General features: G+C 33.1%; 3 protein-coding genes across 4 annotated transcripts; all 3 read left to right on the top strand.

Moving 5' to 3' along the window:
• The first annotated feature begins 22,411 nt into the window (after positions 1 to 22,411).
• Positions 22,412 to 67,316, top strand: LOC111003967 (ammonium transporter Rh type B-B). 2 transcript variants are annotated; one of them, XM_022274771.2, is made up of 10 exons: positions 22,412 to 22,556; positions 28,903 to 29,029; positions 40,785 to 40,976; positions 45,146 to 45,288; positions 47,149 to 47,311; positions 50,289 to 50,401; positions 52,275 to 52,469; positions 52,976 to 53,137; positions 55,347 to 55,443; positions 66,880 to 67,316. In XM_022274771.2, the coding sequence occupies exons 2-10, from the start codon at positions 28,912 to 28,914 to the stop codon at positions 66,960 to 66,962; spliced, it is 1,266 nt and encodes a 421-aa protein (XP_022130463.1). In that variant the 5' UTR covers positions 22,412 to 22,556; positions 28,903 to 28,911; the 3' UTR covers positions 66,963 to 67,316. The 2 variants fall into 2 exon arrangements, with proteins under 2 accessions (XP_022130463.1, XP_022130471.1); XM_022274779.2 differs by lacking the exon at positions 22,412 to 22,556 and adding an exon at positions 28,468 to 28,486.
• Positions 67,317 to 111,289: 43,973 nt separating this feature from the next.
• Positions 111,290 to 120,587, top strand: LOC110996928. The gene is made up of 2 exons (XM_022264832.2): positions 111,290 to 111,417; positions 118,617 to 120,587. The coding sequence occupies exon 2, from the start codon at positions 118,620 to 118,622 to the stop codon at positions 119,949 to 119,951; it is 1,332 nt and encodes a 443-aa protein (XP_022120524.2). The 5' UTR covers positions 111,290 to 111,417; positions 118,617 to 118,619; the 3' UTR covers positions 119,952 to 120,587.
• Positions 120,588 to 128,569: 7,982 nt separating this feature from the next.
• Positions 128,570 to 132,980, top strand: LOC110996926. The gene is made up of 4 exons (XM_022264829.2): positions 128,570 to 128,674; positions 129,953 to 130,099; positions 131,495 to 131,660; positions 132,875 to 132,980. The coding sequence occupies exons 1-4, from the start codon at positions 128,570 to 128,572 to the stop codon at positions 132,934 to 132,936; spliced, it is 480 nt and encodes a 159-aa protein (XP_022120521.2). The 3' UTR covers positions 132,937 to 132,980.
• The last annotated feature ends 8,745 nt before the right edge of the window (positions 132,981 to 141,725 follow it).

Below are 141,725 nucleotides of genomic sequence, written 5' to 3'. Positions count from 1 at the left end.
TGAATAAAAATAATTTTAGTTTGATTTATGAATAAAATACGAAATAACGTTTAAATATTGTATTCGACCAGTTGTTACTTACAGCTTTTATATATATATTAATTTGTTATATTGTTATAAACCCAAAAATTCAAAAAAATGCAAAAGTTCAGTCTTTGTAATGCTGAGAGCATATTATCCTCGCTATAATACGATACTTACGCGTTATATTTTGTTACCCTTGGGCACTGGTACTGTCTACCAGGTCCAAAAGTATCAAATTTGTTTTTAATGTTCAGAAAATATTATATAATAAATATTAAAAATAATTTATTATAATAAACTTGTAATATTGTATAATAAACTAAACAAAATAACTGTCATTTTGCTTTTATATAATTTTGTAAGCATTTTATATTTTCCACCTTACTTCGATTATCGTTTCAAGCGTAAAATTTCAACAACAGCAAATTTTGTGCCAGATTCAACTCTTCAGTTGGCAAGGAGTGCGCCTTACTTGAATTTTAGACATTTTATTATATTATATTTAAACTGAAATGTTTTTATATTGTTAATTATTATAATACATAGTATTATTACAATAGTAACTATACATGAAATTATATAACTAAATTTTAATAATCAAAAACAATTGTTACGACCTTTGAGGTCTGAAACTCTATCTCCTCAATCGCCTCGATTTATATATCTGTTTTGTAATAATTTCCTTTTTATAATAGGCAGTTATGACGTCACCAAAATAACCGCCCTAAAAATTGCCCTACTAATGTAAACAAAATACAATATTATTTATTTATAACTCTGTGGCCATAGATCATATGATACATGCAATTTCATTAAGTAAATTCTTAAGGAATCTTGAAGGCGCTATTAAAATATGAAACACTCGATAAGTCATACTGAGCAAAAATGGTTATCATTTTCTAATCTATGACCACATAAATAATTATGTGGCTCTAAAACTTAACACGGTTTATATGAGTCAGATTCATATTTAAAATTTAAATTTATTTATTTATATTTTAAAAGTTCTAAGTTTTATAAGAATCACACAAAATAATACACAAGTAACCCCTAGCGACAGTATATATTTTGTTCAAAGCAATTTTAACAGCACAGCTATAAATCTCAGTATAAACTGCGCATACTTCATATCCAGGCACGACTAAATTCGATACTCGAAGCGGAAAACTTAATAAAATTCAGTCATATTCACATCGAAAAATAAAATTTCTTCGTCAAAAGGCTCACGCGCCCGTCATAATACAATCAGCAACAAACGCCTGCTGAATCTTATTCAATTTAGAATTACCGGATAGGATTTGTATCTGAGATTGAGCTACGTAATCGCGTTGCGAGTGATCCGATTTGCCCAATTTCCCCTCATACATGGGTATTGTCAACTATTCGCGACACGGGAATCAAGGTGTAAGTGATGCAAACGTTTAATCTCCCCAATTGTAGTTATACATTTTACTTAATTATATAACATACAACCCTTACAATATTGATATCAGATCTGCGTCTTCTTCTAACTCACTCTTCACTTCTGAAGGTCCTGTCGTCATGAAACTTCCTCCACTCTACCCTGTCCGCGTTAAGCCTCTGTGTCTGGATGGTGGAAAGACCTGGTTCAATCGCTCAGACTTTTTTTTGTTTTGAGTTGGAATTAAATATAGAAACAAAAATCGTTTTAAGCACAGGCAGTGCTCAAACATAAATTTATATTTGTTAAAGTACGCAGGCTAAGATTAAAAATTTATCGATCCTTTTTTAATTTTCTTGAAACTTTCATAGGAAATACTATTAGATAACTACTGTAAGCCAGTCAAAAGAAAAGCGATTACTATTAATAAAAGTAAATTTCAGTTCCTCTTCGTTACACTTTTTAAGTTTTGCATCAGAGACTCATACCTACTCGATATAATTGTTCAGAGCTGACGTCATAATTGAAAAATCAAAGCAATAGTATACGTGCAACCATTATCAGCAATACGTACAATAATCCTATCCATTACGCACCATAGTTGTGGTATTCTTCATTTCCAAAGGCACCGTACAGTAACGCGATACTGCTGTGCCTGCTGTACTGCTAGTAATTTGTCCCACTTTGTCTGGTTTATAGTTTCCCTTAGCGCAGGTGTGATGTGGAGGTTCGAGAGAATCGTGGGTCGCACCGTGAATGCGTGACGGGTGATATGAACAAAGTGAGTAACGATACGGAGATCTTACAAAACAGATGTAAGGTGAGTACAAATTAGTGGTATAAGTGGGATGTAAACATGTGGTGCATATTATCGTGTGGGGTCTTAGACAAAAAACAGTTTTTTTTAAGGACATAGTATAGTTGAGTTAAGAGAGAAAATAGAGAGGTTGCCCACCAAAAACTTGGGTATTTATATTTTATAATAGCAGGGAAAAATTGGAAAACTGTCGCAAGGTGGTCGAATGCTAGTGTAAAACTTAAATGACACGGGCGTAGTATAGTTAGTGTAGTATTTTTATTTGTATTTCATTTTTCTTATGGTCAAATTACCTGCTTAAATAAATTAAACAGTCCTTTATTTATTTATGTATTTATTTATTTAAACTTCGTTGCATTACAATATAAAAAAAATTGAACATAATTAAATGAAAAGGAGGGCAACTGGCGTCTGGCAGCCTTATCGCTTTTGAGCGATTTCTTCCAGGCAACCAGTACTTCACATAATAAAATAAGACATTTATTAAGTAGTCTAGCAGTAATCTAATAACTAATAATACTGACAGTAAACTAAAGCTATCAAAAAACGAATGTCCAATTACAAAATGTTACTTAATGAAACCGTCAGACGCTACCAAGCGACATATCAACGACCTTGATTCATGGCAGTTAATCCACTTGAAGAAGCAATTGTGATGAGGGAGGAAAAAAGAATTTTTAACGTTATCGCCCCCTAGGGAGCAACTGAATTAACGCGAGTAACGTGACCGTGAAACGAAACGCTGCCTAATGCGTTTACTTTTATATTTGCAGACCACCGATTGAAGTGTTGATGGTAACAAAGGTACTCTTTTTTATAAATTAGTCTAAACTGTTACTTAAGGGTACCTCCTTAACATTTATGGTCGTGACTAACATAATGTAATAAAAATAACCCCTATTTTTTTTTATCACGCTCTAAATATTTTTTTTATAGTAAGTAAAAATAGATGTTATGCGTATCGGACACAAAATATTTCACGAAAATTGGTCGAACCATTTCGGAGCAGTTTCATTACAAACACCGTGACACGAGAATTTTATATATTAGACGATATAAGAAAATTAAAATATATTATATGAGCAACTGGTTACAAAATTCTAAGTTAGTTTTGTAACTTAACCTAACCTAACTTATTTACTAATGTATACTAAACTCATTCTAGGCGTACACGTCGAAACTCGTAAACAAACCTGTACCAATGTTTATTACTCATTTAATATTAATTACACGTTCGTACAAGACAGCACTAAAACCCCTAATAAATACGAAAATACTAGCCCAAAAAAATACATTTGTAAAATATAAATGTGAAGATGAAACATCAAACGACACTCAGCCCACACCATCTGCTTATTTGTTAAAATATTCAGCCAATCTTTCGCGTGCATTTTGTATAATGAAATTTTAATCATCACTCCGGTAAGATGCCGTCTATTTTCCTTTAAATAATTTTTGCGTCAACACACCTTCTATTTTCAAAGTGCGTTAAGTTGTTAAGGAAAGTGGTTTTCCTAATTAATGCTATAATGAATATAAACAGAAATATAAACTGTCTTCAGTCTAGGCTACACAGTATCATCTACAAACAATTTAAAAATTGGCACATTATATGTATAGTAGGGAATGGTGAACACGGCGTTGGAAAACATGTTCCATTTTTAAAAAAAGAAACACTAAAATCTATGGATTGTTTATTTAATACATAATTTTAATTTCATACATTATGATGAGGGCTAAACTATTTTTATTGGAATTGTCAAATTTTTTAATTGACTCATTGCTTTGTTTCACATAATATCTTGTGTTAGACGATTTTAATTTTATTATTTATTTCATTATAAGTAATCTAACAGCTACTTAATACATATTATTATACAAAATACAAATACAATATACAAAGCCAAAACAGATTACACAGATTAAATAAAATAAAATAAAATTTTGAATAATTTTAATCTAACATCTCATATTGTTCCTAAACTAATAGAATTTCTCCATATCATTACGACAAATTGGTGCATTTCTTTTTGTTAATGATATATCGAAAGAAGGTATGTACTTTGGTAGTAATAATTTTGGTATTAAATTTTGTATCGACCACCACCGAACCGTTCTTTGTGACATACATTATTGGGTCTTGGTCATTTCCTCATAACGTCCCGGCTACCTGAGCTAGCTCCTTCCTGAAGCATAGAATTCTCCTGGACTCTTCGCAGGCTTCACATAGCGACCTCACTGTTAGAGGAATTCAGCATGCTGGGAAGCAGTAGCCACGCATTCCAGGACTACGTTGGTGAATGATTCCTCTGCACAAAGGACTGTCAGACGCGCCTAGGACAAATAGATATTTCATGGCCCGTGATTATTGTCCTTATTATTAAAAACCAGGACACAAAAATTCCTTGTGGAAAAAAGTAAATGGAGGCCTTATCACTAACAAGCGATTACATTCAGGAAACCCTAGTTACGAAGAATAACTAGAATTCTACTAAAACATAATACTAAACTAAAATCTAAAATAAAAAGCTAATCTTAAGGTACATTTTAATAATAAATAAGTAATTAAAGTAACAATATCTTAACTTTCCATCGTTCCTAACGATCGCACCATTAATCATGCAGTGGATTAGTACGTCTACTTTAAAGGTCGTATGCTTAATTTACGAAACAAAATATTACAGTTTGTAACTAGAAAGCTGAGATTTTACAAGACTCTTGCAAACTTATTGCTGCCATTGCGAGACTTTTACAACATCGATCTGTATGCGATGTAAAACACAAACAAAGTAAGGAAGCTAATTATTTCACGGGAAAGCAACGCGCAGTTATCTATAATATAATTTGATATGTTATATGACGTTACAAAAAATATTTTGGATCAACAATATATTAAACATTCATTCGACTAGGTTTTTTATGGTTGTTCAGATATGTAACCATCTTACATATAGCCAAAACCTTGATTTGAAGATTTTCTTTTTTTTTAAAAGAGTACCGAGAGTTTTTTACGCCGGCTTTTTCTCTCGGCCAACACCCTCTGTCTTCTTTGCCGATGAGTAGGGATGCCAACAGGCTCGAATTTAATTACGTGGAATAAGTGATACCATTATGATCCTATGTTCCAATATAAACGTATTTTATTTTATTCAGGTTTTAAAAGTTAAAAAAATGAACTTATAACTAAGATAACATAAGGAGTGGGGTTGCAACGCTGAATTAACAAAAAACTACCTTGATTTATTGAAGATTTCCTTAATCTAAGTTTAATTTAAAGAACGGGGGCAAACGGGCAGGAGGCCCACCTGATGTTAAGTGATACCGCCGCCCATGGACACTCAATGGCAGAGGGCTCGCGAGTGCGTAGCCGACTTTTTAAGGAAACAAGAATGTTAAATTACAATTTATGAGTGTGGTAAAAACTAAATGGGTTCAAATGTGCGATGTTTGTTAACGCTATCAATTATTAATTATATATAATGTGTTAGGGAATGCTTCGATTATCAGGATTTTGTTTTTATTACGTTTAAGATTTATTATTTAATTGGATTTGTTTGTTAGTTTAAAATAATAACCTAACGAATAAAAGTACGACTATTGTTCGTATTGGTCGTTCTTATCAGAGCAGGGCACGTGCCACTAGTTGGGTCGAGGCGCCATCTTGACTTATGACGACGCGTTCTGTGACAACACGACTCTGCATTGAGGATTCGAGGGAATGTGATGAGACGTTGGAACGAGTTGGGTCTTTGTGATTTGAATTTGAGTAGATTGTGATAAAAAGTGAGATCGCCTTGAACCCGCTGCTCATGATAATTTAGGCTAAAGTGCCGTTTTTTTAGGAATTTTTTTTGAAGGAATCAACTTAATTTTATTAAATATTGTACCATCTATATTCGTGTCTTTTGTGATCGCCTTTTACCCACATGTCGCCCACTAAAGCCATTAATGATGTTGATATCGAAGACGGCAATACTTCTCCGAAATATATGTATACTTAGCTAATGTTAGGTTACATAACTAGAGTAAAATATATTATCGTTCGATTATTGAAATGTGATGTGGGTAGATTCGTTTGTTTTGCAGTGCAATAGCTACCGAGGGGTTGTGTGCGTCGAAGTTAACATTATACATTCCTGAGAAGTCTTTGAATAATCCAATCCACCTTTGGGAGTCTATCAGACCGGCCTTTGCTGACGATTGCTGTAAAGCACTTTTAAAATCCGATACAGAGATTTTTTTTAAATAAACTGGTACTAGCGATATATGCTTTAAAATTTATATCTTAATTCCTCTATTGTTTGTCTGGGACCTCATATATATACATATATATTTCACTAAAGAACTCCAATGGAGAGAGGTTTACAGGATTTCAGTCTGCAGCATAAAAACAGTATTAGAGAAAAATATACTTAATAATGTGCTAATAAGCGTGTAAGTAGTTTTGATTTACGTATTACGTAAAGTGGTATAACTAACAAATAAACAATCGAGTCAACAGCTGGTCCACGAGGCCTTAGAGGCTATCTTACCTTTCACGTTCCATCTCATAAATATTCAATAACTAAGTGAAAACAATATTAATTTTGTAAACTTGTTTATCTTCTAAAGTATCGTTCTGAATAGAAGTTTTATCCATTTGAATTATTAGTAATCAAATTGAACTTACTTCGTTAAACTTCAATTTTGTATACAAATTTATCCAATTAAAATTTGAATTACTTTGTTTACTGTTTATTTAATAAAAGGCTTAACAGAGCTTTTTGTTTATTTGTATCTTACAATTTTGATTGAAGAGTATTTTAAAACGCATAAAACCCATTATGAAACTGATTAAATTATTGAACTATTACAGAATTTATGTATTTATTATTACATGGGAAATCAATTCAAATGTAGCTTTGAAATGAAAATTTTTGAAATTAAATTGCTTTAAATTGAAACCCTTAAATCTGAACGCTTACATAAGCCATTTATATATGGCGCAAGAAACTTTTTAGGTCTGGCCCTCAGATTGTGTCTGTGTTAAGATTATTTGTTAATCTAATAGGCGAATATGTGTCAGCCTCGTGTGCCTGACGCCCGTCGTCGAATTTTTGGGTCCACGGCGAGCAGGTTTCCTCACGATGTTTAACCGTTTGAGCGAATGTTAAATATACTCGCAGAAAGTACATTGTTGCACAGCTGGGGATCGAACCTACGACCTCAGGCATGAGAGTCGCACGCAAAAGTCACTAGGCCAACACTGCGCATAATTCAAACTTAAAAATATTTTTATTCATATAAAATAGGTAAACATGTACACTTATGAACGTCAAAAAAACAAATTAAATTAATTGTAAATTTTCATTTACAACCAGTTCTCAAGTCAAGGGCGTAGAGCGGGTAAGAAGAACTGGCAAGAAAGTTTCCGCCACTCTTTTCAATCGCCAAGTTTTTAATACAAATTGTTTGAATTGGAGCAAATCAATCCCAAGGATTAGGATTATTTAATTATTCGTCACATTTATAAAAGGCTTTATTAATTAATTTACTTTTAACAAGGGCTTTGAATTTATTAAGTCATAATTATTTAGTGATAATGCTTCTCACATAAGCAAATTAATATAGATTAAATTCACCATATATCCTATAGATGAGATCTTTACGTAAATTATTATTTTATAATTATTTTTAATAGAGTCGCGTCCCGCGAAAAAGATTTCATTTTAAAGTTATACCCATACACTATTTCTTTATAAAATTTCTGGTCTTCATTATTTAGAGACTATGTAGAAGGTAATTAAATTTTAAATCAATACTTCCCCTTGAAAAATATTAATTTTTTCGTTAATCCTTTAGTAGTTCATTTACAACTTATATAATTAAATTTAAACTCGTTGATTGTAATAACCACTATTCACTCTCATCTTTATTCATGAAATTTACATAAAATACATTTTAATGTCCACTTCAGCCCGGTAATGAAGGCGAGAAACGTCGCCTTCGGTCATTCTCATTTGACTCGTACTGCTAATATGATGCCGTCGATTCCTGAGAAAATTAAACTCACTGGAACTAAAAGATGATAATAAATAAAAATCACTGTATTTGACGGAAAAACAAAACGCAACGAATCGATGAGATACAATATTTATTTTGGTTAACCTAATACATAATATACTTCTATTTGCATTAGCTTTTAAACTAGGTCTAGACAGTAACAATTTTTTTTTTCATGTTTAATTTTTAAACTAAATGAAGGTAGAATCTATTAAAGTTTGTTGCAAATAGAAGATTTTTCGTATTTTAATATTAGGACTAAATTACACATACATACTAAATTACAAATTACAGTAGAATTCTAAACCTAATAAATATCAATTACGTAAGTATCAAGTATACAAAAATAATACGAAATTATAGAATTTAAGTGGTGTGATTTACAAGATGATTTACTTAAATTAGTAATAATGTAGAAATATAGTTTATGTTACCAATGGTGTACATTTTGCTAACTTATCTTTCCTGACTTTGTAGGTGAGGCGATTACTTAAGTCGGAGCTACGCCCGGAGAGACGTAGGACCTGCCTTCTGCTTTTTATAAGTATATCATAGCAATAGCACAGTTTAATTACTTAGCATAATTATTATTGTATGTGAGTGAAAAATATAGAATGACAATAACATTCTGTATTATTTAAATGTTAACCAAGGTACCATACAATTTGTTGCAGCATTTATCAAGTCGAGTTTTAAAAATCGATGTTAAATTGTGATACTCATACGTGTTTGTATATATGACATTAGTTTAACGAAATAAGATTAGAATTGAAATTACATAAGTAATGGTTGATGGACTTCTTCTTCAGACTAATACCAGCAGCTGAGTTTCATTATCGGACGTCAAGGCAGAACACAAAATAACATCCGTATCACCGCGGTGTCCGTCGTTCCGCAACTGAGCGTTTTTTAACGCAGTTTTTGTCTCGCATTAACACTGTGGAATCAGCTGCCCACTGCAGTATTTCCGAACCAATTCCACTTAAGGTCCTTCGTAACAATTAAAAGTTTGGCCACGGAACATCAGACAACCGTTTACCTCCGATTACATAAAAAAAATATTTTATATTTTTTTGTATTGTTATTAAAAAATGCGTTTTTAACTGGGAAGGACTTTATATAATGCAATGTTCCAATTCAAGTAGATGGACTATCCATCTTCTTCCAACTAAGGGTCTATGCGTAACATAGTAACATATTACTCGTACATCGTATGACCGAAAAATATATTCCATTGATTCATTTAAGTACTAACATAATATTAGCTGCGATATTTTATATTTTTAAAGTTTATTTACTATGAATACACTGCCTTAATAATGTGGTTTTATCCTTTTCTGTATAGAGATAAACAGAAATTCTGAAGCCTCAACACTGAATGCGACAGGATGCAGAATTTCATAAAAACGGGACGCTACAAATAGCTTGAAGGAGCTTAGTGAGCTTTCAAAAGAATTCCCAACGTTGGTTAATTTTTTTACTGTGCCATTGGAATGTTTTTTAATCCATGCTTTATTTGTTGATGAGGTGTAGAGAGCTGGAATGAATTTAGAGTGAGGTAAATTGAGATAAGAAGACTGAAGCCGGATGGGTCACGATGGACGCCCTCTGATTTCAGGACACAAAGTCAAAGGTCAAATAAGTCATGCTATAAGTATTAAATTATAATAATTCAGCGCTGTTAGTCTTCGTTTTAGATTTCTTGGTTTCAACAGATTCAATCAACATACATTATAACTTTATGGGTTTATAAGATATTAATCAATCAAAAATTTCTTTATTCATATAGGTAAACAAGTACACTTATGAACGTCAAAAAAAAAGTAGAACGGAAGAGAAGAACGGGCAATAAACTCTTCGCCCCTCCTTTTTACTTTTTCTTTCTTTTTCACAAAGTACAATCAATGTGTTTCCGCGACGAAGGATGATATATTAAACAATTTTTTTTTAATTCAGTCCTGATCACTGTTTTGTTTTGTAAATATATAAAATAAAAAGAAAAATAATAAACAGTAAAGCATTCGTTAACTATTGAGGTATCATTATACTATATTATGTTACCTATTAACATAATGAAATAATGCAAATGTACCAGCTAATATCCGAGATAGTTTCTTATAAGATTACGTTGTTGCCATTATAGTTAACTCTACATTATATTGAACACAAGACAATACACTTAGTTGCTCGGTTGTTCTAGCAAAACATTTTCACCACAAAATTGCTATTATGTGTGTGTTTAAAAAAATGTTTGAATTAAATTAATTATTATTATTTGACGTAGCCTTTGTATGATATATGTTTATGTATGATTTATGTCAAAAAAATCAAATAAACCGTTTCAATGGGACTAAGTATGTACTGTTAGTTTAATATATACTAGGACAATAGGCCAGCACAGATCTATGAATAAAAATTATTTAAGAATAAATTAAACTGAATTTCATTTAATTTGCTTCAGGATACATAAGACACATTTTTTCTTATAAAAGTAATTGAAGGGCTATTAAATTTTCTTTCCATCCTCGTATTTAGACAAAAACGGCAAATATTAAAACGGAAAATATAAAAATAATCCGAGTTCAAGACGGAGATATGAAATATTAAAATCGTTTAAGCAGCGAGATCTTTCACAAATTTCTTAAGAGACAAATAGTTTTAAGAACAGAAAACTTCTCAAAATCTCTCCACAATCCTTATATTTAACCCTGCGTGATGACTTTACAATTCCTAATATGTAGTTTCTGAGAAATTAATTTGAATTTTCTTTTTGGTATATTACATGTACACGATGTCGTGGTAGGTTATATTATGTGTCCTTATGTATGTGTGTATATAGTGGGGACTCAGTTTCTGCACTTAGACTGTCATAAGGTCTGTTGTCCGTAAAGCCAGCCTAGCTCCACAAGTCTACTGGGCACTTCACTTCACGTTCATCAGGACCAAAACCACGCCATAACAAATTAATATATATAACAAAAACAACTACGGCGGTCATGCTATCAGCTACCATTGCATTCACAGAGCAGCATTCATATCACAGAGCTCATGAATTAAAAACGTCAATGTCAAATCAGTTTAAAACCGATGATATCTATGGTTATTCGATTTTCCAATCTATACATCGACGACGAATTTATAGTTAAAAGTTATAATTACTGCAAAAACTAATTTATTATATTGGAGCACTGGTGTTACGGCTAGCTGTGATTGTCATTATGTCATAATGCTTATATTATAAGCATACACCAAAATGTATCTGAGAGTCTCTTAGCTCTTTTATATATTTTAATACCTACACACTAGATAGTATTTAATCAATTTTCCTGTCATCCATTTCTCACATTTGAAGTAATCGACATTCTGTGTTTCTCTCACATAAATATTGTATGAAGCAAGATGTGGCTATCAAGAGAATATTCTATTTTATTTTAAGACACGAACAGGGCGTTTCAATGGACGATAGTGCTCTTCACGTTATGGGAATAAAGGATCTGCTAAGTTTAAGAGCATGGCTAATGGATGAAACTTACCAGGGATAAATATTCAAATTTGAACCTTAACACAACTCTGTAAGTCTCAATTTTAAAATTGTGAACATTTTGGGCAGTTGTTGTATATAATCGCGGCTACTTAGGAAGTTAATTTATTATTTGTTTCGTCTCTTTACTGATGTTTTCTCGAGCTCACTTGCAAGCACATTAAGGAAATAAGATGAAAATCTTCTAAAAGCGGTAATAATTGAACGTGAACATCATTTTCTTTGTGTTTATATTTTTTGCTTGTCGTATTTAAAAATTAAATAAAAATTCGATTATGGTGCCTTCGCGAATGTCTTTGATATTATGAATCCAATCTTAATTACAGTAAAGGAGCGTAATTTGAGGATTATAGTTGATTGGACTTTTTGTATTAATACAAAATTGGTTTTAGAAACTTTCAACGTTGTGTTAGATAATGTTCTGAAATCAAATTGATAAACTTTTCATCTAAATGTTATTGAAGACGGTTAAAAACATCGACTTTTTCAAAAAATTAATAATTACTATAGTGCAAACTATTTGTGTTATTATTTATACACTTACAGATAAGTGGAGCAAAAAACTTCTAAACTGGTGCCCAATGTACAGCAAACGGAAAAGAGGAAGAGGGAGACAACTTAGAAGGTGGATATACCAAATTAAAGAAACAGCGGGTGGAACATGGTAGTAGAGCATCTCAAGGACCCCCATGGGAGATTTAGGCATGGCATAAAAATACTATAGTTTCCAATTCTCGTTAGATTTTAGGTAAAATAAGTGGTAATTTCTGCCTAAACTTTCCCCTATCTCCCGTCATAGTGGAGATCATAAAGATATTTCGACATAATATAATTAGAAAAACTCTCAAATCAAATCAAAATCAAAATTCATTTATTCAGTCCAGATGCGACCTAAGGCATGCTTATGAATGTCAAAAACGTTTACAAAATTCGCGAAAGAGCAAAACTACGCCATCCGTTCGCAAGACTACCAGGAGGTCTTGTTCTGAGAAGAACGGGCAAGAAACTCAGCAAGTTTTATCCTCCCTTTACATACAATAATTCAAAAGAAAATGTCATAAACCACAACGTCATTTAAGTTACATAAGTAAAAATAAAATACAATCTGTTCTGTGATTTACCATATTCACCATTACATTACATTCCATTACATTACATTACATTCACAACACTTCCAAGAGAACAAAGCAAATTATAACAATTTAATTAGACCTATTGCCAAGCGTTTTTATCTTCTAGGTAGTCATTAACTGTGTAGTAACCTTTACACATTAAGGTTTTTTTAATATGTGTTTTGAATCTGTTGAGAGGCAGTTCCAATATTTCACTAGGAATCATGTTATAGCATCTCAGTAATAATAATAATAAATCTTTATTGATTCCATAACAAAAAAAGAAAATTATTATTTATTTAAATTAAGTGTATGAACCCCTTTCGGATGAAAGCCTTGCCATGCGCATGCCTTGGGGGAGGCTTTCCCCCAAGGCAATCTGGAGGAGGATTTTTCTATTCTTGGCTACATCCATCCAACTTCCCCGCCACTAATTCATCTGACCATCTGGCCTTTGGTCGACCTCTTGTTCTGGTGCCTCTTGGCCCTGACCATTTTGCGGACCTTAGGGTCCATCTGTCATCCTTGTAACGAGCTAAGTGGCCTGCCCACTTCCATTTAAGTGGAATGCAGTGCAGCTTCCTGCAGTGAAAAAGTTAAAGCATCACATTCTTTAGTCTTTTTTCGTATGTACCCTATTTTTCAATTTTAAGCCTAGACAACTTCTTTCCATTCTTCTCTGGGTAGTTTGAAATTTTATTACTGGTTTTGAGATCGAAGGTCCAAGTTTGGCATCCATAAGTGAGACATGGTAGTAACTTACTACAAACTCTCAATAACAACTATAATTATTGTCAAAGTACTGTCCCACATACGAATGCGGCGAGGTTGATTAATTAACGTAGTTTTAATAAGTTTAAATGCGGTTTCATTAAAGTTGTCGTCGTTTCTCAACATTTCTAGTTATAGATATATTTTTCAATTTGTGTTAATAATTAATATTTTTTTTTATTATTAAAAATATATAATTTTTAAATAGCAGGGAGTTAATCTTTCCCAACTGCCCAATTCTTCCTATTTCTCTCTATCCCCTAATAGTAGGGTATATTATAAATCTAACAAATAATCTCTGCCATTGAGCGAGTCCATGCGCGGCGTATTACTTAATATCATACTTAATATAATTTGCCTTATTCTACATTATTATTATATTTGTAAATATTTACAACTATTAACTACTTTAATTTGTGATGAGGACACAATGGGTGAAGGTCCTTAAAACGTAAACGTAAACCTTGGCGATAGTTCTATCATAGGATAGAAACTATTTGTTGCACTGTACATTGTATACATTTCAATAGGCGCGTCCACACAGAGCGAGCCGCGCGTAGCAGCTCGGTTAGTGTGGACGTGCCTTGGCCGAGACAAGCGCGCGTGCTGCCGCGAGCGAGCGACCGAATGTCCTAGCCGTTGAGTGTCGGCTTTTTGATTTGCTCAAAGGCACCCCAGTCGTTTGCCGTGCGCACTCTTTAGCTCGGGCTTACCGTGAGTGGCCGCCTTGAGATAAGTATCCTCGCAAATGCCTCGCGAGGCTGCTCGCTCTGTGTGGACGCGCCTAATAAATACAATGTGTTTAGCACCTCAAGTAAACTCAACCGATAATTATAAATACACGATTTATTGACAATTTGACTTCAGAAGGTCCCATGAATACGAGTAAACTACGTACGAGCAAGTTATTATTGAAGGCTACGAAATATGTAGAGTTTCACAAGTGCATTAAAATATCTATTGTGCTAAATAAACTGCCCCATGTCCAATCCCCGCTCATAAACACCCTACATGTCCTAACATACACATTACACACTGATTATGTAACACGTAACAAAATACGACAAGTGTGCGCTTCGTACGTTGCTTACGTTGTAAGCGATTAGCAGCGATAGTTGCCCATTTTCATGCCTACTGTGGGTACCCTACTAACGCTTAAGTGATAGCTTTAGGATTCGAAATAATATATGTTTATATACTCAGTTAACCAATATGTGGTCAATGCAGTCTATGGACGACATACGTCATGCGTCAACTGTCAGCTATCATTTGCCAATATTCCGTAAAGGCGAATTTCACGCGGAGTGGGGCTAACCACAAAGCCAATAGTTCAAGAGGTTTTCTTATATTATATTAAGGACTATATAATTGTATAATACTTAGGTAGGTGGGCTCAGTTTCCGCAACTAGACTCGAAATTGGTCCGTTTTGCGTTTATTTATTTATTTATTTATTTATTGGGAAACCAAACAGAGACATCCTTAATAAAAACAAAGTCAAAAATAAAACACAATACAAACACACTGGATTCATCCACAACAGGTTACACTTATACAACCATATGATGACAAAAAATAATACATGACAACAACACACATAACACACATAATTAATAAATTAATTATGTGTGTTATTAACACATAATTAATTTATTAATTATGTGTGTTAATTGTATAATACTTATTATCTCACTAATATTATGTTTAGCGATATGTAGTTAAAACCTTTAAGAAAAGTTATTTATAATATAATGTCAAATGTCATGCTAATTAGCATGTGTACTACTCTGGCACTCGCAGGGATCCCTAATAATGTTACATGTACTTAACTCTCCGCTTCACAGTGCACTTGTTTTATTCTAGTTGAAGTTTGTTGCATCAACAAAAATAATCGGGTGAGAAAATTTACGCAAGTTATAAAATGATAAAAAAAGATGATATTTGTAAAAACTAACAATACAATAATAGACCTGTATAGTAATTTTATTCTGTAAGTATATTGTCTTCACATATAATTATTTAACTAATGTTTACAAATATTGTAAATTCTATTTATAAGTGTAGAGTTTCTTGCTCATTCTTCTCCACACGAAACTACCTTTTGGAAGGATCAACTAGAACCATCTTTATATTTTTTTAACTTTCAAAAATGCCATTTCAGGTGGTCTAATTAGAATAAATGATTTGATGTGAAAACGGATTATAAATCTTTTCATTCGTATCGGGAGCAGTATAGCGAAAACAGTATTACTTTTATAACAACTCCAAAACGCATTAAAAACTGTTAAATACGTTTATTTCTATTTTGTGTTGACTACTTTTATTAAAATGTTTCATGTATGTATATATTAAAAGGTAGAAATATCTTTTGGGCTAGATTTTTCGATGTCATATTTTCGGGATTTGTAAAGTCAGTAAAAATGTTATGAATATTTTTATTAACGCATAAAACAAGTCGTACTGCTAGGAGTGTTTTTCACAACGAAAGTGTTTTCCTTTGGTGTGAAAATGTGGGGCTTTTTTTGTTAGAAAAGTCGTGTTTATTTTGGTATAGACCACGGCAACAAAAGGGGTGTCTCAGGAATCTCGGAAATGCCCCGGAATTTCACTCCTTGTCACTGCGATTATTTCCGGTCGGGATTTTCCGGTTTAATTAGTTATTTTTTGTACTAAATTAAATTAGATTAATAGATTGTGACAAATGCGAGGCTAATTTAAATGAATTTGATACTCAGATCAACCTTAGCCAATGTTATAATGATTGTCTAAACAGGAAAAAAACAAAAAAAAAACAAAGAAAACTTTTCCATTTCTTGGAGAAAAGAAAAGGCATGTTTATTGTTTCCTTGTAATGATAAAACAGTTGTTATAATTATTCCTTATGTATAAATTAATACTAAACTTTATATTATTATAATCTGGAGCTAAGTCTCTACATGGAATTTCTACTTAGCAAATTCTATAATCTTTAGCTCGCGGAAGATCTAAGAATCTGAGCCAGATTGCTTAAGCCATCTTCCGCTCCTGGAGCCTACTAGGGAAATCTAGTCTTTATCCTTACAGGCACAGTGCTATGCCTATTTTGCCTGTTCATACTAAGTTTTATATCACTGGAAAGAAATAATCAATTTGTACAATTAAATCAATTAAAAGTATATTTTTGTTTATTACCAAGCTATCTTAAGGTATGGTCAGACAGCGGGCTGTACCTTAAGATGTCATAGACGGCTGGGTGTGACATGCCCTGTATTAATTAGTACATAAACAACTGGTCACATCGCGCCAGTGTCGCGTCGTCATTCCGCTCCGTCCGCTGTCTGACCAAACCATCATGGTTATCATGTTCGTATTGAGCGTTATTTAACTGCCTTAAATAATGCTCAATATGAACATGATAACCACACTACCACTGTGTGGAAGCAGTGCAATGAAGTATTTCCGAACCGATTCAACTTCGTTCAAGGAAAGACTGTAACAATTCTCAAAAGGCCGGCAACACACTTGCGATCCCTCTCGGATTTAAAGTAACCGCCGCGGTATCAATTAACCCCAAGTGAGCCTTCTGCCCGTTTGCCCTCTGTTGTATAAAAAAAGTAATTGATATATTATACCATCGTTATACAATTTTTATTAAAATCTAGATTACAAAGGAACATAAAACGTTGTTATAATTTATTAAAGGAATCACATATTTAGATTCCTAATTGTAATGGTATTTCAATCCAAGGATTTGTCAAGTAGGTGATAAGCGGTATCTCACGAGAGAAGGCGCGTCAGTTATGTAATCTCCTAATGTGATTAGCACCTAATCCACACTCATTAATTTGATGAAAACCTCACGTTATCAGCAAAAACGTCTTCAAAGAGATGACATGAAGATTCTATGCTTTTACGAAAATCAATTTTTTAACTTCCGTAACTCGGTCACTTTGTTACTACAAACGGGCAGTAGGCTCAGCTTATGTAAAGTGAGTTATAGTATCCTTAGTTAATTTGGTTTGAAAAGTCTAGTGGGCAGCTGCTTCCATAGTGGTGGTGCGTGGTAAAAACCGTGGTGCCTTAAAAAACGTTGAGTTGTGGAACCGAAGATGAAATTCAGTTGCTGGTATTAACCAGAACAACTCCTTAGAACACTATCTCTAGTAAATGCGGTAGAAGATGCAGAATGGGGTCATACTTCATCTCTAAAACATACGAACTAAATAATATAATATGCCTGCCTAATTCTTTGTAAATTAGAAACCAATACTCATGTTGCTTAGAAGATTTATTTTATACTGTCTGTTATTTAGTGCCACAGAATATTTATAAAAATTAAAAAAAAAGAAAATTTTACCTACTTTAAAAAACTTGACCCAATTCGTTAAATATTAAGGTGCAAGGTCGTTCAATGTAATCGGCAATAATGGGCAGGCTCCCCTGCGAATCTATTTATAATGCCCATGCATTATAGGGGCACTTAATATGTTACAGCTAAACGACGAATTTAGTACAAAAGTAAAAAAGTATGATCTGTAATGTAACACTGAGACTCAAAAACTTTACACTTCTACCGCTGTTTTGTATCATTTCCCGCCATTTTTTACTTTCACCTGCAGGAGGCTCTACTCTGTAGATCCAGCGGTTCCTCCACTATCCGATATATAATAAATAAATAAAATAAAAATAAAAAAGCCTTTTTATTCTTACAGCAGAACAAGAAGTTGGATTAATTAAGTTTACTTACATACTGGTGTTAGTTTTGTTAGTAATTAAATTTGTCTCCTAAAAGTTGTGTTAGTTTTTCCTACTTTTAAACTATAATTCTTCTGTAAAAACTCCTCTATAGGTGAAGGCCTCCTCCAAAGATAGCCAGTCCTCTGTCGATTGGCCTACTTGGATCCAGATTTTTTCCGATATATAGTTTACTGAAAATAGAAAATAGAATAACGAATAAAAAACTAGTTTTATAATATACGCTAATCTTGAACGTTTTTATTAGATAATTAAATACATGTATTAACGAACATATTATCTTCACCAAATCTGTTAATAGCTTAAGCCTTTATGATTGTTAGGATTTATTCAGTAAATAACGGAGACAAAATACATATTTACATTAGTGAACAGAAATGTTTTAAAGTGAAACGCAATTTTCTTTTCATTAAAAAACGTTTATGTTTATAATAAATGTTACAACAGGAATACCATCTAAAAACGTCAGTATTGTTCAGCCGAATTCAAATGAAATCTCAGTACTCTACGTACTTTTTACAAATTCTTAAAAGGCCGGCAACGCACTCGCGAGGCCTCCAGCATCGAGAGTGTCTATGGGCGGCGGTATCACTTAACATCAGGTGCAACGTTTGCCCCCTATTCTATAAAAAAAACATCTCTTTATAATAAATTTTTGTTGAATACATTTAGATCTCTTAATAATACTTATAATACATAAACAATCAATACTTATAATAATATATATCTGTAGTTTATATGTTTACAACGAATAAAATCAAAACTATTAGACCGTGCTATAAATTTAGCGTATACCATATTATAATAAACTATAATAAATATTACATACAGATAACCATACTTTAATTAGTGTTATTAAAAGAAAAATATCATTTATTCATGTAACATGATGTATAGTTTTAAACGTCAGTAATAAAAATGCTTTTAAATTTACATTTACTGTTCTCAAATCACTGGCGTAGAAAGGACGAGAAGAATTGCAATAAACTGTCCATAAGTCATTACAAAATAAATGTAAGCACCTGCAACTATGCATTTAATTATTGTAATTAATGAAAGAAATATAATATCAAAATATATACTCGTTTCACAACTGAGCGTTTTTGCCGTGTAACTCCGCTAGGTGGAACCAAATGCTCAATGCTGTATTTCCAAACCAATTCGACTAAGGCCTTCACAAAAATAGCTTACCAGTCCCTTATAGGTCAGCAACACATCTGATAGCCCCAGCGTCGCAGTGAAGGTGGTTATTACTTTAAATTGCATACCTGACATTGCCTTCTGAACACTAAAACAATTAAAAATGTTACATATTTATTTAACAATTTAATTTTGCTTTGAATACAATAGAAAAACTTTTGCCATCTAGCCGGCATGATAATTCACAAAAATATTTTTTTTTTATTAATAGGTCTTGGTACTGTAGCTTGTAGAACGAGTATATAGTAGTAATATCCTAGTAATAACCTAGAAGTATCCGTAGACACACAACTGGTTCTATAAAGAGGTGGTGCGAGAAAGTGCCTTAAATAGTACTAAGGAATACCAAGCGTCGAAAGGTTTCTAATAATGCATTCTGCTTTGGTGTCCGATGATAGAACAATTCTTTAAAGCCGTCCCTGTGATAAATGGGTAGGAAGATTATGAGAGAACAACATTTGTATATATTTTTTGCCAATTGATTTATACAAACTAGAAAAAGTATGCGTCGAATTATTTTGTATAATAAGTATAGTGTAAAAACACTATTTATTACCAACTAATTAGTCTATCATTATCTGAGATTGACAAAAATTGCTACTTTATTAAACCCAAGTTGATGTTTGGCAACTCCTGGTAATTAATAATTTAAACACTTTCCTTAAACGATTCGTGTTGAAATCAAAACAATTTTCCAATAATCATTGTTGTCAAAACACATTGTTTGACATCCTGTAACATTCATCAAGGCAATTTAGTTTACAAAAGAACCCATTATTAAATAATAATTAATTTTTATTTCGTTGTTAATTTCTGCTCTAATTTTGTTATTAGGGGAATGAGAACATAGTTTTTAAGTGGCACTTCTTTAGGCAGGTGAGGGTAATTTTTTTACGGAACGTCACGAAGATGTGCAGCGTTTTTGTCGAGGAAAAGGGAGAGAGCATTTGAGACCGTTCGAGAGAGAGTGAGACAGGGAGATCGAAAAAATACACGCTATTGGTTAATGTATTCGTTTATAAGTTACATATTAGAACTTTAGATGGAAATTCTTTCGCATAACGTCTTGTGCAGTAAAAACAGATTTTCGTAGACAGACAGACAAACAGAAAATTGTAGTTCTCTAGCACAATCTCTACTTTTTCCTTGCTCTTCCGATGTAACGAGTAATTGCTTAATTAACTAGTCGTCTCCAAAACTTCTGTATCCGTTTTATATTCGGTCTAAAAAAGTACAACCATATCTCTGCGTTCTGTAATTGGCTAGGCTGGTTCTCATAACTCTTCCTTTCTTGGCGAATTCTTTAAGTCTCTGCAGTGAGGCTATGGAATACACTTCTCGTAACTGATCGCTTAGCTTATCTATAAATTTCTGTCCACATCGTATACGTAACTTTCGTACTAACTGATGTGAAAGTGATGTAAAATTATCTTGATTCATGTACACATGTTCTTTCTCATGTGTCCTTTTTTAGTTGAGGTTTTGTTCCTGATTTAGTTTTGTCTAAATAACCTTACGCATTATATACATTACCAGTTCTTGCTTATATTATCTATTTTTTTTCTCACAGAGGTTGCCTATATAGAGATCCCTCGAAAGCGAAAAGGCCGTCAGTTAATTAAATATATATATATATATATATTTGCAACGAAGTTTTAATAAATAAATAAACTAAAACGTAACGTGAGTATATATTTCAAACTTAAGTTACTTATATTCCAGCGCATATTACTATAACTTACTATAGGAGAAAATGATAAATAGTGATTATTTTGTAGAAAACATGATGTTAATACGTTTAAAACGCTTACGTCTGCTTCACATATTTATTTGAAAAATCCTTTAGCGCTTACAATTACAATTAATTGCCAATACGCCGGTTTAATCAAAATCAATTAAAATTAGAATAAATAATTATCACGGAAACGATACAGAAATTTGAGGTTTTCGCTATTGGTTTTTGTTTTTTGCATAGCAAGATACTATCCAGTTAAACCATTTATTTACAAAAGAGTCTCAAGTATCTAAGCAAAATGCAAAATCTTAAAAGGCCGGCAACGCACTCGCGAGCCCTCTGGCATTGAGAGTATTCTCTATTATTATAGAAGAAAGTTTGCATTTTGAATTATATTTTTAACAATTTATCAATCTCATTACCGACTTGAAATCAAGATGTTTTCAATACAGTATTTTTTAAATTTACTAATGTCTACGTAAATGATGTTACGAATTTAAAAATTAAAGATATATATTCATTGTAAAGTAAAATCAGTATATTTAATAGATTATGAATGTAATAATCTAAACTATTTAAAAAACTAAGTAAAATAATACTTTTATGAAAGCAATGATATATCAATTATTCGACTTAGACTTTCCACTAAGAATATTATCGAGTGAAACCGCGGGGAATTGCTAGTATTTAATTATACAATACTAATCACTTTTAAGCGATAGTGAATGTTTTTAATTAAAACACTTCCGACACCACGATCGTCACCTTGATTAACAATACATAATATATAATTTTTTTTTAACCCTATTTGTATTTGCAAATTTATTGCGATAATTGCGGTTCAATCTGTATTGAATCGTTTAATTCAGTGAATACAAGACAATGCAGTTAGTAAATATTATTGTTACATTTCAAAGTATGGACTAAGACGCACATTTGGTCTGTAGGAAGTTTTATTGAATTGTAGCGTTTTTACTGAACATATCGCATTTAGCTTATCTAGCCGCGACATACCATTTGACGGATGTGTGTGAAGTGTCATTTGGAATAACAGTTCAGTCGTAACGAGAGTGCAATAGTGGTTATACTGTAACATTTGCTCGTATTATTTCGGAATTGGGAACTGCCGAATTTTTATATTAAATGTGTGTTTTTTAAAATAGATTTTAGTTACAGAAGGTAATTATTTGTTTATATTTTGAGTTTAATTACGGACAATATACCGAATATGTACCGAAAAAGTGATAGTTAATCTCGATTTTTAAATTTTTAACTTACAATATGCTATGTTACAATAAATCGTCTTACTAAGAAATATTAATTGAATATAAAAAGTGTGTGTGTACTTATGTACACGCGTTAGAAGTTATACTTATTTTGTGTATGGAAAAAAACTATAATGCAGTAGTGATTAACGATAAATATAATAAATAAATTATTTGTAAATACTATCACCTTCGTATAATAAATTGATTTAAAAACACCAAAATAATATTTATTTATTCACATTGTTTAATTGTACTGTTACGAAGCACGTGTTCTAAAAATAAAAATACTAGAATACCTCCATCGCGCCAAAATAAGTATAACTTCAAAAATGTAAATTTTTATTTTCTTCCGATTTGTTGAAGTGCAAAAATGGACACTATAATTATTGCATAACTTCTAAATTTTTCGAGTATCAAAGCTTGATTTTTCACAATGTTTTCTTTTTCTTAAGACTAAAAATAATTAGTACATATTCGCAAACCAACACAACTAGAATAAAACTGGGGTAAAACAGGATTCACAATAAAAAAAATATATCGTACACGATTGCTCGTTAAAAATTAATTTCGCCAATGTTAAATGTTATTGTGTGCTTCCTACTTAACTTTCCACCAATTAACGGCGTTTTCAGAAAAGTAATTTTAACTCTATTAAATGTTTTAATCGACTATAAAAGAACAATTACGATGTTAAAAATACATTTTCATTGCTTCAAGGGTAACGGAGTTTCCATCCGATTAATATTTTAATTGAAAGGGTAGTTTTAAATAGTATTAATCGTTTATGACTTTGTTTTATGACACCATTGGTGCAACAAGCCTTCGACAGACACACGCTGTGAATTGGGTTTAAGGCGCATGCATGTCTCACGATGTTTTCCTTCACCATAAAAGCGAGTGTCAAAAAGTAAAAAAAAAAACGTCAAAAAAAGAAATATACATTAAGCTTCAAATTTTACATTGATTGCCAGTTCTCAAATCAAGGGCGTAGAATGGAAGAGAAGATCTGACAATAAACTCTCCGCTACTATTTTTAATCGCCGTTTTTTGTTTTATAAGTGTAAAATGCAACCTATCTAAAGTAGGTGTTCCATCAATATGTAATGCACTTATTTTAGGTATATAATATAATGACCTAATAAATAAAAATAATTCAATATTAAAGACGTGTTACGGGCGACAATTTGCTCTTTAATATTAACGTTCTATTTAAAGAAGCTCGCGTCGATCATTATTTAAATACTGCTTCTGTAAACGGATATGTTGTAGTTTCAAATTCCACCTCAAAATCGACCGTGTCTAGTTTTTAATTAAAGCATTTTAACGATGTCCAAACAGGACGCTTGGTACAGAATATCACAATTTTCAGCCTAAACACGTGTGATCCGAATTTTTCAATTCTTCCTTTCAAAGCGTGAGTTTCGAACTCCAAACTCGCATGAATGATTGATGAACATGCCATACTTTAACTCTTATTTCTATACATTTAAGGACTGATAGTTTATACCAGAATTTCAGACAGTTTCATACGTAAACGATGTTCGTTTGATATCTTTGATTATTTTCACTTTAGTATTGTGCAGTGTTACTAGCCTAGTAGATCAACGTGAGACTGTCAACTACATTCGAATCTAGCAATGTATTCATCCATTTATATATGCTACTAATGCGTATATGCAGTAGAAAATAATCTGAATGTCTAGGAGCCAATCTTTGTTTGAGAAAACACTGAGATCGTGAGGAATACAAACAACTGAGATCATCAGTTAAACGCCACTGAGTTTTACATAATAAAAAAATAATAAAATCGTTATATATATGTATATTAAAAACCCTTGTAGACTATATCTACCCTTTAATGCTTTTATAATCATTTTTAGATATAGGATATTGTGATACTTTAACATAAATTTAATCGGTTTTAATTTTATTTTTGTATGTCAGATCAATTCTTTGTAATATAAATATCCCCAATTGTAATCGTAAACAAAAGTGGTCTTATAGTAGCAAACTTAATATTCCTTTTTAAATCAAAACTATATTTTAGTTATCTATTTCATGTTGTATATTAAAATACTACAGGAGCATCCAAAAATACTAAATATACAAAATTAACAAGGGCGATGTTATTTATTTATTAGTATTTCACCTCTAAATACTGATAAAACACATTTGAATATTTAATTACAGCCCTTTTTCATATACGGCCTACGATTAGAGTGACAGTCATATGCCAACATTGAAAGCTCTTCTACTTTATTTCAAGGAAATAAAAAGGTACCCTTTCGCGTTAAGTATGTCATTTTATCGTTTTTACGACACGCCATGAATATTGTAATAAATATTCAGCTTTGATGTACTTTGATCAAGTAGTACTTTATAGATGTTACATGAACTATATGAAAAAACCTCTTGCCAAAGCTGTCTAAAAGAATCTTGGAAATTCACTGAGAAAGATGAGCTATTGGGGCTCTACACCGACGACCTAACAGTTTGATACTTCGATACCGGAGTTACATTCTGGCAACTTGCTGCACATAAGTCGAGCGGGCCTGATGGTATCCCCCAATTAAACATACTTAAGTAATATTGTGCATGTACATACAGTGCGCTGACTTACCTTACTTGAATTGATGTGCTATAACCCCTACATGGGGCACACGGCGTCCACAGTAAGTCTCCATCGCGTTTGGTCTTGAGTCCTCGCTCCAACTATTTCTGACTGTTCCAACTGTTCGGCGCCACATTTGCCCGGGACGTCCACGCTTCCGCTTTCCTTGAGGGTTCCAATCTAGCGCCTGCTTGGAAATATAAGTGGAATCTCTTCAGAGCGTATGGCCTATCCATTTCCACTTGCGTAACTTGATCTGCTGGCTGATCGGGAATTGGCGGCAGCGCTCTTAAGTTACTCATTAGAAATTTTTTCAGGTCAGTAGATGCCCAGAATATGCCGAAGACATCGGTTAACGAAGGCTTGGAGTCGGTGCGAGAAGTCTTCGGTCTTTCCACGTTTCAAGCCCATAGAGCAGCACGGATTTGACGTTAGATCCAAATATTTTAACCGTTATTCAACGCATCAACATCCGCGACTGTCATAAGTTTTGCAAAGGTAGTTCGGGCCTAGGCAATGTACGAATTGATGTCCTGTTCTGTACCATTTTCTGGCGCTACCGTTTTAGGGAGTTGGTCTCAGATTTGTTGCAATTTTACACTATAGTGGAACACCTAACGTGTATGCAATTTAAGATATTTATCCCAAAAAATTAGTGGCGTAGCGTATCAACCCCGTATCTTTATCATCATAATTGTATGTTATCTATTTATCAACTAGGTTACGTTTAGCTAGTTGCATAATTCATATTTTTTCCTTCTTTAGATTGTTAAAATCTTGAACTTAAAATTGAATAGTGAACCAAATCAATTGGAGAAACAATCTAATACGTCATCAATCAGGGCAGTGACGTCACGTTAAATTGCTGAAGTATCAAAGTGCAGAATCAGGCGATGTCTTGACTAGATTGCATTTCCAACAGCTGGTTGTTCGGATTTAATACGAGACAATTTCTCTATACACTGAAATCGTAATATGGATTCCAATGACTTAATAACTAATCTATATTTGGAGTTGAATTAAGAATTTGTATGTTGTTATTTTATAAAAACAGTTCAAACGCACGCAAAGTAAAAAAAAGGGTAAATGAACGGAATAGGATAGAAGAGTGAGTGGTGTTGACCGAGTGGCTTCGGTGTGCGCCTCGCATCTCTGAAGTCGTAGGTTCGATCCCGGGCTGTGCACCAATGGACTTTCTTTCTATGTGCACATTTAACATTCGCTCAAACGGTGAAGGAAAACATTGTGATTATAATAATGGTAAAAATGATGGAAGATAGACAAACACGCAAACAACAAACATACAGAAAATTGCACGAAGCCAGAATTATACATATACTGTTTCGTTGGTTATACAAAACCACCATTAATAAGGATTTAATCCTTTTTCAAGCAGTCGGTTCCAATTCCGTTTAAAGTTGACGTTTGAACTCAAACCCAAAGATGAGCATAATAATAGCCTTAAATGATGTAGCTTGAAGAGTGATATAAATATTAATTTGAAAATGATTTAATAAAATTAAACAGCCAGTTACGTCATATACAAATGAATAGAATAAGAGAACGATAAAATCTAGGTTATATTCCTATCAACCTCTCCTAAGGGATTTGAAATTCAATTACTTGCCTCTCGTTGCAAAAAATGAAGCGCTCGATTAGGTATTAATCGTTGTAAAATTGTTTGAAAAATTATTAAAATGGCATATTTTTTGTATTGTTAGTTGTTTTATTTTTAACTTAGTTTTTTATGTAAGAATCATCAATATATAAATATCCATACATGCACATTGAACATCATTCTTATACTATGATAGATTATGAAAGATAACTTACAGATTATGAATATTCACCAATTAATTACGTTATTACAGAGGCTGTATTTAATATAACATAAATAAGGTGTGAATGCAGCACGAGGTACCAGTTTTCTTTGGTTAGCTGATACAGATGACGGTTCTAAAAACAAGTCGCAAAAGGTCGACTTGTTTCTCTTTACTGTAAAAGCAAATTGAAAGAACCCGTTCTATGAAACGTATGACTGCGCTGTACTCAAATATAGTTACTTTAATTTTATGTGAACAAGGCATATTTATTAGAATTTCTCTCTCAGTTTGTTTGGCAATCATACTGCGCTGAAATAGACTCAATACAACGCCATGTTTGTATACAATTACACACGTATTCATACGAACATTTCCGCGATATATACGTTGCCTTATATAATAACGATTGAAAATTACGCAGTTTAAACTGTTTTTAAAGTGTAAGCGATCAAAAATCGTTGAAATGTTTCTGAATATCAATCGTGACTAATTTTCTACACGCGAGGGTTAATATATAATTAATTCTCTTGATGTATTTTCTACATTAGAGTTTGTAACATCTTTCAATCTTCAATAGGCACTTTGAAGTATTATGTTTTCAATTTCATTTTTAATACAGTATTAACATATTGCATCCGCGTATCTAACTTTTCGATACAAAAATAATATTACAAAAACAAACATCGCTATCAAATAATTTCCAGTATACGGAAAATTAGATCATAAGTTATAATATATGAAACTAACATTAATTTTTAGAAAATCAAAAAAAGAGCACTCATATTTATACTAATATATCTATACATACTTCAAGAGTAACAAAATACAGATTTATTAACGTCATTCGAATGGGGGATAGGTTCCTGCTCTATCAGGCATACTAGTCTATAAAAATAGTATTTAATACTAAAGTGATTTCTTAAAAAAACATTTTTTTTAATTTTTAAACCATAGAAAGAAATCAAACACAGGCAAAACTTACACTCACATAACTAAATACAGGAACGGAGGTGATATTTTCAAACATTTATTTGTTATGGGTATACAGATAGTGTTTGTCAAATAAAATTGATAAAAACGCACCATCTCGCCATCTTTTGTTTTATGTTAACTTCCGTGAATAGTATTTAATGTGCGTTATTTATGGACAAGATTATAGCACTTCTTTATAATATATAATCTATTTGAATCTTCTTTGATTAAAATTAAAATTATCTGTAATGTGTTATCTGAATGTCATATTTAGCGGTTGTCATTGTGAAGGCAATTCAAAATGTATTTTAAATTTTTGTAATATTTTACAATGTTTGTATAGTTATTTGGAAACCGCTATTAGGAGCAAATGTAAATCCAACAAGTCACATATGCTCCCGGTGTCTTGAATAATTGATCAACAAAGTGATTTAGGTATTTGAAAATCCTTAGTAGGTATATCGAGATTTTCGATTAGATATTTTGTAATAAATCTTAAGATTTTTTAATTAATCATGTTATTTGGTAAAAAATGCGTTTTATACCAGAAATCGTGCGTTTGATTCCCAGCGATGGACAAACAAAAGGATGATTTTTCTATATTTCATATCCAAAAACAGCTAGTATGGTAAAGTTATTGTGAAGAAACCTATATTAGAGACTAAAGATTTAACCTTCGTCACACAAAGAAAGACGACCCTAGTTAGTCGATAATATAATTAAGAGGAAATATTTGTATTTTGAATTACTATAATGAGTAAATCATGCGCCAGCCGTGTAAAGCTGGCTATGAATAAAAACATATTTCCGACAAACATAAAAACTAATTATGTACTAAAACCTCTTTCCAGATCCTCATAATGGCTTTCACATTTGCCAATATGAAGTACACGCCGCTTCTGGTGTTCCAAATACTTCTAATGGTACTTTACTATATATTTGTGAAATATGGAGGCGAAGAAGACCACAATATACGAGGTAAGTGTCTTAACATAAGACTGATTTATGTAGTTTGAACGTGTACCTAACACATCATTACTCTACGAGACTGAATTTCTACAACCTTTATATATCGCAAATATCAAAATGATATAATGATGTGATGATAGATATATAAAAAAACAAATTCTATGCAGATTACTTAAAATTAAGTAATTTAACTTAGCGTAAAGTAATTTCTAATACTTAACCACCAATACTAGATATAAACTCAACTGAGCGTTTTTCAAGACAATTTTGCTACGCACCACCGCTTTGTGGAACTAGTTGCCCACTGAAGTATTTCCGAACCTATTCGACTTCGGGTCCTTCAAGAAAAGAGCGTACCAATTCTTAAAAAACTGGCAACACACTCGCGAGCCCTCTAGCATTGAGAGTGTCCATGGGCGGCGGTATTACTTAACATCAGATGAGCCTCCTGCCCGTTTGCCTCCTGTTCTATAAAAAAATATGTATGAATATTGTAAGGCATACAGAAGTTGTATTAAGAAATCTTCACATACCGCCATGTTCAAACAGTGACTGACGGAGGACACATAAGTTTCATCTTTGAAAAATAATGTTTATATTGAAATATATATTAGTCCTGATAAACAAATCACCTAAAAAAATATACGTTACACGGGTTGGACTTATAATAAAAAAAAAATCGATTATTTTTAATTTGTCGATTTTTTATGCAAAATGTCACATGCAATGTCTACTTTTCTATTGGTTATTAGAGACCAATAGAAAAGTAGACATTGAACAGTCTGTATACGAATTTCAATACATTACATAAAATTAAAAAAAAAAACTTAAACGCAACTCCTGCATAGACAATCACTTGGAGGTCTTGCAGTCAAGGTCCCCTATATAATCGGTATCACCAAGTTTGTGTGATTTCAAAGTCGTTATCCGTTACAGTCGTTACAGTAATGTCACGTCTTACGATTACTCGGTAAATAGGAATAGATGATAAACACATTCATAAACGCACTCCCACCGCAATTAACTAAAGAATGTATTCTCACATTTATTTAGTCGACAAGTGACGTGAGACTCAAGACAAAACATAAAATGTTTTAAACGTTGTTAGCCTCTGGAGCACTTCTAGTATTCTGAAATTATAAATCAATAAATAAAATATATAAATTTAATTTAAATTCAGCTTATTTTCTAGAGCATGTGTTAACGTCATTGAAATAGGATTCTGATTTGTGACCTACATTCACAACGAAAGAGCTTGTCATCGCTAAAAGTGCCTCCTTGCCTTCAGCGTTTCAATTAAACTCTAGAATTATTTTCTATGAAGGAATATTGAACACAGACAGTAGATGACAGAATATTAATAAACATTGAGCTTGCTGGTTAAAGATTGAAAAACTGAGTTTCCTTCCGGTTTCTCATAAGTAATTAATTTGGATTTTTTTTTCTTGGTTTCGTTTAGTTAACGATGAGTACTGTTTTATATAGAACAGGGAGCAAACGGGCAGGAGGCTCAACTGCTATTAAGTTACCGCCCATGGACACTCTCCATGCCAGAGTATTATACTTAATATCTTTATAACTTATACTTAGTATTTTTTTTATTCAGGCAGAGTTGATCAATTGGTTTAATACCCGAGGTCGTGCCCTGCTGTGCACCAATAGACTTTCCGTCTATGTGTGCGTTTAACAATCGCCGTTGCGTCACTGGTATCACTGTAAATTTTTAGGCTTCTAAAGTAACTTTGTAACAATTAAATGTCACATTAAATCTTATTTAGTATCGGTTTATATTTGATTTTATTTTTAATGTTGAAAAATAAATCAACTTTGACGTAACTCACACACTATTGGCTTATATTGAGTTAGTTTTTATCTTTATAAAGGATAATTTAAAATCTATAGTGGTAATGTTTGTAAATATATCAGAACGGTGTATCTGTTGCATTGTTTTCCTAACACCGTATAGTAGCTTTTTTTAATTCTTGGTCTTAACACAATTATCAAATCAATGTATACAACATATCGTAAGACCCATTTCATTTTTACTTGTAATATTGACTTTCAAAAATACCTTTTAATACCTGGCCTAATTGAAATAAATAATCATTTAACTTTGATTTTATTAATTATGACAATTAATTTAACAAACTACTATTTAAAGCTACTCGTATATTATTAAGTGAAATTTATTCATTTAATATAAAAGAAATTATCGAAAATTTATTTCAAGTTAATAACAAATCATCTCCGATGTTTTTTTCTCACAAAAAAAAAGTTTCCAGAATTGTGTAGTATTCAAAAATTTTTGCGATATTACAATTGTCAATATATTATTAGCTGAGCGGCTCCATCGTATTTCTAAGTTCAATAAACCCTAGCCTAAGCCTAGTGCAAAATTAAAGTCAACGACCCTATATGATAGCGAACGAAACATTATCATCAAATAAAGCACCTATCATCTTTCACGTCTTTAATAATTCACACGAACAATGTCTTACAAAACAATAAGTCTAGACTCAGTACGTCAAATATCGTATTTCATAACAGGATTATTGAATAATTTAGTGTTAATATAAATTGCGATGTAATTGATTCGTCCTTATTTTCACGATATAAGATTACGTTACTTGATATATTAATTAAAATGATCTAAGAACAGTGTTAAATTAGTAGCTTCATCATGCGAATTTTATTCCTGTTATAGTAGGTTCGATTCGCGACTGTGCACCAATAGACTTTTTGTATATGTGCGTACTTAACATTCGCTGGAACTTTGAAGGAATCATGAGGAAATTGGCTTGCGCTCAAACAGTCGATGGCATGTGTCAGGCACAGAATGCTGAATACCAACCTGTAGATAGCAATGCAATATAATCTCTAATAATATACCAGTAGAGCTAATACTTTTTGAAGGTCTGCGTATCAGATTTCTGTAGCTTTTTCATGATTATTATTCAATCTTATAAAAAAGTAGATGATCAGCCTCCTGCGCTTGACACAAGCCGTCTATTTGGCAATGCAAGCCAACTCCTCACGATGTTTTTCTTCACCATTCGAATTTTTAATCTCCACATAGAAAGAAAGTCTATTGCTGCACAGCCGGGGATCGAACCTACGACCTCAGGTATGACACGCTGAATTAGGCCAACACTGCTCTAATATATATAATATACAATGAATCAAAATTAAATTATTTATTTCACGTATTTCGGAATGCATGCTAACAAGGGTGCATTTTTATAAGCAGATTAGAGATCACTAAAGTTGCATTAGGTTCCCAGGTTTTTAATGCAAATTGTTTGAACTGGAGAAAATCAATCCCAAGGATTAGTATCATTTAAGTATTCGTCACATTTATAAAAGGCTTTATTACTTAATTTACTTTTAACATGGGCTTTGAATTTATTTACTGATAGTTCTCTAATTTGAAAAATGATTTTTAAGTTTGTTGTAAAACCGAATACCATTTCCATATACGGAGTATTCCACGTCATTAAATTTGAACCTGTATGCATCCGTTCTCATCTGCAAAGAAGACAGAGAATGTAGGCCGATAGAAAAAGCCGGAGTAAAAAACTCTAGGTACTCTTAAAAGGGCAAAATGTCAATCAACACTTATTTTAGTATATACTAAACAGTAGGCTAAGCATTAAGGAGAAACGAGGGGGCAGCTGTATTTCTATGAAATGACAACGGATATTGATTAAATGAGTATAGACGGGTCTTTATATCAATACAGTCCGCTTATTATTGTCCAGTAATAAGAAAAGGTTTTATGAGGCCATTGCTATCTGTACGTAACATAATACAAATTACTTCAAGATTCCCATTGTTAGCGATATGTGCGGAGGCTGGCTTAGTGAGAACAATCGGGCCTTATTATAGGTATCAGACGATCCTGTTTGAATAGGGCTGCCAGACGTGTCCATCATTGTTACATTCCAATAGCGCAATTGCATGTTCGATTCCATGAGGTCTCGGAAATTCTGATAGGGTGGAAAACGTTTTTTTTTCTAATAAACGCTATATAGAAAAATGCTAGTGATCCGAGTGGATACAAATTTACAACTTCTCTCCTGTTTGGACTGATCTATCTCCTAATACTTTGTATACATTTCATATCATATATGTAAAAAAAAATATATTTTTTAAAGAATATTATAGACACAACTACAATACACACTTAAAATGTACATTATTCCTTTCTTTCCATACTTATTTCTTTTTTAATTATTATTTTGTGTATTTCGTTTGAAATAAATTATATGTTATGTTATTGCAAGTTACCTATTAAAATAACTAACAGAATTAAATCACGACTAAATGCATTTAAAAACCAGTAAACAGTAAAGTCGTAAGAGTTGAATAAAAATATTCAAGTAGTAGCCCTACGATCAAGGTAATTTCATCTGACGATATTATGGAATGATCGAATATGAGGGGGTCGAGTCATGTGAATCGAATTAATCGTCGATGATTTTGTATTAAGGGTTCGGTAGGGCACAATACTCCGATACATTTAACAGGAGGGTGCATCATAATGGGTTTCAGGCATTTGTACCTATTCATGAAAACCCAAATTAAGTTGGCATTGATTTTCATTATAATTGGATTAATCCTTTCTTAATACTTTTTCTGTACTAATATTCTCTTTTATTTGTGAGTGTTTTAATCCAAAGAGTTTTTATATTAAAAAAAGAAAAAAACGTTTTTCTAGATGTTTAAGATACCATTGAAAAAATCTTTTAAATTTAGTCGCAAAGCTATGAGTCTGATGTATTTAAAATCAGAAGATGTGTAAGCAGTAACTGTTTTACCATTTATCATCAATGCATCGCTACCAGCTACCATCACTTAGGTATGTCTCTCGTAAACTACAATGAAAGACGCGTTTTAATCTCATAGCAGTGTTTTTTATTTCTCAAATCTTAAATCCACCACTCTGAGGTTCCTTTGTTTATTTAAAAATATTGCTTTGTTTTTATTGAAATATTGTTTCATGTATATTCATGAATTGTGAAATGAGTTTAATTTATGAAATAAATAAAGCGAAGTAATATTATTTTCGGTTATTGCAATCATTTATGTACTTTAATAAATGTGATATAAATTGGGGCGAAAAATACTCTATGAAAAATTAAAATATAATTAAATAATTTGGTTTCGAAGCCATTCGAGTGTAGCTTTGGTTAGAATTCATTTCAGAAAGCACTTTAGAAATGATTTAGCATCAGGAAGCCTTCGTATTAGCGATAGACGCAATATATTGCGAATAGGGAGCAAACGGGCAGGGGGCTTAAATTGACACTCACATTTCCAGGAGGCTCGCAAATGCGTTGGCAGCCTTTAGTACCCTCTTTACTTGAAGCACCATAAGTCAAATTGGTTTGTAATACTTCATAGTGTATAGGGTTCTCATAGGGAAAAAATCATATTCAGTCGTTTCATATATTATTATAAAAAATGCATTATAATTACTTTTCGATGTCACATCAATATAACATGTTCAAGAAGAGAACCTTAGGAGAGGGATATCTTATATGACCTACGTACCACTTCTTTACTGAAATTATAAGTCATCTTAAACCGACTGTGATAATCGAATTTAAATAGTGCGTATATAAAGCTTTAAGCTGATTTTAAGATTAGTATTCTGTTTTAAGCAATGTTGGCTTAGTGGCTTCAGAGTGTGACTCTCATACCTGAGGTCGTAGGTATAAGAGTCGCACTAATCCCCGGCTGTGCACTAATGGATTTTCTATCTATGTGCGCATTTAACATTTGTTCGAACGGTGAAGGAAAACATCGTGAGGAAACCGACATGTCCTGTACCCAAAAAGTCGACGACGTGTGTCAGGCACTGGAGGCTGATCACCTACTTGCCTATTAGATTTAAAAATGATCATGAAACAGATTCAGAAATCTGAGGCTAAGACCGAAAGATGTTGTAGCTCCTCTGATTTATTTATTTATTTTATTCTGTTTTAAAATTAGCATACGCTTGCTTTGACAATTAGGCCAATTAAAGAATTTAAATCTGAAAACCTTAATCATACATTATTACTGTGACTTAGTTTGATTCTAAATAAATTGTTTAAAAGGCAAAGCAAACAATATTAATAAATTTAAATCAAACTATGTTTCTGGGTTAAGTTTCGTATACAATTGCAAAAGTACCAAAGTATTGATACATAACCCACGATGCTAAATGTGGATTTACTGGAGCGTTATAGAGACCTATTGAGTTGCAAAGCTTAGATAATAATAAGAAAAAAATATTAATAATGTATATCTTTTCATCGGTGGGGGAGGGGCTATAGATTTTAGTAAATTCCGAAATCTCCTTTTGGCTTCTACTATTAAAATGAGAATTATTAAAGAAGAAAACTCGAGACTGGCAGCTACAATAAAATACATAGAGCAGTTAGTCTGTCACTCGAACGAACTGGCTCGCCAACTCACCATAATAGAGTATGTGAGATGGCTAAAACGTCACCATATTTTAGAGATAGAAGACAGACAATACCTCTGCAGACGCAGACGCAGCAGACGATGAGTAGATGCTTCCAATGGGAAGTCACTGCACATGACAGCATCATGGATAGGATTCGCTCATAGCCTAAGGGTTAATTGCAGATACCCGCAAAATAAAAAAAGTTATGCAATTTTTTAAATTTATATTGTGCCCTAAATTTCATTTTATGAAGTTATAAGGCCCTTATAAAGCATTGAAAGCCTTCGAATAAAATCGTGATCGAGCGTTTATTAATCTTCATTCAAAATCGCATCATCGCTATTGCTCTGATTCTCGTATTCTACAGGAATACTAATCTTTTTTACGGAATGAAATCTTGTTTTTATTTATCATTTGAGAGATTTAGAGAACCCGATAAAGTCACGTAAATTTATTATGATTTTCGCGTGAATTACGCATCTACAATACTTTAGCGCGTGAGATCTAATAATAGTTATAAATGGATTATATTCTTTCCCTATTTTGTAATAAAAATGTTGATGTTTTCTTCTCTTGGTATATGATATTGTATAGACATGTTCTAAGTAAAATTATTGTATTAAGCAGTTTGCTTTTGCATTGCTATTATGTTACAGTAAGAAAATAATTAAATAAATTAGTTACCCAACTTATAAATTTTTAAAATATCCAATGATTTACAATACATAAATATAACTCAGTAAGTTATCGCAATTCAATTTTTTTTAGAAAAATATCAATCTATACTATTTATCCAATTGTTAACATATGCAGTAGTATTTATTAACACTTGCATCTCCATATGATGTACTTTATTACAGTATTATTAGTTTATTTTATATAGTAGTAACTGCTGTGCTTAAAGAAACATTGAAATTTCAGCAATAAATAAATACACTAGACATTACCTTTAAAAGTAACCAACTTATTTAATAAATTTTCTTATTTTCGTGAATGGCCGGAAGCAGGTGCTACGCCGTAGCATTTTGACCTATGCATATTTCTACGGCGTAGTGCTACAATTTATCCTGGAACTTTAGGAGTATGCCTGGATACAACTGACTATAGATAACGATTTGAAAGACAACATACTTGCGTTCCGTTTGTCATGAGTAATTACTTATTCCATTTATTTGTTAGTAGTCGGACAGTTTGTTCACTTTGGACAAACCTTCTTCCTTACCTTATTTAATCTTAAACGTTAAAACTATCAAAGAAGGTAAAAAATTCTAAGTCTATAAAAAAATATATTTTGATTTCAAAAGGTTCTTAAAATATACAGTTCCAAATAAAATTACGTCACTTTACAAAACATATGGAAATGAAGCGCCATACTTTATTTACTAGTTTAAAAAAAATTAAAATTACAAAGTATTTGTTAGAAATGGTTACTGAATTAAATGTTTTAGCAATTAAAAGGTTTATTGCCACGTAGGGAATAATCATCAAAGTTATTTTATTAAAAGACAACAATTTACCAAAACAATTACTTGTGATATAATTTTTTTTTATTTCTTATTTCCCAGGAGATAAACGTGCATCAGTCACAAGATGTAATTTAAAACAGTATTATATAACGATATATGAGAATATAATTAATCGTCAACTTTTTTTTCCGTTTCATTAGCTAGGTATTTCAATCTGGTTTCTTTTTTAATATAGTTAGGACCTGAATGACGGAGCTTAGCTCGGTTTTTTTTATTTATAAATCGTGTTTTTTGGAAATATTATTTAAGTACGAATCACATACTTATAAAATGATGAAATATGAATGTTATTATCGAATAAAGAGAATTATATTCATATTTAAGTTTTTATTTGACTGACATCTTTAAACGAGCAATCATATGTTGAAGTTGATAAAACACGAATAAAATGACATTTTCTATAAGTGATTCCTATCTAGATCGATTTATCGCCCCCGAAACCCCTCGTATACTTAATTTCATGAAAATCGTTGAAGCCGATTCCAAGATTCCAAGATTCCAATTATATATATATATATATATATACAAGAATTGCTCATTTAAAGATATAAGATATATTCATATTTAAGTTTTTATTTGACTGACATCTTTAAACGAGCAATCATATGTTTTAGTTGATAAAACACGAATAAAATGACATTTTCTATAAATGATTCCTATCTAGATCGATTTATCGCCCCCGAAACCCCCCGTATACTTAATTTCATGAAAATCGTTGGAGCCGATTCCAAGATTCCAATTGTATATATATATATTATACAAGAATGGCTCATTTAAAGATATAAGATATAGAAGTAATAGATCCACCATTGTTTATATATATAACAAAATATCAATAAATGCTCTTTATAACTTTGTGCATACTCGTTGCAAATGCAAAACTACTTTACTATTAATAGCGGTAAAAACATATATTAAAGTTTGAACGTTATTAGCTAATTGTATTCAAACTTCCACGTCCTCCAGTTAATTTACCATGTTTCTGATTTGCCTATTAATCGTATGAACAGTTCAACTTTGGAACTAAATCCAGTAATGTAGTCAGATTGTGTTACAAGTTAATGTTTGCTGTAGTAATTGTTTGGTACTTGACTCACTTATGTTTATATTAAGCCATTACTTTAAGCCAATAAGGGGTTTAAAATTCATAACAATAGTCATAAGAGTTACAAAAGATCGTAACATAAGTGGTCGCAGCAAACTGGGAACTCATCATCGCTTATTGGTGATGATAGAGCAGTTGCTGAGCGCATGTTTTTTCTAAGAATCACAGTTTAGGATATTGTTATAAGAAAAAATGCCTTATAGAAAAAATAGGTCTAATATATTATAGAAAATATAAAATGTGAATACGACGGGAAAAATCAAGAAAATAAAAGTTATATTTACACTTGGGCCATTCGAAGCATTCTTTTGAGACAGACGTGCGAAAATCTGATTTGCTGATGATTTTGGCTGAAATGAATTTTTTATTTCGAGCCGCAACAGACAGGTTTTATTTGTTTTTGGAACAGATTTTAGAAGGTTTTTTACTTAATATGCGTATTATTAAATAATGAATACGAAACTCAAATACGAATGAATTTTCTATTGTCATCGTGTGATTCCAGAGAAAGGTTTAAATCTTTTATTCAATATATTATTGTAAATTTACTGAAATATTAGGACAATTGCTTGTCCCAAAAAATCCGACCTTATTTAGAATTATATATAGAACACTGTATATTATAGATGAAACGAGGTTATTAGTTTGTATAAATACACAGTTATATATAATAAACAATATTGCAGAACAGATTCCTTTCAGGTAAAGTTTAAAGAGGTTTTGTAACTTTGAGATATTCCTTGATCAATTACGTATCGCATATCCACTTGAAACAATTATAGTTACTTATTAGTACATAATTTGTTTTACTTTAGGTGATATTTAAGGTATCTTTACAAGCTTGTTAAACCAAATATTTGGCAATTTAAAAGATCGTGAGAGATATTTGCCCTACATTTAACAAAGGCACTAAGTATAAATAAGAATATATTAGCTTTAGAAGTGCATTTTTTTATAATCTATAAGATTAATATATGATATATATAATAAGCAACTCGCGGCCTTATCGCTCTTAAGCGCCAGGCCTATAAGGCCGCCAGTTGCTTTTCATTAAATTATGTTTAACTTTTTTTTTCCTTTTATGTAATGCAACGAAAAATTCAAAAAAATATATATATTATTTTTACAGAGTTAATATTAGCTTCATATTTATGAAGTGTTAAATAATTAAACCTTTAAAGCCAGGAAAGAACAAGACTGGGCAGGCAAAATAACAATAATATGTTATGTTATATTTTTATGGTAAAGGATTTATACCTCAAAGCGATGGGCAATGATTTTAAAAACGTGTAGATGATGCTTTCACGTGAATAATTTTTTTTATCATACCCCGGAGGCGCATTAACCATCAGTGTACGATTTCGAGAGCAATTTTTCATTTAATATTTTTCGTATCCGATCAAAGGTTTACTTTGTGTATGTGTGTGTAAATAAATACAACGTTAAATGTGTTTGTATTCATGTATTTTTTTTGGATGTAAACGCGAATTTAAACTAATTACTCGCAGTTTCGTGCTTTTCAATGATATGCAAGTTGAAAGATACTATTGGTATTATAATTTAAATTATTGCCATATTAACCCAGTTTTATTACTGAACTATATCTTAAATAGAATCTGAAAAGACTTATTTAAACATTTTGGATCTGTTTTATTTGTCCGTAAAACGAAGTAATATAATAATATAATTAAACTTAAACTTTTCAATTTGTTTGTATAATATGTACAGAAAATTCCAGAATTATGCCTCTTAACCTATTTTTTATCATTATATCTTTTAAGTTCGCTCCTGCAACTTTTATTCCCATAGTTCTATATCAGTGTCAAACAATTTATACATTGGACATGTAACACCATTGCTAACGTTTTAGGTTTAAAAATAAATTTAAATTTGTTAACATATTATAGGTACTAACAAAACAATTTGTTACGTATTATCATTAAATACCTAAATGACGTTAGCCTTAATAATGTTTCACTTTTAAAAACAGTGGAAATTTTATACTTAAGTACAAAATGTGACCATACTAAAGCTTATCAAGAAATTTAAAATGTAATTTGGAATTTGTCCAGAGTGTTATGTGCGAATACACGAATGCATAGTAGATTGGCGTATTTTTTTATCTAATAGGAAGCAAATTGGTAGAAGGCTCCTCTGATGTTAGATGGTACCGCCGCCCATGGACACTCACATTGCCACAAGGGTCAACAGTGCGTCAACAGTCTTTTAAGAATTGGTACGCCATTTTCTTGAAGAACCCTAAGTCATGGCAAATACATCTGTTTAATACATATAGCACATAATAGCACTGGCTTCTAACGGCTGGATAAATATATATGTTACGTATATTGTGGTCATGATAAATAGTGGGTTGAATGCCTTACTGTGCCTTAGTGTCCATGGGCGGCGGTATCACTTAACATCAGGTGACCCTCGTTTGTTCTATAAAAAAAACCTTGCCTACGATAAATACTAAACATATAGCTACAGATGTATCACTTACAAAAAAGTTAATTTACAAAGGAAAAATCAATAGAACATTTCTATACCTTTAACTAATTAATGCCTGATTTGGCTGTTATGTGATGGTGTGAGTGAGGGTATGTACTTGAGGATGTGTATCTGGTATGATGCAGGAGATTAAACGCTATATATATTATAAATTGAATATTTTTCCAGGTTTTGAAGACACTCATGTGATGATATTCATCGGTTTCGGTTTCCTTATGACATTTTTGAAGAAATACTCCTACAGTGCCCTTGGATTTAATTGGTTCCTTGCAGCGCTCGTCATACAATGGGCTTTACTCTGCCAATCATTTTATCATATGAAGGACAACACAATATACTTAACAAAAAAATTGCTATTGGGTAAGTTTTAAAAGTTTTAAAAAAATTAAAAGATATCTAAGTCTATGACTTATCTGGTTACTTCTATTATTTCCTTATTGCAATTGATTGATGATTAATTAATATAATAAGTATGTATTTACAAAACATTAAAAAAGATTATCTAGAAACAATATTAAATTTAAATTAAAAAATTATTACATAAAGCAAACAATTATAAATTACGCATAACAAAAATCAGACTTCGTCATTTAATTCATATTTGAATATTAGTCATCCTGTAGTCGATTAAGAATTCTCGTCAAGAACGGGTTTCTTGCATCGGCTATGTATGACGCGGAGGTGTTTCGATTGTTTTAGTGCGTTGTTTGTGCAATTTTTGAGGGTAAAGGTGTTTTGTTGTATATTATGTCACTTTATTATAAGTTAATTATAATTAACTAAATATTTTCGACGTCCTGGTGGACAGAAAAACTGTGTCCAGTTTATGTTTCCACCATACAAACTTCTACTATTTAAGATTATTTATACAATAAATAAATAAATAAAAATAAAAGTAAATTCTAGCATTTATTTATATGAGTGATGGAGCGTCCAAAAGAAATTAATACTGTTCATTAGTCAAACAACGTGTTGTACCATAGATGCGACCTACCTGCGTTTAAGTAAAAAATATTGTACATATTACTGTTAGCAACTAATATTTTTTAACGTATATAAGTTACATGACTATAATTTAAATTTTATACGTATATATAAGTTATATAACTTATTTTTAAATAGTTTCTTATCACGATGGACATTACTGTCCTACAACTAATACCTAATACCTAAAACTTTTCACAAAGGGAATGAAATTTCTAGCGAAAAAAAAAGAACCTTCTTTGAACCCAATTGATAGTTAGGCAACATGAATATATTTCAAATAATTTTTCTTAGAACTAAACCTTACTAGGCCAGACTAGATGCCATATAAGTTATCTAAAATATATCATGCTGTCCCTTATATTCATTTTCATTATTATTCGAAATAAGAATATTGTTAAGATATTCTCATATTTTATGCTAGCCCCTAAATATGAGAATACTTTCAGGATTCTACAGTATCAAGTACTCAACTTTCGATAAAAGTGATTTAGTGTCTTAAGACTTTCAAGTAAGCAGGATGATAATCATTTACGAACGTTAATTGTAATTTAAACACGATTTATTTTTAATTGTAAAAAAATGAACCCTTAAAATATTAGCCTACTCTAAAAATAATTCTTGCTGACACCCATATATAATAATCTAATAGTGAAAGTCAAAATCAAAAATAATTTATTCATATAGGTAACATAATGTACACTTATGAACGTCAAAAAAAGTGAAATACATAATAAATGAATCTAATTTTACATTTACTGCCAGTTCTCAAATCAAGGGCATATATTAGATGTGCCAGTTTCGGTTATAAGCGTGTTCTGAAACTCATACTCATATTTACTTTATAGCGTCTGCCCATCTCTTAATCTGTATTCCTCACTTCCTTTTTCCATCTCGTGGTTGCCATTCTTCATGAATTTTTGTCCATTTCAAACTGCTATCTTGCGCCATTTAACTGCCTTATTTTAAACCTGTCCTCTACTTTGGTCGTTAATCTTATCTCTTCTGCACTTTTGCATTGACTCAGTGTTACACTCACCATGCTTTTTTCTATTCTCTTTTGACATGGCAAGTCTGGTTGCCTTATGACACATGGTAAGATACAAAAGTTCCTTTTCCTAAACTATTCATTCATTAAGAAGTCTTACATATCACTATCACTACATAGTATAAAACAAAGTCGCTTTCTCTGTCCCTATGTCCCTTTGTATGCTTAAATCTTTGAAACTACGCAACGAATTTTGTTGCGGTGCTTTTAAATAGATAGAATGATTCAAGAGGTGATTCATTCATAGAATGATTCATACAAATAAACCTATTATTTGTATAACATCCATTAAATAGTGGAGAAGTACTGTTATTTTTGAGGTGTCTAATGTGATATCGTAAATAATTACATTTTTTCCGCTTACATTGCAAACGCAGGCTGAATCCTACGAGTTTTATCAAAATAAAGTACTAAGTATTGTACACATTGAAAAGGTCTACAGAAAAGTCCGTGATGGTATATGTCCTTATGGTATATGTCGCGTTTGTTATCGGAGCTTTCCAGCGACGGAAAAAACAATACATAATAAAAACCTGCTTTTCATCAGCATTGCACCCGTGCGAAGCTGGGGCGGGTCACTAGTTCCAAAAAATCAGAAAACAAAACAATTCCTTGTAAACTTAAATACTGTGAATATTGGTATTTAAACCACAATTTGAATTCATCCCTTTATCATTCAATAATCGGGTAGTGGTAAAACAAGCAAATTTTGAATAATACCAAACGAGCTTACCGCATACGGTTCCCCATGTGTTAGAGTTCCAAGCTAATTGCTTTATTTCTGTTTCGCTTTGGAATATCTCTGAAAAATGTTATTTTATATGCTTGGCTTGGTTTTAAGAGTACGAAGGATTATTTAAAAAGGGACAGATTAGGCATGTTGTTGTCAAAATCAAAGAAAGTAAAAAAATATTTATTCATTTAGGTAAAAAGAAATCAATATGACCTATTATGGTTAATATTATAAGAGTAAAACTAGGGGATGGGATATGTGAGTAGTGTAGCAAGTGGAAGTCAGTTGTCTCTGCCTACCTCTTTAGTCATATGCTGTCTGTGTTAATATTAAATTATACTAAGACCAATTATCCTTTGATTTTAAGTATAGTGGCAATAGGCAGATTTAGCTCCTACCGTACAGATGAATTTCAGTACAATATAGATAATTAGACTACGGCGTCCCATCCCTCAAATTAAATTCGACGCCAAATTCAACGTTATTTATGAAACAAAAATTACCTATTTAATTTCGTACTGTGCATTTGATGAAAAATAAAATAAATCAATAATTAATGGCAGTACAGTCTTTTTAGTTCTGGGCCTCAGGTTTCTCTATCCGTTTCATGATCATTTGTTAATATAATAGGCAAGCAGGTGATCAGCCTCCTGTGCCTGACGCACACTGTCGACTTTTGAGGTCTAAGGCAAGCCGGTTTCCTCACGATCTTTTCCTTCACCGTTCCAGTGAATGTTAAATGTGCACATAAAAAGAAAGTCTATTGGTGCACAAATGGGGATCGAACCTATGACCATAGGGATAAGAGCCGTACCCTGACGCCACTAGGCCAACACTGGCCTGTGTATTAGATATTTTGGATAAAATTAACTTAGTCAAATTATTTGAACTGAAAGACAAAAGTATAAAATTTAATGCTGAGTAATATTAAACTTAGATATTTGGTACAAATTTGACTTTAGCAAACCCGTAAATTGCATTTTCCAAGTTACATGTCAAGTTAAATTAACTAACATTTGTCATAAATATTTGTTGATTACGTACGGTACGTAATAGTGACATTACTGAGAATCTGTTTTTTGATGTTTTTCTCCTGAAATATCTGCTTATTTATTCCTTTGTAAAAATGTATGCACCCATAATTTTATTTGACCTATATTTGTAATTCAATTACACATATACTTTGATTCTTTGTAAGCAAAACAAACTGAACCGATTTCAAAATAAGTCTCTCTCAGATTTATTTTTACTTCTGTAAAACTTTTTTCCTGTCGGAAATAATATCTTTATTTAAGCTTGACAACTGAAAACTGACAATAACAACAGTATCACAGAGTAAAATGTTTTTACTATTTTTAAAGACAGGATTCTGTGAAGCCAACTTGAATGTGGGTAACTAGGATAATTTGACGGCTCATCATCTTGATTTATTATGCTTCAACCATCTGAAGTATTTCCGAACCCTAAGGGTCTTTCCAGAAAAGACCTTTAAAAGGCCGGCAACGCACTCGCGAGCCCTCTGGCATTGAGAGTGTCCATGGGTGGCGGTATCACTTATCATCAGGTGAGCCTCCTGCCCGTTTGCCCCCTGTTCTATAAAAAAAAAGGGCGTACCAATTCAACAGAAGCCGGCAACGCACTCGCGAGCCCTCTTGTATTTAGAGCATCCATGGACGGTGTCACTTAACATCTGATGATCCTCCCTATATAAAAAATCATCGGTTTGTTTAAAGTTAAATACTAATGGCTTACCTTTATTTTCAGAGGCAGATATAATGTCAGCTACAGTTTTGATCACATTTGGTGCCGTTCTTGGTGTCGCCAGCGGACTTCAGCTGCTTTTCATAGCTATTATTGAAACAGCCGTCGGTTGCTTCAACTTTTGGCTGGTTGCGGACGTCTTTAAAGTAAATAGATTAGAGAGCAATTATTTGCACTAAGTAATTAGTAAATACAGAAATTATTAACATATCACAATCCCGGAATAGATTCTCTCCTCTCTATTCTGTTCTCCCCAGCAATGTACAGTTTTACTGTGTTAGTTACTAAGAAATTGGTTTTTTTTTGTAGGATTTTAATATAAAACAAACGTTTTATCAACCAAAATAATTTTCCTTTTACGACAATGGAACGCTTTTTAAATTGTATTTTACACAAGATAGAGTATGAGTCAATTGTGATCAAGCGTTAAAAATTGATCACAATCGTTTATTATATTTAATATTCTGCGTTATTAATAAAATATATTTATGACGTGAAACACAGGTCTAATAAAATAGTTTATACTGAAAGCGTCACATCTAAATATTTCTCTTATTATTATTCGTTATATATAGTTCACTATGATGAGGCAATATTCTAAACGTTTTAAAATTTAAACTGAAAATGCGAGTAGCTTAATAATCGGTACAAAAACATGCCTCAAAATTCTTGCAAAAACTGGAAACGACACGGCTTAACGAACGCAAACGTTGTACATGTATATTGTATACACAAGAGCATAATATTTTTCTTTCATTGGTATACCACCGAACAAAGGAAAGCGTATGGTAAAAATGATATTTGATTTTAAAAATATATCCTCAAAAATTCCCTATGAAGCTGTATTGTTTGTTAAAATATTTTTATATGGAACTCTTTGTTTAATTGGCATAACTATAGTAACAGATCGTGTATATAGATATAGAATATACTCTTCCTACTCAAAGACTGTCCTAATGTCTGATTAGTTAATAGCAGACTTGATTAATTATAAGGCAGAGAATTACGTCTTTAGTTTCAACCTATTGAGAACATATTTAATGATGATTAATTGCATAAATTATTCTTCGGCTCTGCGGCAACTACTTACAGTATCTAGTCATTTATCTGGTAACTTAATACCAGACTTCTTAAAGTATCTGGTATTAAGTGATACTGCCCATGGGCACTCTCACTTATCGGTCCATCTAGTTGGTGAACGTCCAAGCGATCACGTGTTAACAATCACAATTCCTCTTTTCTTCCGGAGGTTGCCTATCGAATAATTCGGCATTCTAGTTATCCTTTTTATTTCGGAAAATTCCTTCCTGGTTAAACTATGTTGTCTCGTATATACCACACATTGTATGTTAATTTTGTGTGACAGGTAATATATTGTGTTTGTATTGCCTATTATCGGCTAGTTAGTAATAAGCTGTGCCTGACACACGCCGTCAATTTTGGGTCTAAGTCATTCCATTTTATGCAAGGGTTTGAATTTTTACAAAATAATTTATTCATATAGGTAACGCAATTAATGTGAAAAAAGAAATAAATATTAAATCTTCTAATTTTACATATAATATAGTTCTCAAATCAAGGGAGTAGAATGGAAGAGAAGAATTGGCAAAAAACTCCGCCACTCTTTTTTAATCGCCAATTTTTTTGTTTTACACAATGTTTGTAAGAAGCTGTAACCATTACCCCATTTTCCATATTACATCTTAAGTAATAATAAATTAGGAACAAAGATTTGTCCTCTTTCAGCAGGATGCATGGTGCTATAGGAGCGCGCACTTACATTCTCGTGGGAATAATACGCAAATTTAATTGCGGTTCTAGATATAAATCGGGACTAACATTACATTGAAACACAATCACAGTATTTAAAACCAAGGGTTTAACCACCAACTATTTAATGATTATGTATTATTGTACCAACTTTATAATATTTTTTAAACCCCTTCCATATGTTACAATTTTTTGGTTTGATGGATCACATACATTCACAACAATTTTCCCTAAAGGCAGCTGACGTCGGTGGATCAATTGCAATTCATGCGTTTGGGGCTTATTTTGGCCTCGGTGTGAGCTTGGCTTTGAAAGGGAAGAAAACAAAATCTGAAGCTGCGGAAAATGTGGTCGACCTGAATGGTGCGAGCTATAATTCGGATGTAACGGCTATGATTGGTATGTATTTTAGTCTTATTGACGTTTCTAAAAATGACTTATTGGGAATAAATTGTTTAAATAATTAACGTACGGAAAGGATATATAAAATATATATTTAATAAATATATACATATATATATATATATATATATATATATATATATATATATATATATATATATATATATATATATATATATAATATAGGATATTATATATATATATATATATATAATATAGGATATTATAAAATTTATATTTTGTAGGATACATGAGTTGAAAGTGTTTTAAAACAAAAACATATGTGCAATTCACACGTGGTAGAAGTGAAACCTTCAAAAATAAAGTTTTTATAATTAATCATACATAAATTAAACATTTTTTACTATCTAAATGTATTAAACTTTTCTTTAAAAACAGTATATTTTAATAATACATTCTAATTTATAAGTTTAATATAAATCTTTAATTTGGCAAAAACTAAAATGAAAAAGCGGCAGTAAATAGAGGCTGTATAATGCCTCCTCTCTCATTTACTCCCACGTTAAATCATATGAATTTATGTTTCTATCTCTTTTTACTGTCGCTTTTCCGTTGCAACTGGTTTGAAATCACAACGATTCTTAAGAAGTTTCACTTCAAAAAGAAATTATGAAACACCTTATACAACACACAAGATGGATGTAAGAAAAAATCTTGTAAAGTAGAATCTTGGCCAAGCACGTTACTTTACGTTGAGCTTTTATTTGTAGACGGCTATTGTTTTTCGTAATTGCTTGCTTCGTCGTGTATAATACATTATTAAGGATTGTAAAGCATGTTTAACTTATGATAAAATGTAGGTATATAACGTGCATGACATAATTTCATTTTAAAAACAAACGTTAACAAACTTGTGGAACCAACTTCCCATTGAAGTATTTCGAACCAATTCGACTTAGTGTCCTTCAAGAAAAGAGCGTATAAATTCTTAAAAGGCCGGCAACGTACTCGCGAGCATTGTGAGTGTCCATGTGCGGCAGTATCACTTAACATCAGTCTCCTGCCTGTTTGCCCCCTGTTCTATAAAAAAAACAAGAACATCTTTTATTTATAAATCCCGTACGTCATAATGACAACGGGCATGCATATTATATACAATTAAAAACGACATATTAAGATATTATAAGCTAAGTTTTGTTTATAAATTATTAGAATAGTTCGTCGAGGAGTTTTTGTGTGTACACATTCCCAATATGAAATTGATTTCAAATAAGCAAAATATGAGCGAACCTTCAAATATTTTTCTTCTAAGGGTCGCATTTATATTGGGACGAATATAATACAGTATAGAATATCGTTGCTTTGTTTTTTTCTTCATCTATGTTTGCTAAACAGTGGGGCTATAGTTTTTGATCTTTTTCGTAATTTATTTTCCTCTGTGGTCGACCTTTTTTTATGCAACGCATTCGACTTTTTGATTCTAAGGCATGCTGGTTTCTTCCTATTTATTTAATTATAGGTTCATAATGTCACTGAATTGTCTTGTGTCTAATATTTTTTTAGTCGTTATATTTACATTTTCAGTATTTGCGGTGTTAGAAAAATCAAGTATAAAACCATTACTTTGTCTTTTTTTAACAAATTGAATTTAATAAAAATTTCTCTGAAATCGTATTATTGGGTTAAATTTCGTACTAAAAGTACTTTTGTTTTTTGTAGTTTTTACCCTATCTACGTATGCTATCAATTGTAAAGTTTGTCAGGTTTTACGGAGTTATCGCTTTCGAGTCGGACGTTCAGCTAGATGGTGTTACCGTTAAGTGCGTATTAGTTAGTGAACTAAAATGTGGGTAGGCATTATGTACCCTCAAATATTAATGAAGTTGAACTTATTGGTAAAATAATGTTGTGAAATTTGATGTTGTATCGTATATTTGTTTACAATAGAAGAGTGCAACTTTAAATTCAATGACGGAACACAGAAGAAGTCTCATCCTCCCGGAGACATGTAGGCTGACAGGCTTAGATACAGCAACATGTGTGTGTTAGAGGAGTTTATTGGGTGTTACGGTGTTAGCGACAGCATGTCCTTTATATTATATTAAAAGGAGTTCTCCGCTGCGTCTGCGTCAATCTGTCTGATCGCGACAAGTGTAATTTACGGATTTTGTAGTGGTCACCAATATTAGATTAATTCAGTTTGCCCGTCAGAAGCAGGGCGGATCGTTAGTAATTTATAAACTTTGCGATACGCTTCCTTATTTATATATAATACCGTAAGAAGTCACACCCAACAACTTGTATGGATAATACATGAGCAAGAGTATAAAATATCTTCTTTATCTCTGTTCGTGGGTCTTTCCACACATTACACAAGTTATGACTAATAGAAAGGAAATTTTATCCGTCGCAACTTTGTATGAAATACGAAGATTGCGTGGCTAGGGTGATAATAACTGTAATGTTGCTGTATTTATGGCATCATTTAAAAAGACCAGTTTGCGGTCTATTTCTTAAGATTAAAGAATAAAGTTTTGTATCGTATGTCTCATAAATTGAAGATGTGCTAGTCTGTACCCAGCTGCACCCAGTTGTATACATGTTTCCCTTCCAAACGTAAAATTTAACACGAACAGTGAACCAGTTTGTATATAGAAATAAAAAGTTGTAGCACTCGGAGACTGCCGCGGAACTTATGTAATTATATTAATATATTTATTTTTGAAATATGCAGTTTTTTTTCTTTGATATTAATTCAAGCTACCACTTTGCCACTACCAAACTCAGACTAACAACTATCTTGTTCAGTGCTATATTCAGTTGTATTGTTCTCAGTCTATATGGTTATATAGACTGAGAACAATACAACTGAATATAGTATTGTTTGACACTAAATATTTTTGGTCACTCAATCTACTTTAGGCTGTCTTGGAATTATCTTGATGATACTTTTTTTACTGTTAATATTGGTTTGACATGTGTTGATAATATTGATTCCTTTTATCTTTTAAAGGATCAATATTCCTCTGGATCTACTGGCCATCTTTCAACTCGGCACTCACCAATTCTAACAGCGAGTACCAACGGGCCGTCGTCAATACGTATTTGTCTCTTGCAGCTGCTACAGTAAGTCATATCTGCTTTAATTCCTCTACACTTTCTTTAAGTAAATTATCTAAGCTAATTCTATTACTGTAATTTATTATTTTTATTAGAAAATAGCTCTAGCTATACACAACGCAAGGTCGCTTATAAGTTCCCAACTTTTAAATGTTTCGTACGCATTTAAAATCCTTAAATCAATCGGTTAACTGTAGGGTACTTTCATAAAGTAGTCATTCGCGAATTTTATTTACTTTAATCTCATTTAGATGTATACATATCTCGCAGACGTCTCACAGTTATTTAGACTTATGCTGAAAGTTTTAATAATTTCACCACAGATTCAGTTTGCAGCACGAAAAGATAAGTCAGGGCTAAGTTTCCCTAAGTTTTTAAAACTCGACACGACTTCCGTATGGAAAAAGTATTGGATTTTGATATACGGTATTCATGCCTCTGAATTATCGCGGCGTGAAAATACGCAAGCCTCAAAGTAAGGAGGATAAATGTAACATTTAATAAATACAAAATGGAAGAGCATAAAAACGGTTTATATGTTCACGGCCTAGCGAATTTTCTCATTGTGTGTTATCGTAAATAAAAAGTTATAGTTATGTCAACCAAAATTAGTAGTTTTATACCCAATCAACAATGTTAAAATATTATGATTAACTATAAAAATGGTTTGGATAATATATCAAAAGAAACCTGTGGCACTACAACTTTGGTTTCGTGTTTTTGAAATGAAATGAAAAATTTGTGGACTGCCAGGGTTCGAATCTGCGACCTAGTGAATGAAATTCGCGCACTCAAACTACACTGCACTATATATAGTGATATCAGTTCTTTATTCGTTGATAACGACAATGCACGGCCAATTACAAAGCGATCTCTTACAGACGATAATTACGTATTGGAAAATTATGTATTGTGTTATTATTATGCTATTAATGGTGTTTCATTCAATGCTTACTCATAAATAATTCTCCTGAAATACGTTTAACTTATTACATTATCCTAGACTTAATATTTAACAATGCAAAAACATCAACATTATTTTCTAAAAAAACTTATTAATTAAACTACATTTCATTATCCTTTTAAGTAAGAAAGAAGCGAATAACATTTTCATTCGTTCTTTGTAGAATGTTTTTTTTGTTTTTATTTAGCTGTTATCCCGAGTGATTCATTAATTAGATCCATTAATTAGGTTTAGTATAACAATTTTATCTAAAAGTATATTAAATATTTACTAGACTGTATGAATATCTTAATTATAATTTATAAATACAATTTTAATATATTTCTTGTTAAAAATTCATGTTAGTTGGTTCATTAGCATTAGTTTAATGCTGTGGTCATAGGAAACCAGCTGTTCCTCGAATTTGAGACTCTCCTTGCTCATTATGCGCGTTAGGTATCCGAGTGTTGTTTCGTCAACTTTTTATGTCAAATTTTGGTTCATTTTAAGCTCCTCCGTCCATGGACGGACATGCAAAGACGGCTAGTCGAAATGTTTAATTATTCGCATTTATATATATATTGTAGATAATGTTCAGGATATTAACTGTTTAATATTGCTAGTGCATTTCGAACGATTTTTTAAAACGTATTAAAATTGATGCGATAATGTTATTTCGGTGTGATCGTGAAGAACTAAGAGCTTGAAAATTCCATGGCTTGTTATATTGTATATGGTTAAATATTTCGTTCACTCACTTTTCTGACGGAACTTTAGCGACTTGATTGGATATCGATCTTTAATTAACTGTCTAGAGATTCAATTGACTCTCTGATTTAACTACTTTACTGCAACAGTAATATAACAATGTTTTATAATTCCAAATGTCACCATATGTTTATCACAAGTTAAGTTAATTGGTTGATATCGTTCTAGGTAACAACTTTCGTCATGTCTTCAGCATTGAGCAAGCATCATGGTAAACTGGACATGGTGCACATACAGAACTCAACACTGGCCGGAGGAGTAGCTGTAGGATCAGTGTGCAATATGTTTATTGGGGCAGGCAGTGCTATTGCTATCGGAATCGGTGCTGGTTTGCTCAGCGTGCTTGGGTACCAATACTTAACAGTAAGTATAAATATATATTTGATTACTGAAATCTCGGGTCCAACGACTTCTTTTGTTTTTCTTCACAAAACATCACTTCTGTGAATAAAACATTAGTTTAATATCAAGAACCTTGAAGAATAGGATTTTGCTCACTTCAAACATTTTATTCATTTAAATTATATTTATTTCTATAAAGCAGTTGTGGTTTGTAAGTGTTACATTAAAATGGCATAATATAAATAATATTATATTAACTCTATCTATGTATATTGGTACTATATTATTGCAAATACATTACTAATATTATGCAATATTTTATTGATACGTTAGATTTTTACAAAACTTATTGGAGGCGATTACTTTGTGTACTTGTGTAAATGGTCATCAATATTTCTAAGCTATTCTTGCCCCCATTTATATAAGAACTTGACATGCCAACGTAATTCATTTATCGTCTTTTCATTCGCACCCCTAGGTGACACCATTATTACAATATAATACAATATAATACTTATATTTTCCAGCCACTACTCACTCGGCTTGGAATTGGTGACACATGTGGAGTGCACAACCTTCACGGAATGCCTGGCGTCTTCTCTGGTATACTGACTGCAATCTTTGCCGGTCTGGCGACTAAAGAGGAGTACGGCACTGATCTAACCGGCGTTTTTGAGGCTATGAAAGAGGTACAGTGAATACTTAAATAAACTAGCTGATATAATTGCCTTATAAAATGGCAAACTAGGAGGTTAATGGAAGATTGGTAAGCATATTCGCAGCGTTATGGATGTTACACACTGTGACACGGGGACTTTAAGTATAAAGAATACAGAAGAAATACAAAGTTCAATGTGATTCAATATATTCGTACTTTTTAGTCTTGTTTGGGTCTTAGTAAGAAAGAGAAACAAGTTTTAATACCAATAAATAATAATAATAATACCTGCCCGTTTGCCCCCTGTACTATAAAAAAAAACAAAAAATAAAAGTAATAGTAAGCGTAAATAAATTCGTATCTATATAAATAAAAATGAATCACAGAATGTGTTGCTAAGCGTAAAGTTCGAAGAAAGCTGGAACAAGTCGAGTTTTTAAATTTATTTTTACAGAAAAGGTTGTAATAGAGGAAAATATAAAAAATCTAAATATTTAGTTTTATCTAGTCCTTAGGTTTTTGTTCCGGATAAATATTTCATACGTTGGTGAGTTAGCTACTAAACAGGTAGTGTAAGTAAAAAAACATATTGAATGAAAACAAAACCTAGTGGTTACCAAGAAGAAATCGCTCGAAAGTTGTCGCCAGTTGCCCGCCTTTTCATTTAATTATGTTTAATTTTTTTTATATTGTAATGTATTGAAGTGTTAATAAATAAATAAAACCAAAATCTAATTACATGTTTTAGCTATGTTAATAATTAGAAGTGCAAACCAAATATTAAGCACTATCTTACAATTATATCCAATAAATAGTAAAAAGTCAGTTTTGTTAGTGATAAATGAGCCCTTTAGTTTTTCATACACTCATTATAATATACATTCCTTGTTACCGATACTGTCCAATACTTAATATATTCTTTGCTAGCGAACCCGACAGATTTCGTTCAGTCAAAAAGATTTGTGATGTGGCCGTTTTTTGTTCCTACTTATTATATAATCGGCGCATTCTCCTAACATAATCGTCACCCTGGTGATAGGGCGGTGTGTGAGGTTCAGCTCGGGTGACCAAAGAATCTTCGCTTCCACAAACTTTGGCCACCCTTCAATGACCCACTTAAAACCCCAACTGGGATGTCTGCCAGATAGCTTCAAACTAAGAGGCCAACTTAGGGTTCAAACCTGATTGGAGAATAAAGGGACAGTGGGAAATTAAAGATAACAAATATTAATTTTTTTTTGCCTCAATGACATTACATAGAGACAGACGAGTCTCTTTGACGTTAGGATCACACCTACATTGCTTTGAGGATAGTAAGTGCTTGTAATTTAATATGAACTTTATTGAATAGCAATGAAGTTCAAATTGACTCTAAATTTTATTAAGAAAACGTTTGTATGGGAAAAAGAAAAGGGTTTCAGGAAATTATTAGGGGCGTTCTCGCCATAACCATCCTTGGACAGCAAAGAACGTTAAAAAAAAGAATTGGTTAAATTGCAGGCGTTGTTGAGTTTTGCGATTACTAACACCATTTGCATTCAATTACAACAATTCATTTTTATATTATAAATAGTAAGACAAATTTATTTTTTATTAGTCCAGTCGCAGCCACAATACTCCAACTATATTATATTGGTTATAGGCTCATGTTTTAAACGATTAAAGACACTTGACACTAATCTTCAAACGAGCAATTCTTGTATATGTATAATTGGAATTTCGGAATCGGCTCCAACGATTTTCATGAAATTTAATGTATACGGGGGGTTCGGGGGCGGTAAATCGATCTAGCTAGGAATCATTTCTAGATAATGTCATTTTATTCGTGTTTTATGAACATAAACATAAATTTCCTTGTTTTTGGAAGAAAAATAACAAATAGGTCATAGGGGGGCAGTCATGATTTTTTTCTTTAAATAACCAGTTCATATTTTTTTTATTCTGTCTGTAAGATCGAATAATATTATTCATATTTCATCATTTCGTACTTATTTAAAATATAATTTCCAAAAAACACGATTTATAAAATTAAAACAAATAACCAGGTCATCCAGGTACTCATTTATTAATGTAAAAAAGTTCTCAAATCATGGGCGTAGAACGAAAGAGAAGAACTGGCAATAAACCTTCCGCCACTGTTTTTATTCGCCAAGTTTATTCTTTTACACAACGTTTGTAAGGAGCTTAAACATCCTTCGAACAACCGCCTAACTTAACTCACACGTTACTTAAAATTTCAGGACGGCATCGCAAGGAGTGCAGGCGACCAAGCTCTCAACCAATTTCTGTCTTTGATAGTGACTCTTGCAGTCTCTTTTATCGCTGGAACTATCACCGGTAAGTTAATGGAGAAAAGGATAAAAATAATAATGATATGACAATACAAAAGAATTCCAACCAATTCGACTTAGGGCCCTTCAAGAAAAGAGCGTACCAATTCTTTAAAGGCCGGCAACGCACTCGCGGGCCCTCTGGCATTGAGAGTGTCCATGGGCGGCGGTATCACTTAACATCTGATGAGCCTCCTGCCCGTTTGCCCCCTGTTCTATAAAAAAAAATTCAGAACCTTGTAAATAATCCTTTATCGCTGTACTATTAATACCAGTGATCAGCTTGTCTTTCGATAAAGGCCTCCATCTAATATTGCTATCTTGATCTGTGCGTCGCTATACTATACCACTATGTTACTTCCTTCATTTTACTTATTATACACATATCCTCCATTGCCGTGTTCGCCTTTTACGTGTTGTGGTTGCATAGTTAAAAAAGTTTTACTTTTTATTCACTTAACCTGAAACTTAATAAATACAAATCCACGCTTAAAGTTTTTAAAACGATACCGCCGCCCATATTGCCAAAAGGCCTACAAGTTACCCTAAAAGCACTCATTCGTCTCTTTCCGCAAAATCTTGTCTATGCTGTTATTCAATAAAATTAGGTTTAAAAATGTATTCTTGCAGTATGTAACTTATATAAGATTTTTTGTGTTAAAAACATAAAAAGCCAAATGTATATATATTATATTAAATGTATTTTTATATTAAACACCTAAAATAAAATTAACAGAGGTGACCTCTAAAAGAGAAAATATTTATTTTAAATGGAACTTTTGAGTAACATTAATGAAGTCCATAATCGTGACTCGACTCCATATAATTTTAACCAAAGTTTCCCGCTCGGTCAGCCTTCGCTGGCCGTCGGTTGTTCTGCGGCCGACTTCATTACAGCTGCGTGTTCAACGTTGTATTGTGATTTGAGAAGGCAATTTTATTGTGGTTCTAGTTAATTAGCCTATCCAATATATAATATTACTACTATATAATGACTGTCCATACTCAGTGGTAGATATATACTTTGATTTATACTATACACATTACATATATTTGTATTTGGTTTAGTACAATAGATAATTTATAAAACAAATGGGATTGCTATACAAATTACATACACAGGATTATTATTTTGTGCAGTTAGCTTTACGTTACAAGTTTATTAAATTTCAAACAGCTTTAGCTTATAATTTCATGACAAAAACCAGCTAATATCCTATTATCCGCTTATACTAATATATGCGATAAATCAAAATCAGTTTCATGTTACAACGTGCCTGCAGCTATATTGTAAACTAGTTCGTTACCAATGCTTTGTTCGTGTGGAAATATTTTACTAACCCTTTGCGTCATAAAATTAATTATGTTACCTAATAAATTTTATCATTATCCTTTTTAACTGTCCGATTAGTGACCTGGGATTTGGGTTACTTTATTTAGTCGCTATAGTACTATAACAATTGATTTACTTAGTACTAGGTGTTCGGAGTATTAGGCTGTGGTTAAGATGAAAGCAAGAAGGAATATTACTTTTAAATAATCTTCAAATTCAAGTTGTATAAGTTTAAAATTCAAGTTTGCATTAGTATAGTGGAGTGAAAGCCTTCTCCTCATTCTTCCTCCCTCTTGTATTTTTGCTTCTTTTTTTTCAATCTCTCCTCGATGTCTTTTATGTCTTTCCAGGTTTTCGTAGCGGTGCTATTCGTTTGGTCACCGAGCCATGACATATACGTATTCTCATATTACCTATAGAGTAACCATTTTTGCGATTCTTTAGTTGAATTTAGATTAACTTACGCCGTGTGCGTACACCATCAACTAATAGGATTTTATGTAAAGAGAAAAATAAATCACTGGCGCTTCAACTCTTAGTTTTGGCCTTCGATATCGTATTCTGCTAAGCTATTTCATATTTTTTGTCGCGGGCTTTCAGCGAGGCGACCGAATCAAGAAATTCCGTAACGAAAATAAAACCTAACAATACGCAATGAATGCGGCCAATACGTGTTAGAGCGGGACAGAACGCATACTACGTCTCAAATCGGTCTGGCGTAGCATAGGTGCGTTTGAGTGGGACAGAACACACACTGCGTATTCACATCTCTCCGTCGAGATCAGTGACGTAAGCGGCAGGCCATGCGTTAGAGTGAGACAGATTATATAGGCGTGTTAGATTGAGTCTGGTAGAGTGGTAGATTGAATTAATATAAAAAGATACTGCATATATTAAAAATAAATATAATTGCATAAGTTGATTAAAAATGCCATGCAATAGCTTTGCCGCGACAGTCCCCTAATGACATGTGCTTTTTTTTTAAGACATTTATATAAATATTTATATTAATATTTATATAAAAGGAAAGTAGTGTCTTCTCTGCCTACTGTTTTTCTTCACTGTACAAGCGAGTGTCATTCGCGCGCATGGAAGTAAAGTACATTATTATTATTACACATGAGACAATAACGCTCAAAGGCCATCACATCTCCCTATTTTATCGTGTCATATACAAAAATACCGTTAGTAAAAACAAAGAAAAATATATTGAACTCACGTTAAAAGCCGTCTTGTAGCATAAATCACCCAATAGGTAACTAGTTTTGTATCGACAAATCACTCGCTCAAAAAAATCGCTTATTCGGTTTCTGATACTGAAACTCGGACCGATATTTCATTCTAATCGAACTGAAACGAGATAAAAGCGCGAAACTTGTCGGCTTCAGTGGGAAATATATAAATGCTTGCAAAATTTACATGTAACTTGAGCCAGTTACTTGCGTCGGCTCAAAGACAATCAAAACTGTAGCTGTGAAATTTTATTTGAATTGTTCCAAATGGAATGTGTTGATACATATTTGTTTTATTTCAATTAACTTTGAAATTGCTATCGGTTGTTATTCAGTTATATACGTTAACTATTTATTCATGGTGCAAAAGACGAGTAGACAGTACACATATGAGACTCACCTATGTAATATTGTCAAAATAAAAAGTGAGATATATAAAGTCCCTGGACACTATGGCAGTTGGGTAGGGTAAAAATTTATAAAAAAAAAATATTGACAAAATTAAATATTAATGAATCTTTTATTTCAGTTTCAATATCCTCGATAATAGTTCTTTCTTTTAGTAACAAAAATCGGTAGATTAAAAAAACGGTGCCGTTTTTTGCTGCTGTGTGTAAAAAAATCTAGTCAATTTCGACAGATATCTTAAAAAAACCGGATGTAAACACACATTTTAAACACATTCAAGTTTTGAATACAACTCGGCCTAGTAGCTATTCAAATGTAAATCAACGAATGCCTTATCTGACACCATTTTGTTATTGACCTTTGAGGATCAATTTACTTCGTTAGGGCTGATACGCACTGGGGGAGCCGAAACAAAAGCCTCTGAGTAGACCATCTATCTTCACCCTCTTTTATTATTTAAACCGCTTTTAGCCGCTCACTTGTGTGAAGTTGCGGGAATTACACCCAGATATGATTATTCGGAAATATTCAGGAAAAATTATATGGTCAAATTTGTCTTGGTCAGGAAATGAAGATTTATTATTTATTTATTACTTGTTTATTTTTATATTACACAAATATAATGTGAAATATGAGTACGGTGCATATACTATTACTATTACAAAATTATTTGTATTATTATAGTACAAAACTTTTTCTTATATTGCGGTTTGTCGATTTTTTAAGTATCAAATTACCAACGATTAACATGTAAACATTAAATTAATGTATTGTTAATTATTCTCATTTGGTTATAATTGCTAAGTATTTTAAGAGCAGTTTTGGCCGAACTTTTAATTTATTAAAATTAGTTAAAAATATTAAATATATTTTCAGACATTCATGAGAATAACACCGCAAATGGAAGAATTTTCTCACTTTATTTCGGTGAAATATCATGGCGTTTTATTTAACAATATATTTCTCTATTGTTGAACAAGTGCGGTATTTTTGCGCTTTTTCGCTCAACATTTTTAAACGAATTTTCATTGAGTCTTGTAAAATTCTTTAATTAATTACTTAATACAATTACATAATAACAATTATTATAAATAAAAAAATGCGTTTATTATGGAACTAAGATACAGTTATCACTTATTCCAAGTTATTAAATTTGAACCTTTAGGCATCCCTACTCATCGGCAAAGAAGACAGAGGGTGTAGGCCGAGAGAAAAAGCCGGCGTAAAAAACTCTCGGTACTCTTTTAAAAAAGCAAATCATCAAACAACACATATTTTAAAATATGACTAAATACATTAAAATAAAATTTTATTATAAATTAGTTTTATGGCTAGTTTTTTTTTTAATTTCGTAATGATAAACAAATTACCGTATAATATGTTTTAATTAGTATTCGGATTTATAATTGAAACACAAAGTAACTATCTGTCTTACTTATTCCAGAATTGAATTTGTAATTATTTCCCTTTAAGCTTTAATTCCGGGCAACTTGAGCTCAATGAAGCAATTGCTTTTGTTCGCGGATTTGATAGTTTTAATAGGGATTTTCAGTTCATTGAACTTATTAATCTTCTATTAAAATAACGATAAAATTTTACAACATTTTTTTATTTTTAAATATTACACTTAGTACCGGTATGTTCTTAAGGTAAAATTGGTTGTTGATAAGTCGTTTTTCTATGGATCGTGTTTGTCGGCTGTTCATTTCATTTAAAAATTTGTCATGTCGTTCTTTATTCATATCTCTATCTATACTCTTAAGAGGAACTTTATACAAACATTTACAACCTTCTGAAATCTTAATTTAGCTTTATTTTAAATAACGTCAATCATAATTTTTATAGCCGCAATGAATAAAAATTTGAATAAAACGGTATTTTTTATGAAACAAAAGGTAAATGGTTAGGAGACTTATATTATATTAAGTTAAATTGCTGCCCGTGAACACTTACATTGCCAGAAGGCAATATAGCTCGTACGTAAGGTCTTTTCTTGATGTGCTAGATCTCACTCCGAGCGGGAAAAAGATATTCGGTCTCAGAGAGTGTTGCAAGCTCTCCGGACTGAGGGTCGAAACTCCCCTCAAACATTCATTTACACGACAGTGTCATCGCTGTCAACTCTACGGGCACGCAGCCCGTAACTGTTTCGCCAGGGCGCGTTGCGTTAAGTGCTTAGGCGACCATGGCACCGCGGACTGCAAGCGCACACTTCCGTGCGCCGAGCCGCCGGCGTGCGTGCTTTGCGGGCAACAGGGGCACCCAGCGAATTATCGCGGTTGTCCTCGAGCCCCCAAGGCACATAAGCCGGCGTCTAGGCGCGCGGCGGGGCGTGACGCGGCCCGCCGTGGCACGGGAGCAAAGCTCACTTACGTGCCGGCCCCGCAGCCCGAACATAGTCCCTGGGTCAAGCCCCCGGCAACGGAGGGCCCTCCCCAGCTCACGTCAGAGGCCTTCCCGCCTCTACCAACCAAAGCGGCACCTGCGGCGCCTTCCCAGGCGCCAGCGCCAACACCCGCCATAACGGAGAGGACCACCCCTAAGGCGAGCCCTCCTCCTCAAGCCCTCCGCCCTCCCGCGGAGGCATCTGCGGAGTCCGCGAAAGTTCACAGCGCATTTAATCTTGCGCTTAGCGTTGTAGGCGCGTTAGACTTGGATGCCCTGGTTGCATTCCACGAAGCCTATACGTCAGCTAAAGATGTGAACGCTAAGGTTGACGTCGTTTCTCAGCATGCCCTGCTACTACAATCCGTGCGGCAATTTGTACAATCTAACACACCGAAATAGCTACGACCACGTCTAGGGTCAAGGCTCGATCGCTGTCCGTAGTGACATTTAACGCAAACGGTTTCAAGCCGCAGGCAGATTTGGTCCGAGATTTCCTCGTTCGCCACCAAATAGATATTTTCCTCGTACAGGAAACGTTTCTTAAACCCAGCGTCCGCGCACCTAGATTCGCGAATTACGTCGCGGTTAGAAACGACCGACCTACGGCGAAAGGCGGAACGCTCATCTACTATAGACGTGCGCTTCACTGCTCGCCGCTAGACCCGCCGTCGCTAACAAACATAGAGTGCTCTGTGTTACGCGTGGCTATGACCGGTCATCAGCCGATTATTATCGCGTCGGTGTATCTCCCTCCATCTAAGGACATCCTAGAGAGCGATCTCAGGACTTTGTTTGCGCTGGGCCCCTCGGTCTTATTGGTCGGGGATCTCAATAGCAAGCACGGGGACTGGAATAGCTCAAAAGAAAACCCTAACGGGCGAGCCCTCAGTAGGCTTATTGACGTGCTCAATTTCAATGTCATAGCCCCCATTCAACCGACTCGTCGCGGCATAACTTGTAACGGCCTTCTCTCAACGGACGTCTTAGACGTAGCGGTTCTACGAAACGTAGCACTACAGCCGCGTAGCGTAGAAGTGCTACACGAATTAGACTCAGACCATTTCCCGGTTCAATTTGAATTCGGCCCACCTAATACCCAAGAGAAGAGGTACAAGTCCATTGTCGACTGGCAGAAGCTAGACGAGGCCCTCAAGCCCGTCGAAACTTCTGACCTCTCTAACATCCCCGACGATTTAGTCTCGTCCGCTCACGCGTTAGACGCGATCTCCTCGGTCACAAATTACATTCAGACCAAGGTCGCCGAATCGTCCCGGAAGGTCCCAGATGAGTTCAACGCTGGGAGCTTCCCCAGGACGCGAGGCGTCTGTTGACCGAGAAGAACGCGGCGACTCGCGCCTTCGCCAGAGCGCCGACCGACGATAACCGCAGAGCACTCCGCGCCTCGCAGCGCCGAGTCAAAGAGCGCATGCGTGAAATAAGGAACGAACGCTGGGACCGTCTCACCAGTGAATTGTCACCTTCGCATACGGCCTATTGGTCTCTCGCGCGTTCCCTTAAAACCGACACGGTGGCTTCTATGCCCCCTCTCAAGCGTCCAAATCTGCCTGACGCATTCGATGACGACGAAAAAGCCGAGTGGTTAGCCGTCAACCTAGTGGAGCAGTGCACGCCGTATCTCGACCATAGCGACCCGGCGCACGTCGAACACGTGAACCGCGAAGTCGAACGCATAGTCGCACTGCCCCTCTCTCCCGAGCCGCTCCCGCCTACGTCGATCGCCGAGGTCAAAACTCTAATCAAGAGTTCACTGCCTCGTAAATCTCCAGGTCTCGACGCCATCTCGAATAAGGTCCTCCGGTGCCTCCCGCCCCATCTGATATGCTTGCTAGTGGCCATATTCAATTGCTTACTCGAAAACTGCACCTTCCCGGCGCAGTGGAAAGAGGCCATTGTCATAGGTATTCACAAGCCGGGCAAGCCTCGTAACAATCCCACCAGTTACCGCCCTATCAGCCTTCTCAACACGCTGAGCAAGCTGTACGAGAAGGTAGTGAAAAAGCGCCTCCTAGACTATGTCCTAGAGAAGGGGCTCATTCCCGATGAGCAGTTTGGCTTTAGGCCGGCCCACTCGTGCGTCCATCAAGTCCATCGGATCACGGAGCACATCCTTTCAGGGATGAACAGCTCACTGAAACCGAGAGCCACGGGTGCGCTCTTCTTCGACATAGCGAAGGCGTTCGACAAGGTGTGGCACAACGGCTTGATTTACAAGCTCTACCACCTTCAAGTGCCACTGAGACTCGTGCGTATCGTACACGACTTCTTGTCCGACCGTTCAATTCGCTACCGCGTGGAAGGAACGTTATCGTCTCCTCGTCCAATCAGGGCCGGAGTACCGCAAGGCTCGGTCCTTTCGCCCCTTCTCTTCATGCTGTATACCGGCGACATCCCTAGGGCTCCGAATGTGGAGCTAGCCCTCTATGCCGACGACACCGCTCTCTATACCACTCATAAAGACAGAGGTGTCATCGTGGATAGACTCCAGACCGCAACCACGTCGCTAGGCGAATGGTTCCGGAAATGGGGCTTCCAATTAAATCCCGAGAAAAGCGTTGCAGTTCTCTTTGCCAGGGGCAACCCCGGTGCTAACGCTAATACTCGGGAAAAATTTCTCCTCAAAAAAGAGGTCACCCTTTACGGACAAGCCATTCCATGGCAAAAGTCCGTCAAATATCTAGGAGTCACGCTCGACAGCGGCATGTATTTTCGTAAGCATGTAGCCGCCGTTCGCAAGAAGGCCGCTTTTGTCCTCTCTCGCCTCCATTACCTCCTAAATAAAAGGAGTCACATGTCCCTTAGACACAAGGTAACCTTGTACAAGGCCTGCGTCCGACCGTGCATGACTTACGCTAGCGTAGTCTTCGCGCACTGTGCCCCCTCGTACATCCACCGGTTACAGGTGCTACAGTCGCGTTTCATGAGAATCGCGACCGGCGCACCCTTCTACGTGAGAAACGTCGATCTCCACTATGACCTGGAGCTCCCTACCATAGCCCAATGGATGAAGTTGGCGTCCAAACGCCACTTCGACAAGGCTAAACACCATCCCAACCCACTGGTGCGTAAAAGCATCAATTACTACCCCTTCCCGACTAAAAAGGCTCGTAGGAGGCCCCGACACGTACTAACGGATCCGGATGATCCAATCACAGTAGCTAACGATAAATTAAAAGCCGCCCGCGCGGCCAATAATAATAGCAGTAGCAATAGACTGATTAGGGTAAAAAACCGCCTTCACCGGGGAAGGCGAGGACCTTTACTTCGCACTTCGCTCACTCCAGTGAGCTTCCGTCCTGCCCTTCAGGCGATTGACCCCCCCGCGACGGCCCAAGCCGAGGTTCGAGTCTCACAGGAGACGCCCTTGCGCGAGTCGCGGGAAACCCCCCCTTTCCGGCTGAGCTAAGCTCGCCAAACAGCCCGTGCTGAGCTGTAAAGGCCCTTAAGGCCAACAGCGAGATTCCATTCAAAAAAAAAAAAAAAAATTTCTTGATGGGCCTTAAGTCGATTTTTTTCGGAAATACTTAAGTGGCCATGGCATACATAAGGCACCATGAGCTCAGAGAATCACTCTAACCGCATGAAACATTTTTATTTAAAACTGTAGGTTTATTGCCATACATCCAGGTGTGTTATTCAAAAAATATCCCACGTCGTTACAAAAATTGTGCCTTAAATTGTATAGAGAAATGTGTCACCGGTGACTCATGAACTTATTCCAAAACGTTCCTGTCCGTATATGACTCATAGGACAGGGAAGTTGTTAATTAGTCTGAAATTGTTTTGCGCCAATTGAGCCTCTAGCCATCGATATATAACTGAGTATAATAGTGCCTTGGTTTACGCTAGCACTACAAATTACACCTAGAATATTCGAAACAGTCAGTCTTTGTCTATAAGCACTTAAACATCATTCATATAATGTAATAGATGGCATACCATGACAAATGAATTCAATACTCTGACGCCAAGAGCGTATAGTATGGTAAATATATCATGATTTAAAATAAAGGACAAATAAAGTTACATATTACATTTCATTATTAATAATATCTTTATAGTCTAGTTTAATCACAACATGATCACATTAAATTATATTATTACATAGTAATAATAAAGATTCACTCAAATAATCATATCAATCAGTGTATAACCTTTTTGTTATTATAAACCTTGATTGCCATACAAATACGGATAACACATTCTTCCGAAATGATAAATCATCTTTACGTCATGACAATTGACAAGGTCAAAAAACATAGAATCACAAAACAAACTGGACCATTTCGTCGTACAAAAGTTTTTACGTACTCTTCTAATCCGAACATTTTATCTAAAGGAATTCGGCGCCTGCCATTTATACGAACATCAATATCATTCAATCCGATTGAGGAGCTCTTACTTGATGATAATACTAAATGAAGGGATCGAATCGAAAATCGATGTTGGGAAAGTTGCGTAATAAATCTTGTAGAACATTCGATGCAGGCTTTGCACGGAAAAAGTTGCACGCCATCAAGTTGGAATCGGAATCTGTTTGAATACGTTTTATCTGGAACAAAACGGAATGTGTTTTCTTTTAATATTTATTTATAAAGAAGTAGCCGTCCCGGCTCCGAAGGGATGGAAATTATTTTTAAAATATTTTGGAGATTAATATAGCCCGTTACTCATGGATAATGTTAGCGTTTCAAAGGAACTTGGGCAAACAGATTTCTTTCATTTTTCATTAACATTTTCTCTCATTAATTATTTTTAAAAGTAATCAGGCTTTAGTGCCAAATACTTGAAGCAATTATTGTTAGAAAGAAATCGATTAACACGCTATATATACAAAAAACTTTTAGCCTGTAAATATAATCTAAAAATCCCTTTCCAAATTATTAAACTAAAAAAATAATATGCAGTATTAAATATTTTAAACTGTGAACTTTTATTTAGTGAAAACGCTATCAAAGGGTACTATTTCATTAAAAGCCTAACAGAAAAATATATTCATCTTTATTTGGATAGATATTTTTTATTTTTGCTTTATTATTTTAACCGATTAAATTTAAAAAGCCATTTTAAAAAAGTTCTGAATTCACAAAAATTACCATTAAACTGAGTAAAGAAGATTAATTGGGACTTTGAATTAATGTTATTATTAAAATGTAGTACTGAAACTCAGTCTCTCTAAATCGTGTCACAAATCCTAGGGATGTGATTTTTAAAATATCAATTAATTTTAACAAGCTCTTTAGTACATATAATCGAGTCACTTAACTCAAAAATCTCTTGGATACAAAAAATAAATCAGTGGCGCTACAACCACTTTAGGTCTTGGCCTCAGATTTTTAAATCTGTAGGTAAGTGCCTCCAGTGCCTGACACACGTCGTCGACTTTTTGGGTCTAAGACATGTCGGTTTCCTCTCGATGTTTTCCTTCACCGTTCGAGCAAATGTTAAATGCTCACATCTAAAGAGTGTCTGGTGCACAGCCGGGGATCGAACCTACGACCTCAGGTATGAAAGTCGCACGTTGAAGCCATACCGTCATACATTAATAAGTCATACTGAGCAAAAATTTTTTTATATAGAACCGGGGGCAAACGGTAAAAAAATTTAAAAATGTACTTATCATTGTCTGGTCTCAACCACAGATATATATGCTATTAAAAATTAAAATTTTCATACTTATTATATATATATTACTTTACTGTTCAAGTATTTAATTTTTATACACAAAAATAGTTTAAAAGCGATGTAAGTTATCAATACAAGCGTGGGATTTATTCCAATCCGGCTTATTCACACGAGTAGCCTTACCAAAAACCAGCACTCTGTACGATTTATTTATAGTTTAAATTGATCATAATATAGACACCACTAATTCCATGTAGCTTCTATGTAAGTGAGCCGTACCTAGTACATACCTGTTCCTAACGCGAAATCTTTTGTTTAATTTCTGACATCACAAATTTAAAAATCGAATATCGTTCACCTTGTTCGCTTCATTAATAGCGAAGGCATTATTAAGCTTATTAAATTATTTAAATACATTGAATAATTCCCTTTGTTCCAGGATTTCTCGCCCGGGCGCCGTTCTTGGAGCCATTAAAGGATAACGAAGAATACAATGACGAAATCAACTGGGAATTGCCATAATCAAACAAAATTTTTGCTGAAAAAGCTATGTTTATAATGATTTTTTTTTGTAACGACCTCGATTTTGGCAGTACTTTTTTAGTTAAGTTTTTTTGTATTGTGAGAATAAAGACAAGCTAAACATTGTCTAATGACTATTGATATTGTTGTTGTGTTATTAAATAATAATACTCTTATATTTATTTGGTCACATAATCGATGTCAATATGCAATTGATTGTAAGTGTAGCTGGTGCTAACTAAATTAGTAATACACTCATTAAACATAAGCTTTAATTAAATCTCTCGGCTTTGTGATGCGTAGAAGTGTGTTTTTTTATTATGTATACGTTTAAATAAATTGCACAAGTATTAACGATGTTTTTTTTATAACCCACAAAACAATATATAGGTGATTAAATTAGTAATCGTTATATAGTTGATACAGGAATAATATGTTCTGAAAAGAACAGTTATATACGTTTTCGTTAAGATACGAGTGTGTTCTGAAAAGAACAGTTTTGTCAGAGTTAGCGCAAGGCTACTATCGAAGTGTTCTAAAAAGAACACGTTTAGTCTAAGTTTTCTATTTTAATGTACATAGTTTTTTTTTTGATAAAGTTTCCCAACGCTCGGCACACTGATACATTGGTAAAAACAAACAAAAAATACAATGTGACAAGCAATTAGAGGCAAACATGACATTCATTTAGAGCACATACAAATATCAATCGAAACAATGTTTAAACAAAACAAGCATTACAAAAAAAGAAGCAATTACAAAAAACTTAACAAAAATCGATTTTAAATTGTGAGGGGAGCAACTATAGATATCCAGACCTAGCTTGCTAGCTTCAGAAAATAAAATATATTCCACTTCCAGCTTCACCTCTTCTCTTTAGGGATAGGGATAGGGATCTTTAATTAGGGAGTTTTATTTAACGCAACCAACCATCCCTAAAGATATTTTGCAATGTCTTCGCATGTCACCAATTACAAAAAAACAATATTTGGGAATATAAGATACAGGTATCACTTATTCCACGTTATTAAATTTGAACGGGCATCATCGGCAAAAAAGATGGAGGGCGTAAGCCGAGAGAAAAAGCCAGCGTAAAAATCTCACAATACTGTTTTAAAAATAGCAAATCATCAAACAACACTTATATTAAAACAAATATCGCAAATTCATTAATACTAGCCTGCCTAGCACTAGTCCCAGGCCAATCAACTAGATAATCGTTAACTTTATAGTTAGCCTTTTAGCACAGCTTTTCTTTAATACATTTCTTATACTTATTAAAAAAAGGGATAAAGAGCCTCTGGGATTTTATTAAAGAAAATTATCCCCTTTACCAAAAAAAGAATTACTAACATAAGATTGTCTAGTACGAGAAAATTGCAGTCTGCGTTTAAAATTTATTACATATATAAACTTTTTTTATATGTATGTCTATACTAAAACAACATGGAACATAACGATCTAGCGTAACTTTTAAGGGTAACCAAAATTACTTATAAGGAAATATAAATGTCTCTATCAAAGGATACTTTCTTCTTGTCTTCTAACACGGCGTGTGTAAGCATTTTTAGAATCAAAGTATAGATATGTTAAGCCCTAAAAATAAAATAAATTAAAAAAAATCTGTGGCGCTACAACCTCTTTAGGTCTTGGCCTCAGATTTCTGAATCTATTTCATGATCATTTTTAAATCTAATAGGCAAGTAGGTGATCAGCCTTCAGTGCGTGACCACCACAACTTTGTGGAACCAACTGCCCACTGAAGTATTTCCGAACCAATTCGACTTAGGGTCCTTCAAGAAAAGAGCGTACCGATTTTTAAAAGGCCGACAACGCACGCCCTCTGGCATTGAGAGTAGAGTATCACTTAACATCAGGTGAGTCGGCGAAAAACACACTAATTCACTAGTTCAAATAGTTTGGTCCTTTTCAGTGTTCTCATTAGGTCCATGGTGTAAGGAGTTAAATTAAACATTGAATAAAAACTGAATACAATCAAGAAAATGTATGACATAAGAATGTACCTTCGATGTGTTTTGATAAAACATTTAATATTAAGGCTTATATATATTATGTAAAATAAAATAATAATACATTAACTAAAATCAAAACCTGAAGTATGCAAAATGTATTCGAATACATTTGAAATTTCTTCTAGTTTCAACCGATATAAGAGCAGTCGAAAACTACTTTGTATGTTCTCAACGGTTCACTTAGATTTATCGACGCGAGCATTTATATCCAATTTTAAATCGTTTTGCGAATATAACGTAATTTGCTTGTAAATAGTATAAGTTTAAAAAAGTTAGGAGAGTTTTTAGTAGTTAAAATCTTGGTGTTGGGGTGATAGGATATTTAGTTATTGATAACAAATTAGGGTTATTTTATAATCTTATTACTATTATGTTATTACTATAGATTGAGTTCAAACTCTTCATGGGTTCATATGATGAAAGGGCTTCTAAGATCTCCGGTAACGAGGCATTTAAGATTTTTTTTGTCTTTTCAATGAATAGGTTAGGTTACATTGAAAATTTCATATAGCGTGATTAAGTATTTTGAGTGAAAATAATTTAAAGTTTTAATTCAAACATTGAGTCTATTTAGCTTCCTAGAGAAAAAGGCCGGCAACGCACTTGCGAGCCCTCCGGCATTGAGAGTGACCATGGGCGGCGGTATCACTTAACATCCGGTGAGCCTCCTACCCGCCCCCTGTTCTATAAAAAAATAATAAGAATCAGAGACTCATCGTCTTCATGACTATACAAAGTTGCTAGAACCACTGTCAACTCTGTTACACGCTGCCCACGATACTGAGCCCTGAGTTACTAACCCAGAGAGAGATATATTTTTTTTTAATTTTATTGCAGTGTTTATTTCTAATAAAATAACGGTAACCAGTCTTATTATAAAATATTTAATTAAGTTAATAATAAATTAACCTTGTCACTTAGTATATATTAATTCGTAAGGTAAAAGTTATTCGTAACAAAGGCGCTAAGGAAGCTGCAATGCCTGCCTTCCTTTAAAATAAAATACATTTCCTTACACCATGCAAATAGTAAATCTTTCCGAAACATTTTCATTTTTGTCTCCACAAAGCGAAAGAGAACAGCAATAATTAAGCGAACAGCACAGTAACGCATAAGTCACGGCCACTGTAGGTTTAAAAATGAACGAATACCGAATTTGAATTTGGAACTCGGAATATTACACTTCAATTTTTGCTCAGGGCAACACCTGGGACCTTGACATAAGAACTTGGAAATCCATATAGACCTTGTGGTGTTTGCGTAGGGCTTAAAATCGTACGACCAATTTTAAGGGCATTTCTCACTAGCTGTCATGAAGACTAAAAATAATGGCATACAGAGGGAAATATATCGATAACATTGTTTGCGCATGGAAATAAGATTATAGGTAAACATTAGATGCTTTCTCTAATATGAATTCTGCGAGCAAATATTTTGTGCCATATCGTAAATTGAGTGAGCGTTTTGTGTTGTCATCGGCTCTTTTATCAATTTTCCGCAACAAATGTTACTTCTAATAAAGGCTATTCAATTTCCGCTATTCAGTTAGGGTAAAAATAACTTTATTGTTCGCGTGTTTTTTCAATAAATTGAAATTATTGTATTTTATTCACACGAGTATCACACATTTCATAGAAACTCGCAAACATCGAAATCAAACAAAATTCTGAAAACATAAATAATATTGTGGGCTTTTACTTAATTTCAAAGAATAAAGAATATTAATTATAACAAAATTGTCGTTTGTTTGATGTATAAGGGGCTATTCAAGTATTACGTTAACAATATAGGGGAGGAGTTCTTTCATTTTTTTTACTTTGTTTTGGGATTGTGTCAATAGTAATTATTTACTTTTTTACACGTGTTACACATTGTCTATGCTTGAATGCATTTAGCAATGCAATCGAGGACTCCTACAAAGTTAATACGTAAACTAATTAATACGTTTTGTAATTTAGTAATTATTTAATGTACCTAGTATCATTTTTAAGAGCTTTGTTTACTTTTTATTGGCTTTTATTTTATTTTGTTGGCTGTAAGATAAAATAAATAAATTAAATAATTAAAACTGTAGGGAAATATGTTTTATTAAATCCTGGTTAAAAAGTATAAAGTAATAAAGTTTTCCTTTGCTGTTCAAATTATCAAATTATTATATTTAAACATTAATATGTTCAATAAATAGAAAGAAAGATAATTTATTAAAGCAGGAGTTTGAACGCATGGATCGCAACTCAGGTTAAGACTGCATTATTACCAATACGATCAAGTTGATTATAATGATTTATATATAGTGGCAATAATTATAGACAAATCTCAGTTTTAACTACATTTAACAATTTAAATACAGTACTTCACTTAAAATGTTTATGCTAAAGTATAAAGATCATTAAATAAAAATTAATAACCACTAATATCCAATTTAGAAAAACTTTTGCTTTTTCATGAATAAGTAATACTCACTTCTGTTTCACTTTTTAATGTAAATAATAGAACGTAATGTAAGAACTTTTAAAGTTGCATCATTAGAATGTTTAAATTATTTATTGGGTAAAGAACAAACAACAAATTTCATTTTAATGGTAAAGTTCACAGTATGTTTTGCTTAACTTTTCTGAATTTGATTAATAATCAGTTCAGTATAAATTATGTGTTAATTAATTGAAAACCCTTTTTTCACTCGTATTCTTCATTGCTGAAAATTGTGTCACTGTTACAGACTTGCTCTCCACTTTGTTTAGTTTATAGTTTCTCTTAGTGCAGGTTAGGCGACCCGTGAGATTCGTGACTTGATCACACGAGTGAGTTGCTGATCTGCCCCACGGCCTATTACGTCCATCTTGTCGATAACTATTGAACTGAACTTTAGTATTAAACATCAGCTTCAACCACATTATAAACGAGAGTCACTACAATATTATATGGATCTTTGCCTGAATTACTGCTTGACATATACTATCAATGATACTTGCGAATTTTCCCTTGTTTAACTTACCTATACTACAATTATATATTACATACATGAAGAAAAGTCTAATTCTACACAGCTGCGATCTATATGATAATGCTGATCTATATGTACTAAAACAATATACTGTCTTATCTCTTCGAAGGAGACAAACAATAGCTCCAAACTCTTAGCTTGACTCTCCAAGAAAAGATAAAACATCTACGATCCTGCTGGATGGCTGGTTTGTGGGTTAGTGTGACGGGATGTTTCTGTGTTCAAATAGAACACGATGTCGAACGTGACACCCATTTCTAGAGGATATAGAACAATAAGTCAAGTTAGTCATGTAATTTGTCGAATACAAACCAGCTTAAAATAAAATACGGAAGGAAAACGTGTATCAAAAAGGATGTTGGTTCGTTAAATCTCTTTCTTTGGATCAACAATATGTCCCTTGCTGTTTCGTTTCACTGAATTATATAAACGTTTGATTCCGCATTGTCACCTTTGAATAGGTGTAATGATTTCAGGTAAGTAAAATTGTGTTTCGTGAACTCTTCCGATAAAATATTGAATTTTTGATAGTTAAGTTTGCATGAGAAGTTTATTTTGATTTTTGTCTTTATTAATAAGACTTTTGATTTTTAAAACTTCTTGGTAAAATAAATTAACTCAATTAGATCTGAACAATGCATTGAAAAAAAATCATAGAAAGAAAATGGAGAAATGGAAAAATATGGACCATTAAAAAACTAACTTACTTTTTTAAAACCAATGCAAATCAACTAATACATTAAGACATGTTAAATAACCAATCTTTGTATGGATTCATTAATAAAGCTCATCTCAGTTTAATTATCGTCACGGCAGCATGACATTACCTTATTCAGAAAAAACTAAATAATTCTTATGAAATACATATGCTAGAATGAAGGAGAAGCTGGAGACATACTTCTTCTACTTACTACACGTATTTCGTCTCTTCGTCTTTCTGGCAATGTGAGTGAGGGCGAATCACTTAACATCAGGAAAATTATGCTGCTGTCACACGCCTTTTTCACTTCTCTTTGTCGGATAAAGATGTTAAATGTCTTCCATCTTTATTAAACTTAATTCACTGCAACGAGACGAATTTTATTTTAAATTGGTAATGTTCAAGTGTATCTAGTTTCTTAAGAATAGATTTTCAAATAAAGAACGAAATCATCCACAGAATGAATTAAATTCAATTATACACTAATAAACGCTAACAAAGAAATATATATGAAATGTTTCTAATTTTACATTTGCTGCCATTTCACAAATCAAAGGCGTAGAACAGATGAGAAGAACCGGCAATAAACTCTCCGGCACCCTTTGACTTTTTTTTTGTAATAGCCAAGTTTTTGTTTTACGCATTTGTAAGGAGCTGCAATCATCACACCATGTTTCACATGACATCTTTTGGAATTAGTAATAAAATAAATTAAAAAACAAAGATTTATCTCTATCAGCACGAGGTATGGTGAAATAGGAGCGCGCACTTACATTCTCATGGAACTCGCAAATGATTTGTTGCTAGAATTGATTGCACATTACTCGGACATTTTAACCCAATATTTCTCAACAAAATCTAAAGAATTAGTTATATGAAGAACGCCCGCATTACAAGCGATACCCTAAATGCTAATAAAACCGATCGGGAGCTCTCTGAAACATTCGTTATGAATATTTCATATTCTACCCGACCAGTTAACAAGAGCCGTCAAATGAAACTGGTCTTACAAAGTTAAGATTATAAAGAATATAAGTTTTCTTTATCCCAACGGGTTACGAAAATTGTATGCCAGAGAGCTTTTTGTTTTGATTTATCACTTTTTAGAATTTTTAAATCCTGAGTAGGTAAAATGACGCCGAAAACGCAAAATCTTTTAAAACTGTCTCTCTTAGTTGAATTCCATACGTCCAAAATTCATTGGATTTGAACATCGAATTGGAGCTTGATAAGTTTGCGCTAATTCATGTTTCGAAATGTGTCCCTTATTTTACTGTCAAAAGACAATATACAATCGATCTTTGTTTAGCCACAACACCAATCTGTGAGAACAGATGTCTGGGGATTGTTTTTTTAATATGACTCTACACCAGACATAGATCCTTGAGTACTAAGTATGACTCCCGCACGTCCAAATTATATGAAATTTTCTGTTATACTAGATGCCGAAAAAAGTTCTGCGGCCATATCGGTCCTTTTCTTAACCAAAGGAAGCAATAATTTATATAATTAGCCTAATAAATTATATAGTCTTACATTTAATTCTTTTAGACAATACCAATCAATAAATAAGAAACATTATTATCGTTAGGTACATATTGGTGTCGGTTCTACTTTCTTTAACGCGTTTATTACTGTAGTTAGCTACCACTTGCTGAACGATGCTGAAAACGATTGTACCATCTACTTAGATAGATAAACAATTTTCTTTACTTTTTATAGAGTTAAAAATTAATCAAACAGCTTCATTGGTGCCAACCAAAATTCTTAATACTTCATACCCTCGCCACGTTGTCAGCTAAAGGAACCTCATACGTCGTTGTGCACTAACCAAAATTGAATTGGCAGAAGCCGTCAATCAATTATCCAGTCATCAATCAGTCTTCAAGCTCGCTTTCGCAAAAGGACTGAATATGTTTTTGCCACCCCATCCATAGTCACTTAACATCACTTCTCTTCCTCCCTTCATTTCCTAAAGAATCGGCAATAGACCCAGTTATGTCCTAATTTGGAAATTTATAAGCTATCATTTTTCTTTCGGACTCAGCCTAAGATTAAATTAACTGTATAATTATTACACAACAAAGGGTCTTGATAAATTGTCGACAAAAAGAACTCGAAGGGACCATTTTTTATTCAAAATAATTAAAAGGCGAGTTTTATTCCTGTAAATAAAAGTCCTATAACCATGAATAACGGTACGGACAACTCTGCGTATATTTCATTTTCAATTGAGGCCTTTTACTTAGTTAATTGACGAGGAATTGAATCCATCAACTCCATGTTCTACGCCGATATGATTTACATTAAAATACATAGTCACAGTCGAAGTCAATATAATTTCATTAATATAGGTAATCTAGTACACTTATGGATTTCAGAAAATAAGTTAAATACATTCCTAATTTACATTTACTACCAGTTCTCAAGTCAAGGACGTCAAGAAGAACTGGCAAGAAACTTTACGCCACTCTTTTGTATCGGTAAGTTTTGAATCATACAAATTGTTTGAACTGGAGCAAATCAATCCCAAGGATTTAGATCATTCAAATATTCAAATAATTTATAAAAAAGGTTTATTGATTAATTTACGTTTAACGAGAGCTTTGAATGTAATTAGTGATAATTCTCTAATTTCGCTTGGGAATTTGTTGTAAAAGGAATTGAATTTCCCTATATAAGGAGTGGTTTATCTTCTGGAATCTGGTTTGTCCAATGCATGGATAAGTTCTGTTCCGAGTAGAATACTGGTGAAAGTCACTAGTTTTAAAATCATTTATTACTTTTTAACTAAACTTAACGTTTTTACTAAACTATTCACTTACATACCTTTGTACGGTCAACATAAATCGGAGTCTAAAATCTTTCTCCTACTGTGTTTGTTTTAAACCACTCGTTTCACGTTATTAAACGTTATTACGTACTGTTAAATATCCAACTATTAAAGAAGAGACAAAAAGATGCATCGAAGCTTTTGAGATGAGGTATCAGCTGTATCCAAAGCGTGACAAATTATAGATTCACCGATATGTGACGACACAAAAGTTGCAGCAGACTGTTATAAAACGAAAAGTCGCGTATCTAGGACATAGTTTGCGTCATCAATGCGACTTGTTGGAGATTATAATGATGGCGAAAATTTAGGCCACGTTACGGATTGGCAGAAGGGAGAAGTTGTGGTTGTTGACTAGCCTTACATCCGCCAAAGGGCTTTGTAGACTGGCGCCGGAATTTCCGGGTTTCTAACCCCGAAACTTAAACTGTTAAAAACCAACCTTTAGTTATAAAGTAGCACTTGAAGAAGAAGTGATAAGATCCAAGTATTTAAAACGTAAAAAAAAACGTGTATGTACTTATGTACACGCGTTAAAACTTATACTTATTTTGCGTAACAAGATAAAAATATTTTTAAAAATATTATCTATCGTCTTATTCTACGAAAATAACAATAAACTAAAATGTTGACTGTAGCTAACTTCAGAGTGTCCGGTTTTTGTGATGGTGTGCGAGCACAATTTACTCTCATAATTTTTCCTTAACGCGCCAAAAGAAGTATAACTTCAGAAATAATTGGTATACTCCATACAGATACTGAACATATGCTCCTCAAAAGTTCAATCATGAACTAGTCATTAATAGTCATCAATGTATAAAGTGATTAACTAACGGAAGTCATTTATTAACAAAATGTTTAATTATTCGTAGTTAACGTTGATACAATACGTTTCAATTAATCATAGACGGCTTGCTTGTCGCTAACAGAATACACAACAATACAAACAGACTTACGGCGTGATTGCTTCATACATAAACTACGTAAAATCGACCGTCACAGCACATTTAAATTTATAACGGTTCACATACAATGTGAACTTGTGCACGTTTGTAATACTGCTTTTAAAACGAATGATTTAAATATTTTATTATTTTTACATACTATAATTATGTAAATATAATAGGTAAGTATACAAATATAATAATTATATTAATAGTATAATAATAATTACTCAGCTGTGTATGTGACATGACAAATAATTATACACACCATGGAGTATCAAATGATAGAAATATTATTCAGATACCCTTTGCAAAACTTATAATACCATGTAATAAACACTTTTATCTATTAAGAATATTTTAATAATAAATATAAATTTTGTGCTGTGATTGTCTCGCAGAATACTTATTCGCTAAAGTACTACTAGTACAGTAAAGTACGACTAGTTTATATGTATAAAACTATAAAATTTAATCTTTTAGCTGACGGAGAGAGTCTCTAAGTATATATTTAGATTTTTAATAGAGTGTTATAAGAAAATCGGACTACTTACAGCGTCCTGTGCTATGACGTATTCGGTCAAAGTTCACATAAACCGATTCAAAACACATTTGTTACAATGACATTTCATCAAAATTCGCTTAAGGGTTTTACTGACACGTACGAGGTTAGGTGAATGACAGATAATGGATGGGCCTCTCGTACGAACATTGAATTTTTAGTTTACCGTTTCAGGTAAAATGACCAACTCTTAGATTGCTCTAACTCCTAGTCTGGTTGTTGTGTAAAATCTAACTAACCATAATATTAGTCACTCACATAAGTTTGGACATATTAATTACATAATTTTGTACTGTAAAGTTCAAATTAGGTACATGAATTTATGAATGTGTATGTTTAAAATAAAAACTTGGCGATAAAAAAGAGTGCCGGAGAGTTTATTGCCAGTTCTTCTCTTCCGTTCTACGCCCTTGATTTGAGAACTGGGAGTAAATGTAAAGTAAGAAGCATTTAATGTCTATTTCTTTATTGACTTTTATAAGTGTACACTGTGTTACCTATATGAAGAAATGATTTTAAAATTGAATTAGGTAAAATTCCTTCTATAAATTTTCCCAATTCTAGATATTAGAATTATTCACAAAATATAAACTAGAGTTTATATTTTGTGAAAAATGAGACTGGCACCCGAACAAACTTGCTGTCAAACTCACCATAGAATAGCAGGTGAGACCACTAAAACGTCACCATATTATTCTAGAGCTAGAAAACCGGCAATGGTTGAGTAGATGCTTCCACTGGGAAGCCACTCCACATAACAGCCACACAAAACAGATTCCCTCAAAAAAACTTGTGAATAGTCAATACGAGATCAACAATAATTTGATATTATTAGCTTTTTTGAAGTACCGTACACTACCGAGGCAGTATGGGACAGTACCTATACTCAGATGTATAATGTTCTATTTTAAGCAAAAAGAACAATAAATGTGAAGGAGAAAGAGTATTATGAAATTTAAGAAACGAAAAATGCTATTAAGTGTCAATAATAATGTGTTAATACATATTTAGTTTTTAAGTTAAAATACTACTAATATTTCCCATTTTTAGTTTTGTAAAGTTCCACAATTGGACATGGTTCATAATTACTCCATCAACATTTATGATATTTCGGCGGCATCCGATGTTAAATTAGCATAGAATTAATAATAGAATTAGCAACGGTTAGCAAACAAGAATTTTTGCTCCACCGGGATTCAAATGCAAGAATGTACTGTTGAGATTGTTCAATAATATTTTGTTTAATAAATAAAATAAAAAAATAAAAAAGCCTTTTTATTTCCTACAAATATAACTTTTTACATTGGCCCATCTCCAAACGCTTACTTATCTAATTAAAATTAATACCATCTTATTTTTATTTATTTTCTATATTATTTACCTATAACTATTTTATTTATTGTTATTAATATACTACTTATATAATATTTGCTACTATATATATCATATTTACTACTAGATAATATTTACTATTACATTATTTTATTGTATTATTAGCTAGCTTGGTTAGATTTTAGATACTATTATTTAATTTTTATTAATCAAGTACGCTTCAGAGCCTTTACAAAACAAATTGTGTATCAGTTTCAGGATGTTTCTTTGCGTCAAGTTTTTAACGATTGTATTATAATTTAAGGTCTGGTTCTTTACTTTATGTTGTTATGCTTCTGTCTCCGTGGAATAAATTTATTATTTATGACTTATTCAATATAACAACAATCATTAAAACGCCAACATCAATGTGGATGTTAGTCGAAATCACTGGAGACCGAAGAATTGGCAGCTACCTCGGACAAAGAATGAGTCTAGCTTTTCAAAGAGGGAACGCTGCCAGTACCTTCAGAACCTTGCCTAAAGGAATCAATAAATATATGATTAAAAATCCTTTTAAAAATATGTTTTAGTAGAATTATATTTATTATATTTTTAGGTTAGTTATTATATAACAATTCTTTATAAAATAAAATGTATATTTAAGTTACTATATTATTAATGTTTAATAGTATAAAGCTTACTATATGTCTAAACAAACTGCTGCAGTAATAAAGAGAAAGGACCACACTATCTCATAATTATGTCTTAACTCTAAGTTATTGAGGAATTTCCTCAAATGAATAAACTAAACAGTTCTTGCTCGGATTAAAATTCCACATTTATTTCAATTACTCCGAAAAGCGTTGGCCGAAATTAGGCCCGTTACGCTTAATTAATGCCTCGAATAAGGTCGGTAAAGTTTTTTAAACGCACCCGCGGGTTTCCCAGTTGGTTTAATTTTTTTCAGGTGTAAATTGTGTTTATTGTCTCTTGGAGTCTTGACTTTTGAGCGTCGTTTGTTTGCATCGAGATAACTTTGTTGAAAGTTTTATGGGATATTGTAGACGGACGGATAAATTTACGTCAGGATTCAATGTCTCATTTGGATGTTAATTAATTGGGTTAGAGTGTAAAATATTTAAATTAAGACTTATTAAATAAAGGATTTAAATTAAATTATAAGGCTTTTTGTTCGATTGAATGTACTACCTTTTCTATAAATCTATAAAATGTTTGTCCGCAATTACAGAACAGGTAGCATAAAATCCCCGTTTATATATTTATAATCTTCTTAATCAATTATAAAACATCATTAAAAAACAGAAAAGAATCTGTATCGAGTCCGTTCGAGTTGCATCCGTTGCGTCTGTAATAAATTGTTTAAATTAGCTCGAAATAATAGTTAATAGTATTATAGTATGCATATATAGTATATAATATAGTATGCATGCAATATATTAGTATGCATCACAGCTAGAACCTCAGAGAACAGCTCTTTTTGAATAACCGATACAAGATTGTAATTGGTTTAGATTTTTCTCTGACGGAAACATTTTTTTTATATATCCTTAAAACGTAGCGACAGTATGTTTTTAATAATTTCCGTGAAACTAAGTTTAAAAAATTCAAATTTTTCAAACATAATTTAATTACTAGCTTTTCATCAGAAGATATGAAATAACATCGCTGATAAAAGAATGAAAAGATTAACTTGACGTAATTTTTAACAATTCGTTGTTTCCCTTCGGGGGACGACTCTCTACCCCCATAACCTCATTCGATAAGCTTAAATTTTTAAATCCTGAGTGTTTTTCTTGTCACATAAATAATTTAGAATATAAAGGGACGTATGGGATTCGTTTGATAAAAATGGATGGATGAAAGAAAAACCCATATGAATCTTCTCTCTATACGGGTCCACGTAGGCTCGTTTTCCCCCTTATACTAAAAAATCTAGTGCCATATGTTTGCACATTTGACTATGTTTTATATACCCTTCTAACACTCACTCACACACGCGCACATACCCTCTCCCACTATCACACACAGATATACACATACTTTATTCTTTATTTCTATCCTGTTTACTTTCACGGTACAGTTTGCATTTCTACAATTTATGGTATATAAATCACGTTAAAAACTGTGTGGCATATTTTTTTAACGGCCTTAAGTAATGCCGCCTTTAAAACTTGCCACCTGTAAACCTAGTCAGATTTTATACAACATTATTTGGGAGCGATAACACATATATTTAGAAAATGGATGGTATTACCATCAAAGCATGAGTTATATACCTATTTTAATATACTTTTGACACAATTATGTCTCAAGCTTCTTTGATTTTTCTTATTTGGTTATTACGTCAACAGTAATGATTGACTTTCTTACACATATAACACATAACCCACACATTGTCTTTGCTTGAAAATGTTTATGTAGTATTATTTTTTTAAAGAGATTTGATAACTTTTGCTGACAAGTTAAGGGGGGGACAAATTGCAGTAAATTTGCTTACGTAATTCTTGAACGGCTCCTATATAAACATGAGATATTAAAAATACTAAATAAAGAAACTTATAAGACTTCCGAACCAGTTCATTTACTAGTTCCAATGAGAACTACAAAGGTTTAAATATGTCTGTAAAATATTAGTGCGAACTTTCATCTAATAAATTATATATAATGTTCAGCCATCGTTCATGATTCCTTATTAATATTGGGTTAGCAGTTGTATTACTAGGAACCTGATAGCCGCAGTATACTTTGGACGATTGTCCGCAGTGTCTTAGCTACGTCATAATTTATTCTGTGGTGAGTATTAAATTTGTCTTATGTTGTCCAAAAAATTAGCCGTAACGAGGTATGGAAAGCAGTGGTATCCTTCTGTGAACTAAAAATGCTACAGGACGAGACAGCAGAACGAGAGAGGGAGCGCTTTAGGATGAATCCTAGAGGTAGAAGACGGGAGAGTAAATAGGAGAAGATATGACCATCTGCTTCCTCCTATATACGGCACCGAAGGTTATTGAGTGTTACATGCCGCAGAGGTCCTGGTAGAATGCTACAACGACCGAACCCTCTATAACACGGCTTTGTTAGAACTACTCAAGATGGTTTTAGTGGGTATTGCTTACCCAATAGCAAAGATACTGTGTGGGACAGACAGGGAAGGGCGGGCAAATGCATTTCCACCTGTTTCATTATCAACATATAAAAAAGGGACGCTCTAAAAATATCTCTAGCACTCATTAAAGGTCAACATATTATCAGCGAATTTTCTCTGAAAACGACGAGAAGAAAAACCAAAACTGAATAATCAGCTTGGACATCCCAATCTTTAATGGAATACCTAACATTTACCTTTTATCGTTCGAAAGTTTTATCAGATCCGAAACTTTTACGTTTCTGATTATAACTTCTTATAACTTAAAAGGAATGTTTTACTGATTTTAGATTGGGATTTTTTACTAACGTCCAATAACGCTATTTGTTTAGCCCAGCGATTTTGATTACGCATTGAAAATTCGGTTACATAATTTTATACGTACAATGATTTCTACATCAAATGAGATGTGCTGAAAAGCTGGAGCCGTTTAAAATTCAGAACTAAAACGCATGGGCACAGATCTATAAAAGAAATATAAAGTCACCTATCATATAAATATATAGTCACCAACACATGTACATGCGTTGGAGATAAAAAAAAATGTGGGTACAAATCACACATGTCAGAAGTGAAACTTCTTTGTAAATTAATTATTACTAAGGTAAATTCCCAATAGGTGATCATGTGCCAATATATGATCACTCCAAGTATTTATACGCAGCAGGTCAGGCTTCTGTAACATGGTACACGTTGTAAATTATTTGGGAAAAATTTCTTACGAATTCTAGTAGTACATACAACACTAATACAGTAAAATAATTTATTTTATACACTGCACAACAAAAATGTCATTGGCAATTTGATAAGCCAAATCCCTAAACATTGTATGCAAATCATCCAAATCCGAACGGATTTATAATGACAATATTGAATCTGCATAATTTAGCTTTAATTTATCCATTTCTATATTATTAAATCAGTATATCACTTGTATCAGTATATACAGTATATAGGTAAAATCCATGAAATAAAATCCTGTGTTAACATTTTTACTCACATGTAAAAATGAGAGTGGCTCTTAAAGTACTAACGATGTACCGGTCATTAACAGCGCAGATTTTAATCGAGATTCAATTATTAAACTGGGATCGTGTACGTTTAAAGTATCGAGTAAGTGTGTCAGAACAAAAACTTGTATAAAAAACCTTGGTTTCTAAAAAACTCAAACAAATTTAAATTATTTAATTAAGCAAGCTTATCGCGTAGATCTTCATCGCACCCGTGGCGATGAAGATCGTTTCTATCGATCTGTGTTACAAGTTAAATATATTTAAGTTGCTTATATATATTATATTTGGAAGCAAAATGCTTAATAACACACTATCCATATCCGGTGTTGATTTGGACTTCAGAGAGATGCTTTTTAAGCTCACTGTTTTGTTAACAACATACACCTCGAAGAAGCTGCAGTCCTCTACTAAATATACAAAAACCACGAACTAAGAACCGACGCTTCGGGTTAAGGTCAATGCATACATCCACTCGGAAAGCCATCGTCACCGTATCAATTCGACCCGTTCAGTATTGTAACTCCCTACTGCAACGCACACTAATCGGAATCGTAACGTAATCGCCTCGCCTCGGAACAGACTCCGAACCGCGATGCGGTGCTTGGTCAACTTGCAGTTCCCGCGCTTTCGGCTCTGCGTACCCAAATTTAAATCTCTTCGTCCATCCTTGCCCCTGTCTCCTCCCGCGATTCACAGGAGCTGCTGATACGCTTTGGTTACGTGCAGACGATAAGTTGACGCCTGGTTAACGGCGAGGTGAACGGCGATACGGTGACGATCCCTTTCCGAGTTGATATATGTGCTTTGATCTTTAGCTCCTGCTGATCGACCTTTATGCCTTTCACGTTGACAAAGACTCAACCCGATGGGTCTCAGATGTGCTGGTTTTTAATATCGTTCTTCTGTGTAACCGAGTAATTACATACATTATGAGACTATACGTTCCGGACAATTATCACCGCTGCCAGAAACATAACCTTTTTGCTGTGAATTCGCATTTTCTAGTGTCAAGCTTTCATTCCGCGGTTAATAGTTTTCCAAACTATCCGAAGAGCGACCTATTTGTGAAGCGTGTAAAGCTTCAAGGGCATTCTTAAAGAGGATTAATAGATAGCAAAAGACTTTGTAAAGGTGGCTATATGATAGAATTTCTTAAAATTTGACCATTAATAACCATTTATGTAAAAAAATTAATTAATTAATAGTAAAATATATTGAACGTACAGGCTCGGGAGAAACACAAAAGCATTGAGAGAAGATGCATATTCACTAAAATAAATAATAGTTCCTCATTTAGATTTCAGCCCAATTTCACGGGTTCCTATGAGTTGAGGGTCACATTAGCGACAAAGAACGTCTATTAAGGCTGGGATCCTTCTAACGACACCCATAGTTTATACTTGGATTACACATTGCGGCCTGCCCTTTACGATAGGTATTATCTTAACCTACATACGTTTGACTTTGAATTGGCGAAAGGAAAATTATTGTGGAGAAAATTAATACGATTACTAGTAATTAACAATGTCAAACAGTCAGACAAATATGTTATGTTAGAAGTTTTTTTAAACGGTTTTGTTGTTACAATAAACTAGCTGACTCGGCCAAGCGTTGCTGTGGCTAAGGTTTTTGATATATTACATAGTAGTAAATTAATCAAGGGAAACCGTAGGAGAACTTATGTGAAACGTTGGTACCACGGCACGGACCTAAACTAAACTACCTTTAACTCAGCGCCATCTGTTAGACTTGTATCAAATAATAAACAAATAATTTGCAATAAAATAAAATTGCGACTATAATTAAAGATAAAGAAGTTGGATCGAACTGCACATGGTGTGAATTTTATTATAATCGGTTAAGTGGTTTAGGAGTCCATTGACAAACATTGTGACACGAGATTTATATATATTAATTTATTATTTTTTATTTGTTAAATATATAGTTCTAACACTTGCTTACCGTTTAATATCTAATTACCATCCAGTGTGAAATATTTTGCGGCTCCAAAATTTATCTAGGAATAACACTTCGAATAAATGATTGATCGACAAACAAGTTACCTGTATAGAATTAAAAATCCCGGCTGTGGGGCTGAATCAGTAATAGCCACGCCCAAATAATACAATGGTTCCAAAACAAAGTGCGCTGGGATACTCTCTGGTCCATCCGTAATAATAATACTGCTGGAGCCCTGGAGGCTATTAAACTTCTTTATACCACGAGCCTAGTGAGAAGACTGATTTGGTGAAAAGCTTTTGAATGAGAGTGCACATTAGTGCTGAACAGTGAGTTAAAAAATAGAACACAAGAACAGAGTGCTTCTCGAACAGACGAACTTCCCTTTAATAAAAACTGTGTAGTGTTATAGGACACCTTCGTATGTTAAATATCCTTTTTTGTAAATTAGGTTAGACTTAAATTACTTATTACTCTTAAGTAACCTAGATCGTAATGTTCCATGTCCTAGTACAGGCACTTGTATTAAATAAATTACGAAAACTAATAATTCTGTACATACAATATGTAACTATACATATTGTGGAAAAATCGTCACTCTAACGATATTGGCATCAAAGAAAAGACAGTACACGATCAATTATCATACAATTCTATATTCATATCATAAAATTTAGATTGATTAACACTAAACTAACACTTTAACTTAACGTACACCGATCTCGATTTTAATCACAATCTACTAGACCCAACTCGGTCCAACGTCTCATCACCCAATGCTCGACTGAATACTCAATCAGAACTTTCTTGCCTACGCACTGTAAAGGTCAAGATTTGCTCTGCTCTCAGTGGTTGTAACAATATTAGTATTTTTCGTTATTTAATGATTTCAAAACTACGAAACAATTATTAATGTATAACAAAACAAATGGAATCAATCATTTAATCCATTCTGAAATAATTGAGATTCAATAATAATAGTTTCTTATAAATCTAGCATTCCTTGACATTTATGTGTTCATATTTAAAGTTTGTATTAATTGTGAACGACTCATTTATCTAGAATTTATATTCTATTGTATGCCTACATCATCCTTATCTTGTTATTTCACGAACACCTCTTGTAACAGATTTCCTCTTACAGTCGGGACAAATGTGATAATTCTGATGTTTACATTTTAAGGGTACAATAGATCATATCAAAATAGACAGGTGGTTTTCAAAAATAATACAGCGCAACGCTAAGTCTTCTACTGTCTTTTTAATATTTCGTACGTACTTTTGCATTTGTTTTTAAGTTCTTAATAAGCCAGTAGATGATAAGCGTTCTGCGTACTTGTGACACACACTCTCGATTGTTAGATCTTATATCGTCACGATTATAGATTAGGGATTAGCTACTAGATCTTGTAAGAGACACGAGAGTGTTAGTAGTAGTGGCAGTAGTATTAGAAAAGTTAATCTCTACGATCGACAAGAATCACATGCCATCGAATATATGTAACTGCAAAGTTATATATATATATATGAAATTCTTGTAATTATAAAGATGACTTGGTCCAGTTCTACGGCGGCAAAAAAATAGAATCGTCAGATACCCTTTAGACGTTAATGAGATTAAACTTAAACTGCAACTAAGAATAAAATATCAGTATTAAAGCCAATACAACTCGTCAAGTGGAATAAGAAGAGAAAGAACATGAAGGACTTTTAGCTGAGTGTATTCATAAAAAAGAAATGAACCTATTTCGAGGGAGCAACGGGGAATTCAATCATGGTGGTGCCAACCAGCGTTGAGCCTGAGGAGGCATTTGCAGCTTCTGGGTAACTAACCTTAAAATTTAATAATTAAAATATATTATTAAAAGGAGTCCCTTTAGGCAAGGTTCCGAGGATACTGGCAGCGTTCCCCCTTTGAATAGCTAGACTAATTCTTTGTGCGAGGTAGCTGCTAGCTCTTCGACTAACCTTTTTGGTATTTCCCTATAAAGCCTTATCGCGCTAGGACCCAACGGACTAAAGGTCTCGACACCGAATGGGACAAAATCATATTCAGAGCCTAGATCCCTGTATTTGCAGGCTTTAGCTTTTTCGCCTTACATTTTTCCTTTAAATGAAAATCTCTGTCGTAAATTTATTACAGTTTTCAGAGTCACAAAAAGCAACTAATGATATAAGGCTCTTTTTGTGCAAATATATCGTAAGCCTATTACGGTTAATTGAACGGTGAGAGTCAACGGTGTGTAGCAAGCGGAAAAATTTCTTAGACAAGTACAGTATTGATTTACGTGTTCTGACATTTTAACGTTCAATTTGGATCTTGAAAATATTTATTTAGTAGATTAAAATTGGTTCTTAAGAATGGCACTAAATTCTAGAAAAACTAAAGGTAAAAATAGTTTATTCATGTAAGTGCACTTATAAAAAATATAAAACATTAAATTACCTACTCCCTCTCTCATCTCCGTCACACTTTTTAATCGCAACGGTTTTATTTTCCAAAATGTTTGTAAGCAATCTTTACATTATGTAGTCACATATTAAATGTGATAATTATTTTAGTTATACAAAAAAAAACGAACTTTTCAACTCAACAACAACAATTCATTTCAAGGTTGTAAATAATAAATACATAGCCTAAATGTTTCCGATTCAAATCAGTTCAAATCACAACAAGTTAACGAGTATGACGTATGGCCAGCAAGCAAAGGTTCCACCAGGGGGTGTCACCACAAGCACTTTAGCTTTTTAGCACTCGCGTTTTAGCGAGAATGACAGTTCTTAAATTGTCACGTTGGTAAGATAAATAAAAAATAATTATGTATTACTCTATGCATCACGGTTTCCTTCCAGCTTACATAAGTTGATTGAGCAGATGTGGATGTTGACGATCGACCTGGAGTCAGGAAAACCCAAGCCCACATCAGCCCATATGCCGATATCAGATAACATGATAGGCTATGGATACATATACTAAGTTAACGAGATGCCAACACTTCGTCGTCGAGTTGTCAGGACTCTAGACCAGTGATTGGTCTGTAAAACGACAGGAATATATACAACCTCATCTAATTTCTGTAGCGATTAATGGAAAGGACGGCGATACAATATTGCTTAATGGACCGACTTGCGGAACCACAATGCCGTGGCGCTCCAGTCTTTAATTTTTTTTGTTATTTATTTGATTTAAATTTTTTTCTGGTATTGGGTAATATAAATTAAAGTATTATTCAAATGACCGCGGGTCAAAATTCAAAACACTATGATATGAAATGCTTACATACTAAATCTATTCGTTATGAATTCAATGTTAGGGTATCATATTTTCGACATTAAAGAGAAGGATTTCAATGGATATTGGGGACACATATTTAGGTCACGTTATATCGGAAGTTTTATTTTAGGAAACTATTTTTAAAAAGCCATTACTGAACAATTACTGAACTATTTTAAAATCATTTTGCGCGAACCTCAAGCCTTAGGAGTTTATCTAAGAAAAGGTGGTGCGTTATAACTAGGTTTTACTACGCAGCACCAGTGTATATGTGGAACCATCTACCTACTGAAGTATTTCCGATCAATTCATCTTCTTCAATTCTTCTCTGGTGTCTGTGGGCGGTGGTATCACTTGATATCAGACAAGCTATTCTGTATAAATCCGTGCATTAGAAATTATTTCAAATGATTTTGCAGATTTGGCTTCTGTGTTTTAAGTCGAATTTCCCATACCTAGTTTTCACTGAATACAAATTGAGATAACCAACATTTCGGTCAAAACTATTCAGATCCTCTTTCACCCTAAAATCTAAATGATGCAGAGGCTAGTGGCTTATTTCTCCGTGTTGAGGATTAGTTCGCATGAACTGAAGCAAAACTACAGCTTTAACTTTTATATTCATCATCCCTAACAGATAAAATCCTGAATCTGAAAATAGAAAGTAGATGTGCAATCAAAAAGCCGATTTAACAATATAGTATAATAATATATATAAATGCAATATTTTAAGAAGTATTTATTTTAGGTACACAAAGTCATTTTAGTAGATTCATTCATCATTTTGTTAGGACCAGATGCTGCCACCTAGTGATCCATGTCCCAGTGATTTCCATGATGGACTAGACTTTATCAACTCGTTATCAATTCGCCGGTAGCACAATTTTTCTAAGAACATTTTTATCGTAGATTGCATCTTTGTAATATTTAAAAGTTTCGATCGGGCAATAAATAAACTGATTAATATTTCTATCAATGCGCAATTTACACAGAGGTTTTGATCTAACCTAGAAGTCGTGAGTCAGGCAAAGAAGCACCCAATTGGCTACAAAGGATTTATTTTACTAACGAAATTTAGGTAACAGGTATAAGCACTAAGGGTATTTCTAGTAAGTTTAAAGCAGTCTATATTTAAAAAATTAATATCGCCTTAGATGTCTATATCTGTTTTGTGGTGTGGACAAAACAAATGACGCACGCCGTTGACTTTGCAGTCGAAGGCAGTCCGGTTTCCTTACGATAGTATCACCTTACGAACAAGTGTTGCATCAGCAAGTCCATTTGTGCACAGCCGAGGTGCGTACCTACGACCTCAAGGATATGAGAAACACAAACGCAGTAGACAAATAGTCTCACAAAAAAATACAATTTTAAATTAATTTTGAATATTGAGTTTGAAAGTTTTGTGCCGGTGCAAATGCAAATGACAGGTCTTTCAGTCTCAGACTAACTGGGATCTGTTAATGCACTTCGACCTTTTCCTACGGCGAATTTTAATTACTATCTAATATAACTTTCAGTCGTTTTAAGAACCGTTCCGTAAACTATTACTATTATCGTTTCATTTTAATTAGTATTAATACATTTACCAAATCTTAAAAGGCCGGCAACGCACTCGCGAGCCCTCTGGCATTGAGAATGTCCATGGGCGGCGGTATCACTTAACATCAGGTGAGCCACCTGCCCGTTTACCCCCTGTTCTATAAAAAAAATACATATTTTAGCGAATTCGCGAACATAATGGGATCATTCTATATTGCAATGTTCGATACCAGAGCCAAGAGCAATATTTGTGTAAAATGTAAGATTTTGTTTCGCGCCCACGTCACGATATATTTTTTTGTTTTTTTTTAAAGTCACATTTACACACTATGGTTTATCATACTCACACTCACTCACACTCTTTAGATCTTGGCCCAGATTTTCTTTAAATCTGTTTCAAGATCATTTTTTAAATCTAATAGGCAAGTAGGTCAACCTCCAGTGCCTGACACACATCGTCGACTTTTTCTGTCTAAGAGATTTCTGTATCCTCACGATGTTTTCTTTCACCGTTCGAGCAAATGTAAAATGCGCTCATCGAAAGAAAGTCCATTGGTGCACAGTCGGGGATCGAACCTTCGACCTCAGGTATGAGAGTCCCACGCTGAAGCCACTAGGCCAACTCTGCTCGTCAATTAGCTATACATTATTAAAATAATAACACCTACGATTTTGATATAGTTCAATAAATTTCAACTCAGATGCAATAGACATTTTATTACATCTTTATTGATCGGAAAAATAAATTTACAGCGTTTTCAACTGAAATATAGGTACTCGTCAAGCGAGCCATAAATGTCGAAGTGGTACAATGAAAATGCACTGCTCATAAAATAGCCATAAATTTATTACGTCGCGAATTTATTGCCGAAAATTTAAACCATAAAATACAGGAATAGGCTTCTTTACAGAAAGTCGTTTACACCTCATAAACTGAGTGTAAAGTCAAATTATCTGGTTCCGTCTGTATTGGTGTCTATTGCGATATGTACTCATTTATTTATTCACACTTCAACAACAGAAATAACACAATACATAAAAATTATAAGGGATGCAACGGACGGCCTTATGGCAAATAAGCGATCTGATCCAGGCAACCCAAGTAAGAGAGAAAACTAAAAAAAAAAAGATGATGAGTAAAGTGCAAGAAGTGCATAAGCAAATGTTATTTGAAAATAAATATAAAACCTTTATATAAAGTTATACAAAAAACTATTAATATATATACTTATGATATGTAATTCACGGAAAACCACAATTTTTTTTAATTGTTAAAAGTATATTATCAAGTTTTCCCTTAGAGGTAGGCATATATATCGGATCATTACTTGCTACGGTATTTAAATACCTTTCTCGCTTTATCGACTTCCTCTGGTATCTCCTGGATTTGGTGGTCTTGTCCCACTTGTTAACTGCTTCTTTTTTATCCTTTTCACACAACCGAAGTAGGTATTCCCTTCTTTTTACTCACACTGATAAAGTATCTCACTATTAATTACTTTAGGCTTATTTTTAGTGTTACCTAGGTATTTTTTCTCAACTGTTTTTTTTAAATTCAATATTGTCCTTCATGTACGGCTTGAGTACTGGCCGTACCATCGAACCTTTCCAATGGATGAAACAAATTTAAATTTTCATAAATAAATTTGCGCTCTGACCGGAAATCAAACCCTGACTTAGTGGACACCTAATTATATCGCAAGGCTAAGAGGCCCCTATCCTTTAACTAGTTTACCCTAATAAACTCAATTTGATCAAAGATATCTAATTAAAATATCTTCAAAGCTTTGTTAATGCCGTAAATTATCAAACCTTCCGAATTATATTGTTCTTATCTCTAACATATAACCACATTTACTGGGAAATCCGTTTGTGACAGGCCTTGTTAAATCCATTCCGATCTCAAGCGCAGAATTAATAATTAGTTAACTACTCTTGCCCGCTCTACGCCCTTGACTTGCGAACTGGTAGTAAATGTAAATTTACAATTAATTTAAGTTTTTTGACGTTCATAACGTGTACTTGTTTACCTAGATGAATAAAGATATTTTGTTGTTGTTCTTGTAAAATACGTAAGTAAGTAAACCCTACTACTAAAATAACTGATTGCATGTTAAGCTTATAGTTTTCACAACCCTATTGAGCGTAATTACATGTGGTTGAACAGAAATTTTTTAAATAATAATTATAATTTGGTAACCTGTAGGGTATATAGAGGTTAACGCAGACAGGTTAATACAAAGTCTTAACATGTGATACGTTGTTCCAATAAGACTCGGATTAGGCTGAGTTTAGACACCTTCAGACAAACTCAATCGAAGTTTTCCTTTCACCACATTGTCGCAGTAATCTCATACATGTTTGATGTGGAACCTTCGACGCGGGGCTTTAAACTTTTTAATGCATTAAATAATATATTTGTAACTTCCGTATTGGGTTTTTTGTAAACCCATTCGAAGGCGTGAGCAGTGTTTATTTATTTGCAAAATTTCCACAACGCTCGGTAGGTACACATTTGTACAAAAAAAATGTGGCAAGCATAGTCAAATAATAATTGAAAATGATTCGAAAATAGTCGGCCTACGTTGGGATTATATATTTATCTTTTCAGCACATCATCCAGAGTAGGTAACTTAATCTACGGCATATTTTTATCTTCCATTTAAAATGTATGACAATTGAAGTAAACATTAGTATTACGAAATAAAAAAATAAAAATACAATTAAAACATATATATGATAAAATAAGCATACAATAAATAAACCAGAAATTTTTGGTAAAGCCGAAAACAGCAATCTAGGCTCGAGATAGGCACCCAACAATGCTTTCTCTGAAACTAACTAACGATAATTGTTGATAACTGTTCAATCCATTGAAATTGCGAAGAATTCGAAAGAGAGATGCCTGGATTCCAAGGTTGGCTTTGCTGAAGTGCGTGTGACTCTCATCACTGAGGTCGGACTTTCAATCACTCATACGGTGGAACGAACCAAAGTCAACTGGGTGTGTCAGGCACAGAAGATAAGCGTCAAGCGTCTGTAAGTACGAGTCTTCTTTGTTAAATCCAACACGTTTTTGACTTATGTGACAACAATAATGAATTATCCTTAGTCAGTAAAAGCCGACCACTGATTCCGATAATGTATCGGTAAAAGCCAAAACATCTATGCGAGAGAGTTCTTCTAATATAACATAAAAGCTATTTTGGTTTCATTTGCAGTGGCTTAACTAAAGCTTTCATGTTTATCAGAGTCAGAAAATCGTTTTGACCCAATTTCCATAAAAAGAACAAGGTCAGCGATTTCAACCCATTGAAGATGCAAATAAGTTAAATTGCCAGGCAAAAATGATTTTAAATGAAGTTTTATTTTTTATTGAAGCTTTTAAAATAACATCAGCCAATAATTCTGTTTTCAAATATTTTAATTTTATTTAAATGCCGCTATGAGCTTAATACTTTAGTATATAACGACAAAAAGCCTGAAGACGAGAATTTTACGTGTAAGTTTTGGTCGTATCTTCAGATTAGAATAACAGTCAGTCACTCGCCTTGTATCCTTCACCTTCTTGTTCTTGTAGTGCCTCTCCACTATTGGAGTTTGGCAGTCAGCTCGTCATAAGAAATAAATCAGTGGCGCTACAACCTCTTTAGGTCTTGGCCTCAGATTTCTGAATCTGTTTCATGATCATTTTTAAATCTTATAGGCAAGTAGGTGATCAGCCTCCAGTACCTGACACACATATTCGACTTTTTGGTCGACATGTCGGTTTCCTCACGATGTTTTCCTTTACCGTTCGAGCAAATGATAAATGCGCACATAGAAAAAAACTCCATTGGTGCACAGCCGGGGATCGAACCTACGACCTCAGGTATGAGAGTCACACGCTGAAGCCGCGCGATGTGTTTTGTAGTACATATATACTTAATATTTAATTGATTGTTGGCCTAGTGGATTCAGTGTGCGATTCTCACTGTCTGTGCACCAATGGAGTTTCTTTCTATGTGCGCATTTAACGGTAAGAAAGAAAATATCGTGAGTAAAACCGGCTTACTTGAGACTCAAAACAGTTTACGGCGTGTGTCAGGCAAAAGAGGCTCATCACTTGCCTTACTTATTATATTGGCAATTGATTTTATGATACCAATACAGAAATCTTAATAATAATTTCTGCCGCGAACTATGTGGAACCAGCTGCCCACTGAAGTATTTCCAAACCAATTCGACTTTAAGTCTTTCAAGAAAAGAGTATACCAATTCTTAACAGGCTGGCAGTGCGCTTGCGAACCTTCTAACAGTGCGAGAGTCCATGGTAGCGGTATCACTTAACATCAGATGAGCCTCATACACACAACAAATTTATTTATTCCAATTCCTGATGTGAATTAGAATATCTCTTATATAATCATCTATTAAACATATCCAGGAATTTAAGGCTAACAAAGTGAACCTACTAACGACGTTGATCGCCTAACCTCAAGTACAAGGAGCTTTGGCGCCTGCTTTGATATTAAGGTTGTACGGATCAAATAACATCTTAGTATTAACAGTATGGTACGGTATTTATACAAATTATTTTCCCAATGTAATAACTGGCTTTTAAAAAACCGTTTGTCTCTTTCTGGCAAATATTGTGACAATATTATAATGAGATCAGTGATGATGCGAGATGGAGATATTCTGGTTGGACCTCATGCTGTAGACCATTTTTTATTTGTTAAAGTTTACTACATCATACATAGTACTATAGTACCGACATTTGATACAATAGGTAGGTGATGAAATTTTAAATAGCAAGGATAAGTTTAACAACAATTATATACTTATTATTATTATGTCATTGTGTTGATGTTCCTTTTATATGTCAATGAAAATTAATGAGACTTTTTATGCCTGACTTTTTATTTCTCAATCTACCACTTTATTGCAAATAAATGATTTATTATTATGACATGTGTATTTATTTTTTAGTAAAATTGATATAAAAAAATCGATTTTAGAAGTCTGAAGCGAATATCCAAGAGCTATCAACGTACATCTCCCGTGCTCAAAAGTTTGATGTCACGCTTGAAGTTCTTGAAATATTTGAAAGTCGATGTAACGAATTTATAGACATCATTCGCCTGCGACGAAAGTTTAATCCGGCGATTTTCAAAGCCATTTTTTCTGTGACTGAAACAGGGAAATGTGCTCAAAGCTTTATTCTATGAGAATTGGATTTTGTACTTCGGACACAGAATCTTTGGGAGACAAAACGGGGATTATTTGATTGTGATTGGTCCTATCAAATCATCCCATCAAAACACCAGACATGACCTGTCGTTTTAATTGACCAATACCAAACGAAACCACACACAATCGTCTAATTAATTTGATATATTTGTTTTAAATATTGTTTGATGATTTGCTTTTTTAAAAGAGTACCGAGAGTTTTTTACGCCGGCTTTTTCTCTCGGCCTACACCCTCTGTCTTCTTTGCCGATGAGTAGTGATGCCTACAGGTTCGAATTGATTGACGTGGAATAAGTGATACCTAGATGACCTTATGTTCCAAAATAAACGTATTTTATTTTTATTTTTTTATCTCTCTCGTATCCTTCTCACCCTTCAGCCAATACATCAATACTGTCAGCGTAAGATTAATCTTTAAAAAAATATTTAATAAAAAAGTTATTAAATTAAAAAATAAATATGCTGTTGATTATAAAACTCCATCTTTTTAAATAGTTTTGAATAATTTTCTTGATTTAATAGTTATATGTGAAAACTACGTATCATATAAAACCTTAACAATAATGGCTTTTATGAAAATTTTGTAATAAATAGGCCTATACTTTCCGTCATATTAACATCAGATGAGATTGAGGTCATATGTCTAGGCTAGTTGTAACAGGTAAAAGTGCGAAAATATACGAAAAGATAAATCTGACATAGTCACAAAGTCACGGAAATTCGCTTCAAAGATTAATTATAGCAAGACTTGCTCTATTACGGGGTGCCGAAATTAATTAAGATCTTTTTGCGTCATGTAAGGAACACGATATTAATTAAGAAATTGTAACATTAGTGATATTGATTGGTTGCTAATTAATTTTGCAGGTTATAGATACCTGATTTTGTATGGTACGAATGTGATAGTCATGTTTTCTCCCCAAAATAGTGACATTAATGGGTTTAATAGGAACGAGACCCAAGACGTACGTATGTGTATATGTGTAACATTACACCCACACACTCATGCACGTGCATGAAACACAATGACAAAAAATTGTTATGGAATTAACAATTATTATGGAAGAGCTGGGTACCCTGGTACAGGTATTTTTTACTTAAAGGCTTCCCATTACACATTTAAGGGCATTGTATAATGAATGAATACATTTTTATTATATATTTATATTTATTATTATTTAATGAATTCAGTGAGGGCCAGCGGTGAATCCCAAAAAAAAAAATAGAATGTATTTAAAAACTTTAATTAAATTTCTACTATAATTAATAACTTAATACTTAATTACCTCAACATATTCAGATATGACAATTGAGTCGACCCAATATTAGGTGCACGACCATTATCTATATTATATACTTAATACTACTTGAGATTTAGCCGGTCCCATGTGAGATGTCCGATCAAAGCTACTGGTATATGTTGTCCATCTCCTTTTATTTTTATTACGTCAGAGAGGTACCGGCATTAGTTATGTGGGACAAAGGGAGTGCAATGGTTATGCAACAAATGATAAAATGAACGAAGTGTCGGAGAGTTTCCTGCTGATCCTCTAGGCTATGGATTAGGGATCTAAATATTAATCAATTAATTTTGATTTGATTTAAACTTTAAGTTATCTGATATGTTAATGATATATAAACCTTACCGTGAATATGTAATAAATTTCCTATTACGTATGGGCTATCAAGTGTTTGCAGAAAGGGTATTGCTACAAGTTCATTGTAAATAGCCGACATACCTGTATTTGTCTAAGCATACCGCAATATTGACAAACTTCTTATCAGTTCCGGCTTACTATATATCAAATAACCTAATGCTGTTAACATATTAGAACCGAAAACGCATTAGAGGTTTTGTTGATAATGATTAAATCACAAAAATAAATCGGATATAATTTATAATAATAAAAAGCAGTTGCTACGGTCGCATACCGGCAAAATGCCTTACGGTGGTATTTTAAATCAATCCGTTACAGCGTTAATACATGAAGTACCTATTTTCTTGAGGGTCTTAACGTAAGACCTACGTAACTTGAAGTAATAACAGTATTTATGGATGGTAATTTCTGTTCTAATATAACTGTAATATCTAGCGTGCATCTTATAATTATTAACAAATAAACCTCTACTAGACGTTTAGATTATTTCACTACTACGGAGAATTTAGCTTTAGGAGTACGAAATTCACGAGAATTCCGTTATTATAGTTCATATTCAATTCGACTGATGCATGTATGTGTTTTAGTTAGGTTCCCACCCGCAGATTTGTTCTTATGATCTCCGTGCAAAAAAATCCCAAAATATGTATATGAAATCGGGAACTAATCATTTTACATTTCGAGTCTACAATATACATTGCATAGGTCCTGGGTTAAATAACAAAACAACAGTTGTTTGGCGGTTGGATGGTTTAACTAGACGTCACAAAGACAAAAATTTCGTGAAGTTGGTTACTAAGAAAATTATATCTCATATAATAGGTATATATAGCTAATGAAATGTAGCCAATATTGCAACGAAGCAGAGGAAGACCGCTCAAAAGATGAGAGGACGACATTGCTAAAACAGGAGGCCCGAGTTGGATTCTGATCTGGATCTGGATTGAGATCTGGATATCCTTGGAAGAGGCTTTGACCGGCGAAGGGTTCATAAAAATAATTGAGAATAGAGAATAAATAATAATATAAAAGAAATAGTGTATTTTTTATATATAATATGTAATAAATAGCATTAAGTTAACTTTGTTCTTTTGCAAGAAATAAAAATCCTTTTTTATTTTTATTTGATTTTATAATACGTATAAATCTTCTTTATTCTCGAGGTGACCTTGTTCATCGCATTATCGGCTTATTATAATCCGGCAAGGCAACGCTCCGGGTATTGCGAATGGCCTTCTTTGCCATCGGTATATAGTATAGAAAAGTGTGGAAAATATTTATTGGAATTATACCGAGGGTCTTTTGGGTGTGTCAAATTTCGTACACAAATATAAGGCTATACTGCTTTAATGGATATGTAGGAGCAATGGCGTTGGTATCGGCTGCATCTTCATTACTTAATAACTTCAAAGTCAAATTAGTTCGAATCAGTTATGATTTACAACTAAACACTATTTGATAGTCTGTTGTAATTTAATGGCCTATGTACAGCTTACTAGTCATAGGACTGTGAAATGTGTGGTTAAAATTTATATGTATTTAATGTCAGGAGTATCTATATAATGTATGTATAAGTAAACTGCACTAGATGACTATGATGTGTCCGTAAGACCTAACCACCCTACGGATTCCTAAGGCATATATGGCTCGTATTATATACATGCTATATACAAGCCATAAGTATAATAACTAACCTTGTAATAACTAAAATATATTATTAAAAGGAGTCCCTTTAGGCAAGGATCCCCCTTTGAATAGCTAAAAAATAGTATATATTAATAATAATAATATTCTAATAAAATAGCCAAAAGTTATGTTACAAATAAACTTGTTTTTTTAAAATAAAGTAACGTAATATACGTATTCTATACGAAATGGCCACGAATTGGTATTTATACAAACTAGAGAATAGACTACCTTTTAGAAAGTAAAATTTCATCCCAAAAATGCAGACAAATCGGGCATGTTTATTTAAAAAAACCTGTGTTCATTCCGCTATAGAACGATTTTATATACACTTTGATAATGAGAAGATTTTTTTAAATTTCGGATATCCATTTGGACTATTAATGATATGCCTTGTTGCTCTGGGCTGTGTAGACCCAAATAAAACCATCTCATTGATGTGTACAGAGATTTTACGATGATACACACATAACTATACTTCATCCAAACTCGTAGTGAACCTGTCACCGAAGTAGGGCGTTGGGCTCTTGGGATCCCCGTGAGAACAAACATTCTATCCTTGTGTTTTGAATAAAACACAATTCAACTTTTTTACAATTTATACACATCATATATTTTACTTATTGATTTTTGACCTTTGTTTTAAGCCAAAAAACATTAATCTAGGTTTAAAGTTATTAAACCACGCCTGGTTTAATAACACCGCCGTGTTATCTCATTTTCGTCGGTTGACACCTTTGCGGCAATAGATGGCGTTAGTGTCTCATGATTTTTAGGTTCCACTCTTAAAATATCAAGAGAACAGTCAATTCGATATGGCAGAATTCATTTCAGACAGTTATTCATTTATTGATTACTGGATATACGTCTAACACCAAGGACAAGAAAAGTAAAGGAGAAGAAAAGTTTGAAAATAAACAGGCTTAATTATTAACATCTATGTTGACTTCAAATGTTTTCTTTTATTTTCAGTGCAATACCTATATATAGTCTTAGTAAGATTATTTAAAAAGAACTTAAAAGATCGTTTGTTATAATGTACATACCTTAAGAAACAAAATAAATAAATTGCCCGCATTGCACTCTATTTACTCAATAACTTAACGAAATAGCTTTTTATAATAAATCCACGTACTACTAAGTGTCGTTGAAAAAAAAACATTTAACATTTAACTTCCTGCAAACTCAAACTTTTTTTTTCCACTTTAATTAACATCTTCCTATCTTACTTTGCACTTTGTTATCTAGTAAGGGATGTCAAAATACAATAATTTATAAAGTCGACTTTATTACAGCTGTTTATATTTATTTAAAGTTATAAGATGAGGTTATTCCATAAATAAAATTCTCGCATTGCGGATAAGTTGGTATTGTGTAGTCTGTTTTGTGGTAGGTATATTAAATAAAGTTATATTAGTTAAAGTAGGTTTATTAATTAAAGCCAGTTGCTTTTCATTAAATTATGTTTAACATATTTTTTTACCTTTCATGTAATGCAACGAAGTGTTAATAAATAAATAAAATTTATTACCAAAATATTTTTTTGCCCTTGAACTATTAAAGGAACTGTATTCACTATATGAATCAAGTTAAAACTGTCTGATTGCTAAGAAACCTGATCTGACAACCTGACCTGTCTTGACATTCCCGAAGTATTATATATTATATTTTTTATTATAGTATTTAATCGTAATACGGAATCAATACATGCATACTGTAATTGAAACCTAAAATCTAAATTGGCTTGAACAAACCCCTATAGTTAGTCACACCTTCCACCCAAGGGAAAACCTAAAATCCTTTACCCACTTCGCAATTCAACTTTAAGAGTAATCGCAAATATGACATCCCTAATATTCCCAGGTGGTACCAACTTTCAGACAGTTGGGTAGTGGCCATACTCGCGATCTTTCAGAAGTTCCTCGCCGTTATTTGATATGTCAGCTGTCGTAGTTTATCTCGCGAGGGCGGTGGAATATTTAAACGTGACTTGAATTTTATATACTTTTACAATGTTTGACCTCTTTTAATTGTCAAGTCATGTACTGTTTTGTTCTGTTGAATTATAACTAACTTCGTTGTTTATTATAAATATACTTATTCGAAAATTCTAGTTTACAGTACCTATCAGTTACAAGTGATTGAAATGGAAATGTTGAGTTGCTTATTATATTGTTAGTTATAAGATATAGGCATATAAGTTTAATTTTTTAATGTTTTATATGTAGGTAATTGGTGTGGGTATTATTTTGGAGTTCTATCGAATTAGTAGTAACTGTTAAGGAAGAATAAATAAATAAATAAATGAAATACATAAAAAAAATGATGACAGAAGGCAAACAAGAGACTGACCAGTGTTAAGTGAAAGCGCCCATAGGCACTCACATTACCAGAGGGCTAAATAAATACATAAATAAAAATAAATCTTCCCAGTTACTGCATATTAATCTTATATAAATAAAAGAAGTTAATAGTAGAAATAGCTGGAAATTTTCTACAATACGAAATTATAGTGAGAAATTATTTGTATTTTAGTACTGAATAACGCTCAATTAAATTGAATAACAGCTACAAAGAGATTTAAATTAAAAATGTATCGTCAAAGGCATTCGTTGAATTATGATGACGCACATTAAGCAATGTCTGATTTCTGATTTTAAATGAAAACATTTCGTAAATACGCAATGAATATTCCATTTCACTTGTGCTGTGGACAAGCGCAATGTAAAACATGCATAAACATGCAAAATAAATCCAATGCCTACGCGTACAGAGATTACGGGGCCTCTGAATTTTGGGGCCTTGGCGTGAGGGAGTGTTTTTGTATGGTCTTTTAAGTGTAAACATAAATTGACTTTGTTTCGATACTTCAAGTAATGCTAGTGAATACCCACTAGCCTTTTACCCAATTTTTAATAATACCAAAAAAACTAGAAAAAATATATTTATTTACTATAATATAAAAGTAAATACTTGTGCCACTTCTCAATTTTTTTAAACGATATATTTATAATTAAATTACCGATTTTATACATAATTAATTGATCATTTAAGTATGTCAAATTTTATTGCGTTACCGGTTTTATCTAGCCCTGAATATACAGAATATAACATATAAATAGAGAGACAACATAAATTTTGACATTTACCAGTACAACAATATTTGGAGTCAACCATTAACCAATTGGGGCCTCGTTGCATCAAAGGGCAGCTCTGTAAATAGTAATCAGACGATTCGGAATTTCACATTGGTTCAGCTTGTTTTCGATTCAGTGGCACAGAGGATGCGGGGTTCAACAAATTCGATAGTGAATACTGAATGTGGCGACATGGCCGTTTGAACTCTCTACGATTTACATTAAAACTTCCAAGTGCTACTGTATAGTTATAGCGCTTTGTAATTCTGTAACATTTCTAAATATATGATCATATGTAATAACAGTACAATAATAAACCTGTATAGTAATTTTATTCTGGGAGTAAATTATCTTCACATATATATTTAAACTAATGTATACAAATATTTTAAATTATATTTCAAAAGAGTAAGTGTGGTGTTTCTTGCCCATTCTTCTCCACACGAAATTACATTTTAGAAATTACGTTCAAAAGTGCCACTTTGTGTGGTCTAGTTGAAATACATGATTTGATTGATTGATTGCGAAATTTTATCAACATACCCACCATGATGGCTGGAAGTCTTTCACAGTCCGTCACAAGGCACTTCTTTTGCGAACTCGCGAACTGTGGTAGCAACACCAAGTGGAGGTCTTTCCTGACAGATACGACCTCCAAGTTTTAACAGTGTATTCCTCCCTCAAATGTCGGCAACACACCCACTAATAATAGGTGTAGGTTGCGATGACAGCCCTTTTTGGGCGTCCCGTAACCCTATTATATAAAATAATTCATTTCTATCTGGAACGAAAAGTATTTAACTTAAATTATTTCTCATAGTAAGTATTTGTATTTTGGTTATTATTTTTTGTAATTTAAACCAAGATAAATGAGTTAAAATTATCAGTATTACACAAAGTGGATTATTAATATCAGTTTAATTGACCTCGTAACAACGGTTTTGATTGACCGCGCTAATGAAACGGTAATTGGACGATAATTAAATGTCCGGATAATGGTCCAGACTGAAGGAGTTGTAATCGCGTCGTTGAACTGACATGAAAATGGTTGCTTCATTTTAAATTTCGTTATAAATGAAACGTAGCCGGGGGCACTGAAAACCTTGCAACTCTCTTACGACACTTAAACTATTGCTAACATTACAATCGTGAGTTACTGTTTTATTTAAACGAAGTATTCTTTCACAAAAGAAAAAGATTTTAGATTTCTTACAGAGCGAGTAATGTAAATCAAATTATAATTATATGATACTACTTCTTTCAAACGCATCGATAATACATCGATTTTTCTTTATTATTCACCACTCCGTAGCACGCGCTTGACGCGATAACGAATTATATCATATCTACTTCCAGCAACGCACTCGCAAGCCTTCGGACAATTCGAGAGTCCATGGGCCACGCCCGTTTGCCTTCTTTACATAAAAAATATCATGCGATGAGAACTTGGAGAAAGATTACGTTGCGATGGATGGATCAAGTGACAGAAACCTTTTCCTTACTGACCGCGACGCCCAGACATGAGCCACCAACTGAAGAGAGAGAGAGACTCCTTTGTACATTTTAACAGCAGTGACTATAATGTCCCTTTTTAAGAATTGGGGACACTCCCCTGCTGCTTAGCCACTCGGTCACATCTGCCTGATTGCGTACCTGGCGTGGATGTAGGGGATCCTTTATAAAAAAAATATCACCTGTAAGTACACTATATTTTTGTTAGCTATCAAATTTATCATTAGTAATCAGTACTACGAAGTATTACCCGGTTTTTATTTTTTTGTACTGTGTTGAACAATCAGTTTGATATATACAGAGAAGTACTAGCTAAGGGATATCGGAGTTATACGTTCTTCTTTTGGCTCCCCTCCATTGCATTCTCTTACGCAGTCGTAATACCCATCTACTCCCTAACGTTGTGAAGCAATGAGTTTTTGAAATCATATTTTTTACGCGTTAGAGATAAATGATGAGAGTAATTATTAACAATGCACGCGCACACTGTCACAAAAAACCGACACCCTGAAGTTAGCATTATCAATATAATGCGTTGTTTTAAAATTTTCAATAAATAAAAACCTTTTTAATATTGTTATTGTGGTTTTTTCTACAAATGTACAATAAAGCGACATATACAATTTTTAAACAGATTTTGATCTTTTCACGAAAGAAGTATATTTTTTAATATATTATTATCAATTATATATTTAATATTATTATTATTTATTTATTAATAATATTATTATTAATAAATAAATAAATCATATTATATCGCGTGCACATGTTTCTCTTCTTGAGCTATTTATCCTGTATTTTAACCATTATATTTAAGGAGGTGACAGCGGTCATGGCTGCAGCACGTGGCCCAATTTAGCGATATGTAGTCGATTAGTTTATACATTTCTCAACACAGTTGCAAATGCATAACACTTACCAAACCTTCACTACAATAATAAAAATAACCACGAGAGAATTAACATTGTACGCTTGATTAACGATAAATTATTCATGAGCATAAATTATCATCAGTAAAATGGCGCCTGATCGAAAATAGCATGCAACAACAATAAACGACTTTGCTCTCAGAAAGTTTTCTCATTATTCAAAGAGAGGTCTTTGGAAACAAAACAGACGAGTGTCCACGCCGCGGCTTTTAGCTGGGAAATCAAGTTAAACAAATGAAATATTTTAAAACTTAAATCTCTTTTTGTAGTACGGTTTTAAGTTAATTGTCGGCATCTCCAGGTTTCTGATTAAAAACTCTTTTCGTTTTTTTCTTTTGGTTTAAGAAACTACTACGTCTTGCGTAAATTGCAACTGGTGTATTGAAATACTATTTGTAAGAATAGGAATTGTATATTAATTAACTATTTTATAAACTAATATATTTTTTATAAAATAGGGGGGCAAACGACCCATAAAGATCTGTCTTCGCAGCCTATGGATATCCATTTTTAGTGGGTGCATTGCTTGAAATGCACAAATGATTCTAATTTTACATTTACTGTCTGTGGGCGTAGAACGGAAGAGAAGAACTGGTAATAAACTCTCCGCCACTCTTTTTTTTCGGTTCTCAAGTATCTAATTGAACGAACGAGATTAGACGAGGGAAGGTGCCACTGCCAGTGCAGCGTCGTCGGACCATGGTTAAGCAAATGAACCTGACGAGAAAAATATGTTCGATGTAAACTCAAAAACAACAGAACGAGTAAAAACAGCAACTGTGCTACATGTACGCTTGCGTAAATGAAGATGGAAAATGTTGAAATGAATTAATTCAATCAAGTATTTAATAGCATAAACATTAAAAGCTAACATTATTTCTATGTAGTTCTATTAATATCCGTAGCGCTGATAACACCTTTAACTCATCATCGGGATGTCTGTCCGTGTCACTATTTGAAGTTAAAGTGGAAGATACCGACACTGGCTCAAGCTAGCGAGACACAACTGGTGGAACACAATTGATGGTAACTTAATTAATAAAGTATAATAAATTATTTTAAGCTTGAGGTATGTAAGAAATGTGATAGAATATCATTTACGTATATAATATTAATACTTATCGTTAAAAAATAAGAACTACCGACCTCGAAGATTTCGATACCAAACATAATTTTCAAAATTTGGCGTATTTTTGGACACCCTGCTCATAAGAAAAATAAATATATCTCCTAATATAATAATCCAAATGAAGTATTCACGAAATATTAATGCTAGGCGGCAATAAAAACATCAAAGAAAAATAGTATAAATCTAAAGAATACTCATATCATTTTCTATCTAGTTTAAGTACTTACAAGTATTAGCTAGCTTGGTGGTTGCAATAAAATAGACAATTTCATAAAGGCTTTGTTTGTAAAGATCTCTTGCGGTCGCGCTGTAGCGAATATCAAATCAAGTTCAATGGGGGTATTACGTTTAGACACTGCGATACGACGAAGAATTTATGACATTAAAATTATAGACACGATAATCAACCAACCAGGCTTTTACCATCAAAACTCAGATGATTTCTATTCCATTCTTTGAGGTTACATAGTTCTCAGACAGAATTTGTCACAACCTTAGATTTTCTATTAACCAGTTTGACACTTGTATTTATTATTACCCACATAATCGAACTCAGAATCATATAATTTAATTTTATACAGTGTCGATCGTGTTTTGTTTCATTGCAATAAATTTCATTGATTTAGCCCACAATGGTATTTGCAATAGTATTTTATTGAATATACTATGATATAATGTTGAAGTCCCATAACAACTTGCGAATATTTGTCCCCCAAATGACAGCCGTCGTGTATTACACTGGTTTTCATAAATAAATAAATAATAAATAAATTATTTATTTATTTATCAAAAAATGTACAACAAAAGTTTGTTGGCGATCATAGCGCTCTGTTATTCAAACAATTGTGTGCATTTTACAATTACTTACGTTTGGTATACTAATGTCTCAGTACTTTTATTTATGTAAATAATTTAGTGTATCTATTTATTGAATTTTAAAATATTTCTGACTTACAAAGTAATTATCTCTTATTCTATACATTTATTTATTATAATATGTTTTGAATATCGTACGATATAAAAACTCGCTTTTCACTCAACTTTGAGGCGAGACGTACGACCACAATATAAAGGTTATTTTCCTATACAACTAATTCCATTACCAACTTCTGATCGAAGGGCTACAGAGGAGTTTGCCTCTTGCTAGACAAGACTTCAATAGGTGCTTAAAAATGTTATCCATTAAAACTGAATTGAGAGTGCCTGACCTGTCGCAGAGGGATTTACTTGTAAAAACTTGAGTGAATGTTCAAGTAACCGTCGCTCGCGAAATTGAAAGGTTCCGTATTTTAACTAAAACCGGATTTTACTTCGAAATAGTTTACGTTACAAATTATAAATGAAACGAAATTTAATGAATGCAGCTTTGCAGCGGTGTACTTATTACAATTTTAGAAATACTGTAAAACTACGCGACATCGAACCGTATATACTAGCTGATCCGGCAAACGTTGCTTTGCCATGTATATTTAATTTAATTATTTAATAATAAGTAAGTATATTATTTCTAAGAAAACATTTTGTTGCTATATTAAAAAAAGAGGTTGATCGTAGAGAGGTGAAAATTAACGGTTGCATATATTAAAAAAAAAACATTCAGGGACCACCGTTAACAGTTTATAAGATGAATAATTATTATCGTCTGATTCGCAGACCTAACCGATAGGTACACTAAATTTCATGAAAATCGTTTTTTTGAAGGAGTTTGATTACAAACACCGTGTTACTATTTTGCAATACTCTCTCCCAATATTTATTATTAATATTAATTATATATTTATAGCATTATATGAAGACAATTATTGCAGCTCCACATCCAACTTGTGTAACAAAATACTTGATTAAATGGAGCGAAGATGTTTTTTCTTTTTCTATTCCTTTAACCAACTAAATTTAAACATATTTGTTATAGTTACCAACTTGTATAAATGATGTTTGGAAGATAAGGGTTATGATTATCTTTTAAGAAATCTATGAAAAAATAGACTTAAAAATATGGTTGTCAAAACATAATTACTTAACTTAAAATTGAAAACTAAGATTTTCACTTGAGTATTGTTGGCCTAGTGGCTTCAGCGTGCGACTCTCATACCTGCGGTCGTAGGTTCGATCTCCGGCTGTGCACCAATGGACTTTATTTTTAATAAGATTTTCACGAATAATTGCGGGACTTTAAAAAATGGGCATTTTGAAAGCGTAAAACAAATGGGCTATTAAATAATATTATTTATTGTGGGCTACCGATTGTGATGAAGTTGTTGGATGATGTTGGATGGTTGTATGGATGCTTCTGGTTCTATATAGCGCTGTGCCTTCTTAAGTTCTGATGTAATTTTCAAACAGGTATCTCCTTTCTATAAAATATTCTCTGTTTGTCCTCATTTTAAGATTTTGATTGAAAGTAAAATAAATTGATGAGTGAAGGAATTTATTAAATTCTTCTACTTGTCTTTGTTAATATATTGAATATCTCCAAACACAATTCATCCTACTACTCATCTGCTCAGTCAGAAGACAGATTGCACTATGTGCTCTTGGAAAAAAAAATCTTCTGATGTATTTCCCGTGGGTTCACTTTTTCCTGTCCACAGATTCATTCCAAGTAAGGATTTAAAAAAAAAAGGCATTTGTGGCGTAAAACGCGGGCAGTGTGATCGGTCCACATCCACTTTAACAATCTTTATACACATGCAAATAATAAACGAAGCGATAATACTAATTATGTATTTCGTATATAATTAAAATACATAAAGCATCTGCACTACAACCCATCTCTAGTATATATACGCCACCGTCCTCTGGGAATGTCGTGTTCTGAATTGATAACTAGATGTTATGATTACAGGACATCCGAAATTATAAGTCTTGGTTGTATAGTCTTGATAATTAATATTTTGGGGTTCAAGTACCCAGCAGTAAAATTTACTTACAAGTGTATGTTTGTATTCGAACTGTGTCTAGTGGTGTTGTGTTAAAACCTAGGTGCAATGTATGCATACTGGGAAACAGTAGAGAATTTGTAAAATTCCACTTCGACAGCCGAATGGTAATACGGTGGTACAGGCAAACATAACATTTATTAGTAACGGGACACGCACACACAGAAACACACAAAAAGATAATAATAATCAAAAATGAAAAATAACAATAAATTATAGAAAAAAAAAGGAAAACGGTACATTTTAAGTGTGTAATGTGTGTGTTGTGGTTGTTACTGGCTCAGCATTATGCTGTGAAGCAGACGTGTTCCACAGCGTAGGTGTTTGATGTTTATACAGTTAGTTTGATTTGAGTTTGATACGATGAGAGCCACATAAAAAGAATACAAAGATCAAATATAAAATCTATATATTAGTAGGGGTGTTCAATAAAAAGAGAAAAGAAGTCACATTTCATTCTTACATTCTTTGTATATCTTTTTCCTAAAGCTATTTTTTTTAAATCTTCCTGTTTAAAAATCGCGGTTAACTTAACCGTAGAAGTACCGCGGTGACTACTGCTGTTCCGTTACCCGGAGAAATAGGAGGTTCTAGGAGCTTGATCAGGTGATGAAGAACGTTCCATCAATTCAAAGCCAGCTTGTTGAATGCTATCGGACTTGTGCGCGGCGTCGTAATCTTGGTGAAACAAAGCAACCTGTTTGCTTGCGTATTCCCTCACAGAACCTCGTTATTTGTCCTACGTACAACGTCCCTGTGATAATAGTAATTGGTAGCTACAGAGAATAGCCCACAATCTTAGAGACGGTTAAAATTCATTCGGAGTGGGCGATGGCGGTCTTTTTTATGTCGTGGCCTGTATCGTTTTGGGTCATAATGGTGAAGCCATATTTCATTCATAGTTATGAAATATGAAGAACGGTTAAAATCTTTTTGTAACAAACCGTATGCACTGAGAGTCAGAAAGAAGTCAGGTCATCTAGCTGACACTTCACACCCAAATATTTGAATATTCTATAAATATCTAATAATTTGTTTAGTCACGAGATGTAGGAAATTCCGTGCACGGATCAGTAATGCATTTCCTTTCTCGCTTGAACATAAACTTACCAGCAAAAGAAAACCCACCAGGGCGCAACTGTAGATATTTCATTAAATTCGACAAAAACCCTGTTTTCCATGAATAAATATAAAAATGATGTTCTGTGGAAATATGATCTGCTATAAAAGCGAGTGAAATATAATTATTTTTAATTTTAAAATTAATAGATTTAAACCAGCCGATGTAGATTAGTAAAACGGAACACGGAAATCCTTTCTACGATAGCACAAAAGCCTTATTTTATATAAAGATTATAAGCAGTAATTGGTAGCGGTAATGTTACGCAAGGCAGAGGTTATTGTTACCCAATATTACGTCACTTCCTGCTTACTGACATTGGCAACTTTCACTATTCAAGTGGGACAGACACACGCATTGCATGTGACCTTGAAAAATCTTAAAATATAGTACTTTATCTGTTAAAAATAAAGCTCCCATGCAATCTGTAAGACGTGAAGTGAAATCTATCATGTATTGGAAAGACAGGGGATTTAATTTAGGAAACTGGGAAGGATTGAGGAATATAATATATTTTTATTTTCATTTATAGTTAATAAATAAAAAGCCTTGTAAAAATGTACCTTTTTTCTTAAAATATGTTTGTATGCTTTTATCCATTTATCAATATAAATTCAGTGACGTAACCACTACGAGAATACAAATTAAAATAAGTCATATGAATAATAGGAAAAAATGATTAAAATATAATAAAACACACGTCGAATTGATAACCTTTGGCTTTGTTTAAGTCGGTTAAAAAAGCCTAGATTGGTCAATAAGAAAACAAATAAACTATAAAGATTTAACATATAAATCTATAAATATAAATTTTAACCACAACCATGCGTAATGACTTGATAAATGATCCTTTAAAACTTCTAACAAGCTTTCCGTTCAGAGTGTGATGCTGTACGAGCAAAGCGAAGAAATTAGGATTCAGGGCATGTACTCTTGTACCCCATACCCACTACCAAAATAAAATCGTAGGAGCAGTTGGACCTTTAACAAATATTTAATAATATAAAGTATTTACAATTTTCTTAACCTTAAACTCTTACAAAAAATAGTAATAAAATTCATTGAAATATTTATTTTTTTATTATTATTAATTTAGATTTTTTTTCATAATATTAATCATCCGAGATTTTGTTAATTCGAACATTAATTATAACATTTCAAAGAATTATTTCTGTATAATTATTTCTATTTCACCACCATATTTGCTATGCCTACCAAGCAAAGTGAATATCGCACCTATTCTATGAAATAAGCTTTTATAATATATATTTGTTTACTGCGTATATACGCATATATATATATATATACTCAGAGGTTAGAACAAAATAATTCCTTCATGATGTATTTACTTTGCGAGCAAATTCCAGCCGCGAAAGGTTCATGCACCTACCAAACAAAAATATTTAAGAATAAGAATAGAAATATGATTATAATATATGCGGCATCATTTAATTGCCTTCTTCTTACAAACTGAATTGTCTGGTATTTTTAGATCAGTCATTAATAATCTAAAGCATCAAATAAATGAAATTTAATAAATGTAGACATTACAAATTTTAATATGAAAATTGTATTTCGAAGAATTTGCAAATTAAATATTTACGAGCGCCTAAATGTAATATTTTTTTTTAACAATTTTAGCTGCGTTTCACCTTTGCTCTATGGCACAGGTAGTATTACAGTAACTATGTCATGGACTACAACTCTAAGGTATGTTTTGTATAACTGGACATAGATAACATTTCGCATGGATATCGATAATTTTATAGACAAAATCCCATACACCGGTTTGAAAAAGTATAATAGATATAATTTGAGTAAACTCGAACACAAAATAACTTCATTCCTATAGGTAACAAACTTCACTTATGAACGTTAACAGAAAATATATTAAATTGATTCGAAATTTACATTTACTATAAGTCAAGGCGTAGCGGGCATGAAGCAGCACAAACAAGGATTAAAACTCTGCAGCAATACCCACAATTGAATACCGTAGGACATAACGCTGTGAAAGCAGCTATGATACGCTATTTTAGCCGACTTAAATAAAGTATGTTTCCAAGTGAGTGCATAAAAATTATTAAACATTGCAATCAAAACGCGTTGCAGTACATGATTTGATGAGTTGACAGATATTTGATGCAGTTAATTTTACAAAAATAATCCTCTTCCTCTAAATGTCTGATTCTGCAGAAGTTCACACAAAGCTATATTTATAACATCAAACAATATTAATGTCGTATTTACGTGACCTAATTAATTAGTATGTTAATAATATTAATATACTAACGAAGTAAAGCATTAATTAATTATTATTCCTCAGTAATTGGATCTATGAATGACTCACAGTTAGATAATTAATTTGTCTCATTCAAGAGATAAATAGATCCTAAATAAGTGAAGGTAATTTAGTATAAGTGCCTTTAATTTACCTTAACACGGCTGCTTGCATATATTTTTGTTATTATCTTAAACTGACGTTGTCAATTGATCATTTTCAAATTCAAGAGCTGGTAATAGACTTTAGGTGTTTTATAATCGCCGGATTTTTTTATTTACAATTTTTTGCGGCTGCAAACGCTTCTCAAATAATACCTGTTACCTGCATGCAGCGTTAAAGGTTTAAATTGTTTCCTAGAATGGCGAATTGCTTAAATCGATGAGCAATATGTACTCAATTTAGTGACAGTGGTCGGTGGAGTAACAAGTGTTGGTGGCAACCAGTCGTGAAACAGAGGTGTTGTGACGTGGATTGCAAGTGAACCGGTAGGTTATATCATACAGTGGTTATTAATGTGTGTTTAATTCGAAATCATGTGTACGTTAAAAAATAATCAAATAAGAGAATAGTGAAGTTATGTAGGTTTAATAAATTGTAAATGACTTAAAAAAAGTGCTTTGTAATGTACAACATTCAAGGCAATAGGGGCTACAAAACTAAAAAACAAAGGAGCTGTTAATTTTTATATAAATCCATTAAAATTAAGTAATAATACAAAAGCAAGTAATTATTTAAGTAAACAAAATAAAATAAACTAGTACTTATCAATTAGGGTCGTAAGGGAAAACTTTTTAACAGGACCCCAAGTGATTATAAGGTTTATTAAAAAAAACAGTACAAGCGCGGTTTCGTGCTTGCGATTTCGAATTAATGTAAATTAATAAACAGTATTATGTGACATAAAATAAATAAAGATATTTATAGTGAAGAACATATTATCGCTTACGAAAGATATATTTTGTCTTCATAAATTACATACGAATAAAATTTAAAATAATTATTAAAAGAAATCAATCGAACATCTCACTGCAATTCAAGATTCCGTTTTCGGGGAAAACATCAATTGTAGAGGATACAGATAGTGCATCACGTTGCCCTATACCCATTGGTTGGTGTATGTATTTATATCATTGCTTATCCAGAGTTTGGACTAATGACAAGTAAAAAATAACTAATTTTACTCTACTGCCCTCCCCCCCTGCCATCGTCTCCAGAGACTTTTTCTATCTCACAAACTTTTTCAACAAACTTAGTAAAGAAATACATTTCACTGCTTCCTTTATGTCTTATATTATATTCTTATATTATATAATAAATAATAAAATAAAAAGCCTTTTAATTCTTACAGCAGAACAAGTTACATTAATCATGTTTACTTACATACATACTAGTGTTAGTTTTGTTAGTAATTAGGGATAATTAGGATAGGAATTTAATTACTAACAAAATTCAAATTCAAAATTCAAAATTTATTTATTCATGTAGGTAACAATGTACACTTATGAACGTCAAAAAAAGAAATATTAAATGAATTTAATTTTACATTTACTGCCAGTTCTCAAATCAAGGGCGTAGAACGGAAGAGAAGAACTGGCAATAAACTCTCCGCCACTCTTTTTAATCGCCAAGTTTTTTTTTACACAATGCTTGTAAGGAGCTGCAACCACTACACCATGTTCCATATGACATATTGAGTAATAAAGAATAAAAAAATAAAAAAAGATTAAAAACAAAGATTTGTCCTCTATCAGCAGGAGGCATGGTGAAATAGGAGCACGCACTTACGTACTCGTGAGAACAACACGCAAAGACGTAGTATAAACAACTAATATCACCGCAAACACGAATTCAAGTACGACCAGTCACCACAAGTAGCACCCGTTCACGAGTATGACGCATGGCCAGCCATTGGCCCCCTCGCCATATTTTAGGGAGAGAGACAACCCGACGCATGGACGCCGCCACAAGCAATGACATTTGAGTGAGCATGACGATCCTTGAAATGTGCACTTGGCTACACAAGAAAATAGTAATAATACTAATTATACTGAAATAATTTGATACCACATGAATCACGGTTTGTTCCCACTTTACATTTAAAAAAAGTCGTAGATGTCGACGATCGCCCCATAGTCTGAAAATGCAGCCGAGAGATTCTGTCGCGTTACCTATTTATACTGAAGCAATTCATATCCAAGCACTATGATCGTTTAAGTATTCATTTATATTATAATAGGCCTTAGCAAGCAGTTTTACTTTAGTGTACGATTTAAATTTATTTATTGACAATATTTGTATCTCACTAGGGATTTTGTTGAAAAAACGTATGCAATTGCATTGGAAAGAATTACTCGTTTTATGCAGCCTTGTGGTTGGTGCGCTAATTTTGTCTTTATTACGAGTACTATAATTATGGAAGCTACTATTCTTTTTAAAGATATCTATATTTTTCCGCACATACAAAATATTCTCATAAATGTATTGACTTGCCAAAGTTAAAATATTTAATTCCTTAAACTTATTTCGGACTGACTCCCGTGGGGACAACCCACAGATCGCTCTTATAGCCCGTTTTTGCACTACAAATATCGAACTAATGTCAGCGGCATTACCCCACAAAATAACACCATATGACATGATACTATGAAAATAGCTGAAATAAACGAGCTTTGCTGTATTCTCATCCGTAAGATCGCGTATCTTTTTCACTGCGAACGCTGCAGAACTTAGCCTATTCGAAAGACCTTCTATGTGTTGGCCCCACTGGAGTTTACTATCTAAGGTAATTCCCAAGAACACCGCACTATCAACAAAGTCTATTTCCTCGTCTTTAATTATTATTTGAGAAGGACTACTTTTTACATTTGTAGTTTCAAATTTAATACATTTTGTCTTCTTCTCGTTTAACTTAAGATTATTTGTACTAAACCAGTGAACCACACTGGAGATGGCACTATTTACATTCTCAAGTGATGGATTTCGTCGTTTCACTTTAAATAAAAGCGAAGTGTCATCAGCAAACAGTACTATCTCGTGAAGCTCCTTTACAAGAAATGGTAGGTCATTTATATAGACGAGGAATAAGAAGGGACCAAGTATGGAGCCCTGCGGTACGCCCATCGTAACAGACGATCCCTGTGATATAGCTCCATTTACATTTACCTTCTGAATTCTATCGCTCAGGTATGATTCCATAAGATTTAGCGCTTTTTTGCCAATGCCATAGTGTTGAAGTTTTTTGATAAGGATTTCGTGATGGACACAGTCAAAAGCCTTTGATAAATCGCAAAAAACTCCAATGGCATCATGAGAATTTTCCCAAGCATTTAAAATCTCGGAAATTAATTTAAGGCCAGCATCGGCTGTAGAGCGACCTCTTGTAAAACCATACTGCTGGCTATGCATAAGTTTATTATTATTAAAATGTATCAGTAATTGATCTAGAATAATTTTTTCAAAAATTTTACTCAATGCAGGCAGCACAGATATGGGTCTAAAATTTGTGGGGTCAGAAGTGCTGCCCGTTTTGAATAACGGTGTGATTTTACTAAACTTCATCTGGTCTGGAAAGACTCCACAATCTATACATTCATTAAATATTATAGCCAACTCTGAACTGATAGCATCGATTACTGATTGTACAATGAAAACAGATACACCCCAAAGATCTTTAGTTTTTTTAATTTTTAGCTGTTTAAATGTTTTTATAATATCATTGCAGCTAATGCGGCTAAATATAAACTCACGATTGCATACAGGAACATTCTGTTGCAATAATAAAAGGGCGGCTGAAGGCGAAGAATTCAGAACGCTGGTTGTATCTAGTGGAATATTAGTAAAAAACTCTTCAAATGCAGAGGCTACTTCGAGGTCGGAACTAATTACTTTACCGTTTATGTTCATCTTATATTCAGAATCCTTTCTGGAGGTTCTTCCAGTCTCCTCGTTTATAATTTTCCAAGTAGCCTTTATCTTATCAGAGCTGTTGTTTATTTTATTACTTAAGTGTTTTGCTTTAGCGATTTTGCACTCTTGCCTAAATTTTTTTGAAAATGTCCTAACATGAGTTTTAAATTCTTCACTGTCATTATACTGTTTTTCATCATACAATTCATACAATTTTAGCCTTTTTTTGTGTAGTTCCGGAGGTGCCCAGTCACAAAAGGTAGGTTTCTCCGAGACCAAAAAAGTCTTTGGAGTGAACACATTTTTGAATTCATCAATAAATGATTCAAAGAATGTGTTATATAAGTTATTAGGGCATTGGTTACTACGCAAAAATGGCGTATTAAATATAATTTTTTTTCTAAATCTGTCTAACCGATCATATGTTACAGGTGTTGTGCATATGGTCTTTTTTGGATCTTTACATTTAAGTATATTTTGAAATTCAAACAATTGACCAGAGTGGTCAGATGTAAGTTTGTTGATAATACAGGTGTTGAGAGGAACTATATTACTATAGATATTGTCAATACATGTTGCCGTGGTGGCTGTTACCCTAGTAGGTACAATAAAATTATTAATTAAATTATATGATTTAAACAGATTAAGCATACGTTTACTTGAATTACAGTTGTCAAGCAAATTTACATTAAAGTCTCCACTAACGACCAACTTTTTCTTGGATTTTTGCAATTTGTACAGAACTTGCTCTAATATTTTTTCTAAACTATCATATTGAGCTGAAGGAGGGCTATACAAACTAACAATGATAAATTGCTCCAGCTCCACACAGGATACTTCAATAAGGCGTTCCACAGAGAGGCTCACTATGTCCTTCCTTTCTTTAAATTTTAATTTTTTATGAAGCAATATTAATGAGCCACCGCGTATTGCATTTCCTCTGCAGAACGAACTACCAATCTGATGATTACAAAAATTGAACATAAGTTCACATGTCTTTAACCAGTGTTCTGAAATACACAATATGTCAATATTTTCACTGCTCAAAAACAACTCAATTTCTAGTAATTTACTTTTCATGCCTTGTATATTTTGGTGAACCAGATTGATAGTTTTATTATTATTATTCTTAAATTTACTTATCTTACTGACTAATTCTTTGCCAGAGAGACTCTCTGTTGTCTTAGTAACTAATTTAAATTATAAATACTATGTCTTGGAATATCTTCCAAGGTCTTACTAACTAAAACCTGCTCAATAGAAGCTGGTTGTCGAGCCAAATTCTTGGCTGTTATAAACAATAAATATGATAGCGAATCAGCTATCTGTCTTTTCAAATACATAGGTAGATTATATCTATCCTTTGTCAAAAAGTAATTATTACAACTTATGTACCTATTGGTATCAATTAGTGTAAAGTTTTTATTATACATAGCAAATGTATGCATTGTCTGATTTAAAATATGTCTTACATTATTTTCTTGTTGAGTGAAGTTTTTACTATAAGGGAATGTAAACATAATCAGATTTTTTGTATGAAGTGAGCATAATTTTTCATAGCAGTTAATTAGCTCTTTTTTGTTTAAATTCCCTCTATTGCCTATAAATATAATTAGATTATTAGTTTTACTTATAGACTCTTTTACAATATTCTACTAACTCTAACTTATATTATATACCTTTGTATAATGTATTAAATACGCATTCGTATCCGTTAAGATAGCTTTTCGTTAAAAATTAATCATTCATCACGATAAATGAGAGAACAATTCAATCATTTGTATTTTCAAAAGTATTCAAATGTCTTCCGAGTCTTACCTGGCTAATTGAATCGCTTTCAATAACAAAGACCTATCCTAATTGGCAATTCTGTAATGCGATTTTTATTTTCTTTAATTATACATTTTGCCATTGTATTTTCAAGATTCCGGATCTCAATACTCTTGCAAATTAACGGGTCTTGCGCTTGCGGAATTATGTCGTAATGTACTTTCGAAGGCTGTTATATTGAGTTATGCAAGGAACTACAGATTTCCGGGAATTTATTTCGAATAATTTAGAACATTTAGGCATTTTTTGCATTACTTGGAAAATTGAAAAGGATTTTTTTTTCTCTTTACCCTGCGGTTTAGACTACAATTATTCACTGGTGGCGTATAGCTATATATATATTATAACGATACATACAGTACTTTTCAATATATGCATTTTAATTTAAACTTTGTGATGAGCCTGTTATTAATTAATTCAATGGAATAATGAATTTCACATATAATCGTAAAAAAAACATTATTTATGTAAGCAAAAACTGGTAAAGGTCCTATCCTTGACTTAAGTTAGGAAGGCTTGTTATTAAGCAATTAAATAGTTAATTATTATTTAAATAATAAGATTTAAACCTGCATATTAATTTAATATTATATATTAATTTAAAAAAATGAGTTACGATCGGTCAGTCGTTTGTAATCGTTATTTGAATTTTTTTCGTATTCTCATTTTTAGATAATGTATGAAGTTTCTTTATTAATATAATTTCCTTTTAAAATATTAATAATTTTCAAAGCAGTACAAGCAAAGAGTAATGTAGAAATATATTTAATGACTGTACATACCTATTTTATTGACAAAACACAACTTCCAAAATGTAACGGACATCTGAAACATCTTGAGATATAAAAGCAAGTAAATTCACGTACGAACATAAAGTCAACGACATTATCCTCTTCTTCTAAGGATAAGAGAATCTAAGCGATATTGGATTTCTTATACCCACTTTATTATTGTTTATTGTGAATGGGGCATTCACCTTTAACAATGGTGAACAAAAGCGATTGTAATTGAAACTGTAAGTGACTATAGTACACATACAGTGTACCATAAAAGTGAAAGGATACGATTATACACTGTGACATAACTTGTATATAGTCAAACTTCTACTTAAAATACATGTTATGTGAAACAGAAGGCACAATTAAATATGTGATAAAGAATTTATTGAATAACAATTGAACAGCGAATAAAAGTTTTCTTTTGTTTCTTATGTATCATTTTTTACTTCTAAATCCTAAGTAGGTACGAAAGTTATTATGCTCTGTGTATTTATTAATCAAACTAGTGATATATTGTTTGTGTACAACTACTATGTTCTCAGTATCTAAAATTAATTTTAATAGAAAATATAGCAAGAATGAGGTGAATTTTAATATGTGCATTAAGTTAAACTTACGAACGTAATATGTTAGGTCAACAGGTGGGTCTTATTATGTAACGCCGTCTAGGACAAGATTATGCACAACTTTGTGCAAGTTTTAAAGGTTTATCTTCTGCCCAGATAAAAAAAAATCTGAACAAATTTAATACATATTTACATACTAAGCGAAATATAAACTATTAAAAAAAATAAGGCTTAACTTCAATTCTACAACCTCTATCTACATAAACATATTTTAAAGTAGTAAATTTGTTTTAATACCTAAGCCCAATAAATAATATCTTCAGACCAATTAAAAAAAAACTGAACAAAACTAAGCGTAATATAAACTATTATAAATTAATCTCAACTTCAATTCTACTACCTCTACGTAAACATATTTTACAGTAGCAAATTTATTTAAATACATAAACACGATGATTCAACTATAAATATTAGTGTCAAAGACACGTCGTGAGAGAGGCAAAGTTGCGTGACGAAAATCTGAGTAAATGAACGTAATCATTATTTAAAGATAATAACAAATTGTTGAGAAACACATAAGTCATTGTATGTTTTTATTTTCAGAAAATGAAACTGTTGTGGTGCTGTGTTGTAGCAGCGTTCCTATCAACAATTAATGCAGCAATCGATGTTGAGAAGACAGTAAAACAAGTACAAAGTATCCTAACATCGAATGATCTATTACCAAAATTGAGTAGAGACGAAATATTACAATTATTAAATGACATACGAGAAGAAGATGCAAAGGCAACAACGCCAAAAGTACGCCTAACATCGAGAGAACTAAAAACTACAACGCCTTATAGAATTGATAATGAAAATGAAATTAACCCAGTAACCCAGTCACCGGAAAAATTCAAAGAAAAAAAAGTACAGTTTTCATCCATGACTGGATCAAAAATAGAGAGTACTACAAAATCTAGCGCCCAAACTTTAACTGTCGTGTTTCCTTATACGCCACGAGACGGGTCATCTCTACAAGAGCTGTACACTCGTCCTCCACGAATTGAAGTCGTTCAAGAAAACCTGACACCTAAACCTATAAGAAAATCCAATTCAGCAAGAAGTCTTAAAGAAACATTAACAAACAATGCAAAAGTAGCAACTGAACCAAAATCAGACTTCCCAGCTGAATTACAAGCATTTTTAGATGCACATGGCTTAAAAGGAAATCCAGAGAAAGATCACTTTTTATTACCACTCGATGGTTTTAAGCCCCTACCCCCAGCTAAAATTGTAGACGGTAATGTAGACCTACCAGAAAATATTCTTCTTACATATGATTTGATTTCCCCTGCTGATTTAAAAGCTGCCACCGCAAATAAAAAATCAGAGAGTAGCTTCCTCTATGAACCGTTGCAACCAGAATTTCCATTTGAGCTGGATACAGCTGCATCAAACTCCAAAGAAACAGTGTTGCCTCTTGATTTACCGGTTAGAAAGCCAAAATCCATTCCACAACCCAACTATGAACCAATCGACTATGATTCAGTCAAAGTAATTCCTTTAAATGAAGGGCTTGATCCAATAGAACAAGAAAAAGCAGTATTGCAAAGTGATCCTGCAAAGAGGCAAACTAATGAAACAGACACAACTGATGGTAAAAGTATAGAGGAAACTACAACGGTGACATCAGATAGTAAAAGCGATGCATCGGACTCAGCATCTGTAGGATCAGATGCTGGCGCATCTATATCAGACCTTGAAGCTTCATTTGGAGGTCCAGCACCCGAAACTCCTGGAGACTCAGAAATACCACCACCAAAGAAAAACGGCTTCTATTGGATGCTAGATTGGAATAGCTTTTTAGAAGTAGGAGACGGTGATACCAAAGTTAACATTCGTTTTGAACCAAAATTAGGCGATCCACAAATGTTTTTGCCTATAACTGTGCCGTAAATGTTGTTTTAGTGTTGTAGTTGTTGTATATCTAGTCTTACGGGTAAGGGTGAGTAAGTAACGTATATTTTAATTGCGCGAAAAAGCGTCTCATATTAGTACTGTGTACTATGCAAAACAGCATATTAGCTTCACAAAGATTTCTTTATTTTTATACTTATAAATTATTCGTTAGCTTAAGCTAAGGCTATATCGCTTGCCCCGGGGAGCAAAGTCGTAAAAGCAAAATTTATTATTTTTTCAAGAAAAATAAAAGAAGTCTAAGGACATTACATATAGAGATATGCATTTTTTTTGAATAATTTTTACAAATGTCTAGAACGTAATAATTTATTAAATCGTTAAATTCTGAAAAAAAATACAGTTATATCAACACGCAAGAATATTGTCTACATTGACAAAGATTCGAAGAGTCGTAATACTGATTTACGACATTATGCCCGGGGCAAGCGATTTATTAACTAGTAATGTTTTAATAGATTGCAAAGTACGATTAAGAGTGAAATCGATGGAATGCAGTGTCTGCTAGACCAGCAAGTTAATGAAAGTGAATTAGCATCGCGTGCAACGATACACTAAATGATATGCCATTTGTATATAGTTATCTGCGTAAAGTATTAAACTTTTATTACTTAATCATCTTTTATTTACATTAAATATATAACTTCCTTGAAGCATAGAAAAACCGCTTCTAATATTGGTTAGGCGTTTCAATCAGTACTTGCTCGTAGAATGAAGGAAATCATACTGTGAAACAGTGAAACACAGTATATCTAAGAGCCAATAATACTGCGTGTGATGTGTGTGATGTGACCACGAAAATTTAATTTTATACATAACGTATCCAATGGAAATAATATTATAATTGAAGTTCAGTTTAGTTACATTAAAATTTAATTAATGACTACAAACTCAGTATATACATAAATATATTTCTGTGACATTCAATATAAAATTAAAAACAATTCCTTATACATACTTAACACAATATAATTTTCTATGGAGTAATTATTATGCTATCCGAAGCTGTTTCAATACAGATAATTTAACAGCGACTATGAAAATAAAGAAGTCACAAGTATTTATGTTTTCATTTCAAGCCTATTGATTACCTATTAGGTTAAATAAGAGTATATAAGTGATACACCAATGTGAACTATATACATAAACTTTAACAGGGCATGTTTACTTTATTTTTAAATGCTAGTCATAAATTACTGTTATGGAAGTAAATATTAATTTTAGATCGAAAATATAATTAAAAATACTCAACTTATTGCTAAAATATTTACTATATCTTAGCAATAAATTTAATACTAAGAAACTCTAAACTACCAACAAACTGAAATTAATAGTCATGAATATTCTATTTTCAATAATAATTTACATTTGACCTCGTCTCGCAGCTAAGGTTCTGTAATATTGTAATCATTTTTATATCTACTTCATCAAAGTTTAAAGCAAATTTCATTCATATATGAGATATTGAAATATTTTATTGTTTATATCAAATCATTACACTCACATCGATAAAAGATATTTTTTAAAGAAAATACTTTTACGATAATAATTTTAATACTTAAACCAATTTTTTTTTTATAGAACCTGTTTTAAATTTTTTTTTTATAGAACAGGGGAACGGGCAGGAGGCTCACCTGATGTTAAGTAATACCGCCGCTCATGGACGCTCGCGAGTGCGTTGCCGGCCTTTTAAGAATTGGTACGCTCTTTTCTTGAAGGATCCTAAGTCGAATTGGTTCGGAAATACTTCAGTCGGCAGCTGGTTCCACAAAGTGGTGGTGCGCGGCAAAAACTGCCTAGAAAAACGCGCAGTTGTGGAATGGTGGACGTCGAGGTGATACGGGTGGAATTTCGTATTCTGCCTCGATATCCGATGATGAAACTCAGCTGCATTACTCGAATAACTCCTCTGAACACTCTCCATGGTAAATGCGGTAGAAGATGCAGAGTGACCCCACATCTCTACGCAACGCCAAAGGATCAAGCCGCTCGGAGAGTTTTTTTTTCAAATTTTATGGTCTTAATATATATTGACTAGATAGTCATCTCAGAGAATACTAACCTCTGCATTGAGTATAACGCGTCGGTTAGTATCAGAAACACGAAAACAGTGCAATACGAACAATGTGTTCACTTTAAGCCAAAAGTATTTAGAGACAGTCGTTCAGAACAAACTATAGGATTAGGTTCAGTGATAAAGCGAGTAAATCACTTACTGGTCTAATTTTATGTCTCGGGTTAGCACCTGGCAAACAGCCAGGGTCAACTTTGACCTACATAGTAGTTTAAGAGTTGAGTCGTTGGGATCCGACGTAAAATTTCAACCGTCCGTACGTTTCTCAACGTTATGGATTATCGTTATTGCTCAGATATGGTCGCTTTGCTTTTAGGATTCCATCGCTATGAGATTTATACGTTTATATAGAAATGGTAAACCTGACATAGAAGGCACCCTGTGTTGAACTTGCATTACTTAATAATTATGGAACGCAGAGATTAATTAGAATTCTAATAGTGCACAATTTTTTTGAAATGGGTCGGTCGGAGGCAAAAGGACAGAAGACTCACCACCGCCCATGGACAATCACGTAGACAGAAGGGTCGTAAGTGCGTTGCCGGCCTTTTAATTATTTGTATTCAATTTAATTTTTATTATAATATTAATTTTTCTTGAATGTCCCTTGAAGCTAATATTTAGATAGTATGGAAATGTTTTCAATTAAAGACTTAAGCCAATGCATATACTACTTATTAATTTAATTGAAAAGATTAAGTTCTTATTAAAAGCATTTACTCATTATTATATATAAACTTATAACTATACAAATTTTTGTATACTTCGTATCCATCAGTGTTAAATTGAACCTAAAATATTTAGAAGCCGGCGACTTCAATATCAAAAAATTATTATAATATTCTTCGACGTACAAGATCCGAATACGCCTTTTAGTAAAATTGCTATGCAATTATTAAAAGGCGTTTACAAATTTAGATTTTAATCTTATATTGTCTATCTTAAACCTTAATATTGCTTCGAGCTAAGCCTAATATGCTAGTATGTATGAGTTGAAAACAAACAACGAAAAAAATATTTTAATAAACATTATAATCAATCAAAATTAAAATAAATATCCAGAACGAAAAATGATATCTTCATAGGGTTTTATTTCCCTAAAACAATTGCAATTTATATTTACTATTCACATAGAATTCAAACGCGAGAACTTTTGAATTTCAACGTCCTAATACACCAATGTGTGTGTGTCAATACGAAATACATGAAAAATATTAAAAAAAACCATCAATTAGGTTCGTGGTTAATCGAAACAAGTATTAAAAATTTTATAACAAAAAGTTTTTCTTAAGTTTTTGATGAAAAACGTCGTCTGAAAGTAGAGCAAAGTTATAGAGCCTTCATTAATCAAAGGAGCACTTAAGTATCGGACGTCATCTTAAAACAGTTTCCAAGTGATTTTTATTTTTTAATCTAAATACAATCTTATATATAAAATGCTCGTGTCGCGGTGTTTGTTCTTAAACTCCTCCGAAACGGCTTTCCCGATTCTCATGAAATTTTGCGTTTTTTAGAAGAACATTTCATTTGTTTGATAGATATGTTGTATAAATATCGAGAAGGAGGTAAATGGAAATAACACTTGAATTGATCAAGTTACATTTATTTGTACGCATAAATACAATTATGTAAATTTTTTAACGAACAATTACAATAATAACACGCATATTTTGTTCGACAAAGTTAAGAATTGTAAACGTCCCCAAATGATCAAGGAAAGTTTTCGTAAATTTGTTATAAGTTTTCATATACCACAAATCTTTTGGCAATAAAATACGAAGTAGTGATATTTTTGTATTAGGCCCCAAAGTTTTATCTCTTCATAAAAAATATTTTCCGCTTTTCTTTAACGGTGGAAATATAAGTTTACAACATTGATGTTGTTGAAACTTCTTTATCGGCATTGGAAAAAAAATACCCCTTTTTTTTCATGGTTGAATCGAAGAGATTTGAAGCCACTAAGTTCTCTGAATTTCATAAAAATTACAAATCTTTAAACATCAACATTGATAAAAAACACCAGTTCAACCTTTTTAGGTCTGGGCTTAACATTTGTGTATTTGTTTTATGAATATTTGTCAATCTAATAGGCAAGTAGGTGACAAGCCTCCTCAGCCTGACACATACCTGACACATACCATTCTTCACCTTTTGGGTCATGGCAAGGCGATCCTTACGATATTATCCTTCACCCTTCAATCGAATGTTAAATGCGCATGCATATGCAAATTTCATGAATTTTTTTTTCATTGGCACAGCCGGGAATTGAACCAATGATCTCAGAGATGAGAGTCGCACACTGGCGCCTAGGCCAGCACTGCTCTCAAACGTCAACATAACATAGTATTATTCCCATTAAAACATATTTCGAAAGTTGTAACTCCAACACTGTTTTGTCGTATGTAAATATATATACTCTATATAATTTAATATTTGGATACTCTTGCAAATATGCAATACGTGTAATATGATGTATCAAACTTGTAGTATAACTTCAATCAATACCGCTTATTGAAGTCGATTCCGCTAAATTAGCAGAACTTGTTAGCAGATAAACCGCTTTCATATGTATGGTTATTATTTACTAGCGTTCCCGGAAAATTTCACCTGCGTCGGAAATGTGATGTTAATCTTTAATTATTTATTTATTTATTTAGTACTCCTACAGCTAAAATAAATTATATATAATTACCAACAAATACACTAAGAATATAGCCAAAGATGGAATACATGATACATTTTACTACAAAAAGATTTATACGCGGGAACAAACAAACAAAAGTACTTAATACTATACTACTTAACTAATTGTGATTTAATTTATTTAACTAAGCCTAAATTTGTTGTGTTGTGTGATGGTGTAAGAGTGTGGGTATGTACGTCATGGTGTGTATGTGGGGTGTGCTCATGATGTAGGAGATTTTGTGCTATGGATATTTCCCACTTTTTAACCACATTCCGCAATAACCCAAACAAGTCAAGGCATAAATAGTGGTCATTGTATGTCCGGGCAGCGCGATACAAAACTGAGTTTAATAATAATGTATTTACAAGATTATGGTATAACAATGTTTTGGTGGTACAATCTAAAGTTCGAATATTCTGCCTCACATAAGGGCGTGCAAGTTTGCCTCAATTAAATTAAGACAAATTTTATTTAAGTCTTAATTAAATTGTCTTAAAATTTAGCACAATTGAAGTAACAACAAATATATTCATGTTACTAAACATAATAATAATAACAATCTTTATGTTCTCACAAAACTTCATACATGATAAGTTACAACTATTATATATTAATGTATGTTAATAATTGTCATTCTTCTTTTGGGGGAAATTTTTAAAGGTTAGAGCACTTGTATTACAGGTTATCAGGCTTACATAACAATAAAATATACAATATTTACGATTTTCTTAACCAACATAGTAATAATATTTAAAAATTAAAAAGCTGGCAGCGTATCCTCAGTGTATTGCGAAACTTATTCGTTGAGCAAGGATAGCATCAGCTCTCGGGTCACCGGTACTATCTATCAGGCCCCAACTTAAATCCTTATTTAGCGCCCGTGCACTTGAACCCCATGGCCCAGGAGTCTCTACTCCAAATTTCTACTCATTTTTCAATCGCTCTGCGGCTGTGACGGCCGAGACTAGACCTACGTGTACAAGTAGCATCCTATACCAAAGCCAATCAATCTTCCAATTATATTATGAGTCATATCACATAATTTGTAAGCTATGTAGATATATATATATAATAGATATATAATAGATAAAAATCTATTTTGGACCAAACAAACTCTTCAGCTCCTAAAATATTATTAACGACGTACACAAAGACGTCTTGATGTAAAGAGATCACTTTTGCGTACATGATTATCTGATATTACAAAAAGACTATCTCTGAAATAACTTAACGACTTCGTCCACGTAATTAATTCTTCTTTAATCTTAAACAAAGTTTTTTAGTGAAACACTTGGAAAATCGAAAAGCGACCCCCTACCTTTACATCAATACCATGTTAACGCTAACTATATCGGTAAAGTTGATTTATTTTTTACATAAGATTACTTAAGACTAGTGTAGTGTAGTATTGTTTAGTATTGTAGGGTCGTCTCAGTAAATATTAATCCAAGTACGTTTTTTATCAAAAGAATTAAAATTTATAAAAATATACTTTGACATAATTTCATTGCAATATCTAAAGAAAAAATAACTCCTCAAATAATATACCAGGTTTATGCATCCGGTCTCAAACGAATGCGAGTGAAAATGCTGGCTACAAATTTCATTATAAATTCCGAAATGACTTTAAAAGATCCTTATGTCGAACAAGAATATCATCTAGCTACATCGTACACCAGGAGATTGTTATGGTTGTGCACACTATACTCCGTTGCCAAACACTTGCAGCTAACCCATTACGGCAACCATCGTTGGACTGTGTCCAAATTTGCCGCCTTGCCTTATTTGAGAACATTAATAGTGTCTTTAAGCTATTATGTGCAGAAAATTAAGGGCAGATTGTCATTATTATAACGCTTTCTAATGGCCATTGGCGATGGACATAACTTTGTAGAGTAGTCTCTTCCGATGTTTATATCTAAGATTAGGGATGTTAGATGGAAATATCAGATGCCTATGGATGGGATGTTTGACAAAGAGGTAACACTTTTGCTAAATTAATACCTTATAACTGCTTCTAGTGATGTACTATATGAAGGATGAAAAAAAATATTCACTTTGCAGAGGACACTGTTTTAATGCCCTTGTTAAAGGACGATCAAATGATGACGAAAAACTTGGTTTAACAGCCATTCATCTGATTTCAGGTAATTTCTCCTGAATCCTGATCAGGAAATTAGGTAATTTCGAATTGAAATCACCCGAGAACCTTTCAACAAAATCAAGGAAGTTTAGCTGTCGTCACTTGACCATTAAACTCCGAGTCCGAGTTCTCCTTGGACAATAAGAGAAGATACTAGCTTAGAAGCTGCTTAGAAGCTCAGAAGAATTTTAGATATGTCGCATGCTTTGTATATATCTCGAACAAGAAGGTTCTCGAACGAGTTGAAATGGCGAAGAAACATAAACATAGATAAAAGAAGAAGGAAATGATGGCTTCGCAACATAAGCGAGTTGACGGGGATTGTGACTGTGGAAGAGTTGCTGCATCTGGCCCAGGATGAGACACGCTTCTAGAGACTGACAGCAAACCTCCACTTGGACTTCCCAACTACATTTACTGTGTTACTTGCTAAGCGTGTTTGTATTGGGATTGTCACACATAACGGTTGCCATGTACATATTTTTTTAATTGTGAAATAGGAGCAAGTATTTTAATAACTTTATTGATAAGTTTGGTCGGAAACGTAATCTAAGACATAATTAGTGGTACTCAAAGGGTCTCTGTTTGTTTCTAAAATAGTTTATTTTTCTGTTTTTCTGTAATAATTGTTATTTGTTTTTAATTCAAAAGGAATTTAAATTTTGTTTTATGGCGTAGCTTTTCAGGCCCCCTTAGCGTTTTTTGGTGTTTTCTGTACTTTTAGTTTATATATACTATTCTAAATGTTTATATAATAATATATAATACATTTATAAATAAATGTAATGTCGATAAAGATAGAACAATTAAAAGACTCGCAGGTTGCGGTCATTGATTCCCGACGAACAAAATACAATACATATAATGACTATGAAAGCGTGATAAGTCGTCTATTTCACAACTTTGATTACAGCGCGATGTCTTACGTCAACTCGGGCAGAACCTCGAGAGACGAGACTTATATGATTAGCTTTCAAACTTTGCATATAACTTGTAAATTTATGCTTCTAACAAACTAGTTTAATTTAATAAGACAATGGCAATATTACGTCAACTAACACATGCCTTAAAACACATCAAACAATTTCACTTGAATTACTTATGTTATATATACATTTCTTTTTATTGTTTCAGTTTCTATAAACTTTTTATGCCGTCTTATAACGACGACCCTTTAACACATTACAAAGGCATAACATGTATTTTGCTCAAATGGTATATATTAAATGGTATTTAACTAATTTATATTTATAAATAAAATCGGACAAATATCGTCACTGCAACAACAATGGCGGAGCGGGCGTCATGTGGTTAAACACATAAAATACACTAATAAATACCGTAAAAATATTAATTTAGATTGATTCGAACAAATTTAAACTAAATTATAACTCCCTCGTACGGGGAAAACCCGTATAGTATAAACTCGTTATAGATAGTGCAATTCACGAAGACGCGACCCACCAATTTTTGGTTAAGAGACTTTTCATTCCGTACTGTCAAGTAAGTCAAGTGGCTAGGATGGACATTTTATTAATTGGTAAACATTTCTAAGGAGATCTTGTAACACGTAGGTGAACACACCAAGATGTCGTTGACCGCTCACCATCTGTCAATCAACATTCATTCGAAATTGACATACAAAATGTCAATATTTTGTAAATAAATTTCAAGTAAGAATTATAAAATGAAAAATGATAGTTTGTGCCGATTTAAGGCCAACAGCAGATCTAGACGAACTCTCGTTCAGACGACGAGCGCTCCGAGATGCTGTTATATGTATAGGATGGATAAAACTTGTAAGGAACTTAATAAGCTTTTATTATAGTATAGGCCTACTAATAAAAACAACTCTTTACATCCCTAATTTAAAAAACTTCTTCTAATCACGTGCAAGTGCTGATTACTAACTTAAAAAGTAAATCATTTACCCAGGATTCAGCCATACGATCTCTGTTTTCGCAATTCTCAATTAGTTATATTGTATACTGATTTAAATTCAGCGCGCGTGACATTAGATTAACGTGTAATTAACCATTATGTGATTATCTAGTACACCTGTGTTTTCGTAAATCATTCCAAATTGCTTTATAAATAAATTAAATTTCTATTCCCAAATTCAGTTAGATAAAAATACGTTCAATTATAATTATTTATCGTAACGTAGAGATCATTAAACTATATATATATATTACTTTAACCCAAAATTATGACCTCTTATCATGGTGATGATGAAAGCGGTACGCAAGAAGAAATAACATTGAATAGAGAAGTTATAATTTTGATGAAGAAAAAATATTCTGAAGTCGCTATTGAATATAATGGTGGGCTTGAAGTTCTTATATATATTTTATAGTGCATATTTAAATAATGTTCCATTGCCTAACAGTCGTTTCGGTGATTATAACCACTTATGGAGCATACATTTTTGAGTGAAATCTGCCTGGTATTTTTTTACTTTGTTATTGAAAAAGTACAATCAAATAATAATAACTATTTCTACAAGATAACATAGTGAATAAAAACTGTGTTCACTTGAGCCCATATGTACATTGTACAAGCGATCATAAATAGATCCTTAGCTAAAATAAACGGTTAGCAAACATAATATTATTAATAATTATAAAAAAATTATGAATAGTATTAATTTTAAAAATGTTTTGGGTTAGTAGATTAAAAATATTCCGTCGTAGATTATGCATGATTAAAACTTTTTTTAGCAGTCCTAGTGTTACATATGACCGTACAAAATTCGTATAAGATGTGAAGTATGTTTGAATGTATGAGATGGATGGTTTGGATTTTTTTTTAGATCTCTAAAAGAAATTTCTAGAATCTTCGGATTTTAAAGCGTGGCTGAGAGTTGTTATAAGCGTGCATAGTATATGTTTTTTGAATGAGTACTGTCGCAGAAACGAAAGCCAATTCAGTTATATGTTTTATGCATTTTGTGTTTATATCTGGAATATAAGTGAAACATTAGTATAAAAATCAACCTTATACACCTCGGAGATTGCAAACCATAATTTATGAGAAACTAACCAAATGTAGGTAAAAGGTAATATTATTTTTCTCAGGTTTCCACAATTTGCTATATAATACTATATTTCCTGGTGACGGCTAACAGTAAGGGGTCTATGTCAGACATAATACAAATTATGATACTGGCAATTATACCACCGCTGATATTAAATGGCGTTTTGTTATTCCTAGGAGCGTTGGAGGTGAGTATATTTTAGAAAGCTTATTTCAGAAACTGTGGAGATTTTAGTAGTGCCTAGATGCCTATAATATAACATTTTAATGTATTATTACTGAAGTAAGAAGAAATATTATTATATTTTTGTATAAGAACAGGGGAGCAAACGGACAAGAGGCTGATGTTAAGTGATACCGCCGCCCATGGACGCTCAATGCTCGAGGGCTCGCTAGTGTCTTAACGGCCTTTTAAGAATTACTCTTGGTTGGTATATAATTTTAGCTGTGAGCAGTTTTGGCCTAGTGGCTTTAGCGTGCGACTCTCCCAATCTCCCTGAGGTCGTAGGTTTGATCCCAAACGCTGCACCAATGGATTTCTGTTTATGTGCTCATTTAACATTCGCTCCTGAAGGAAACCTAAGACCTTAAAAGTTGCCGGTGTGTGTGACAGGAGGCTGAGCACCAACTTGCCTATTTGATTACTAAATTATAATGACTCAAAAATCTGAGGAGCAGGCCTAAAGGTTGTTGTTGGTTGACACAACACTGATTTTTTTATATTATCAGCTAAGGGTGAAACAATATGTTCGAAGAAATGCCCATGGTCACCCATAGGCATATTATAAATTTATATAAACAGTGTGAATAGTAAAAAGTAATTATAACTAAATCTAGCTTTTATTTTAATTAACACTGGCAATCCTTTCAAAGCTTTACCGCGAATACATATGGTTAAATAAATAATTCACGGTATATATTAAAACAAATAAAGCAAAATTTAATACATTTGCATTCGAAGAATTAACAGATTAAATTTTCGTATACGTGTAATCACTGAACACTACTTACTAGTTTTATCTTTATATTATATAATTCTGCTGTACGAGTGTATGTAACACCTTTTAAACAGCTCGACAGATTTGAATTATGTTTTTCTATACGTCTGGCGCCCTAGATGGTTTAGATTTAAATCAGCCCGGCAGATGGCGCTGCTGTCAGTATCTAGGGTATTTATCTATACAACAAAAAAACAACTGGTCATATCTCTTGTGCATGTGTTTAATAAATTAAACTTCTAAACGGCTGGATAGATTTTTATGTTTTTTTTTGTGTATTAAAGTGGAGTCGAGAATGACACAAGAATTCCATCCGTATCACCGCTATGTGGAACCAGCTGCCCATTGAAGTATTTCCTAACCCATTTTACTTAGGATCGTTCAAGAAAAGAGGCAATTCTTAAAAGGCCGACAACGCACTCGCGAGCCCTCTGTCATTGAGAGTGTATATGGGCGGCGGTATCTTTTAACATCAGGTGAGCCTCCTGCCCGTTTGGCCCAAGTTCTATAAAAAAACTGCAGGACAATGTCTGTCGGATCCGCTGAATATAAATTGTATATACATATTTTTTTAATCTTTTGCAGGAGAAAGCGTGGGCGCTCGAAGTGGCTTTATGGCTTTGCCTTCTCCTAGCGTCTTATAACACAGTTTTGGGCATCACAGGCGGAATTTATTTCATACGCACTGGTCACTATACTGCACACTTTATGCTCGCTGTTATATTTGGATTATTGGCCATATCTTTGTGTAGTAAGTAACTGATTTATAACAAGTCATATATTTAGTATGGTGATCTTCAAATATTTTTAATTTAAGTTGTCGTCACGTACGCCATCGTTCACGATCCCTACACAAGACATAACTATTATTAGCTGTGGAACATTATATATTACAACGTAGCTAATAACCAGAAATCATATTTCTTCGCATACTCTTTTACTATTAGTAAAAGGTTCGTTACGGCTTTAACTCAACGAATCATGGCGTTACGATATCGTGTGGCGCAAATAAATTGTGCTATGATGATTATCATAGCACAATTTATTGGAGTATTAATAATATATAGTACTGGTATTATCTTGATTCAAGTCGGTCTGGCTTTGGGTCTATTAAGTGCGCACTAGCTTTTATGGTATAAGCAAACATCGTGAGGAACACGCATGTAATCTAAAGCCAAGACGTATAGATCGTCTGAATTATTAATATTTTAATAATTTAATCTGGTTTTACGACGTTTAATAAGTTTTAAATTTTGTATAAACCTGTCGCCTTTTTGACTGAATTATACCATCCACCATTATAATTCACATTAACATAGCGCATGACCGGAGGTGTTTCGATAATCCACAATTAAAACAAAAACAGTCGCGGTACATGAAGTACCGTATCTGATTCGTGATCATTTGTGTTGTCTAAAAAGCAAGTAGGTTTCGTGCATACACGTCGTCGACTCTTTGGATCTAAAGGTGGCGACTGGCATTGACTATTTGCTCAATGTGAACACTTTACAAGTCGAATATTCAGCATGTCAGTATATCGAGCCGAGCAGCTCGCTACGAGCGCGCCACTCGGCTGTCGGTTTTTTGGCGAATCCCTTTGAATGTTACAAGTCAGTCGCCACCAAATTTACGTCATTTAGACTGTAACTGTGGACGGGATGGAAGCACAGGTAAATCGCGAATATTCAGGTGTGAGTATGCTCACAACGAACAAATATTCATATCGAGTTAAAATTCAATGTCAGTCGCCAGCTTAACGGTTTCCTCACATTCTGCTCCTTTATCATACGAGTGTTAACTGCGCATATAGACAGTCTATATGTGAAGCTGGGATCGTAAGGACGACCTCAAGATGAGAGAGAAAGCGCCACTAGGCTATACTGGTCTAATCTATAGTTAGGTACTGCTTAGGTTAGAAATAGTAATTTCTTCGAGTGTATTTAACGCCTAAACGTTTTTTTTCAGCCGTCATTTGCCACGACGTGTTAATAATTTTCTCTTACAAAAAGCTTTTGCAATCTTCATGACATATTTGTGAAATGTATTTGAAATCTTTTCATCTTTTGTAAATAAACATTTTCTGTATGAAGCTTTTTATTTAAATATTTGATTCTGTCGTTAAATTTGCTGTATACGCCGTTATTAAATAACTACTTGGTGTCCTGGAGATACAATAGTGTAATAATAATGTGAAACGAAATAGACAACCTAACAAATATATAATCTTAATATATATATTTCTTGTGTGCGTGTGTATGTATGTGACTGAACTCCTCCTAAACGACTGGACCGATTTAGACGAAATTTTTTGTGTGTGTTCAAGGGGATCTGGGAATGGTTTAGATTCACAATTTTGTCCGCTGGACAATGTTTTTTTAATTAATTTTCAATTTATTAGTTGTTGTTGATTTTGGAATGTCTTACATTGGATCCGACAGACGGCGCTACCATCGCAGTGTCAAATTTTAAATAATATTCGAATTTTAATTTTAGTCTGTCCCGAAATTTAAAAAAAGTTTTGTTATCATTGTGTTATATCGTGTGTGACCATGTGCTGGATGGTTAGATATTGTCATAACATTTGAATAATAATTTTCATCAAAATGGCTTATTAAAAATTGAAATTTTGAAATTAAAGACGTGTAGACAGGACAACGACTGTCGGATCCGCTAGTAATATAGTAAAAAAATATTTGCCTGAAAATAATTAAAAAAATAAATGAATAGTAAAAACATTTCACATATTTTGTATTCGAACAAAGAAATAAAAACTTTAATTAAAATAAAGTTATTTTAATAAAGCATTCTCAACGTTTGGAATTTTGCATTCATAAAATTGTTACGACCTCTCCAGGAATCTCATTCAGTCTTGGACTCACCTTATCAAGGAAAATATTTTTAAATCGTGCCACCAAGGGCCTATTTATCACGTTGTTATTTAACATATTCTATTATTTTCAACATTTCTTATCTTCTTGGCGTATTAATAGAGTATACATTTATAAGTAAAGGCTGTAAGGAGTCTTATAATTGCAGTTTAAGGGTGGTGCAAATAACATTGCTAAAAAGTTAGTTGTTAGAATAGGACATAAGATTCGTGCTCCCACTTTTAGATTAGTGACAACTAAATAATTGATAGATATTTGATAATTTAAAATATACGTTCCTTTCCCGGCATCCTTTGCAACAGCCTAACAACCCCACGAATTCCTCTACAATAAGGCCTGAAGAAAATGTATAAGAAATATAAAACATTTAGTTAAGTTGCGATGTAGTTTCAATCTAAACCTTAGTGTATAGACACTTAAGAATATTTTTAAATAAAACAGGCGTCATTTATTTGTTGAGAATAGGAGAAATTGATTTGAAATTCCCAATCAAATCATAATTCTCAGCGTTGAAATAGTTTTTCTATAGGCTTTTGCCTACGCGTTCGCGTTGACTTAGAAACGTAATTAAGATGAAGGCGGGCAGACAACTCCTACGGACTATACTATTTATAAGTCTTTAAATCCATAAATTACGTTGCCTCATTGAGATTTGAGCTTTTAAAAGCGTTATTATGTAATTTAGGCAAGCTTTAATAAAACAAATTTATTTATTAAATCCGTGCAGAAATTGTTTGTAGTACGGCTACTTGCGTTTAAATGAAAATGATGCAGAATTTTTACTAGGTTATAAGTAATTTATTTTTATTATTATAATTAATAACCTACAGGATGCCAAGTAAACCAGAGATGGCAGCCCCATATGCAAATAGTTGGCGTTTACAAAGCGTGTTGGTATCACTGCTCTTTTACGCCCTTAATTTTTTTTTATAGAACAGGGGGCAAACGGGCAGGAGGCTCACCTGATGTTAAGTGATACCGCCGCCCATGGACACTCCCAGTGCCAGAGGGCTCGCGAGTGCGTTGCCGGCCTTTTAAGAATTGATTTGAAAATCAATTGAATTGAATTGAAAAAAATGAATTTTGATTACAGTTAAAGAAGCCATTTAAATAAAGCTAGTAAACATGTCTGTCAAATTGAAACCCTTATATTTGCGAGTATTCCCAAATAAGACTATCTCAATAATGCAGGCTTATATCCTCATTGTGCGAATCATAATTTGTTCCCTGCGCAACGCTAAGTTAGACTACGTCGGATGATTAATTACCTGAGGGATCAGCCAATTGGGAATTTAATTCCACTATCAGGTACGGGATACTAAATCAAATTCGCACAACTTTTGGCTTGAACTCGGTAGTGATACTGAGTAGGCTAATGTTCATTACAATTACCTAATATACGCTACATAATAAAACCATTTAATGTAGTTTCTTTTTAGAAATCAGTGGAGTTACTACCTTTTTGGGTTTGGGCTTCAGATTTCTGTATCTGTTTTATAATCTTTTGTCAATCTAAAAGGTAAGTAGGCGATCAGCCTCTTGTGCCTGACACACGCCGTCGAGTTCTGGGCACTATGCAAAGCTCTAACCTTCACTGTTCATGCGTACATTTTTTTAATTCCTATTTTTAGCATAACTTATGTTTACATATATTGTCGTACATATTAGATATAAGATTTTATAAAATTATCAGTAGATTTCGTAATATGTATGATGTTATAGACTTAATAAATAAATAAAAAATAAATACTCTAAAATTGACATTTGAGCACAGCTGAGAACTAAAATGAAATTCTTATATATGAACGTAAATGCACATATTCACTGACCACGACTGATATCGAAAAATTATAATAAATTCGTATCTATGACCGTGAAAAAGTATCCGCTTTTGTAAATCAAAGTCCAAGAAGATCATTAACAGTTAATGTTTATCGACATTCCAATCTAAAACTATTTACAACCATCATTATATAAAACCAAAACAAAGTATATGCTGCTGTTATCACCAGTAACACAACAACCATTCCCGGCACGGCTGTTTGAAAGCACGATTGCTTCGTTAAGCAAAAAGCACACATTCCAAAATTAATGGAACAGTTCAACACCAGATGAATCAAGGTGAACCAGAGAAATATTTTCACCAACACTTCAAACTCTCTCACACTTCCAATGAGGAGTATAAAACTTGTAAATAGAAACATTGAAATGGTTGAACATACAAGTATAAGGTAGAGCAATAAATCTTGTTTCTTCTCATATATGGTTTTCCATTCTGTATAATTTATAACGATGGACAAAACTAGTACCAGTCCGGCTAAGCCGTAGATCATTCCCAAGATTGCTATTATTAAAGATCCATCTTTTACCTCTATGCATAGTAGAAATTCCTCTGTCGTTGGGAAATAGTCCCAGATTTCGGTGCTCGCGTATATTATGTTACGAATCGAAGTTTGTAATCGCGGACACAATTCCATAATTTCATGACATCTTTGTAACGATGTGTCATTTAAGATAAAGATTATATATTTTATGGTTATCCAAAGTTTTATATCATCTGTTATCAAGTGAGTATGAGTCATAGGTCTGATGATTTCCTTTTTTTTTTTAAAAGTGTACCGAAAGTTTTTTTACGCCGGCTTTTTCTCTCGGCCAACACCCTCTGTCTTCTTTGCCGATGAGTAGGGATGCCAACAGGCTCGAATTTAATGACGTGGAATAAGTGATACCATGATGATCTTATGTTCCAAATAAACGTATTTTCTTTTCTTTTCTTTTCTTTCTTTTTAAGAATAGTGTATAGAACACTATCCTCACTATCCTTATAAACTTCTTTATGGGCGTTGGAAAAAAATTTACCGTCACATTTTTCCGTTACGTACTTATATAAATAAGTAGGGGATGTCAGCACTAAAGATTCGGATCAAAGGGACAAAGTGGTGGGATTGTCACAAGGTATGGGGCAGGCTCACCACGATAATTTAGGGCTAGAAGTAATCTTCGCCACTTTGAGAGGAAGCGAGAAATGAATAAGACTATATTTAAATCTGATTTATTGTTCTAAAACAACATCTTTAATACTACTAACACCTATTCACACATGCATCATATTATTCTTGTGAGCTGTTGAATTAAATTAATAATTTTTTTATTAATAAATTAATAAATAAAACAATAATTTCATTATCACAAATCAAAGCAAGGCTTCTGACGTCCGAGTTATAAACTTCAAATTTTGAATTTTGTACATTTCATCTATTCGCAAAAGGGATTTTAGTTGTATGATTTGTAGCATATGTTTTGTATGGCATCGCTGTAACATGTATGCAGGCTTAAAGCGGACCATATGTTTTTGATTTTATCTATTTTAAATAATTTTTACCAACATAACATTTAAATACTTGATCAAAAATAAGAAATCTAAAGGTCTTCTAACTAACATTATTATTAAGGTAAACAATTAATAAAGCAGTGCAATAGAATGTATTTGTATTTGTGTGTCACGAGAAAGAAACCTCTTGTTCGTTCTTTGTCTTCATCCAGCGTCATCCTCTAGACTGATTAAGAAGCTTTAAAAATTAATTATTCAATAATGTACACTTCCATACTAAATTATTCAATAGATAACTTATGTATTACCTATGCCAATACGGGTAGATGGACTAATACAGTGCCAGTGAATATCGCATTGAATGTATTCTAAACAAATGTGTATTGAAATTCTGCGGCACGAAATCAAAATTAATGACCTCATTTCACTAATAAATCACTCAGTGGTTGTGACACACATAGTGAGGATTCATCAATTTTATTAGTTATTATAAGTACAGTACAGTAAATTATTAGTACAGTTGTACCTCGATATGCGAGATTCTGAGATACGATCAGGCGAGTGGGCGATATTTCATTTCAACTTATGAACGTCAAAAAAATAAATATACATTAAATGCTTCTAATTTTAAATTAGCTGCGGAACGAAAGAGAAGAACTAGCAATAAACTCCGCCACTTCTTTTTAATCGCCAAGTTTTTTCTTTTACACGTCGTTTCTAAGGAGCTGCAATCATTGCAGCATGTTCCATATGACATCTTAAGTAATAAAGAATAATAAAATAAATTTTAAAAAAAGATTTGTCCTCTATCAGCAGGAGGCATGGTGGAATAGGAGCACGCGCTTACATATTCGTATATATGTACATAAATTTTCTAACATTAGGTTCATTTTCTCGTGTAACTAGATTTGCCGCCAACGCCAACTGCAAAACAAATCACAATACAATATACTATATTATTTTTTATTTTTATTTTTATTTTTATTTTTATTTATTTGGTGCACAAAACACATTATAATCTTTACAAAAATAAACTTAAAACTAATAGTTATGAACAGGATTCTAATGTAAAACCATGTGCACACTGCAAAATTAATGTTACATCAATAAAAGGCTCATAACTAACAAAGGTAACATAGTAAAAAAAAAAACAATAATAATAATAATAATAAGTTCCTCGACACCAATTTAACGTAACGTTAACCAGGACCACAAGGGTCAGCACTTAACCTACGATGGAGGATGTCTTTAACGACACTAATGAATTTATTGATGTTGCGACAGAATATGTCCACAAGTAAGTGGTTGCTCTTTGCCATCTCGTTATATTGACGAGCCATCCTGGTCAAAGGGTTGTAAAAAGAGATGTTATTCTTATAAGTTTGAAGGGAAAATAAATTGACTTCGTTAGCTCTACGGGCACTAAATCTAATGTTAAGGCTAATGTGAGCTAGTAGTTCGGGAGAGTCTATAATGGAGTGGGTGATTTTGTAAAGGTAAACTAAGTCGAAGACTATGCGTCTGGATTCTAATGGTTGAACTTTAAATTTCAGGAGTCTATCGCAATAATTTAAGTTAGACCGGCCAGGTTTTATACGATAACATAAAATTCTGAGAAATTTCCTCTGAATTCGTTCAATATCGTCAATGTGCACCTTATAATTCGGCGACCATATTGGACTACCGTATTCTAATATACTTCTTACGAGGCTGAAGTATAAGTACAAGGTGCTACGAGGATTTTTAAAACCTTTTGTGGATCTAAGAATAAAACCCAGTAGATGGTTTGCTTTAGACGTGATGTGACTATAGTGGGCACGGAATGAAAGCTTGTCATCGAACAGGATACCTAGGTCTTTTGCAACATCTGATCTGTTAACTAATTGACCATCTATGACGTAGTTCCATACGATTTTGTTTCGTTTATTAGTAAACGATATGACAAAACACTTGTCTATATTTAAATACATGTAGTTCGTCTTGCACCATAGTGATACGGTATTGATATCACGCTGTAATGTTAAGCAGTCATCTAAATTAGTAATAGAAGTAAATATTTTTAAGTCATCTGCATATAAGAGACAATTGCAGGACAGTTGTTGAATAAGGTCATTAATAAAAACTACGAAGAATAATGGCCCTAAGTGGGAACCCTGAGGTACTCCCGATGTAACTGCGATAGGTGCAGAGATGAAGCCCTTTAACGCAACCAACTGAGTTCTAGAGTCTAGGTATGAGCAGATCCATCTATATAAACTGCCGTGGATACCATGTGACGCTAACTTATGACAGAGCAGATGGTGATTTACTTTGTCAAAAGCCTTAGAGAAGTCAGTGTAAACAGAGTCAACTTGGCCACCTGTGGCAAACACTTGACAGAGATAGTTTTTGTATTCCAGAAGGTTAGTGACCGTAGACCTGTTTCTAACAAAACCATGTTGCTTGTCTGAAAGAACAGGCTTAAAATGACTGAACAGATGAGTATACATCACTGACTCAAATAATTTAGCAGCGCAAGATAAAATACTTATCGGTCTATAGTTTTTACAATTGGACTTATCACCACTTTTATAAATAGGTATTATGTGGGCAGTTTTCCAGCGCTTAGGAAACACACCACTAGTTAACGATTTATTAAAGAGAACACATAATGGAATGGACAACTCCTTTCCGCAACTTTTTATGAAAATAGGAGGCAGAAGGTCAGGACCCGCCCCTTTGTTAATATCCAAACTATCTATTTTACGTTTGATATCTGTTACCGTAATAGAAAAGCCAGATAATATATTAAAATACGTGTTATTTACAGCACCAGATTGGTCAGTGTATATAGTTTTATTAGTTTTATCGTCAAAAACTGAACCAAAGTATCGCGAAAAAAGGTCACATATCCCCTGACCGTCTGTCTCAGAAGTATTTTCAAGTGTCATGGTGTGAGGCACTGAAATATGGCCTTTACGATTATTCACAAATCTCCAAAATGATTTTATGTCCTTGGCCAACGAGTCCTCGATGGATGCGATATACTTGTCGTAACAAATCTTGGTAAGAAATTTGCATCTCTCCCTCAGCAAAGAGAAAACGTCGTAATCGCGGGGATTCCCAAACCTCTTAAACCGTTTATGATATAAGTTTTTTTCTTTATTACATTTAATTAAGGATTTGCTGTACCAGACTGGATAAGATGAGAATTTGCTACAACAACTTGGTGTATTTCTTGATATTATTTCAAATAAAAGCTCATAAAAAGCTTCGGTGCACTCATCAATACAAGGGGACGATAAGATTTCGGACCAGTTCACAGACTGGAGTTCAGATTTAATGTTTTCAAAATTACATTTAGCAAAATTAAGCCGTTTAATGTTAGCGCGTTGAAGCCCTTTAGAAATCTGAATCGGAGAAAGAGTAATCAAAATTGCGGGATGATTTTTATCTAACAAACTTAATGCAAGTGTTTCATTGACACTTATACAATCTATATTAGAAAGCACCAAATCCAACAAGCGAGCGTTTGCATTTGTGATAAAGTTATGCTGTTTTAGATTACACAGTGACATTAATTCATTTAGTAGAAGGAGCTTCTTACTCGGGTTAGGGGAAATTGACAGAGAGGGATTAATCGAATCAGAGTAATCAGGTGTGTTAAAATCACCAATTAATAAGAAATTATCCAAAGGGAAACGATTAAGAAGTAAATTTTGGCAATGGCTATAAAAGAGTTCAAGCTTGTTAATTCTAATATCAGGAGGCAAATAGCAAACACATAAATTTATGCGAGAAGTGTCACGTGCTTCAGGAATAAGAGTAACCCAGACATCCTCCATATCACTATCCCACGATGCTTGACGGATGACCTGGTATTTTTTATGGACGGCGAGTAAAACTCCACCTCCCTCGGTTTTAGCACAGGAGGAATCCGCACGATCTCGTCTGAAGAGATTGTAACGGGCGTCAACAACTTCGCCATCGAAAACACTCATATTTAAGTTCGTTTCCGTCAAGCATATAATATCGAAGTTAGAATTTAACAGATTTAAAGAAAATTGAGTTAACTTGCTACGAATTCTGTTTACATTTTGATAAAATATATTAATCATTGTGGAAATAACGTGTGATTCAGTATATAAAAACAAAAATTGATCAAGTAACTTACTAAGCAATGATAAACAAACAAATTAGTAGTAGTAATAACAATTAAGACAATTTAGTGAAGGAATCATGACTTTTAATTAGAATGGCCGGGCTTGATTCATCCTTACGAACATAAATTTGGCCATATCGCACCCAAACAAACCTGTAGTTCTTGTCAGTAGAAAATTTACGTGCCGCACGGTGTAACTCTTTAGCTTCAGGAGACAAATGTTCAGACAAGTATATCCTGCTCGACGACGAGCCGCCAATACCAATATCGGTAGTAGATAGTTTGGTGTCAGGGTGGGACTTATTGAAGCGAGTCAACGCAGACAAGAGTGTATCACGCTGACGCTGCGTTGAGAGGGTAACTAGTATGTTTCGCGGCCTTTTGGAGTTTGAGTCCATCTTAGCTACACGACGACATGCTTTAACATCACTCTCAGATACCACAACATTTAAACAC

Source organism: Pieris rapae, chromosome 19 (genome assembly GCF_905147795.1).
Source record: "Pieris rapae chromosome 19, ilPieRapa1.1, whole genome shotgun sequence".
NCBI lineage: Eukaryota > Metazoa > Arthropoda > Insecta > Lepidoptera > Pieridae > Pieris > Pieris rapae.
Note: the sequence above shows the minus strand (reverse complement) of the source record. Positions and strands in the feature narration are given on the sequence as shown.

What these genes read in the sequence shown, in the direction of transcription:
- LOC110996928 (XM_022264832.2), top strand. Translation starts at nt 118,620, where the DNA reads ATGAAACTGTTGTGGTGCTGTGTTGTAGCAGCGTTCCTATCAACAATT.
- LOC111003967 (XM_022274771.2), top strand. Translation starts at nt 28,912, where the DNA reads ATGGCTTTCACATTTGCCAATATGAAGTACACGCCGCTTCTGGTGTTC. An exon ending in GGATGTAACGGCTATGATTG is followed by an intron (nt 47,312 to 50,288) that starts GTATGTATTTTA and finishes TATCTTTTAAAG; the next exon opens with GATCAATATTCCTCTGGATC. An exon ending in TTGGGTACCAATACTTAACA is followed by an intron (nt 52,470 to 52,975) that starts GTAAGTATAAAT and finishes TATATTTTCCAG; the next exon opens with CCACTACTCACTCGGCTTGG.
- LOC110996926 (XM_022264829.2), top strand. Translation starts at nt 128,570, where the DNA reads ATGATAGTTTGTGCCGATTTAAGGCCAACAGCAGATCTAGACGAACTC. An exon ending in GTATAGGATGGATAAAACTT is followed by an intron (nt 128,675 to 129,952) that starts GTAAGGAACTTA and finishes TATTTTTCTCAG; the next exon opens with GTTTCCACAATTTGCTATAT. An exon ending in ATTGGCCATATCTTTGTGTA is followed by an intron (nt 131,661 to 132,874) that starts GTAAGTAACTGA and finishes GTTTTTTTTCAG; the next exon opens with CCGTCATTTGCCACGACGTG.